Genomic DNA, 132,365 nt, shown 5'->3' on the forward strand with positions numbered 1-132,365 from the left:
GTATTTAGCGTATGTAAGTTGTTTCAATTTAATTAATGAATAGAAAAAATATGGTTGCGTGACTTGCCGCATATATATGTATATAGTATTCAAACCATTATGGAATTATTGTATTATTTTAATATCAAATATTTATAAAATTAAAAATTTAAAAATATTTTGCAATTTCATTATTTTCCAATTTATTAATAATTTTAAAGAAATTCATTAAAAAATAAACAAAATTTAATATTAAAAAAATTATAAGTTTAATTTCACGATGACTCCTTGACTAACTAAAAAATTTTCATTTAATTTGATCAAGCACTAAAGCCAAACAACATAAAAAATTAAACTTTAGGGTGTTGAATTTATATGCATAAATTTATTCTTAAATAGTTGTTAATTATATCATCAAATAGTTTTTACATAATTCGAAATTTCAGGTTATCGATTATTTTTTGTTTCCGGTGGGACAGATCTTTGAACATCCCTTTAGGCGGGCTTTTTCCTTATGCGCTCTCATTCCCTTCAAAATTTACTCCTCTCTCCTTCCTTCTCCCGCACCTTCCTTTTCATTTTCACTCTCAATGGCTACTACCACCGAATCCTCCCTCCTCTCCGATCTCCAAACGTCCGATGACTCGAAAGGCATCCACTCACTGGTCTCCGACTACCTCCACCCCATCTCCACTCTCGCAAACTCCAAGAAGAAGAAACCTGACCAAGCCGCCGTCCGCTCCCTCGCCAAACAGTTCTTGTCCTTTCTTTCCAAATCCTTCCCAATAATATACAAGCGTATCTACATACAGAACCCTAATCAACAACAACATGCCTCTCTTAGTTATTTCTTCGAGACTTACCGACTTTGCATAACTTGTCTCGAGTTCGTCTCCTCGCAGTTAGCCGGCGGTGCGCACTTGGTTCAGATCCAGAGATTGAAGCTCGTATACTGTTTGCAATCGTGGGGCCGGTACGATGAGGCAGAAAGCGAAGCACTTAGGGTTTTGGAGAGGCTTAGAGGGGAAGTCAAGTCTAAAGGTAAATTTGTTCCGGGTATTGATATTGCTGGTGGCGATTCGAAGTTTGGATCTATTGTGGTCGAGGCGGTGGCGTCTGTAGTGAAAAGCGTGGCCATGGGACACTGTAAAGATTCCGGGAAATATGAAAGAGTTCTTGCTTTGTTGGAGCAAGTGAGGCCTTGGTGCAGGTACTCAATTTCTTGATTTACATAAATATTAACACGAACCATTTGCTTATCTAATTTTTGAGAGCCTTTTCAGGGCATTAGAAGCCGATGTTGTTGAGAAGTCGCACAATGTGCTTGTTACTTTTCTGGGTAGATGCTGCCGGTTTTTGATTGAGGAGATTAATCATTTTGGCGAGGAGTTGATTCGAGGGTTCTGCAATGAATGTTTGGCCGAGTATGCAAGGTCAATGATGAAGGATCAAGTTTTCAAGGTATGGTTATTAATATTTGGCTCAACATATATGTTTATGTTTTTAGTTTTCTTACTAATTCTTACATTTGCAGTTTGCCCGCAGAATATGTTCCTCATTGTTCTTGCTAGAGAGAACTGATAGCTCAGTTCAAATTGACTTAGTAACGTTTTTGTTAGTCTCCATTTCCCGTGAATGCAAGGTAAGAGTAACTATATAACGTTTTAGAATGGTTGAGGAATAGGGTTCAATATGTCATTTATCTTAATTAATTTCAAGACTTTTGTATGCGTACAACTTTCAACTCTAAATTCATGATGCAGCCAACAATTCCCAACACCGATACAGATAGTAGTGGCACATAGTAGTAATTTTGTAATTAGTGTTTCTCGTTAGGAATGCTCACACCTATTTTCCTTCTGTACCCATTTGAACCTTTCACAATTAAGCAGTTGCAGCACTTTTTAAGCTGGATTAATGTGTCAGCTTTGAAATCCATTATTTGAAGACTTATGGTGCTGTTTGATGGTTGTCTGTAGTAATGATGGCGTCATTCTGTTTTTTTTACACACCATCATTCTTTTTATTTGCTTATGTCAACACATTGAGATCTTACCAAACATTCTTCCTAATTTGTTTCTAGTTGTTTTGTGCATAATTTTGCTTTACTTGCTCGCTTTTAATTTTTTAATTTTTTATGAATGGACATTTTTAATCGGCTTAGGGCTTCATAACTAAAGTTTATCTCTTACACTGTGATTTATTGATTAAAGATTCTTTTGGCAGGTTGATATATATAATAATGCAATGGAGTTTGTTGAACTTGTTGATTATTGTGCCTATAAATGTAGAGATGCTGGCACAACTTTCTGTAGTACTCTTGCAAAACGTTTAAATGGCATGGCAGGTGATTTTCATCAGGTATGTTGCTAGACTAATTGCTCTTTTGTGGCTTGGATCTGTATGTATTTCATTTATTTGGATAAGATGCCCTGAGTTATAATCTTAAATTTGGTAGAATTTCACAGGCTACAATCCCTGTTGATCTAATACTGAGGCTTTATGCAACCGGGCTAGATTTCTCTGTGCGCAATGTTAAGCTGAAATATAATGATTGTACTACTTCCAAAGGTGTAGAAGATGATTCAGCTATTGATGTTTTGTTTCTTGAAAGGGATAAGCTGCACAATTTGTCTGGTTTACTTGGTTTGCTTGGAAATTGCTGTAACATTGGTAAAAGTGACCCTAGCATTGCATCTGATGTTGAATGCAAAAATTCTCTGCCTTGCAAAGACAAAAAGGCTTGTCTAGTGATGTACTATAATACACTGAAGTTCTTGTGTCAGCCACTTGCTGAACTAGTAAATTCAGAGAAAAAACGCATACTTGCTGAAACTGAAGCCTCATCTGATTCTAGCAGCCTCTGCATTATCCAGGACGCTTTTTATCAGTTCTGTGATAGTTTCTTTTCTCTTGTGAGGTAAGCTTATTTCTTTCTTTGATGGATTGATTTGCTTTGTTGTAACCAAATGTGATTAGGATGACAATTTGGCATTGTAGTCAAGGGTGTTTAATTTTTTGTTTATCCAAGTGACCAAAATGACATGATCTTTTTCCCTTCTGAATATGACATTCTTACTGCTAATTTGTATATTGGTATTATTGTAATTATGCAAAAGTTAAGGAATTAAGTACATTTTTGGTCATTATTAGAAGGATGCATGTCAACAGTTATAATTGTGTTTGCTTAATATTTTGAGTTTGATACATTGCTAACTATGGATGATGCTGAATTTATACTAATGCTAATAAAATTACTTATAATGTATTTTGCTACATATTGGGGAATTGTTATGCACATAAATCAGTTATGAATATGATGGTTGTCCGAATTTTCTCTTGCCCTTGCAGCTGTGCATCTGAAACAAAGAGAGAAGGATTTGATGATGGTGAAGAAGTGTTAGTACCTAGTATAATTGTGGCAGGGTTCATTCTTTCCACCTGTACAAAGTGTAAAATTCCGGTCAGTTGATCTTATTGGTATTCACATGGAAAATGAAATTTTACTTTTGCTACTTGGTTGTTTATTTATTGACTAATTTTGGATGAGGTGATGTTTATTGAACTTGCACTCTTGCTGACTGGCTTTCCCTTTTATATTTCAGAAGAGTGTGTGCTACATTAAGCAAATAATTGGCAGTGGTAGGATTCAATCTCAAGGGCTAAAATATGTCTATGTCTCTCTGTATAATATTGGTGTTCTCATGTACAGAAGCAAGCAAATTAAAGAGGTACTTAATTCCTTGAAACTTGTGTATGTTAAGGTTATGGTATTAATATTTAAATGCTCTTTTGCATGGTTGGCAACTTTTATTAGTTTTACTTTCTAAAGGAATCTTTATCATTTCTGTATGATTGAAGCTATTTTATGCATATCCATGACATGTATGGATCTGCATGTTCTTGTTGCAAGCATTCTTGTTCAATTCAATTCCTTTGCATTTAAGTTCCTCATTCATATAAGTTATCAATCTAACCTTTGCAGGCTTTGAAGGCTTTAAAACTTTCTCATAGAGCATCATGGACTAATATTCAACTTCTCCGTGAGATGTTTATTCATAGGAAAAGTTCTGGTGATCATCTGTCAGAAGATGTTGTCAGAGATTTGGTAACTGATGCATGTACTAGAAGTGCATTTCTTTTGGAAGTTCTCCATGCATGTGGAAATCTTAAGGTGGAAAAAATTATTGTGGAGAGTCTTGAAAACTGGTCCGCGCTTGAAAATTTGTTTAGACAGTTGTCAGGTCCTATGCCTTTGATAAAGCAATGGGTTAAGGTATTGTCAACTCTTGTCTGTTTTTCTGTATGTTTTTGTTATGATGGCCAATTGTTCTTTTGATTTCAGATACAGTGCAAACTTCATAAAAACAAGGATTTAGAGGATAGTGCTCCAACTTTATGTTGTATGCTGTTGTCTTCTGCGGAAGTGTCAAAGATGGCCATTTGCAAAATTTTAGAGCAGGTTCATATTGTTAGTTATTGAAAATGGCCCTTCTAGATACTTTTTGGTTCTGCATGCTTATGACTAATGGATGATTTTTCCAATTTCAGGAGCTTCTTGCGTATCAAGAAATGACTCATGGGTACCCAGATTTTTGTCAGAGAATGCAAATTAAAGTTATCAATTTACTTCTGCAAGATGCTTATGCCATAGAAGATAGTCCTTTACTGAAAGCAAGGATGTTAATTAGAAAGGGGAGAACAATAAGGGCCAATGGGATTGAAGCTTTGAAGGACTGTATTTGGTGCTTGTCTGAAGCTATATCTATTATGGTACTGCACGAGATCACTTCTTTATTTTTCTGCCCTGTTGATATTAATTGTGATACTATTGCTTCTTTTTCGCGTTGAATCCATGACTAACCTGAAATATTATTTAAATAGAAAAACTTCTACAGTGAAACAAGTATTGCTGGAACTCCAGCCTGCCATCAATTAGCTGCTGCTTATTGTTTACTTGCACTATGTACTCAGGAAGCTGAACCAAACTCAGAGGTATTTTTGCATAAAAAGTCTGTTGATTTGACTAATTAGTGCTTAGTGATTCTGTAGGCTTGACTAATGCGTTTTGATCAAGATTAGTGATAAATTTCTATATTACTGATTGCTCATACTTTCTTTTCATCATAAACAGCAACTTTATCAAGATATCTATGCTGCCTTGGATCTTTGGTTGAGCATATTCATTCCTGATAGTTGTTTTGTGGATGACGAGTTCAAAATGGTGTCCGGAAATACACTGCAACTTCTATATAATGTACTTGATTTGCTATCAGTGAAGGTGTGCTTATTGATATGATCGTCATTATCTTTTGGTCATGAAAATCTATTTGTCTAGAGTTCTGAACATCTTTTAACTGTTTTACTTGTTGCTTCTTCACCTTTTTGTCTCCAGGGTTACACGAAATTACACAGTAGCATATATAAACTGATAATTAGAATATACAAACTAAACAATGTAGAACTTGGGATATGTGTGGCCAACCTTTGGGAGTGTAGGCGGCTTAGCCATGCACTCTGTGTTTCTCCAGTAAATGAGTCATTCATCACAAACTTATCAGAGCATTGCGGTGGAAGTTCCAAATCTGTTGACTTCTGGATGCATAGTCTAAGTGGATCCCAACCAGGGCTTCTTGGGTTCCAACAGAACCTCACATGTTTCTTTAACAATTTCAATCATGGCTTAAAAAATCCTGAAAGCGATATACAATCAGCTGTCTCAGCTAACAATGTAAATCTAGTTGCTTCTGAACTCATTGCGAGTGTAAGTCATGTCAGCTTTCTAGTAAATGCTACAGTTTTTTGTATTGAACATTTTATGCCGTTGACTGAATTGGTCAGTGATCTCTCTGTTGCTCTCATAGGATCCTGTGCGTAGTCATTCTCTCTTCCTTGCGGGGTATCTCTACTATGATTTGTGTGAAAGACAGATTTGCCGTGGACGATTATTTGAGGTTGATTTCAAATTTTTGGATGATCTGGCATCTTTTATTTTACTCCTTCAATTTTCCTTGTTCTGCAACATTTTAATGAATCCAATATGACTAGGACTCTCTTTTCCATGAAAATCTTAATCATATTGTTACTTATTATGTTTTTCTCCTGTTATTTCTTATTATGATTTTCTTTTCTAATTGCAATTTTTCTGCTAGGGTCTTTCATATGCAAAAGAAGCTTTTCGATTGCGGAGTCAACTTTTCAAAAGAAAATTTACATTCTCAATTGAGGCGCTGGTTGAGAAATACAACGAATCTGGTGACATTGGTGAAATTGCCCAGACAGCTATAAATGGTCCTAAGAATCTTCAAGTACACAGAATAGTTGCTAGTGAACTTTGGTCTTTTGACAGTAGTTCATCAAACCTATGTGGCTGTTATCTTAGTCCGTGGAATGTACTTCAATGTTATCTTGAAAGCATTCTTCAGGTTAGAAGTTTCTCTCTTACAATGTCTGATTTATTTCTCCCTAATGTTTTCCACTTTATAGGTATTTTTTTATTTTTTTTATCGACATACAATTTCCAGGTTGGATGTATTAATGAAATGATTGGAAATGGGGTTGAGGCTGAATCTTTCCTATTATGGGGAAAAAGTATCTCCTGTTCACAGAACTTACCACTATTTGAAGCTACTTTTTCTTCTATCTTGGGTATGAAAGTCATTAGCCCATCTTTTTTTGTGTCTTGTCGATACTTGTTCTTTCTTACAACTGCATTGGTGGTTTGCTGAAAGTGTACCTTCTGCTGACATTAGGGAAATTATATCGAAAGAAACGACTCTGGAATTTTGCAGAGCAGGAACTGCAAAGTGCCAAAAGAATTCTGGTGGACAGCAGCAGCCATTGTTCCTGCATAAGATGCCGATTGATGCTGGAAGCTAATCTTGACCAACAACTTGGTGATTTGTTCCGTAATCTTTTTGATATTTCTATCATAAATGATTCAAAAGGGAAATTATCTCGTGCTGAAGTTCTGTATAAATCAGCCCTTGAGAAATTAAATTGTTCCGAGTGGAAAAATATCATTTGCGATGCAGAAAGTAATGTGGATCTGGCAGTCAGAAATACTATAATAAATGGTGAAGATGTTGCTGGCAATGCTGCTACTCAGCCAGAGGCAATAGGTGCTAGAAAGGGTAGGAAAACGAAGAATGTATCCAAATCTGTGATGAAGGAGCAACATGTGATACCCGAACGAAGAAGTTCAAGGGTAACTCGCTCTAGATTTCGATCATCTCAAAACCAAAGCACAACCTGTACTGGTGAAGCACAAATTGAGATTTTGAAACATTCAAATGGTAATGTTGCATCCAAACTCTCTGACACCTGTTGGGAAAAGGACTCCTCGCTCTTGGGTAAAGGAAGCTGTATGGAGGAATTGACGAGTGAAATTGCATGCTTTTGTAACCAAACAAAGTGTTGGCATTGCCTTCCCGCTGAGATTATGAAATCTGGGTTACTGATCTACTTTATAAATATGAAATGGGAGTATGCCCACAGGAAACTCTTGGTGAGGATACTTACTGGTACAGGTATGGTTCTTTTGCCTTGATATTATTTGATTGTACAAGCCAACACATATGCCCAGCAACATATAAAGGCTAGTAAGCTGGCTTTAGTTGTCTTTCAATTTGAGCCAATATAACTAAAGACAAAATATGTGATATTAATTGTTGTCTAATTGAAAGTGAAAAAAGAAAAATGTTTTTCTCCTTTGCAAGTCAAGTGAGGTTTAACGAACATTCTACACTCTTTATTGGAAAAAGCGCTGCATGTAGGATCATACTCCAGTCATCTGTCTCAAGACTTTGTTTTTATAGGATAGACTGTATAGTGGCCTTTTTGTTCTTTACTGTAAGCTGCTATTTACAAATTTTCAGTCTTGTAGCTGTTTTCCTGGGCCTTGTTTAAGTGAGGAAAAGAGGAGAATCATATATGGGGGTGATTTATCAAGAGAGTAGTAATATTGAGAACGTAAAGCTTAGGCTTGAGGAAATTGTTTTTCTTTCTTGTCAATTAAATGCACTCTTCATTATACATGGTGTTCATTTCAGTTATTGTAGGTTAATGTATGAATGCGGAATTACTTGATAATTTCTTGTAACTTCTTTTTTCATATTTTTAGGAAAATGCTTGGGGTATGGTGATCAAACTCATGAGATACACGAAGTTGTTTGGCAAAGCATATCTGTCCTAGTCAGCAGAAATGCATATACGCAGACTTGTTCCTCTGCTCACAGAACTTTCTTGCTTGATTTGATTGGGAGGGAAACCGTGGGAGATACTTTCGCTATTGAACGTGCAGCTACCCTATACAGAATAGGCTGGATGACTCTGAAGGGTTTCCATTCTAAAGTTGCCAGGTATGTGTTCTTGTGATGTCTGTCACTTGTGTACATGTTCGAGTAGTGGTTGTGCTCAAAGAAGTTTACATGCTTTATTTTCTAATCGCTTTTTCCTGAAATCATTTTGTCTTTTGTATTAAGAAAGTACTTCAGTTATTCTTGAGGATGAAGTTTGAATTTTTTTTTTGCTAACCTTTTGCTTTTGTAGCTTTTCTTTTCTAAAAAACACTCTTGTAATTTCACCTACTTAATTCTTCTGGACTAGCAGAAATTTTGTTGTATTCTTATGTAGGCTTAGAAAGAATGACAATTTTACCAAAGGAGGATTACATTATTATTTGAATATCGCTGATTATTTGTTCTTCTAGGCTAGGTCCCGATTTAACGTAATTGTAATCTGCTGCATCAATTCTCTTCACCCTTGTGATATGTTACTTAATATCCTCTGTTAGGTTGTAGGATACTTATTTACACGCTTCACTATGTATATTTATATATGTTTTCTGATTCACGTGTATCTAAATAAGTGAGGACTCTGGTACGATAATAAATTTCTAATATCAGCTTTATGAATTATATCTTTTGTATCAAGTACTTGTTTATTCTCCTCTTTTCTTGGTTTATATTCTGAACAGGATCGATTGCTGTGATCTTTCCAAAGTTCAGTTATCAAAAACAGTACACTGGTTGAAGCTAGCCTTTGTACTCAGCCGTGAGGTTCCTGTACTTTTTCAAAAGGTTGAATTTTTTTATCATTCTGATCTATCTTATGCTTGCATAAGCTTAATATAGTCTTAGGTAAATTTTATTGTAACTGCTCAACTGTGGCTTGATGTAAGAATCTGATTGTGGTATATCAGATCCAGTGACACTAAGAAACTGGTCTTCCGTTTGAGACTGAACATTTTTCTGTGTTTAGTTTATTTTAACAAGTATGGTACAGTTGAGTATATCATATTCACTATTTTCTGACAGTTAATTTAGGACTAGTGCAACACTTAGAAATTTGATTTGTTCTTTTTGCCCCCTAATTAATTTACTTTTCCTAATTTTGTGATCTATAATAACATCAGACCAAATTACTGCTGCCTTAAACTAGTTCTTGAGACTTGTTGCTGCTTCTAAATGTCTTATTCATCCAAATCCAATGTAATCTAAGTTAAGTTCACTAAAGGTCAATAATGAAGTTTCTCTCCAGAACTGTTGATATACGGATAACATCTACTGCACCTACATGGCTGTAATGAAGGAAAAAATGAGCATAAAGTTAAGCTAAATTTGATTGCTAGTGCTATTTTTAATTTCCGTGTGAAATTTGTCTTAGATACTAGTTTGTCTGGGAGTTCCCAAATAATTTCCAATTATTGTCTTTGCAAGTTGCTCCCAACAAATTTGTTCTCTTAACTGTTTTAACCTTCTGTCTTTTCTATTGCTTTTTCTCTAATGTCTTGGCAGCTAAATTTTGTTTTATTAATACTCAGGTTTCCAGACTGCTTTCTGCAATATATCTGCTTTCTGCAACTAGTGAGCACTTTGCTTTGCCATCTTGCAAAGCACTCTCTGAAAGTCATTGGGCTTCATATTTTCATCAAGCTTCACTTGGGACTCATCTTAATAACCAGTTCTTCCCTAGTACTTCTGGGAGATCGAATGCTCAACGCTTTGTAGATTCTGGGGTAGGTTGCACACTTCATCTTGTCTTTCCTTGGCATTTCCAATATGATAAAGTAGCAAGACAAGTTATTTGCCAATAAATCTTAATAGTTCCAAAAATTGTCTTAAAATGTTAAGGCATTTGACTTACATATTATAGATGAATCGCATCATGCTCCTTATTGTTATCAGGAAAAGTCTGGCACAAAAGAGTCATTCTGAATTTTGGTGGTCCATCTTTAATTATGATATTGGCAATATTATTTATACCCTGGTGAATCCTGTTTCGTCAGGACTAGGTGCTAATTTGTGGGGTCTTACCAACTTTTTCTGTTTTGCCTTTTCTATCGTCTACTTTTATGTATTTGTGCTATTTACTATTTCTTGATTATTGAGGCTGGCAGCTTTTATCTCATTCTGTAGATCAAAAATTTTAAAACACCTGCTATTTCACTTTTTTGATTGAGTCGTTGGATTTTCATTTTCAGGACTTGAATGGGGTTGTTTCATCTTGCGCACATACAGAGACATCCACACTGTTAAGGTTTATGCTGTTACAACTGAAAATTCATGAGATTTACTAGCTTCTATAGTTTCTGTTTACCCCATCAACCCCTGATGTGCACATACATATGAAAAAGAAATGTTATCCTTTCTTCTTGTTTTGCTGCAGGCTTGCCCCCGGTTCAGTGAATGATCTTGAACAATTTGTGATGAACTTTTATGTGGGCCTTCCTGGCACTGCCATCATATGTATAAGTTTGCTCGGTCATGATTATACCAATTTATTGCAAGAATTGCTACTTTATCCATCTTCCATTCATGCATGGTTGCTATTGTCACGGTTGAATTCTAAGAATCAACCTGTTGTTTTGCTTTTGCCTCTGGATTCAGTTTTAGAAGGTATTTTCTTTGATAGGAATATGAATAATTAAAAATTAACATTATATTAATGCACTAGATGCTAAAAATGTCTGGAAAAAAATTACAGAAGTTTCAGATGATGCTGCTCCTAATGATGATAATGCAAGGGCTTGTCAGGAATTGCGCCAGCTGATGAATTCAGGTAAAAAGTGGCATTGTCCATGGGGTTCCACTGTGGTTGATAATGTTGCTCCGGCATTTAAAATGATATTGGAAGAGAACTTCATGACATCTTCCGGCTGTCCTTTAGAAGATACAAAAAGTACGAGGTCTTTGTGGTGGATGGTTAGAAAGAAGGTTGATCACCAACTTGGTAAACTGTTGAGGTAGGTATTCTCTTTTCATCAAATATGTGTCCATCCATTTTTGACACAATTATTGTGATTTGGGATTGGATCACCAGTGGCCAACTGGTGTTCACAAAACTTCATTCACAAGTTCTTCAACTTGTCTCCTTTTGGCTACATTTTAGTAAACTACCCAAAGTTTGTATGTAATTTGCAGCATTTCATGTTGAAATTGACTACTGATGTATGAAATATATATATATATATGCCTGGCCTGCGTTCCAGTAATTTAGAAGATTCATGGTTGGGTCCATGGAGGCATGTGCTTCTTGGGGACTGCTTGGACTGCAGAAGCTTGAACACAGTGCATAAGAAGCTGGTGCAGGATCTGAAATCTAAATGCAAAATGGACATAAATGAGAGTTACCTTAAACTCTTTCTTGGAGCTGCAAAGTTTGACATTAAAGAAGCATGCCTTTCACAGCGGTGTTTAAGAAAAGGATGCTACACTGGCAAGCTTGAACATCATGAACAAGAAAATTCTCAGACTAATGGCATTGATGATGTGTCTGCATTGGCCTCTCAACTAATACGTGAAGCAGTGAATGAGCTTCATATGGAGGATGCCATCTGTAGGGAACCGATAATTTTGGTGTTGGACTTGGAAGTCCAGGTTGGTGAAATTGTTATGGTTTATTATATATATTTTCATTTCGGGGCATATCAATATTGCATGAGTTTATCTTGCTCCAAGAAGATGGTTGTCATCTAATAGCATTTTTTCACCTCATATTTGCTTTTGCCAACATCTTCTTGGTTTGTTTATTCTTTTTGTTTTTTCAACTTTTCCCATTCGAAAGTCCATCCTTTTCCCTTTTTATTTACTTTATTTATTGTAGCAACTGACAATACAAGGACTGTGTACAGATGCTTCCATGGGAAAGTATACCGATACTAAGACAGCAGGAGGTTTATCGAATGCCTTCTGTAGGCAGTATCTCTATCATACTTGAGAGAAGTCAGCGATATCATGAGCTAGCTTGTACAAATGCTGCCGCTTTTCCTCTGATAGATCCCTTGGATGCCTTTTATTTGTTAAATCCCAGTGGAGACCTTAGTAGCACACAAGCTGAATTTGAGAACTGGTTTAGGGATCAAAATTTTGAGGTGATTTATCCTCTTATTATTTGTTGGATTTGTCGAAGGGCAAAGCATTTATCATACAATGATAGAAAATGCCACTTTTTGCTCTGTTAACTTGAATCAGCTATCTTTATTCCATTTTGCTTTACACCGATGTTCGGTAAATAATTTCTTTCTTAATGAACGATATAATATAGGGAAAGGCTGGAACTGTGCCAACAGCTGAAGAACTGGCTACAGCCTTGAAAAGCCATGACCTTTACTTATATTTTGGCCATGGAAGTGGTATGCTTGTTACTACTTGCCATCTACTGTATGTTACTCATGTCGTGCTATTCTTTTTGTTCCTTTGCATTAATTTTGGATATGCATTTCTGGGCTTTTGGTTGGTATAGGGGAGCAGTATCTTTCCAAAGATGAGATTCAGGGACTGGAGAAGTGTGCTGCCACCGTGCTAATGGGTTGCAGCAGTGGCTCACTGAGGCTTAATGGATGCTATGTGCCGCGAGGTGTTTCACTATCCTATATACAAGCTGGTTCTCCAGTTACTATTGCCAACTTGTGGGAAGTGACAGACAAGGACATTGACCGTTTCGGGAAGGCCGTGCTTAATGCATGGTTGAGAGAAAGAATGGATCTAGTAGATTGTTCTCAATGCAACCAACTGGTGAAAGAATTTGAGGCCATGAAAATTAAAGGCCGTAAAGGCAATTCCAGAAAGAAATCGGCAAGCAGCAATTTAACTGAAACTGCAAACAGTGGTTCGTCGACGAATGCATGTGAGCACAGACCGACAGTAGGATCATTTGTTGGTAGGGCTCGAGAAAGTTGCACCCTCCCTTTCTTGAATGGGGCGTCGCCAGTTTGTTATGGTGTCCCAACGGGCATTATGAAAAAGAAAGATTTGTAGTAATTCCAAACAGACCACTCAAAGGTAGCTTAGAAGTTGTACAGATATTTGATTTCGGCTTACTACATTATTATTTTTTAAAATTACCAAAAAAAATAAATATTTTTTTCATGTGATAACTGATAACGAGAGTAAAACAGGAATTTCACATTAGATTACTCGACTGGGAACTGCTAAAGATAAGCGGAGCTCAGCCATTCACGATTTTGTTTAATGCTCGTTGAGTGTAACAGGTTACTTAACAAAAAATTTGATTTATTTTAATATTTTAATTATTTAAAATATATTTATAATTTTTATATATATCATTCAAGCTCATAAATCCAATTTAATAAATTAAAATTGGTTAAGTTAATTAACTAATCGAATTGACCAACCTAAATTTAGATCAATTTAATAAAAAACTGATTGATTTTAATATTTTAATTATTTTAAATATATTACTCATGCTTATTAAACCAAGCCGACAAACCTAAAATTAGTTCAGTCAATTGAGCAGGCCGAATGCTCCCTTCTCTGAGGGACACGCCAGGGCAGTTAGTATTGAAATTGCCTGGCCACACGTTACAGCAACTTCGGAATTCATATATTGCCAAGATATATTATTTACATTCTCATAATCAGACCACACTAAATCCCTGCAATACTTATTGACAACGCGAAAATTTGAGTGAAGCAACAATGGAACAATCACAACAATGAGGTTCATTAGCAGTTTAAGGTTTCGCAATACGTGCATTGTTTCCCTGCATCCCCCACATTACCAAGTCTACAATTCTATATTTATACAGGGTTAGAGGACTAACATAAGTTGAAATAAAGAAAAGGAATTACCAGTACATCAAAATGATTACACAACAACAAAGGAAAACAGGCTACTCATCTTCCCAGCCAACCTCTGATACAACCCCTCAAAATGAATGAGAAATAAATTGATGGAAATTTGAATTCTAAATTTCTCTTTTTCCGGCTTCACCTAATTTTTGCTTAAGACTATAGTGAAATGTAGGATGTAGCCTTTCCTGTTTCCCCTCCTTTATAGGTACAGCTTTATCCTACATTTGACCTCCAATGTCTTCTCTTCTTCTCCTCCTCCTGCCTGAACGTCCTAAAAGAACTCTGCCATGTCGACGGAGCCGGCTAACCAAAGATACATTGCCCCCGCCATCATTAAAATAGTCATCATCTTGATGACCCCCAACAGGAGAGGTAAGGTGAACACCAACAGCATTCTCATCTGCTGCATGTGTAGGCTGCCTTGTTCGTCTACCAAGGTCATTCCCTGATGGCCCAAATGCATGCAGAAAAAGAAAGAAATTCAAAACATTATTATCTAACCCCACATCAAAATCTCCACCCCTTTCTATAGCATCTGCTGTGTCGAGACCACCCTCTTCATCCGTCTCAAAACCGTGATGATTTCTTTCTATTACATAATCACCAAAAACCATTGCCCCGGGCATTGTTGACCTTATTGTGCTGATCACATCCTCCTGCTCCCGCTCCCTTTCAAGCCTTCTCCACTTCTGTTCAATGGTAGGATCCGCTTCACGTGGCTGAGCACATGGATGATCTGCTTTCATGTGTTTCCTTAATTCCTTAAAAGTACCAACAAAGGTGCAGTCATCCTGCATGCAACTTCTCTTTTTGGCATTTAAATATTCCCTTGCAGGTTCCACCACAGTCCATCCTTTTACCTGACCCCTGCAAAGTGGACATGATATTTCTGTTGCTTCACACTTCTCAACAGGCCAACTAGAACCGGCGGCCAGAACTGAATTATCAATAGAAGTATGCAACGGTTCTTCATGATTGAATGGAACTACTTTAGTGTGGAACTTCTTGTACTGGTCAAGGCAGTTCGAGTATCTGAAGCTAGTTCCACACATGTACGGACGACAGCCCTTGTCATGGGATGAACAGAGAAGAAGAACAGCATTGTGAGGGCACTCCATGCAAACAGAACATGTTGCATCTTCCCAATCCCTATTATCCAAAGCTTTGGAACATTTTCTGTGGTGTAAATCTCCAGAGATGCCTTGGCGACGACAATGCAACAAGAATGGGGTTTGCTGGCTTGCTGTTCTACGCCGTCCTTTGCCACCTTTTGCCATTTGCAAACTACACCTTCAAAAAAGAATGCAAAATGAAAAAAATCTTATGACTGCAGAAATAATCTGAGACCAACATATAAAAACAGCTAGATTACCCGGAGTGCTTAAATTTCTAAAGCTTTTAGCCTATGAACAATAATGTCTAAACCATAGCAAAATGAAATTTCCAGAAAGCAATCCACGAATGACATGAAAATTCAAGTTAAAATAAAATCCTAGTAATACCAAAAAATTCAAGGTTCATAATCCTAAAACAAACATTACAAAAATCCAGCCATAATTGACATAGACCAATCTAAACAAACATCAATAGAAAAGACAACCCTTGACAAAATTAACATCTGTGTTACAATTACAAGTGAATTAGATCATCCTTGAAAATGAACATCGCAAAAGAACAAGCCCAATCAATGGGCAAGCCAATTATGACGTGAAAATTCATAATTTAAAAGGACGAAATTGAAAGACCTCACCAGTTTGAAAAAAAAAAGTTGCGAATATCTAGATCGAGATAATGGGTCAGTTGGAGATACCAAGTCTCATATGATAAACAAACATCCAGAATTAATAGGTTCAATGAATCGAAAGAACGCGATTTAGCAGTAGATTCACGTTATAATATGAAACTATGATTTTTACCCAAATAGAAGTAGTGAAAGCTCAAATATATACTACATAAGACAAGAATATTGAACGGGAAACAGTAAAACCAAGACAACGAGACGTACAAGGGAAAAGAAGAGTGAATTTGGGGGGAAATTAAGAGAAAAATTTAGGGTTTTGTTTGGCCAAGGATTGAAAACGGAGAAGCTATAATAATGATATAAGCGCCATGCGCAAAGCTTTGTAGCGTAGAAATGAGTCGACGAATCTGATATTCCGAATACCCGATTAATAGGTATTATTTCCTTGGGGAAAGCAATATCACGCAACGTAAAATGGAAGTGCTACTCACGCTCTCATTTGACAATAATTTACGTCGTGGAGGAGAGAGGTTAGATAGAGGCGAGTGAAATGCACGCTCGGTTGAATCTGTGGTAGATGAATGATGAAGAAAGTTGAGAGAGGCGGTTACATTGAAAAATCAAAAATCGAAGAACCAGTATTGTGGGCTTGGCTGATGGCGGTTCACTTCACTCACTGCCTCCTAAAAAGGGATAAGGTAAGGCCGCTCACAACTACTTCCAACTTCCACGTTGTTAGCCATTCCTACCAATAGGCCTGAACCCCAAAGTCTGTTTGTGTCGATTCCAACATGTAACAACTTGAGTCTAACAGAATTTGAGCTTGAACCGAAAAAATTTGAGTTTAAAAAAATGAGATTAAAAAAATTCAAGCTTATAATAGATCGAAGCCTAAGATCGATCTTACTCGAGCTTGAGATAAATTCACCCAAAGCCCCAAAAAGTTCACATTTATACCAGAACAATTATAATAGATATTAATAATTATAATTTTATGATATTACTTCAAATATAAATAAATGATTTTTTTTTGAAAATGTATTTATTAGTAGAGATGTTCATGGGCGGGGTCATGTCGAGTGTGGGTCATGCCCAACTAAAATTTTAAGCCAGGACCTGGCCCGAAAATGGGCTTAAAACTTTTTTTAAGTTCGACCCGGATGAAAATGGTAAAACACGAGCTCGATCTGCCTGTATTAAATTTTTTATATAATTTTTAAATATGTATAATGCGTCAAAAATATTAAAAACATTAAAATAAATATTTCCCAACAAATTAAAAAAATTAAAATATGTATACTTAAATAACACGAGGATAGATGCATCTTAACAAGCAAATGCCTTTAAAATAATAACAAAATTAACAATAAAACAAGTGTTATATAATATCTAAACAACAACAACAAAATAGTGAAATGGTAGCAAAATATGAAGAAAACGACAAGAAAATAACATTAAAACACCAAAAAAAAAACAAATTTTTTTGTCCTCTTTGTGAATTCGGGCTGGGTCGGTCCCGGGCAAAAATGTCTTACCCGATGCCTTGCTCGTTCTTAAAACAGACATTATTTTTTTGCCAAAATCCTCCCACTTTTTCTGACCGGCCTTCGGGCCAGGCCGAATGGCTTGATCATGAGAAGTTCTATTCATAAACGTTGTATATTTATATTAAAATTTTATTAATAGGAAATGTAATTAATAATATATTTTTATGTTGAATTATAAAGTTAAATAAATTTCTAAAAACATTAATTTAATATAAAATACTTCAATACTATAGTTATGTATGTATAATAAATATAATAAAATTAATAATTATTAAAATCTATAAAATTAAACTTTAATAATAATATACTAATATATTATATAATTATTGTAGAAATCAATTACCTGACCTAACCTTAAACTGATATATTAAATTAATATATTATTAATACATAAAATAATAATATAATATATAACTATTATTAAAAGTATTAATACATATATAATTCAAAAAATATATTTCACATCATGTAACATAACATCATTTTTTTTTGAGTAAAAGACGACCACAAGGGTCAAAACATATTATTAAGTAATATCACTAATAACATCATTATGAATTTCCTTTGAATAATCCATATCGAAAAACCACCTCTTAGCTTCACTAAACATTTTAGTACAAATTAAATCGGCCACACTATTACATGACCGATAAGACCAAGCTAAATTGGCAGCATTAAACATGTCGAAACCATCTTTTGAAAAACAAAAAACTTTAAGTTTTAGGTTGTCGACTTTTAAAAAATGAAAATTGGGAGTCGCCACCAATCCTTTATTAAGGTGTGATTGGATCACCTAAAATGATTTTGGTCTACAAATTTTAAAACAAGGTTCGGGAGTCAGTTACGTACGAGGAAGAATTAGCACCCTCGTAACGCCCAAAATTTGGTACCAAGTTGATTAATTAGTGTCTTAAGGTTGAAAATTTTAAAATATAATCTTAAAAAAACTTAAAACATTACGTATTAAGACATTTTTCAATTTAGAGAAGCAAAAATGCCACACCCAATGCGTTAGGGCACGGTTCCTTTAAATTCCCAAACTCGGAATATTTCCTTTATTATTTTAAAAAAAATCTTCATTTCGAGAAATCAATGCGTCACATCCAATAAGTTAGGACACAACTGTTGAATTCCCAATAATGAGATCTTATTTTTTATTAAAGAGAAATGCTCAATTGTTAGATTTAACGAAGGAAATCGGAACCCAATACGTTAGGGCTCAATTTCCTTGAAAATCCTAAATACAAGCATTATCTCAAATTTGAAAAGTTTGAAATCGAAAAAAATAATGTGATATGAGGTTAAATGCATGTATAAATGACAGTAACAAATACAACAATAATTATAACAATGATATAATAACATGAAATTTAACTACACTAATATAAAAACAAAAACAACAACGAATGATATAGAAAATATCAAATAAATGAGCAATATAAATAAAATAAATGAAATTACGAAGAATTAGAGGCGTACATATGAATTTTCATGTAAAACTTTGATTTATAAAATTTATAATGAACTTATAAGAACATAAAATATATTAAAAATTATTAAATGATGTCAACATAAAAAAAATATGTATACATATAAATGTGAACTTTAGTTTAAAAATATAAATGCGCATAAAAAAATAAAACATATACATATTTTTTTTTAAAAATAATTACAAAAAAATAAAAAAATAATTACATTATTAAAATTAATTAGGAAAATAATAAGAAAAACTAAATTGAACAGCAATTGAATAATTTCGGGGCAAATCCGAGAATAAATAAACCCAAGGGACTAAATCGAACATGCAAATTACATAGAGGGGCTGGAAGGGCAATTTTCCCTTCTCCTCTAAAACGGCGTCATTCCAAAGGATTAATTTGGAATTTAAAATAAAATTGAAGGTCGAATTTAAAAAAAAAACTAAATTGAAACATATTAAAAGGCGGAGGGGCTAAAAATGCAATTTACCCCTTCACTAAAAAAACACGCGGATCTTAGGCCGGGTTGGGTCGGAGCCGAGTCGGTCTCCCCAAAACGACGCCGTTTTGGGCGTCTTGGGGCTCTCTAAAACGACGTCGTTTTGGTGCCCTATAAATACCCCCAATTCTCAAAAAAAAAATCATTTGAAACCCCTTTTAAAAAAACAAAAAAGAACTTTCAAAAGCCCTCCCCCCTTTCAGTTCGTCCGGCCAAAGGTCCGGTCATCGGCCACCGCGCCGGCCGCCGATCTTCGGCGGCACCGGCGGCCGGCGCCACCGCATGTGGTGGCCGAAAAGCCGAAAATCTCAGATCCGACCCTCTTAAACCCCTTAAACCCAAATCTGGCCCTGAAATTGCCAAAATATTAACAGAGAAGGCCCAAAATTGCGAGAAACCTTTCAGTTTTCGGTCGTCAATCCTCGGTGATGACTTCCTTAGCCATCAGCGGCGGTTGGGCTTCGAATACAGGTCGTTTCTTTCTTTTCTTTCTATTTATTTTCTTAAAACATACATAAAAAATAGTAGATTAAAAAAAAGAAAAATAAAAAATATCAACCTTGGAACGATTTCTCTTTCGGTATTGAACTAACTGTGTTTTTGCTATAAAATAATTGTGTTTTTTTTCTATTGATTTTTTCAATCCCCCCTCTGTTACAGTATGTTTTTGGCTTTTTTATAGCTGAATGAATAAATCAAGAAACAAATATTGCTTGATTACAAATATTTGATTGTTTCCTTTGTTGTTTTATTTCATTGCAGGTGAAGATCGGGAAAGATTCGGAGACCTGCGGCGCTGTGGAAACCCTAGGGTTTCTGTCCGTAGTTCAGCTTTGGGCCACTAAGTTTCGGGCCAGGATTGTATTGGGTTTCTGTTTAATGGGGATTTTGGGCCATATAGGCCAATTGTAATTTGTAACTAGCCTTTTATTACGTAGGCCGGGTAAAATTGAGGTATTACAGCTGCCCCTCTTTGCTCATTATCGTGTAACAAGAATGGAGTAAAGACTTTAGAAATGCCCAATTTTGCCCGGTCGTGCTGGACTTTGGTACTCTTCTTCTTCGGGTAGCCTCATTCCTTCCTACTGCATCTTCAGAAGTACAGGAAATAGTGCTTCAATCTACTCCACTGCAACTTTAGGGAGATAAGATTTGGTGGCTTAAATCTACTTCCCACTGTCTTGGAAAGATAAGATTCGCCGACTTCGATCTGCTCCGCTACTGCTTAGGGAGATAAGATCTATAATCTTCAACCTTCTCCGCTACTGCTTAGGGAGACAAGGCTTGGTGGCTTAAATCTGCTTCCCACTATCTTGGAAAGATAAGATTCGCCGTCTTCGATCTGCTCCACTACTGCTTAGGGAGACAAGATCTACAATCTTCAACCTTCTCCGCTACTGTTTAGGGAGACAAGGCTTGGTGGCTTAAATCTGCTTCCCACTATCTTGGAAAGATAAGATTTGCCGTCTTCGATCTGCTCCACTACTGCTTAGGGAGATAAGATCTACAATCTTCAACCTTCTCCGCTACTGCTCAGGGAGACAAGGCTTGTTAGCTTAAATCTGCTTCCCACTATCTTGGAAAGATAAGATTCGCCGTCTTCGATCTGGTCCACTACTGTTTAGGGAGATAAGATCTACAATCTTCAACCTTCTCCGCTGCTGCTTAGGGAGACAAGGCTTGGTGGCTTAAATCTGCTTCCCACTATCTTGGAAAGATAAGATTCGCCGTCTTCGATCTGCTCCACTACTGCTTAGGGAGAGAAGATCTACAATCTTCAACCTTCTCCGCTGCTGCTCAGGGAGACAAGGCTTGGTGGCTTAAATCTGCTTCCCACTATCTTGGAAAGATAAGATTCGTCGTCTTCTATCTGCTCAACTACTACTTAGGGAGATAAGATCTACAATCTTCAACCTTCTCCGCTGCTGCTCAAGGAGACAAGGCTTGGTTACCGATCTGTTCTCTAGGGAACAGGACCTGTAAAAATCTGTTCTATGAACTTAATTATGCCTACGTTATGATCAAAATGAATCAAATGCTCCTAACTAGACGTGTATGAATGACATTTGAATGCATGCAGAATGTCATTTTTCGAGAATTATCATTTCTGCTTTGTCGCTGACGCCTTTTACTTGGTTGATATCTCCAAAGAAATACTTAATCAAATTGCCTCCCATTGTGCACTTTTAAAACACAACCCTCTAGAAAGCAGAATTTGTACTATATTCCTTCCACTGTAACTTAAGAGTCGAAAAATTTAACTCTTCTCAATCTTCTCCTATCGTAATTCAAGGATGAAAATTGTTTACACCACTCTCAGGGTGTCCTACCAAATGCACATGCCCAAATGAAGAGCTTTCTTTCCATAGGGGATTTCTTCCTACCTCCTCCAGACTTCTTGCTGTCTTATTCACTATCCAAATCCGAAAAGGTGGTCTTACTTTTGAACTTGGGGCGTTCTAACCAATAGTCCTGTTTCAGGTTACTAAATTATTTTGAAATTCCCAAGGTAATATACAAAACTTCTTTTGTGAAAGTTTAGTAGTCCATCAATCATTATTCTAATGCGACATACTTGTACAGAAATCAAAAATACTGAATAAGAGATGAATTAATTCAAGAATTTATTTATAGTAAGTGTCCTGAATAGAAAAAGTATTCAAGAACGGCAAAGAATAAAATTTTTACAAGAACCAACAAATTTGGTACAAATATTATGGAGACTAGGTGCTTTGGATATCGCCACTTGAATTTCTCCGTGCAAGCCGAGAACCATTCTGAATTTAACATGTGTTTAGGGGATCTACATTACTTTGTCAATGCCCCCAAGATGTCGTACATCCTTTTATTATTGACTTTAGCGAAGCAAGATCACCATATGCCCCCAATCTGCCAATGTTTGAGCCGCCCTTTTTAGGTTTTCAACTCAAACCCCCTTTGGTCTCAAGGTACCCTTTTCAGGTTTTCACCTAGGCCTCTCCCTTTTTTTTTAAAAATCAGAGTTCCTTTTGCGGGTTTTCACTTTGATTCCTCTCTTTCTTCAAGTGAAATATTTCTTAACCGAATCTGAATTTACAGGATTCGGAAGATTTTTGTCATCCATTTCACTCAAAATCAAAGCACCTCCGGAAAAAGCCTTTTTTACAACATAAGATCCTTCCCAGTTTGGCATTCATTTCCTTCTGAAATCCTTTTGTAAAGGGAGGATCTTTTTCAAAACCAACTCCCCTTCATGAAATTCTCTAGGACGAACTTTCTTATTATAAGCTCGCACCATTCGCTTCTGATACATTTGGCCATGACGAATGGCTTTTAATATTTTTTCTTCAATCAAGTTCAGTTGATCATACCGAGATTGGATCCACTCGGCCAAAACTCAGAGAGAAGGAATTTCAACATCAATGGGTAAAACTGCATCCATTCCATAAACCAACGAGAAAAGTGTTGCCCCAGTAGAAGTTCTGATCGATGTTCGGTAAGCCAAAAGAGCGAATGGTAACTTCTCATGCCAATCCTTGTAAGTTTCAGCCATTTTCGCTACAATCTTCTTAATATTTTTATTGGCCGCCTCCACTGCACCATTCATTTTTGGACGATACGGTGACGAATTATGGTGCCTGATATTAAACTGTTCACAGACTTCTGCTATTGTGCTGTTATTCAAATTCAGCGCATTGTCAGATATGATCCTTTTAGGCATTCTATATCGACATATGATCTATTTTTTCAAAAACTTACTGACTGCTGACTTCGTGACATTAGAATATGAGGCTGCCTCTACCCACTTAGTGAAGTAGTCAATAACCACAAAAATGAAACGATGTCCATTAGAAGCCTTCGGTGATATTGGTCCAATGACGTCCATACCCCACATGGAGAAAGGCCATGGATAAGTCATAACATGAAGAGGAGAATGAGGCGCATGCATCTTATCCCCATAAATTTGGCATTTATGGCATTTCTTGGCATGATTGATGCAATCCCCTTCCATAGTGGACTAGTAATACCCGAATCTCATAATCTGTCTGGCCATGGTGAATCCATTAGCGTGCGTTCCACAAACACCCTCATAGACTTCTTCCAAAATTTCCTTAGCCTCTACAGCGTCCACGCATCTTAACAGTACTCGATCATTTACCCTTTTGTATGGGATCTCCCCATCTAAGACATAGTCAATAGCTAGTCTCCTCAATGTCCTCTTATCATTCTCTGTTGCCTGATCAGGAAATTCACGATTCCTCACATATAGCAAAATATCTTGGTACCAGGGACTATTATCATGCTCCACTTCTTCAATGCTGTAACAGTGGGCCGGAATCTCATAAATACTAATTTGAATGGGCTTCATGTCCTCTAACTGATTCACTTTAATCATGGAAGCTAAATTAGCAAGAGCATTAGCCATCTGATTTTCTTCTCGTGGGAGATAACAGAAGGTAATGTTGTCAAACTCTTCGATCAATCCCAAAACCAATCTATGGTAACAGATCAATTTAGGATCTCTTGTCTCCCATTCCCCTCTTAGCTGGTATATCACCAATGCCGAGTCTCCGTACACCTCTAATGTCTTGATTTTCCACTCTATGGCTGCCCGTATACCCATGATGCAAGCTTCATACTCAGCCATATTATTAGTGCAATCAAAGTTTAGTTTACTGGTAAAAGGATGATAATCTCCATTCGGAGACACTAGGACTGCCCCAATCCCATTGCCTAGTGCATTCGATGCTCCGTCAAAGTTCAATCTTCAAGAATGATTTTCTTGGGAATCCTCTTCAGCATTCGCCACATACATCAAATCTTCATTCAGGAAATCAAAATCCAGAGGCTCATAATCTTTCAGAGCCCTACTAGCCAAGAAATTTGCTATCGCACTCCCCTTGACGGCCTTCTGACTTACATATACGATGTCAAACTCAGAGAGCAGGATTTGCCATCTAGCTATTCTTCCATCCAATGCTGTTGACTCCATCATATACTTTAAAGGGTCTAATTTTGATATTAGCCAAGTCGTATGATAGAATAAGTATTGCCTCAACCTCTTGGTCGTCCAAATCAGGGCGCAACATAATTTTTTGATAGGCGAATATCTCATCTCACAATCAGTGAATTTCTTGCTAAGATAATTAATCGCCTTTTCCCTTTTTCCTGTAGCATTATGTTGACCCAGTACGTATCTCATAGAGTTGTCAAACACTGTTAAATACAAAATCAAGGGTCTGTCAGGGCTAGGTGGTGACAGTACTGGAGTGTTAGATAAGTATTGATTTATCTTTTCAAAGACTTTCTGACATTCTTCATTCCAGACATCATGATTATGTTTCTTCAAAAGGCGAAATATGGGATCACATTTCTCGGTCAACTGTGAAATAAACGAGCAATGTAATTCAGTCTTCCCAAGAAACCTCGAGCTTTTTTCTGGGTACGTGGTGGTGATAAATCTCGTATTGCCTTGACTTTGTCTGGATCGATCTCAATTCCCTTTTCGCTGACTACGAAGCCTAACAACTTTCCTGACCTGGCTCCAAAAGTACATTTTGTCGGATTAAGCTTGAGCTGGAACCTCCTCAATCTTAAGAACAATTTTCTCAAGACCTGTACATGTTCATCCTCTGTTCTGGATTTGGCAATCATATCATCAACGTATACTTCAATTTCTTTGTGCATCATATCATGAAACAAGGCTACCATGGCTCTCTGATATGTTGCTCCCGCATTCTTTAATCCGAATGGCATTACCTTATAGTAAAATGTTCCCCATAAAGTAATGAACGTAGTCTTTCCCATATCTTCCGGATGCATCTTTATCTGATTATATCCTGAGAACCCATCCATAAAAGAAAACAGCGAAAATCCCGCCGTATTATCTACTAGAGTATCGATATGTGGCAATGGGAAGTTGTCCTTTGGGCTTGCTTTGTTCAAATCCTTGTAATCAACACACATTCGTATTTTTCCATCTTTTTTAGGGACTGGAACGATATTGGCTACCCACTCAGAATATTTGACCTCTTGTAAAAAACCAGCATCATACTGTTTCTTAACCTCCTCTTTTATTTTGAGCACAATATCAGGCCTCATTCTTCTGAGCTTCTGTTGAACTGGTTTGCAATCCTCTTTTATGGGTAGGCGATGCACTACAATGTCAGCACTCAATCTAGGCATATCCCGGTATGACCATGCGAAGACATCTTTGAATTCATGGAGTAATTCAATGAGGTCTCGTCTTGTCTTTGCGAGAATTTGAATTCTAATTTTCACCTCCTTCCCTTTTTCCAAGCTCACAACTTCTACTGACTCTTTGTGAGGTAGGATTTGCTTTTCCTCTTGCTCCACCATCCTCAACAAGTCCAAAGATAAACCACTATCTTCATCACCTTCAAAGTCATGCGATCCCTCTAAACACACATTTCGTTCAAAAGGGCACTCTGAGCTCGTAACAGCGTCATTCACGTCATTGATACACAGGGACCTAATAGGGTTACAAAAGAATGTATGAATTTATGTACAATATTTGTGCAATGAAAGAATATATTTAGGCGTATGGGAAAAATGAAAGAATATTTACTCCAAACAATTGCAAAGATGTATTTTATTAAAATAATAATTTTTAAACATAAGCCTATTTCACAAAAGAATTCTTGTTATTTCTTCCGCAGTCGAATTGTCTAGAACACTCCCAGGCTCATAAGGACGAATGTCTAGCCAACTTCTCTTTTCATTCTCACGCTTATAAATGGCATTAATGTGCATATTTCCCAACGTCTCCTCGATGCTTTCCTCAATCAATTTCCTACTCTCCTAATGAATAACTCCTCCAGATATGAAAGTTTTGGATATATGGGGAATTATCATTGGCTCCCACTTAGCTTCCTCCCCATTTAAACGTGCCTTTCTTCTTTCCTGCCTTTTCTCTATCTCCTTTCTTCTCTGTCCTCTATCTGGCTTATATCCTAAGCCAAAATTATCCTGCTTTTCTTTCAGCACCAGAACCTCAATTTTTCCTTGAAGATATCTCTCCAGCCCTCTTCCGGGTAAAGCTTTTTTTCCTACCAACAATTGTAAACCCATCTCTGTGGTTTTGGATAATTTTGGAGCCAAAATTTTGCTCCCTTCAGGAACAAATGCCGCATTTACAAACTCCAAAGATCGAAATGAGCATTCAACTGACTCGTCATTGGTCTCCACGTACGGAATCTCATTGGATACAGCTATTATCATATTCTCTTCGGCTTTTATTGTCACTAGTCGACCATCTGACACTAACTTCAACATCTGATGTAACGATGACGGTACTGCCCCTGTTGAATGTATCCATGGTCTCCCTAATAAGTAGTTATAGGAAGGTTTGATGTCCATCACAATAAAATCTACCTCATAAACTGTTGGACCAATCAATAAGGGTACCTCAATTCTTCCCATGACCTTCCTTTCTGTACCGTCAAATGCCCTCACTACATTTTGACACGTTTTCATGTGCGAACTGTCTATGGGTAACCTGTTAAGTGTGAATAACGACAATACATTCAAAGCTGACCCATTGTCAATCAGTACTCCTGACAAAATACGCCCCTTGCATCGTGCAGTGATATGCAAAGCTTTGGTAGATCCCATGCCCCCAGAAGGTATTTCATCATCATTGAAAAATATGAAATTGTCAGCACTGATATTATTGACCAACCGATCTAGCTTACTGACAGAAATATCCTTGGACACATAGGTCTTATTTAGCATCTTCATCAACGTACTCCGATGTATTTCTGAATTCAAGAGTAAGGACAGTACAGATATGCGAGCCGATTGTTTATGCAACTGCTCAACGACATTATACTCACTATACTTTAAAAATTTAAGGAATTCCACAACTTCTTCCTCCTTCACTGGCTCAACTACTTTCCCTTTTTGCTCCCCTAGTGTAGCCTCTTTCATAGATTCTGGATTGGCACTCACACACTGGCTCTTTGCAGTCTCTTTTCCTGGGACAGTCGTATTGCACTCATAGTTCCATGGGACTTTCTTACTGTCTTGGTAAGGAAAGGTTGCAGGTTTCTTTATTATTATCCTTAGCATTGCTGATGTTCTCACCTCATCCTTCTTGGGTCGCGAGATAATGACCACAGGTTGCACTACTCTTGGAACCTTTGAAGACTCTGATGTGCAAATGCTCCAATCCTCCTTAACTTCTTCATAAAAGTCCATCTCCTTGTTATCCATCAAGCCTTGAACCAAGGCTCTGAATTCTGTGCATTCCTAGATTTTATGTCCCTCATCGTGATAGAACTCACAGTAATTTTCCACTCTTTCGAAGCTTTTCTCTGAACTTGAGACGATCAATCCCCTTCTTACCATATTTTTCCAGACCCACCTCAAAGGAATTTTCACCTCTGATATGTCCTCCTTAATCTTTCTACCCATGCTCCCACCTATCATGTTCACTCCATTATCATTATGATTAGGTAACGGATTCTCTGTACTAGGTGAATCATCCAATTTAACCACGCCCATGCTTATAAGCTTTTCTACTAGCTTCTTGAACACCGTACAATGTTCTATAGAGTGCCCCACAATTCCCGCGTGATAATCGTACTGTGCGTTCGCATCGTACCACTTGGGGTATGGAGGTTGCAGAGGTTTTAAGTGGTGAGGGGCAACCACGTGTGCATTGAATAGATTCTGATATAGCTCCCTATACGGTATTGGGATTGGCGTAAATTGAAGCTTCTCTGTGTTTTGTCTTGTGTCAGATCTCTGCTTTGATGATCCTTGCTGATTAACAGCCACTTTTTTCGACTGATTTACTGTAACTGTCTTCGAATACGAACTTGTGTTGTTGACCTCGTTCTCTTTCCTCTTCGAAACGGATCTTCTGCTACTTTTCCCAGCATCTATTTTCCCACTTCTGATGGTATTTTCTATCATTTCACCGTTCATAATTATGTCAAAAAAGCTTTAAGAAGCACTCCCTAACAGATGCGTAACAAATGGGGCCTTCAATGTATTAACGAAAAGCATCGTCATCTCTCTTTCTAGAAGATATGGCTGAACTTGGACAGCAACCTCCCTCCATCTCTGTGCGTACTGCCTAAAAATTTCACCGGGCTTCTTCTCCATGTTCTACAGAGTAATTCTATCAGGTACCATGTCAGTCACATGGTTGCACTGTTTTAAGAATACCTGTGCTAGATCTCTCCATGAATTAATATGTGTACGGCTTAGTTGATTGTACCATTTGGATGCGGCCCCTGCGAGGCTATCCTGGAAGCAATGTATCAGCAACTGGTCATTATTAACATATCCAGTCATCCTTTTGCAGAACATAGTAATATGGCTTCGGGGCTACTAGTCCCGTTGTATTTCTCGAACTCTGGCATTTTGAACTTGTGAGGAAGTACCAGACCTGGAACCAAGCTCAATTCTCTAGCATCAATTCCATGGTAGCTCTCAGTACCTTCTATTGCTCTAAGTTTTTCCTCTAGCCATTTATACTTTTCCTCGAGCTATTTTGGTAATTCATCATTCATTTTCTCAATTGTCTCGTCGAAGTCTGGGATAACAGGATTAGCAAGATTGTTCCTAGCTTGGAAGTTTATTGGTGTTTTAGTATCGTCTTGAGGCTTGATAGTGACGGAGGATTTGCGCGGATATATCCCCGCTTGTTGAGAAGTAAGTCCTAAGGAATAAACAAGTCTCTCGTTGTTTCTTTCTTCAATGTTGAGCACCGAGCCCTTCCCTTTGTCAACTGCTCTTCAATGTTGAGCACCGAGCCCTTTCCTTTGTCAACTCCTCCAGTCAATAACTGAGTCAACTTAGCCATCATACTCCCCTAAGATTCCATTATTTTTTCCATCATTTTCTGTTGAACTTTCTCTAGTTGTTCATTCATTTGCTCTTGCATTTCCTTCTGGAACTGTTCTAGCCTTTGGTCCATATTTCTAGTTTTCGACCGAGTACCGTAGTGGTGCTGGGTAGGTTGGTTGGTTTCCAAATTAACTGAGGAATGATGTAAATTAATTAGAATATTTTAATGTTTTTTTAAATGCATATGAAGTGATGTAATGCATGAATGCAAAAAAGACGTCAATTTTGATTCAATTCCATATAAGAAAACATTACTAGAAAGCAAATTTCTTTACATAAAGCGAATTACAAATAAGACTTTGCTCTAGTACCCAGAACTCTAATCTTCCTAAGTAACAAAGCTAATTCTTGTCCCCGATCTGATTCTAATTCATACTTTACACTCAGCGTGTCAGCCTGTACTGCTAAAGTCTGCATATGATCAGGTACTTCTCGAATCTGGACCACAGCTTCCTCGATAAGATGATTTCAGCTTCTAACTTGACTCTGAAAGTGGTGAACCTGTTCATTATTACGACTTTCATTTGCTTTCAAGTGATTGATCTGAATCTCACAATTTTGTAGCACCATTTCTAGCTCTTCGATTCTTCCCTTCATTTCGTCAATCTTGCTCAAGCTTGCTTTCAACTTTATCGTAGAATTTCGGCTTCGATACTGACGAAGAGACCTTTCCAACACAACCACCCTTTCCTTTAACTCGCCCTTTTCCTTCTGGCTTTCTGACAAACTCTTTTCTAAAGCCTCATTTCGCCTTTGCATCTCTTGAAATCTCTGCTCCCATCTATCGGCCTTGTCCTCTTCTTCTTGGATTTCTGCTCGCTACTATTCTGACGTCTTTCCCAGCCCAGCAGTTCTTATTGACAAACGCAACTTTTTATAATCCGTCTTTAGACTGCCCAGTTCCTCATCAGCCTTATTTTTCTCTTTTTTCAATCTCTCATTCTCAAGCTTCTGAACGTCTATGTCCAATCTCAAGTTCGTCTTTTCTGTCTCCATTTGCTCTATCATTTTCTCTAAATCCGCGTTCTTCCTCTCAAAATCTTGTCTTACCATTTCCAATTCCGAAGGGATGACTCGCAAATGCTCTTCTATTGACTGGCCGTCCCCATGATTTATCTTGGGTGTGTTATCATTAATCCTCCTAGCCCTCCATCCATAATACTCAGGAGTTGTCATTGGCCCCACAGCTAACCTCTTCATTCGGCGAGTCTGTTTCCACACATTGGAAATTTCTTGAATCTTCTTTCTATAACCATCATCTTTGTATGAAAATTCACAATCAACTATCCCTTCAGTCGCAGGTATAAACTGTCTTGACCTGTATTGCCTTAGCACCAATAATGAGGCATATCCGACAGCGCCCCAAATACCCAATAAAGGTACCCAATCGAAATTTCTACACCTATATAGGATCTGATCTGGTAGTAACCAAGGAGCTCTCCACTCAACATCTTCCTCTTGAAGATTTTGAAGAATGGCCATCCATTTTTCCTCTGAAATGTCATCTCTCCTCGGCGTAGCGACTATCTCTTTTAGTGGTGAATAATTTTCAGAAAAAACCCGATACGAAACTTTATCCACCTTCCAAAAGTGACTGTGAAACCATGCGAGTAGAAGCTGCGCACATCTGATAAATCTACCCTCACCCGTCTTTCGGCATGCACTCAATGGTCTGAAGGTTTCCGCCAAAATTACCAGAATCGGTGTAACCCTCTTATCAAGCCAATCAAATAAATTGGTGACTGCTTCGTCCACATGCCCCAAGGCTTTAGGGAAGACAACCAAGCCGTATATACTTAAGGTAAAGATATCTAACCTCTTTCTTATGTCTGGGTGTGTGAGAATTGCATCCTTCAAGCTCTTCCAAAGAATGCACTTGTTGTCCCCCTTTTGCTTAACTTGTGCAGGGACCCACTGCTCACTCATCCCTGTTATTCCTATCAGCTTCCTTGAAAAGGTTGGCACATTCACCGCTCTCGAGTAAACCCTATCCACTTGAAACTTTAAACATCGAAGTAAAGCCACATACTCCTCTATCGTAGGTACCAAATCGACATTCCCAAATGTGAAGCAACTGTAAGCAGGATTCCAAAATTGGGCGAGGGCTCGAAACAAATGTTTGTCCACCTTCACATCAAGCAAATAAGGCAAGTCCCCATAATTGTCGTAAAATGACTGCCTAACCTCATTATTCCACTGATCCCAAATTTCTTTCAACTCCTGCAAATTATTTTGAGCCACACTGATGCGAGTAAAATCCCATAATTCTGATACATACCCATCAGCCAGGCTATCACCCTTTTCTTGCTGCGTTGTTTCAGACCAAGCTCGGACAGCCGCATTGTCCTCCACTTTATCAAGAAACCCTTTTTCCATGTTAAGCTTTCTATCTAGCAACCGAATTTGAACTGACGCCTTTTATGATGAAATGAAATGCCATGTCATGCAAACAAAATAAAGCACAAGAATCAGTATCCAATACAAGCATATAATCAAGGAAGAGTAAAACGTCTATTAGGGCATCTATTAGGGTTTACTGTAGTTCTACCTAAGGCAAGCTTCTAAGGCTCATTATATGCGGTTTGGCTCTAAAGTAAAGGTACCCAAACCAGCAGATTCCTTGATCCTCACCCATTATAGGCTCATATAGATCAAGTTCGGTTCAGGGGGACACAGTTTTCCTATGACTATACGGAGATGAAAATCTCACGAAGGCATAGGTACCGATGTATCCCGAAAGCTATCCACTATCCTATACGGAGGTGAAAACCTCACGAAGGCATAGCTTCTCACTCCCACTTAAAAGGGTAAAATTGTTCAACTCATGAAATGTATAATGCAAACAATATTTAAACAAGAAGATAATGAATGCAAAAAGATGTCATGAGTTTTAAAAAAATATTTTCTCGACCATAAGATAAAAATTAATCAACTTTGTGGCTCGACTCTCTTATTTAAAAAAAAGTCCCCGTGGAGTCGCCAAGCTGTCGAAACCATCTTTTGAAAAATAAAAGTTTTAAGTTTTAGGTTGTCGACTTTTAAAAAATGAAAATTGGGAGTCGCCACCAATCCTTTATTAAGGTGTGATTGGATCACCTAAAATGATTTTGGTTTACGAATTTTAAAACAAGGTTCGGGAGTCAGTTACGTAGGAGGAAGGATTAGCACCCTCGTAACGCCCAAAATTTGGTACCAAGTTATTAATTAGTGTCTTAAGGTTGAAAATTTTAAAATATAATCTTAAAAAAACTTCAAACATTACGTATTAAGACCTTTTTCAATTTAGAGAAGAAAAAATGCCACACCCAATGCGTTAGGGCACAACATTCTAATTCCCTCCAAAATGAATTGGGCCAAAATACTAGTGTGATAAAACTTTAAAAGAACATCCACATATCCAAGATTTAAGAAATCATACCCAATACGTTAGGGCACGGTTCCTTTAAAATCTCAAACTCGGAATATTTCCTTTATTATTTTTTTAAAAAAATCTTCATTTCGAGAAATCAATGCGTCACATCCAATACGTTAGGACACAGCGTGTTGAATTCCCAATAATGAGCTCTTATTTTTTATTAAAGAGAAATGCTCGATTGTTAGATTTAACGAAGGAAATGGGAACCCAATACGTTAGGGCTCAATTTCCTTGAAAATCCTAAATACAAGCATTATCTCAAATTTGAAAAGTTTGAAATCGAAAAAAAAAATGTGATATGAGGTTAAATGCATGTATAAATGACAATAACAAATACAACAATAATTATAACAATGATATAATAACATGAAATTTAACTACACTAATATAAAAACAAAAAAAAACAACGAATGATATATAAAATATCAAATAAATGAGCAATATAAATAAAATAAATGAAATTACGAAGAATTAGAGGCGTACATATGAATTTTCATGTAAAACTTTGATTTATAAAATTTATAATGAACTTATAAGAACATAAAATATATTAAAAATTATTACATGATGTCAACATAAAAAAAATATGTATACATATAAAGTTGAATAAAACTTTAGTTTAAAAATATAAATGCGCATAAAAAAAATAAAACATATACATATTTTTTTTTAAAAATAATTACAAAAAAATAAAAAAATAATTACATTATTAAAATTAATTAGGAAAATAATAAGAAAAACTAAATTGAACAGCAATTGAATAATTTCGGGGCAAATCCGCGAATAAATAAACCCAAGGGACTAAATCGAACACGCGAATTACATAAAGGGGCTAGAAGGGAAATTTTCCCTTCTCCTCTAAAACAGCGTCGTTCCAAAGGATTAAATTGGAATTTAAAATAAAATTGAAGGTCGAATTTAAAAAAAAAATAAAAAAACTAAATTGAAAACATATTAAAAGGCGGAGGGGCTAAAAATGCAATTTGCCCCTCCGCTAAAAAAACACGCGGAGCCGGGTCGGAGCCGGGTCGGTCTCCCCAAAACGACGCCGTTTTAAAAAAAATAATTTGAAACCCCTATAAATACCCCCAATTCTCCAAAAAAAATAATTTGAAACCCCTTTTTAAAAAAACAAAAAAGAAAAAAGCCCCCCCCTTTCAGTTCGTCCGGCCAAAAGTCCGGTCATCGGCCACCGCGCCAGCCGCCGATCTTCGGTGTCACCGGCGGCCGGCGCCACCGCATGCGGTGGCTGAAAAGCCGAAAATCTCAGATCCGACCCTCTTAAACCCCTTAAACCCAAATCTAGCCCCGAAATTGCCAAAATATTAACAGAGAAGGCCCAAAAATGCGAGAAACCTTTCAGTTTTCGGTGGTCAATCCTCGGTGACGACTTCCTTGGCCATCAACGGCGGTTGGGCTTCGAATACAGGTCGTTTCTTTCTTTTCTTTCTATTTATTTTCTTAAAACATACATAAAAAACAGTAGATTAAAAAAAAGAAAAATAAAAAATATCAACCTTGGAACGATTTCTCTTTCGGTATTGAACTAACTGTGTTTTTGCTATAAAATAATTGTGTTTTTTTCTATTGATTTTTTCAATCCCCCCTCTGTTACAGTCTGTTTTTGGCTTTTTTATAGCTGAATGAATAAATCAAGAAACAAATATTGCTTGATTACAAATCTTTGATTGTTTCCTTTGTTGTTTTATTTCCTTGCAGGTGAAGATCGGGGAAGATTCGGAGACCTGCGGCGCTGTGGAAACCCTAGGGTTTCTGTCCGTAGTTCAGCTTTGGGCCACTAAGTTTCGGGCCAGGATTGTATTGGGTTTCTGTTTAATGGGGATTTTGGGCCATATAGGCCAATTGTAATTTGTAACTAGCCTTTTATTACGTAGGCCGGGTAAAATTGAGGTATTACAAAACAAACTAAAAGCTTCTTTACACTTTTTAACTCTACTACATATAATGGTAATATTCTCATCACCTATATTCAATTTGTTCATCAACCCAGCATTGTCAGTTTCAAAAGTCACATCACCTAAAATGTTTAACTTGTGTGCAACCTCTATGCTTCTCTCCAAGGCTATGCACTAGAGGTGTTCATGGGCCGGGCGGCCTGGCCCGGCCTGACGCCCCCCCGAAATATGGAAGGGTTTGGGTAAAAATATAGGCCCGAAACATAGGCTTGGGCAAAAAAATAGGCCCGTTTAGAAAACGGGCTGGGCCTCGGGCACTACTTTTTTGGTTCGGGCCCGGCCCGAATATAATAAATTTATATTTTTTATTTTTAAAATATTTTTAAAATACTTTTTTTAATTTTCTAAAATTTTTTTTGGTGTTTATTTAAAAAATGGGTCGGGCCTGGGCTTAGGAATTTTCTCTCGGGCCGGGCCTGGATAAAATTCCAGGCCCATATTTCGGGCCGGGCCTAGGCCTAGGACTCGGGCTGAAATTTTTTATGGGCCCGGCCCGAACCCAGCCCGGTCCGGCCCATGAACACCTCTACTATGCACTCAACCTCTAGTACAAAAAATCTACCCTCATTGAAGCCTCCTCCACCCCCAGCACAAACCCATCCTCATTTTTAATGATAACTTTATAACCCATCCTATTATCGTTGACTGTTGCATCAAAATTAATCTTGATAATGCCTTTCGACGGTCTCTCCCACTTATTTGCATCCCCAATCTAGGCTAATATGGGAGGATTCACCAAGTTGTAAATACGAAATTCGTTACTCAAATTACTAGCCTTCTCCCATATACTTTAAGTTTTGTCAACTTGGCCTTTGAAAATAAACTTGTTTCTACTGTTCCAACAGTTCCAAAGCGTGGTAATGAGGTCCGCCATCGCCTTTTTATCAATGATTCTCATCATGTCTTCCATCCAGTCGATGCATCTGTCGTACTGCTTCTCATTACTATTTAAGTCCTATCCTTTTATGGTTAGAACTTCACGGGATGTTGTGTATTCACGAAGGGCATGGAGAATAGTTTCGGCATTAGCACCACACCTGGGGCAGCTTTCATTAAAACCATTTTTGATGGAAGCAATTTTAACATTTGTGGGAAGAATCTCATGACCAACTCTCTAGGAAAACACTCTAATTTTTGGAAGAGTGTCAAGTTTCCATATAGTTCTCCAATATATCCTATGCGGGCCATACCTCAATTCTTTTAACAGCATCCACGAATAAGCAGATTTCGAAGTGAAAGATCCATGGGAATTGTGAAACCACCCCATCCTATCTCTTTGGTTTTCATTTCCAATAGGAATTTTGCATATTCTATCCCCCTAATCTTTACTGTACAGCCTATGCACCTTTTCGATATTCCAGCACCTAGCATGCTCCATCCAAAGATCTTTAACACTGTCATCACTCGAGGAAAGCATATTTGGGATTGGTGTACTTCTATTAAGACCTTTCAAATCCCAATTGTCATCCCTAATTTTAATGTTCTCACCATTGCCTATCTGCCAACTGAAACCATTCTTCAGAAATTCCGCAGCAGCAGTAATACTCGACCAAGTAAAAGAAGTTCTATTCACTTTTTTAGCATTGAAAATATTTCCATCAGGAAAATATTTTGAAGACAGAACTTTAAAGCAAAGAGACTCCTTGTTTTTGATGAGTCTCCAAACTTGACGACCCAAGAGAGCTATATTAAAAAGTCTCATATTGCGTAAACCAGTACCACCCATTCCCTTTGGTTGACATAGAGTTCTCCAGGAGGGCATAGACCAAAATTTACCACTATCCTTACTAGACCACCAAATTCTGCTGAGCTTTGTTTGAATCTCCTTTAACACTCATTTTGGGGCAAGAAAAATAGACAACGCATAAGTGAGGATGGACTGAAGCATCGCTTTGATCATGACCTCTTTACCTCCATAGGATAAGAGTCTTTTTGTCTAGTTGTTTATTCTGTAAGACAGTCTATTAATAATATCAGTAAAAGCCTCTCTTCTTTTCTTACCAATAGGGAGGGGCATACCCAGGTATTTTTCTAACTTCTCCATAACATTCATACTTAAAAGATTATTTTTCTTTTTTGTTCATACTTAAAAGATTTTTCAAAATTTATTTCTTAACCAAAAACATTTGTAAACTTTCTAAGGATATTCATGAAGCACTCTATCTCTCTTTTTTTGTTCCTAACAAATAAAATAGCATTGTCTGCAACGAATAAGTGATTAATTCTAGGCCTATGCACACAAGCACGAATACCTCTTAACAAATCATTATTCTGTGCCTGAATAAGCATTCTTGAGAAAGCTTCCATGCAGAATAAGAACAAGTACGGGGATAAAGGATCCCCTTGATGAAGGCCTCTTTTAGGGTAAATGGTTTCTGATAACAAATTATTACACTTGATTAAATACTTAACGGAACGTACATACCCCATGATTTTGTTGATCCACTGATTTGCAAAACCCATTCGTCGCATCACCGCTTCAATGAAATTCCACTCCACACGATCATAAGCTTTATTCATGTCTAGCTTCATCACGTAGCCTTTATTGGAACTATACTGGGTGTTTTGATGATAATGAAGAAGTTCATGTGCGATAAGAATATTATCATGAATCATCCTACTCAAAACAAAAGTACTTTGATTATAGCTAATACAATCAGAAAATATAACCTTCAGCCTGTTTGCCAACACCTTAGCAATAATTTTGTAGATATACCTGCACAAACTTATCGGCTGAAAGTTAGTGAAATCACAAGGGTCTCTATTTTTAGGGATTAAAATGATAATAATTTCATTAAGTGAGGAGATATTTCCCTGTCCATTAAGAATGCCCAGACAAAACTGTGTAGTGTCAGCACCCACAATGTCCTAATGCTACTTAAAAAAGTTACCAGATAAGCCGTCTATTCCTGGAGCTTTCCTTGGATCCATCTGTTTATAGCATTGTTAACTTCAGCCTCATTATACTCCTTTGTGAGCCAATCGTTATTATCTCTGGTAATACACTCATTCATGTAGCTCAAATCCAATTGGGTGATATCATTTCCATTAGAGCGAAATAAGTTCCAAAAATAGCTTCTAGCAGCTTTACAGATCTCCTTACTATCCGTAACCCAATTACCATTCTCATCTTTGATCTTCTCGATACTATTCTTTTTTAACCGTCCTATAGCTTTAGCATGGAAGTACTTTGTATTTCTATCTCCTTCCTTGAGCCATTGCACCCTCGATTTTTGTTCCCAGTACCTTTCCTCCCTATCATACAGGTGATTCAATCTACGTCGATACTCCTTCAGCATCTTTACACTATCACCTCTACTTGTCGAATCGATTATATTATTGATGTTATCCTCCAGTAATTTTGTTTTTGCCAGTTTCCCAAGACACCCGGACATTTTCTAGCTTGTTCTATTATATTAAAAATTTTGTTTTTGCCCCCACCTTGCATCCAATTCTTATTAATGATCCTCTTAATATCCTTCTCTAAAGCCGCCCAGTAGTCTTCGTAACAAAATCTGATTCTACTATCACAGGGATAACACTTAGGTTTACGCCCATATAGATCAGAAAGAATAGCGTCATGATCAGTCTGTGATTGCCGAATGAGACTAGAAGCAATGAAAGGAAACTTCTCCTCCATAGACACAGAAGTAAGGAAGCGATCAAGCTTTTCCTTTATTAACCTATGCCCTTCTCTGTTATTTACCCACGTGAACCACCCTCAGTTCGGCTTAATATCCACAAGGGCCAAATCATTGACAATATCTCTGAAATAATTCATATACGCCTGAACAATCCGACGACCCCCTTCCTTCTCCGCTTCATTCAACATTGCGTTAAAATCACCTTCCACCCCCACTTCCCGTTGACAGCTGTTGTTCCAATAGGGTCGGAAGCGTGTAAATTATTGTACTAAAAAATCACACAAAGTTTAATTCCCAGGAAGAGAGGTGGATCACAAGGATCTCTTAAATACCAAGTCTTTCCTTAGTCAGAATATTCCTTCTAACGTAATTTAATAGCACAATTAAATATTACTATTATACCCTCAAATATTGAAAGAAAAATAGGACAAAAAGAACATAAGAGTTTTAACGAGGTTCGGTAAATTATACCTACGTCCTCGGGCACTAACACCAGATGATAACTTTACTATCTCCAAAATATTGCAAACAAATAGAATTCCTTAAGAATTCTCAAATGGGAGAAGAGAGAAAACTAAGAGAGAAAGATTGGTTGGGATGATGTAAATGAGAAATGGTTAGGCCTATTTATAGTTGAGGTTCAGGGACTAACTTGCAAATGGCCTAAAAAATTAGGGACCAAAATTGCAATTATCCTATTCAACTTTAAACAACTTGCCTACCATTTTTTTCTTTCGGTGCCACTTGCACCTCCCATTTTTTTGACTTTTCAACACCCCTTTTAATTTGTCTTTTCAACAATCTCCACCTTGAAGATTTGATTAGGATAATCACATCTTCACATACTTCCTTCAACTCCCCAAATTCGATAAAGCTATCTTTTGTAGTGCCTCCAAATGCGCTCTCGAGCGCCATACACCTAAAGGTGCTCAAATTCTCAGGATGTTAATCAAGTTCAAACAATGATTAAACTTGATTGTTGTTACCACCTTGGTCATCATATCTGCGGGATTATCTGCTGTCGGAATCTTCTGAAGTAGAATTTTTCGTTTTTCAAAGACTTCCCACACAAAGTGATATCTTACGTCGATATGCTTGGTTCTTGAATGATAGACTTGATTTTTCGCTAAATGAATAGCGCTCTGACTGTCACAATATAAACTTATGTGACTTTGAACAACTCCTAAGTCTTTCAACAATCCATTAAGCCAAATAGCCTCCTTAACAGCTTCTGTAACTGTCATATATTCTGCCTCTGTAGTAGACACAGCTACTGTAGACTGTAAGGTAGACTTCCAACTCACTGGGGCTTTCGCAAGAGTAAACAGATACCCCGTAGTTGAACGACGTTTATCTAAATCACCAGCAAAGTCGGAATCAACATATCCAACTACAAACTGACCAAGTGCTTCATCCTGTTCAAAAATTAAACTTACATCTACGATTTTTCGAAGATACCGTAGAATCCATTTCACAGCTTGCCAATGTCCTTTTCCAGGATCATGCATATACCTGCTCACAACTCCAACAGCTTGTGAAATGTCAGGCCTCGTACACACCATCGCATACATCAAACTCCCAACTGAATTAGCATATGGGACTTTCGCCATAAATTCTCTTTCATCTTCAGTCTTCGAAGATAATTGAGCACTAAGTTTCAAATGAGAAGCAAGTAGGGTACTTACATGTTTTGTGTTTTCATTTACACCAAAACATTGTAATACCTTTTTCAGATATTGCTTCTGATTTAAACAGAGCTTGCCTCTCGGTCTATCTCTACTTATCTCCATGCCGAGAATCTTCTTGGCCTCACCTAGCTCTTTCATCTCGAACTCTTGATTCAACTGAGCCTTCAGCTTATCTATCTCATTTTAGCTCTTCGAAGCGATTAACATATCATCAACATACAAGAGTAGATAAATGAAAAATCCATCATGCAGCTTCTGCAAATATACACAATTGTCATATTTGCTTCTTGTGTACTTCTGCCTTCTCATAAAGCTATCAAATCGCTTGTACCACTGCCTCGGGGATTGCTTCAATCCATATAGCGATTTGTTCAACTTACAAACCCAATTTCTACCACCAGCATCTGTGTATCCTTCGGGCTGAGTCATATAGATCTCCTCTTCTAACTCACCATGCAAGAAAGCCGTCTTAACATCAAGTTGAGCTAGTTCCAAATTCAACTGTGCTACCAAGGCCAACAAAATTCTAATGGAGGAATGCTTCACAACAGGGGAAAATACATCATTGTAGTCAATTCCCTCCTTCTGAGCGTAGCCTTTAGCTACCAATCTTGCCTTGTAGCGAATATCCTTCTTGCTAGGAGATCCATCTTTCTTTGCGAATACCCACTTGCATCCGATTGCCCTTTTACCTTTCGGTAATTGCGCTAATTCCCAAGTATTATTCTTCAGCTTTGGACAATTTTTCTTCCAGTGGCCTTTCTCATGACAAAAAGCACATTCATCTTTCCCGAGTCTGGACTTTGACTTTGATCTCCCCTTTTGAGTTTTTTTCCGAGTGTATGAACGACCTCGGACTACTAAAGCTTCTGTATCTCTGATTGAGTTTTTCTGTTTGTCCTTCTTTCTCTGTTCATAACTGTATAAGGCCGCACAGACTTCGCTCAGAGATATATCACTCCTGCCATGAAGTAGAGTAGTTTCTAGGAACTCAAACTCCTCAGGAAGTGACCCCAACAGCATCAAAGCCAAATCTTCATCTTTGAATGTCTCATCCATATTCAGCAAATCAGTGACTAACTGATTAAATTTGGTGATGTGATCATTCATTGTGGTACTTGGGACGTATGTGAAGTGAAACAGTCTTTTCTTCAAGTGGAGCTTATTTTGACTGTTTTTCTTCAAAAAATTTTCTTCAAGTGCCACCCACAACTTATTTGCAGAAGTCTCCTTTGAAAAAGCATACCTCTGCTCTCGAGAAAGGCATGATCGAATTGTGCCACATGCCAACCGATTGATCGCCTTCCAATCTTTCTACTGTACATCATCTGGTTTCTCTTCATCAATGGCAATGTCTAGACCCTGCTGAAAAAGGGCATCTAGAACCTCACTTTGCCACATACCAAAATGGCCCGTGCCATCAAAGATCTCCACGGCCAATCTTGCATTTGCAATTGTCGGTCTTGTCCACATGGACGATGTTGAAGCTCCTACACCGACCGTTTTCTCCATAATCTTTCAATATACCTAAGGAAATCTTTTCTGATGTGGAAGATCAGTTTAAACTGCAACCACAGAGCATACTACGATTAACCTTTGGCTCTTGATACCACTTGTTGTTCCAATAGGGTCGGAAGCGTGTAAATTATTGTACTAAAAAATCACACAAAGTTCAATTCCCAGGGAAGAGAGGTGGATTACAAGGATCTCTTAAATACCAAGTCTTTCCTTAGTCAGAATATTCCTTCTAACGTAATTTAATAGCACAATTAAATACTACTATTATACCCTCAAATATTGAAAGAAAAATAGGACAAAAAGAACATAAGAGTTTTAACGAGGTTCGGTAAATTATACCTACGTCCTCGGGCACTAACACCAGATGATAACTTTACTATCTCCAAAATATTACAAACAAATAGAATTCCTTAAGAATTCTCAAATGGGAGAAGAGAGAAAAATAAGAGAGAAAGATTGGTTGGGATGATGTAAATGAGAAATGGTTAGGCCTATTTATAGTTGAGGTTCAGGGACTAACTTGCAAATGGCCTAAAAAATTAGGGACCAAAATTGTAATTATCCCATTCAACTTTAAACAACTTGCCTACCATTTTTTTCTTTCGGTGCCACTTGCACCTCCCATTTTTTTGACTTTTCAACACCCCTTTTAATTTGTCTTTTCAACAACAGCTTCACCCACTCTTCGAAGCATATTCCAGGAGTTATTACGTTCACTAGGGTTTGCATGACCATAGTATCCCGTGACCCTAATAATACTGGTACTTCCTAACTTAACAGTAAAGTCGATATGATGCTTTGAGTAGCTCTGAATAGTAACATCCAACTCGTCCTTCCACATCAATGCAAGACCTCCGCTCCGGCCTTCTAAATTTACTACTAGCCCATTTTGCAACCTGCATCTTGTTTGAACTCTTTGGAATTCAATAACATTCATTTTAGTTTCGCACAGGAAGATAATATCGGGTCTATTGGCAACCAAAAGTTGCTTGAGTTCCCGAATTGTCGCAGGTGACCCCATCCCACGACAATTCCAGCTGAGAAACTTCATTGTTCCTGGCGGGGTTGTTCACCAGCCACCGCCTTTGAAGGTGTAGAGTCGTTCATCAACTTTCTGCGCACTATTCTATTAAGGCTTACTTGAGATAACTCCCCATTATGTCCTCTATTTCTTTTCCTTTTTGACTTTATTTTTCCTGTACTATCGCGTCCAATTTTCGTAGATCTTTTTTCTTGTGGTGTACTCAGTTCTGATTCATCATCCGTGTCTTTGACTTGCTCCGTTTCCACTGGATCATTCAACGTATTTGTCCCTATTACCTTGCAGAATTTCCTATATGACTTTCTATCATTCACATTATCCTCTTTAATCATTTCGATGCCATTCCTCAGCAACCCATTATTTTGGTTGATAACCCTTACTGGAACTTTTAACCAGTTACCGTATTGAAATATATTATCTTGGCTCTCATTATTAATCATCTGCTCCTTACATTTTTGTGTCGTATGACCAATCAACCCACAAATGTAACAGAATCTTGGTAACTTCTCATATCTGATTGCAAATACAAACTCCTCCCCTTCGTGATCAATATAATGAACAACCCTTCGCAACGGCTTGTTTATATCAATATTAATTCTAATGCGCATATATTCAGTCCATCCTCCATCTCCGTCTCGCCAATCTATAGCTAAGACTTCCCCTATCGCATTACCTACCTCTAACGCCATATCCCTATCCATGTACTCCATCGGTATGTTGGATACTCTGACCCAAAAAGGTGAATGATTAAAATCATAGTCTTCCATTGTTTTGTCTTTATTGTATGGGACCATGTTAAACAATCATTGGTCAAACAACCAAGGAGAGAGATTAAGAATTCTTTTTCTATCTTCTTCATTACAAAATTTTACCAGTATACCTCCTTCTTTTATGGCTACAAAATTCACCTCCTCCTTTGTATACCATAGTGATTTAACGACCCTGCACATTACATCTCTGTTCACTTTCTCCTTTGTCATCAATTTACCCATAGCCCAATGTTCATATCCTTTTGAGTTATCCATGTTTGCCTTTTTATTGACCACCCTCTTTGTTTCTTCCTCTAAAAAACTTAATTTCTCCAGCAAAATACTGATATCCTCTTCCATGATTATCGCGGGTAATGACCAAAGATTCCAACAAGCCCTCTCTCCTCCAACAAACACCCAGAAAACAGCCCAGCAATAAACAGCTATAGCCAGAGCAAGAATACCAAGGAAACCGCACACCAAAAAGAACAAGCAACAAACGGAGAAAAACAACAAGAAACCGAGATCCAAAGAGAACTACAAAACGAAACTTACAGCTAAAGCTTAAAAAGAAAATCTAAAATACCTATACTTAATAACACCCAATGCAAGAGAAACCCCCATAAAAGACAAGAGATTTGTTTAATAAAGATAATCAAGAAAAGTCAAAAGAAAAACTATAAATTCTAAACCATTCATCTTTCTCGGTTTTTGCATGAACATAAAATTCATGCAAGAAAACATAAAAAAGTATTAAACAAGAAACCACGAAAGAGAGTAAAAACAAAACAAACAAAAAAATGTAACCAGAGGTAGAAATCTTTCACTTTATCTAGGGCCTTGATCTGACGTGAAATCATGAAACTTCAAAAAAAACTAGCCAAATGCCTAGTACAAGACTCCACCACTACTCCACCACCCCACCGTCAGAAGGGAAATCAACAAAGAAACAAAACTTACCATCCAATTATTCTATTAGAGAGAATAAATATGGAAACCTAAAAAATATAGTCATTTTCTCTACAGCTCTATTTAAATTCAAATACACATCTCACTAATTCACTAAGGAACTTATTTGATATTAAGGGGGACAATTCTTTTTCATTTATTACATCACCTACTGCAGACACAACAAGCTTAATTATTATATTTTACTCACAAGAAACTTCTAGACTGAATAATAAAGACTTGTAGGGATCTTAATCCAAATACTCAAATTCTAAATTCCATAAATGGACAGACTCAATACATAGGAATTTTAAACTCAACTGTTCAAATTCTCTAGATTCATGAATGGAAATTGCAAGTTAACTTTTAACATTAGCGCCTTCCTGACTGCTGCGTTTAATTCAGCTACTTTTGGAGCCAACATTGGATTAACATGACCTGATACGCGCTTAACCAGTGCACCCTTTACATAACGGACTGCAACAGACCAGCCCGCAACATTCTCCTCACTAAATAACATGGCAGTAATATTGCACTTCACCCATCCCACAGGCGGCTTTGACCAGCATGAACCCGCAACACCAAAAACTGCTCCAGGCTCTTGAATTTTATCAAAAGTTTGTCGAACAGCATTCCAATCTTATATAAAAGAGACAGAAAAGGCAAGAATATGAGCAGTTGAAGCATTTTTCGATTGCCATGCAAAAGGTTCCTATGGACCAAAGAATCCACATAATGATTAAAGCTAAACCTAATAATTTGCTATCTGGCAGTGATAACAAATAAATCGGTTTATGTTGAAATGCCATATTTGATGATCCAAGGGTCCATTAAACTAACTTTTATGACAGTTTTACTATTTAAACTGCTCTTCTATGGATTTAGTTAACATTAATGTCTCATTTGATTACCATTGAAATAACATAAACAAAAAAATGATTTATTACATATCTATTACTATAATTAGAACTAAATACCCTTATTTATTTCTGTCAAACAATCAACAAATTATTAAATTATTCATTGTAACAAAATTCAACCAATGGGTAAATTGTCCAACATTATGTTTTAAAATGCTTTTCAAAGTAGCAAATGCATCAAACTTTGCATAAAAAATAAAGCAATGAGTAGATTATGTTGGAAACGTGATGGGCCGAAAATTTACTTTTTATTACACACTCAATATATTACAATACGAAGATTACAAATATTTTCTCAATGACTAGATAGTCTAGCTGCTGCTAGATTTTAACTCACTCAAGGTTTGCTAACCTTCTCACTCTCACTCACGTTGCTTCTCTTATTTCTTTTTTCTTCTCATTTTTCTTCATTACAACACAAGTTCAAGCCTCTATTTATAGGCTGATAAAGTGACAACAAATGTGGCTATTAATCCACTTAATTTCCAGCCACAAAACATCTCAATAATGGAGCACTTTGTATGGCTAAAATTTCAGCACTTTGCATGGCACAAAATTGCTCCACGTCTCATGCTTCTAGATTATGCTTGGAGTGGGTTTGGTTTCTAACACTCCCCCTCAAACCCAACTTTCATACCGAGCTTCTCTTTGAATTTGTTGAATGTCTCCACTTTCAACGGCTTTGTGAAAATATCTGCCAGTTGATCTTCTGTCCTGCAATGGACCAACTCCACGTTTTTGTTTTTCACTTGCTCTCGGATAAAATGATACTTCGTATCGATGTGCTTGCTTCGGCTGTGCGACACCGGATTCTTGGCAAGTGATATAGCGGATTTGTTGTCAACGTAGATGGTAATTGGACCTTCATTTGAAACACCTATTTCTTCCAAAATATTCTTCAACCACATTGCTTGGCATGTACAAGTTGCCGCGGCCATATACTCTGCTTCACATGTTGAGAGAGCAATTGTTTGTTGCTTCTTTGACGACCATGAAAAAACTGCGGAACTGATGTGGAATGCATATCCGGAAGTGCTTTTCCGATCATCCAAGTCTCCCCCATAATCGCTATCTGAGTAGCCAACTAATTTTGAATCTTGTGAGTGGGTATAGAATAAACCATGGTTCATCGTACCTTTGATATATCTCAAAATTCTTTTTGCGGCAATTAAGTGGTCTTGCTTCGGCTTCTCCATGAATCTGCTCACCAATCCTACTGCATATGTAATATCTGGTCGTGTGATTGTTAAATACCTTAAACTTCCAACGAGACTTTTAAACAACGTCGGATTTATCGACTCCCTTGTCGAATCAACACTTAGCTTCATCCCTGGATCAGCTGGCGTGACTACTGGCTTGCAATCCTTCATTTTGAACTTGTTCAAAATCTGCTCCGCATACTTCTTTTGAGAGACAAAAATTCCATCTTGCATTTGTTTCACCTCGACTCCAAGAAAGTATGACATCTCACCGATATCTGTCATTTCAAATTCTTTAGTCATAGCTTTCTTGAAATCATCAGACATACCTGGATTGTTTCCGGTGAAGATCATGTCATCCACATATAGGCATACGATCATGATATCTCCATATCCATTCTTCTTTGTGTACAGGGTGTGCTCGTGCGGGCTTTTGATGAATCCATTTCTTCGGAAGTACTCGTCGATCCTTGTGTTCCATGCTCTTGGGGCTTGCTTCAATCCATACAAAGCTTTCTTCAATCGGTAGACTTTGTCCTCCTTTCCTTGTATGCTATATCCAGGTGGTTGTTCTATGTAGACTTCCTCCTCCAAGTAGCCATTCAGGAATGCAGACTTGACGTCCATCTAATAGATTTTCCATTTGTATTGTGCTGCGACCGCTATGAGAAGCCTAATTGTGTCTATTCTTGCGACTGGAGCAAATATTTCATCATAGTCCACTCCTTGTCTTTGCTTGTAGCCTTTGGCGACTAGTCTTGCCTTGTATTTCTCTACTTTTCCTTCTTTGTTGGTCTTCGTCTTGTACACCCACTTGACACCAATCGGGCTATGTCCTTCTGGCAGACTTGTTAGCTCCCACGTGTCATTCCTTCTTATTGCAGCAATCTCCTCGTCCATGGCCTTCTTCCATTTATTGTTTTCAATTGCTTCTTCGTATGTCACTGGATCACATTCTGTCATTAGACAGAATAGTGAATAATCGAACTGCGTCTCTACAGGTTCCGTAGAATTGTAGATGTCGTTGAGACTCCGTGTTCTTGTGGGTGCTTCATTTGAGCTGCTGCTTCCGCTGCTGCTGGTTGGTGACGAAGGGGCTGTTGTACCAGGACTTTGATCATCGCCTTGTTCTTCTTGGTTGATGACATCATTGTCGTCTTCGTTGAAAAATAATCCTTCCACTTTCTTTTCTTCTTCACTCCATCTCCAGTAATCCGCTTCATCGAACTCGACATCTCTTGAGATAATCAATTTCTTAGTAAGAGGATTATAAAGTCTGTAGGCCTTACTTCTTTTGTCATAGCCTATAAAGATACACTTCTCTCCTCTATCGTCAAGCTTTTTCCTCTGTTGCTCAGGAACGTGTGCATATGCAATGCATCCAAAAATTTTGAGGTGTCCAACTCTTGGCTTGTGATCGCTCCATGCTTCTTCTGGTGTCTTGTGTCTTACACTTTTTGTTGGACATTGATTCAACAGATAAACTGCGCATTCAACGGCTTCAGCCCAGAAAGTTCTCGGAAGGTGTTTACCTTTTATCATGCTTCTTGCCATATCCAGAATTGTCCGATTCTTCCTTTCTGCAACTCCGTTTTGTTGTGGAGTGCGTCTGGCTGTTAATTGATGAATGATTCCATGATCCTTGCAGAAACTTTCATAAAGCTTTGCAGTATACTCGCCTCCTCTATCGGATCTGAGTATCTTCAAATATCGACCACTCTGTTTTTCCACCATTGCTTTGAACTCCTTGAATTTTTCTAGGGCTTCCGATTTTGCTTTGAGAAAATAAACCCAACATTTTCTGCTATAATCATCAATAAAAGTTAGGTAGTACCTGTTTCCACCGAGTGATTCAATGTCGTACGGACCAGATATGTCGGTGTGTACAATTTCCAATGGTCTTCTAGCTCTTCGAGATTTTCCTACTTCAAATTTCTGCCTATGCTGCTTTCCTTTGACACAGGCTTCACACAGTTGATCTGGATGATTAATACTTGGTAATCCATTCACCATATTTGTCTTCGACAACAGCTTCAAGCCAGAAAATCCGAGATGTCCGTACCTTAAGTGCCACAACCATGATTCATTCTTCAGATCCGTCTTCATGCATTTTACTTCTCCAGACTCGATGTCGAGGGTGAAAAGACGATTTCGCGTCATATCAACTTGAACAACTAATTCTCCACTTTTGTTCCTGATGGCGAGTGAGCGGTCTTTCATATGAACTTCATATCCTTTTTCTAGGAGTTGACCAAGATTGATCAGGTTGCTCTTCAAAGCTGGTACGTAGTAAACGTCTGAGATGTACTTCTTCTCTCCATTCCTTTGTGTTATAACAACCTTGCCCTTTCCTTTGATTTCTGCATGTGAGTTGTCTCCAAAAGTTATTTGTCCATGAACTGTTTCATCTAATTCTGTGAACAGCTCCTTTCTTCCACACATGTGGTTGCTTGCACCGTTGTCGAGATACCACACACTTCTCTTGTGATCTTCATTTTCTCCGTAAGTGAGAAAGACACTTGATTCCACTTTTTCGTTGCCTTCTGCTGCGACTGCTACATGGTTTCTTTCATCCACTTTGTGTGTTGATCTGCACTCGTAACTGAAATGTCCATACTTGTTACAATTGTAGCATTGTACCTGAGATTTATTTTCTTGAAATCTGCCTCGGCCACGACCTCTAGATCCACGTCCACGGTTGGATGTTTGATAATCTTTATTTTCTTGATATCTCCCATATGATTGATTTCCACGTCCTCGTGATCCTCTTCCTCCTCTGTTTCCACCACGGTAGCCTCCACGGTATCCTCTGCGGTTTCCTCTTCCTTGGTTAAAGTTATTACTTGTTTCTCCGTCGTCGACGGACAACTTGCTATGCAAGGCTTGATCAAGATTTTCACTATCTTCATTTAGCTTCATCTTTTGCTCATGGGCTTGCAGAGAACCCACAAGTTCTTCGAGCGACATCTTTGACAAATCTTTTGATTCTTCGATGGCAACGACTACGTACTCGAATTTGCGTGTGAGTGACCGTAGAATTTTCTCCATCACTCTTACCTCGTCAAGAGTTTCTCCATTTCGTTTCATTTCATTTACCACCGATTTTACACGATTGGCATAGTCATCGATATTCTCGGAGCTCTTCATTTTTAACATTTCAAATTCAGCTCTAAGTGACTGAAGGCGTACCTTTTTAGCTTTTTCTACACCTTGAAATGATTTTTGCAAAATCTCCCATGCATTCTTCGCGTTCTTCACATCTGATATTTTCTCGAAGGTTGATTCATCCATACCTTGAAAGATACTATTCAAGGCCTTTTGATCCTTCTTTCGTGCTTCTCGTAACGCCTTCTTAGCGTCATTTGATAAAGCTGCTTCTGTAGCGGCATCTCCGGGCTCGATGTATCCTTTTTCAACGATCTCCCAACAATCTTGCGAACCGAGCAAAGCCTTCATTCGAATGCTCCAATTTCCATAATTTGTCTTCGTCAATTGTGGAACTTGTAGCTGAATTACGTCGCCCATATCGACTTGTTAGATGAACACCAAAGGTACTCCGAACTGGACACGAACCGGACACGAACCGAACTCCGAACAAAGCTCCGAACCGTAGCTCTGATGCCACTTGTTGGAAACGTGATGGGCCGAAAATTTACTTTTTATTACACACTCAATATATTACAATACGAAGATTACAAATATTTTCTCAATGACTAGATAGTCTAGCTGCTGCTAGATTTTAACTCACTCAAGGTTTGCTAACCTTCTCACTCTCACTCACGTTGCTTCTCTTATTTCTTTTTTCTTCTCATTTTTCTTCATTACAACACAAGTTCAAGCCTCTATTTATAGGCTGATAAAGTGACAACAAATGTGGCTATTAATCCACTTAATTTCCAGCCACAAAACATCTCAATAATGGAGCACTTTGTATGGCTAAAATTTCAGCACTTTGCATGGCACAAAATTGCTCCACGTCTCATGCTTCTAGATTATGCTTGGAGTGGGTTTGGTTTCTAACAGATTATTCCATAAAAGAAGCAACTCCATCGATCAGACTTTGAAAAACATAATCCACAAATAAGTATGCATTGTCTATAATAAATAAGTAATAATTAGAACTAAAAAGACAAAAAAAAAAGAAAAAAAAACTAGTGTAGAAGAAAGGTAAATGGTCATGCCATATTAACCTAGTTAATTAACTAGTGTAGACTGGCCGTACAATCGACGTGATTTAGGCTCAAGAATGATTTCTGCAACATTTTTCACTTAAATGGTGAAATTTCTTCAGCTCCAGCTTCTTTATACTGAGGTAGTAAGGTGGCTTTTCTCCTTTCCCAGATTATATCTTCTCGTGAGGAACTGGTATCATTTAGCTGAGATGCCTTCATTTCAGAACAAATTAGATTTCGTTGAGAATAACATAAAAATAAATTGAAAATTACTCAATTTCATATATATTAGAAACAATAGTGGAAAAATTCAAGTAAAAGAGTGTTGGGAGGATAAATACCTGATCAGTTTTACCATGCACAATCAACGTTAAATAATCTGCACTGAATCTTGTGATCACCTTGGAGCATTGCTTAATGTCAAGCAAATCCAAACATGAGAATTCCAGATGAGAACCCAAAGGGCTAAAGCTCTCGAGATTTGGCAAATTTTCAAGTACTATTTGCTTTAACTGAGGGAATACCAATTTCATCTCCAACTGAGGACCTTGTGGTGATGATGAAGATGCTAAAATGTCATCATTTCCAATTATTTGCTTCAAGTTCTCACATGACGCTATGTTTAGAATGCTTAATTGTGGTAAATGTCGAATGAGCGCCACTGGAAAGATATATGTCAAATTATTGCAGCGGTGAACCCTTAGTTCTCTAAGATTGGTTGCAACATGGATGGGACCCTTCCATATATCTTGCAACCTAATCACATTAAAAAGCTCCATTTTCTCTAGACTTGAGATGATATTTCCACCCTGAAGCTGAAACAATTGTTCAAAGTTCTCCAAAGTTATATATTCGAAATCTGGTGATTTTTGTATCAACTGAGTGTTTACCAAATCACACAAATTCACATCTTCACTGTCTATATCTTCCATAGAGAAGATCAACTCCTGCATAAAAGTAAAGGGAAGTGTTATTCTTTTAAGTTCTTTCAATATCAACCAAGTAAGCATGGCACTCTCATGTTTGGTTTTCTTTTTTAACTTTTAATTACATGAATTGATGTAAAAATCTATTAACAAATTGTGCATAAGAGACTTTCCACTTTTCTAAGGAAATTAGATTTTAATAAAATTCCAAATGAATAAGAAATACAAGTTTACAAACTTGTTAAAATCTTTTTGAAAAAAAAACAATTAAAAAAAATAAAAGCGAAAGTACCTTTAAGAAAACCCACTTCTTAACTTCTGTATGATAGGTAAAATTTGTAAATATTGAACATTCTCGCATATATAAAATTTACAAAGTTGGTGCTTCCAAAATGTTGTTTCCTCCAACAATACTCCTCAAATTTCTCAATTCAACAAGTTCTATCTTCTGTAGATGAGAAAAACCTCCAACTGAAGCATGTGGGAAAACATATTCTAAACTTGGGCATCCTCTAATCTCCACAATTTTCAAGTTTGGCAAATACTGTGCTTTTGATTCTATTCCATCATTGATACGAAACAACTTTGAGAATTTTTCACAATCAATAACTCTCAAAATTTTGAGATTTTGCAAGAAACACTTGGGAGGTTGGTTGTTGCGCGGAAGCGTGTGAAAGAGTAAAATTATTGTACTGAAAAATCACACTAAGTTCAATTCCCAGGAAAGAGAGGTGGATCACGAGGATCGCTTACATACCAGATCTTTCCTAGCCAGAATATCCCTCTATCGTAATTTAATAGCACAATAAATCACTACAATGACACTTGCAAAATATGCAAAACAAAAATAAAGAACACTAGAATTTTAACGAGGTTCAGCAAATTTTGCCTACGTCCTCGGGCACTACCAAATATATTTCACTCCAAAAATACAAGTGAAAGTTTACAAATAGGGAGAGAGAACAATTGCCTTAAGTAGAGAATGGCAAGTGTGGGATGAAGAAAGTAAGAAATGGTTAGGCCTATTTATAGTTGAGGTTCAAGGATCAACTTGCAATGTCCCTATACAATTAGGGACCAAAATTGCAATTATCCCATGCCAACTTTTAACCCAACTTGCCAACCAATTTTACTTTCTACTTTCGGTGCCCACCCTTTTTGACTTTTCAAACAATGGGTGGGTTCCAATAATCTCCACCTTGAAGATTTGATTAGGATAATCTTATCTTCACACAATTCTTTCTGCCTTTGACAACAATACTTGATAGTGCCTTCTTCAACTGTTAAACTTGCAGGATATTAATCAAGTTCAAACAATGTTCGAACTTGGTTGCTGTTACCACCTTGGTCATCATATCTGCGGGATTATTTGCAGTCTTGATCTTCTGAAGACAAATTTTCCCTTCTTCAATAATTTCCCGCACAAAATGGAATCGTACGTCGATATGTTTTGTACGTGCATGATAGACTTGATTCTTTGCTAAATGAATAGCACTTTGACTATCACAATACATGTTAATATGCTCCTGAACCAACCCCAAGGTTTTAGCCATACCTTGTAACCAAATAGCCTCCTTTACAGCCTCTGTTACAGCCATGTACTTGGCTTCTGTGGTTGACAATGCAACTGTAGACTGTAGTGTAGACTTCCAACTTATTGGTCCTCCAGCAAGTGTAAACACATAACCGGTGGTTGATCTTCGCTTGTCCAAATCACCGGCATAGTCAGAATCAACGTACCCAATAACACCTTTACCAAGTGTATTATCCTGCTTGAACAGTAATCCAACATCCACGGTCTTCTGAATATACCGTAGAATCCATTTCACAGCTTGCCAATGTCCTTTTCCAGGATTATGCATATACCTGCTCACTATGCTAACTGCCTGTGAAATGTCGGGTCTTGTACACACCATTGCATACATCAAGCTACCCACTGCATTAGAATACGGAACTTGCAACATGTATTCTCGTTCTGTATTCGTCGAAGGAGATAGTTGTGCAGAAAGCTTGAAATGAGAAGCCAACGGGGTACTTACAGGTTTGGTCTGCTCGTTCATGCCAAACTGCTGTAGTACTTTCTTCAAATACTGCTTCTGAGACAAGCTAACTCTGCCATGAGCTCTATCTCTACATATTTCCATGCCAAGAATCTTCTTAGCTTCACCTAGATCTTTCATCTCAAACTCGAGATTGAGTTGAGTCTTCAATCTCTCAATCTCAACTTTGCTCTTAGATGCTATCAGCATATCATCAACATATAAGAGCAAGTATATGAAAGTTCCTTCTTGTAGCTTCTGAAAATATACGCAATGATCAAATTTACTTCTTGTGTACCTTTGCCCTTTCATGAACTGATCAAATCGCTTGTACCACTGCCTCGGAGATTGTTTCAATCCATAAAGCGACTTTGTCAGTTTGCAAACCCAATTTTCTTTATCAGCAACATTGAATCCATCAGGCTGAGTCATATAGATTTCCTCTTCCAAATCACCGTGTAAAAATGCTGTCTTCACATCAAGCTGAACTAGTTCAAGATCGTATTGCGCAACCAAGGCTAGCAAAATTCGAATAGACGAATGCTTCACAACTGGAGAAAACACTTCATTGTAGTCTATTCCTTCTTTCTGAGCGTAACCCTTTGCTACCAATCTAGCCTTGTATCGATTTCATTTTTACCAGGAAATCCTTCCTTCTTTGCATATACCCATTTGCATCCAATTGCCTTCTTTCCCTTGGGCAGTCTCACCAACTCCCAAGTCCTATTTTTATGAAGAGACTGCATTTCTTCATTCATAGCTTGCTTCCACTTTACACCATCAGAGTTACTTATTGCTTCTGTGTAAGTGGAAGGAACATCATCATCTGCAATTGGAAGTGCATAGGCCACCATATCATCAAAGCGAGCAGGCTTACGAATCTCTCTTCTTGGCCTCCTATATGCAATTGAATCTTGTTGCTGTAGAAGTTCTTGGGTCGAAACTTCTTCATCATTTGTTCTTTCAATATTAGCTGGATCACCATTAACCTTTTCAAACTCCACCTGCTGCAAAGTACTACTGGTTTTGTCATCCTTTTGTGAATCCTCGTTCTTCATCATGGTTGATTCATCAAAAGTTACATCTCTACTGAAAACAATCTTCCTTGTATCAGGACACCAGAGACAGTATCCTTTTACACCACCAGTTATACCCATGAATAATGCTTTCTTTGCTCTTGGGTTTAACTTAGATTCTTTTACATGATAATATGCAGTGGAACCAAAAACATGTAAAGAATCATAATCAGTAGCAGGTTTACCAGTCCACATCTCCATAGGAGTTTTTCCATTTATTGCAGCTGATGGCAATCGGTTAATTAGATGGCACGCATATGTAACTGCCTCAGCCCAAAATTCCTTGCCCAATCCAGCATTGGACAACATACATCGAACTTTCTCCAGTATAGTCCGATTCATGCGTTCTGCCACCCCATTCTGCTGTGGTGTATCTCGAACAGTGAAGTGTCGCACAATGCCCTCATCTTGACATACTTGTAGAAATGGATCATTTTTGTACTCAGTACCATTATCTGATCGAAGTCGTTTGACCTTTCGACCTGTCTGAGTCTCCACCATCTTCTTCCACTTCAGAAATGCATCCAAAACTTCATTTTTTCTTTTCATTAGATACACCCATACTTTTCTTGAATAATCATCAAGAAAAGTGACAAAATAGTGCATACCTCCCAAAGAAGCCACTTTGGTAGGTCCCCACACATCACTGTGAACATAGTCCAGAATTCCTTTCGTATTGTGAATTGCTGAACCAAATTTTACCCTCGTCTGCTTGCCCAGAACACAATGTTCACAGAATTCCAATTTGCAAGAATTTGCACCTTTCAACAAGCCTTGCTTCGCCAAAGTCTGCAAAGCTTTTTCACCAGCATGTCCCAATCGCCTATGCCATAACCTGGTAGCCTCTGAATTTGCATCTTTCGCAGAAGCTGTTGATGTTGATCCAATAACTGTACTTCCATTTAAATAGTACAAGTTATTTCTTCTAGTGCCTTTCATCACCGTCAATACCCCAGCTACTACCTTTAGTAATCCATCTCTCAAAGTGATTGTGAGCCCTTTAGATTCTAGGGCCCCTAATGAGATGAGATTTTTCTTCAAGCTGGGTACATAGCGAACATCTGTCAGAACTTGGATTGAGCCGTCATGGTTCTTCAATTTGATTGTACCTACACCCATTGTCTTACAGGCACTATCATTGCCCATAAAAACAACTCCACCTTCTAGTTCTTCAAGACTAGAAAACCAGTCCTTATTAGGACACATATGGTAAGTACATCCCGAATCCAATATCCACTCATCCGTTTGACATGCCATTGCCATGCCAACCAAGCTAAAGTCTGACTCCTCATCATGCTCCGCTACACATGCATTAGAAATAGACTTGCCCTTTTGTAACTTAGGACAATTCTTTTTCCAATGCCCTTTCTCACGACAAAAGGCACATTCATCTTTGGCGGGTCTCCCTTTGGACTTACCCCTTCTACCAGGTTTGCTGCTGTGTGAACGACCTCTTACTGTTAAGACTTCTGCAGTTGTATCTCTGTGATCTCTTTTATCTTTCTTTTGAGTCTCAGATCTATACAACGCACTACAGACTGCATCAAATGTGATTGAATCTTTCCCATGAAGCAATGTGGTGGTAAGATGATCATATTCATCAGGAAGGGAATTCAACAACAATAATGCCTTGTCTTCATCTTCAAATTTCTCATCCAAATTTAGCAAGTCTGCTAAAATTTTATTGAATGAGTTCACATGGTCATTCATCGACATACCGGGTGCATACGTGAACCGAAAAAGTTTCTTTTTCATATAAAGCCTATTTCCAAGACTTTTCGTTAGAAACTTTTCTTCTAATGTATCCCACAGCTTCTTCGCTGATGTCTCCCTCATGACGGAGTACTTCTGCTCTTTGGCCAAACATAGGCGAATTGTACCACACGCCTGTCTATTGATCTTGGCCCACTCCTTGTCATCCATCTTGTCAGGTTTTTCTTCAAGGGCTATATCCAGCTCTTGCTGACATAAGACATCCAGGATCTCACACTGCCACATACCAAAATTATTGGTACCGTCAAATTTCTCTACTTCAAATTTTGCATTTGTCACAGTAGTCCTTGCTGATGACGATGCTGCTGCCATTTTTCTCCTCAATCCCAACTACTGTATACGTGAACAGTACCGTATATGTGAATAGTGCCGTATACGTGAATAGTACCGTATACGTGAATAGTGCCGTATACGTGAATAGTACCGTAAACGGTCGTATTCCCCAAGTACGAACCTGGCTCTGGTACCATTGGTCATTGCATTTGAAATCCATTATTGCTTGAGTTGTATCAATCAAGCATTCACCGCTTCAGCTGGACCATTCTTTGTTGCAGTAGTGGTGGTATCAACCAAGCATTCGAGATACGTGCAATCCCGAAGTCGAAGTGAAATTACTCCATTTAGTCCATCTTCATTAGCTTCTGGAACCAGATTATGATCCTTAATTGCTGTTAGTTCAAGTTGTTTCGAAATTTTGAACGAATCCTTGAATGCTGATAGTGGAACACCCTGATTGTAATTCACATATATCATTCATCATTAAAACACAAATTATATGTATATATATCAATCAAAATATTGATTTAAATCAATATTGATGTCGGGCGTAAACAAAGGGCAAGGCTAGTGGCATTAGAGTAATGTACATTTAATGATGTAATTACATGAAACTCATAAATTTAAAAATTAAAATCTAAAGTAATCAAACTCATAAATTACCTACTTGGAAGGCCGGAAATAGACAGTTAATGAAAAGGTTGCATCTACATGGTTTCATTAACTAACTTAATTCTTTAGAGAAATGGAAATTTTTGTATTAAGTATGAACCGACAAAATAATTCGTTTGTCTAATATAAAAAAAGAAAAAAGAAAAAAGAAGAAGAAGCATTTTTTAGCGAAAGTTAAAAGATTGAGATTGAAAAAAATATATTAAATTAATTTCACTTTATTACTCACGAAACAGGTAAAACTCGGTAAAATTATAAAATAAAGGGTAAACTATAAAAATAATCACTTTTGTTTGTCTTGGATTACATTTTAGTCACTTATGTTTGAAACGTTATGTGTTAGTCACTTACGTTATCGTTTTGTTATAAAGTGGTCTACCGTTAAACTCCGTTACCTCCCTAACGACAATCCTACATGGCAATCGAAATGGGTTTTAAATGCCAACTTAGAAGTCCTATGTGGTAGTCCAAATTAAATCTGTTTAATTAAAAACTTATTTTCATTTCAGCAACTGAACATCCAAATTGGCATTTAAAACTCATTTGGGCTGCCACGTAGGACTACCGTTAGGGAGGTAACGGAGTTTACGGTAGAGTGGCCACTTCATAACAAAATGATAACGTACGTAACATTTCAAACATGAGTGACTAAAATGTAATCTGAGACAAACAAAAGTGACTATTTTTATAGTTTACCCTAAAATAAAATAAAAACTATTGATATTTCTGAACCACCAATAATTATTATTTTTATATTATTTACTTCCACACACATAGCAGTGCCAATTCTAGCATGGTTAAAATACCTAAAAACATTTTGCTGTAAAATCAATATGAAAACTGAGTTATAAATCCTTTACGAAAATCATATTCAATAATGTAATTAGAAAGGGAGAAAAAGAATGTACCTCGATGCGAGCTTCCTCCGCTTCAAAATGAACAATCGAATCAGTTAATTGAGGGCAAGATGACACTGAAAAGAACGATAATGATCTCAAGGACTGCTGGTGTTGGAGCATACTGTCATTTCCCACCCTGAACACTTGTTTTAATTGAGGGCAAGACATTATGTGAAGAGTCAAACCCTGAAGCCCTTGTGGTGCTAGCGACGTCGGAAAAATATACTCCAAACCATCACACTTACATATGATGAGCTCTGTTAATTTTGGGAGGCATAATTGTAACACCCCTTACCCAATACCGTTGCCGGAGTCGAGCATGAGGCGTTACTTGACTTAACTTAAAAGTTCGGGGCATAAAAATTTACTTTCAAATTTAATTTCATCATTCATAATAAAGCTGTCCACCTGTACAGCAGTCACTAAAATAATTATAATTCAAGCTACGAAACTCGAAATTTGGATCCATAAATTTTTCCTGAAACGAGACTCATATATCTATTCACCATAAATTTTTCAGAATTTTTGCTTTAGCCAATTAGTACAGTTTATTAGTTGAAATCTCCCCTGTTTCACTAATCGACTATCCTGACCACTCATCACTAAAATTTAATTATCTCTTATTAAAGGCTTCATATGGTGATTAAAATTATTTCTACTGAAAATACACTCATTAAGGAATCTATACATATAAATTATAACTCATAATTCCTTCTGTACAATTTTTAATGAATTTCTAAAGTCAGAACAGGGGACTTCAAAAACATTCTTGCCCTGTTTCACTAAAATTCAAATATCTAAAAGTATATAATTCTTTTGCTTACTCCACTTATTTCATATGAAAGTAGACTCTTTCAGCTTTAATTTCATATCTCACTCAACTTCTAATTATATTTCCACTATTTTTGGTGATTTTTAAAAGTTACATCAATGCTGCTGTCCAAGAACTGCTCCATTGCAATTTTTAAAAAAAATTCAATATAACCCATTTATAATTGTCTAACCTTCCCTGCAAATTTCAAATCACAACCAATTCCAGTATTTCATCTACTTCATTTAAATACTAATGAAGTTCAACCAATCAACCATTTCAAACTAAAAACATGTATATATTTCGATATCTAACGCAACCATAACATTCAAATTTACTTTTTAATTCAATTCCCTATACATGCCATATAAATCCAAAAAGTTGCTTAAATCTACCGGAGTATATCTGGATAGTGTGATTCTTGATGTAGATCCGATCCTCCGAATGTATAAATACGTTAATCTACAAAAACAATAAACACACACATGTAAGCTTATAGAAAAGCTTAGTAAGTTCATAGGCATAAAACATAAATCTTACCAAACACTTGTACACTTATACAATATACACCATTACTAAATTTACCTGTCAACCACAATCTTTGGTGAGTTCCTTGGTATAAACTCACTACTACTTATTCTTTTACCATAATTCCTTTGGGCCCATTTGTCACTTACCATCCTTGATCAAAATTAAGGAACGGTTACGGAAAATTGAGTACTTCACTTTCACTTTGACATATGACCTCTTATCACTTGTCCTTGATCAGATAAGTGTAGCTAGGCTACCACTTATCACTTTGCCACTTGATCAGATAAGTGTAGCTGAAGCTACCACTTATCACTTTATCACTTGATCAGATAAGTGTAGCCACTTATCACTTTGTCTCTTGATCAGATAAGTGTAACCACTTATCACTTTGTTTCTTGATCAGATAAGTGTAACCACTTATCACTTTGTTTCTTGATCAGATAAGTGTAGCCACTTATCACTTTGTCACTTGATCAGATAAGTGTAGCTAAAACTACCACTTATCACTTTGTCACTTGATCAGAAGTACTCAAATCCGGCGTTCCACTTAATTTGATCATTTATTCGATTTTCACATTTTTATTTTATTCTCATTTCAACAATAAATACATTTCATCATACATTGTATAATTCATGAAATTAACATTTAATCATTAAATTTCAGCCATATGAACTTACCTGGGTCGATTTGCAGAATTTGCAAAAGTTTAGGGACTAATCAACTACTTTTTCTTTTCCTCGGCTTGCTTCGGGTTCTCGATCTAAAATACAAATTTATTCATTCATCAGCATATAATTCTATTCTAATCCATTTCACAATTTATGCCCTTAAATTTTCGAAATTACACTTTTACCCCAAACTTTACAGTTTTTACAATTTGGTCCCTACTCAATTAACCCCTCAATTGATCTAATTTTTCTCAATTAACACCTTTTCCAACTATTTTAAACTACTACATAGCCTTTAATACTCAAAACTGCAACACCAAACCTTAATTCCCAACTTTTTCACAATTAAGTCCCTAAAATCAATTTCTAACAAAATTACTTAATAAAATCATCATATAACAAAATTAAAGCTTTAATTCCATGTTCATTCATCATATACTTCCAGCATGTATTCATAGAAACTTTCAAAATCAGCCATGAAATCAAAAACTAATGAAATAATTAGTTGGGCCTAATTGTAAAAGTATCAAAATCACAAAAATTAGAAGAAATAATCAAGAATTAAACTTACATGATTCAAATATATGAAAAACCAGCTTGTTTCAGACCTCCTATGGCGTTTTTTCTGATAAATTGTGAAGAGATCTCTAGATTTTTCACTTTTGTCTTTGTTTTAAATGTTTAATTTGTTAAGTTTCCAATTTTGCTCCTATTTCTACTTACATTCTGCTGATTTTTCTTACCCAACCGTCCAGCCCATAAAATTTGGGCCTAATTGTCTTTTAAATCCCTCATCATTAGTCACTTAAGCTATTTAATCACAATTTAACAAATTTTACATTATTTTCAATTTAGTCCTTTTTAGTTAATTAACTATCCAAACGTAAAAATTTTCTAACGAAACTTTAATACCAACTCAATGACACTCTATAAATATTTCTAAAAATATTTATGGCTCGGTTTAAAATCTTCGAGGTCTCGATACCTTGTTTTTGATTTTAATTATTTTAATATTTATTCCTAGTACACTATTCACTATTTCAAAAATTTTTCTAACTTTACATTTAACTTGTACTTACTAAATTTATAATATTTTCTACTCGTTTGTCAGATTTAGTGATCTCGAATCACCATTCCGACACCACTGAATATTCAGGCTATTACAATAATAAAGTAAGAGAATTGATGGTCGATGATATTTCTCCCTCGTCACCTTCCAATTCTTCCACTATTTGCTTCAATTCATAACAGTGCATTATGTGAAGTTTTTCCAAGAGTACGAGACTTTGAGCAAGAGAAAGTGAAAAGAGTGATTTCAAACGTGGGCACATTCGTATAGTCAATTCAACTAAGCTTTCAAGTCTTACATGTTGGGTTGGCAATTCCCATATGCAACTCAAATCTAGTAAGTTTTGAAGATGTAAAATCTTTAAATTTGAAAGGAGCGGAGCTTCATTTTCTTCCACCTCCTCCATTTGAAATACCACTTTTAGATTCTTGCAGTATTCAATTCTCACTACTTTAAGGTCTCGTAAGATCATTGATGCTGACACCTTTTGTTGTGTTTTATTAGTCAAGCATTCTACATACTCATCCTCGATACGTGACACTTGTAGAGACTCTAAATTCCCAAGTAATTGGGAAACTGCATTGTAAGGAAACACTTTCTCAACTTTCAAGGATCTTGCTTCCTCAAAACGAGAATAATGTATGCTGCTTATATAGTTTATGCATATATTGTAATATTTTAATTCAGGAAACTCAAACTCTAGCGGAAAATGTAGAGAAGATACCTCAAGAAATAGTCTTGTTAGTCTGGTCAAAAATTTTATCTCGAGAAAGATATAGTTACTTATCTCTCTATACTCTAATCCTGGTAGGTACAGCTCCTCTAGTTGAGACAACCTTCGAATGACATTAGGTGGAAAGTTCATATTGTCCAACCTCTTTAGATCCAACATCTTTAGATTTTCCAATCTCCCTAATTCATCTGCCAAACCCTCAGACTTTGAACCCTACAAACTCATAATCTCAAGTGTCCTTAGGTTGCCAAGGAACGAAAAGTCCTCAAAATTCTCCAAATGTAGAGCGCGAAGTTTTAGCAGGAACGTAAGAGCATACAAGGAAATAATCCTCTTAGAACCATCTGCAACTGTAGGACTTAAAACTTTTAGTTCTGTCATTCTTAGAAAACATATACCTTGTACCTCACAGTTATTAAGCAATAGGATCTCAAGCTTCGAAAGAATCAATCTATTAGGCAAATTTTTCTCTTCAATGTCCAACAATGAGATTGCTTTACAACATTCAGAGTTTTTATTTAGTAACTCCAATCTAGATTTGATTATAAAGCCACTTTTTTCTTCTGATGCAATCCATAGAGTAACATCACGAACTAAGTCATGTAACTTAACGTACCTAATCAAACCAAAATAAAAGAGGATACATTGAATAATATTTTTTTATTATACAATTTTTAGAAGATTGAAAAATAAAATAATCTAGAAAAAGCAACAATAGTAAGAAAAAAATTAATAAAACAAGAATATGGAGGAAACTATCAAATTTAACTAGCATACATCTTAATCAAATTTTATATTATATATATATTTATATATATATACCATTCCTCCTTTTAGATTGTGTGTCTTAAAACAATTTTTGAAAAAATAGATTGGTTTTTTTGAAAAATTTGATATTTTTTAGTACTTAAATAATTTTGCGTAAAATATTTGTCTTTATTTGAATTTTTTCTAAAATCATTTTTTAAACCTTATTTTCAATGAAATAAACACCACACAAATTATATTTGATACAAAATATTATAAAATCGTATTCTTTTATAAATAAAATAAAAATTAATAAGATAATATTTTGTATTAAATAATATATTATAGTAAGCATTTTTCTGTTTAAGGGATGAGATATCTGTCCAATTTTATTCCACAAGCCTAAAAGCTTGTCCAAAATATAGGCCTGGGTAAAAAATAAACCTGTTTAAAATTTAGGTTGGGCTTGAGCTTCAACATTCAAGGTTTGATCCCATCTAATTTTATATTTTTGTAATATAATTTTATTTTATTTTTATATATATTATTTAATGTAAATCACATAAAATAGAATATTCAATAATTTAATACTATGTAAAGATTAAAAATATGTTAAGTTGTCTATGTTTAAAATTGTATTAATAAGAAAAAAAATCTAAATATTATCGGCAACCTAGAAGGAGTATTAGTTAGTTATTTATAAATAAGGGTAGATTTGGGTAAAATTTTAGACCTATATGTTTGGTTAATCTTGGCTTGGCTTGGACAAATATAAAGTTACTAATATCATAGATAAGCAAGACCCGAACCTAGCCCGACTCAAACTATAAACACCTCTAAATATAATAACAAATATCAAGTTAAAACTTATTTTGAAGTTATATATTGGTAGAAGGGGGAGAGAGAACAAAATATATAATGGCCAGGGGCGTAACTAGTGGGTTGGCAAGAGCCTCGACCTCCCTAAAATGAAAATTTTTCATTTAGGTCCTTTAAAATTTTAATTTAGTAAAAGTAAAATTACACTTTACCCCTCCTAAAAATGATAACAATTTAATTTAATCCTTTAAAAAATATAAAGATATAGGCTATTAAAATGGTGCAATTGAATTTTACTATCGTAAAAATTATAATTTAATTTCGGCCCGTAAAAAAATTTTCTAGTTTCACCTCTGATAATGGCTAAATGAAATGTAGTAGGATTTAAACAAATACTCGTATTTATTTTATTAAAATAATCATATTTTATAATATAAAATATGTATTACTAAATATTTATAGATTGTAATATATTTATTATCAAAATATTATAATTTTTTTCAATAAATATTAAGAACATTACTTAAATTTTAAAACTACTATTAATGTTAATTTTTATCATTAAAATAAAATTATAATATTAAATAATTTAACTAAAAAATCAATTATATTAATAATTCATTATATGATTAAACACAAATATGTATGTTTAACAATAAAAATTATAATATTTGAAATTAATAATTTAAAATTTTTCTAAATTAAAATTTTAGTATTAATATAATAATATTTGAATTTTTTAAATTAATTTATGTATAAAAATAAAATTATTAATAAAAAATTATTTCTGAAAAATGAATTACACAAATCATTTTTCAAAAAAGGAGTTTATTTTTATAAAAAAATATTTTCCTTAAAACAAACTCTTAATATACGCAAATACCAAGTCATGGAAGTGATAATTTGGACACGCATATATATATATGTGCAGCTTTGCCAGAATCATACCTGTCAAAATTTCCATCTCGATCAACATACCTGATGAAGCCAAAATAAAAGTAAATACGTTAAATAGTATTTTACTATTATAATACAATTTTTAGGAGATGAAAAAAATAAAGAAAAAGAACTAGTAAAACAAAAAGGAAGAAGGAAAATATGAAATTCAGCTATAATCGTATCTTACATCATGATATAAATAATTAAATTTTGGAATGTGTTTTAGTCTTTATGACTAAGATTTATTGAATCTAAGGAGGTTTGTGTTTTATTTATCATTAAAATATTTAAACTTATTATATGTTAATATTTTAAAGAATAATATTTGGCGCACGATTAGTGAAGTTTTTAGATTTGCAAATAAAGTCAAGGAATTAACAAATATTTTATAAATATATAGTAAAATATTAAAAAATAATGACACATAAACAATTTTTTAAGGCTGCTTGTGGAATAAAAAAGTATATTAGCACTACATCAAGTACTAGTTTATATTTTAATAACTAAAAGATATTTAAAAATAAAATTTGAGATATATGTTACTTATAATAAGGAAATAATAATTTTTATGTTCGCACCAAGAATCTAAAAATTCATTTTGGATAAATTTGTGACTTAGCAAGAAATGAAAAGGGATAAGCATGTATAGTTGAAAAGGGATCATACCTTCCAACATCTCCATCTTCTAACAAGCAACAATTTTTGAGGTATTCGATGACATTCGAGACTTGAGTTCTCATTTCTTCAATCGAATTAGCCTTGTCATATAAGTTCAAACCCCAAGCATATCGCACCAAGTCTTCCATATTAATTGAGTGATCTTCTGGATATAATGCACACAATAAGAAACATGTTTGGGCCATCTTATCCTCCAAATGCTCGTAACTGATCATAAGAGATATATAAGCATTTTTCTCTCTCTTTTTGAATGTTTGGAATCTCCATTAATCCACTTCTTTCAAGTTTCTTTCGTGCATCTTTCCACCTATCAAGAGCTTTACCTTTCAAAGCCCTTGCTAGTGTTACAATAGCTAAAGGTAGGCCCTTGCATTCTTTTGCAATTTTCTTAGCCTCCCCAATAACACGCGAATCAGCTTTCTTGAGATTTGCATTCATTTCGAACAAAGTCCATGCTTCATCATCTTCCAAAACATTCACATGAACTATCTCCTCACAACTCATATGTTGGCAAACATTGTAGTTGCGTGTTGTCAAGATGATTTTGCAACCCTTGTCATTTTCAACCAATGGAATACCTATCTTTTTCAAATCCTCATCATTATAATTCCACTCGTTCCATAGATCATCGAGGATTACAAGAAGCTTTCCACCAGTCAAGTTATTCCATCTGCTTTGCCGCCTTCAGTCTTCTTCTCAAAAGTCCAGACTAAGTCGTCTGCAATTTTGCTTTGTATTTTTTCAATGTCTACATTTTTAGACACAGTGACCGTTATAACTCGATCAAATCCTTTGATTTCACCTCCCACTTTTTTGACTAAGGTGGTTTTGCCCACCCCTCCCATCCCCCACACCCCTACTTTTTTTACTTGATCATCCTTCAATGCCTCCATGATCTTCTTCAAAGCAGCATCCGAAGATTTTAAATCCACATGGTTCGTAGATGTGCCCAAATCTAAGTTAGGAAGCTTGGCACGATGGCCGAGTCGATTAAATTTGGAGTACTCTTCTATGAGATCAGCTATTACCAATATTTTATTCTTAATCTCCTGAGTTAATTGATATCTCCAACACCAATTAGGACACAGACGGAAGCATCTCTTATTTTCTTCATTTTAGAGTCCAAAACTTCTACATCCTTCAGGGAATTTTCTGCCTTTGTCAGCCATTCACGTACTCCATCGTTGATTACTTGACTTTGAATATGCAATTTAGCCTCCTCAACGTCTTCTTTCATTTGAGTTTCTTTTGCAGCCAAATCCCATTTTTTTTGGTGCAGCTCTTGAACATTCTTACGAAAAAGAAATAAGTAACGAATACGATCTACGATTGGATTCACTAAATAGTTTTCCAACAATGTTCCCACGAGACCGGAAGCAACACCAAGAAATAACCCCGAAGCCATTGTTGTTAATCTGAATTCACATAACAAATCTGCTAAGCCTAAGCAAAATGGTAGAAAATACAGTTGAGAATAGTTATGAAAAGGTTGAGAATTACCCCTTAAGATTAAGATTATAATCTTCAAAGAAAATGATCCAATTCTAAACCTGAAAGCAGAGTCGTTGAAGCAGTGAACAAAAGTAGAACAGATATTTGTTAGGAAGTGCTAATAACTTGGAAAATAGAAAGAAACCAATGAAAACAACACTTCTGTTCCTCATATATATTCATCATCATATTTTATTATTTAATTTAACTATTTTTTACAATTTTATAATTTCGGGCTACCATGTGGCATTGTGTTATTGGCTTCTAGAGCAAAACCGTTAAAATTTTGTTCGTGTTAATGAAGTACATTGAAATCATTAATCAAGTTGGTTCTTTTTTTGAGTAAATCAGATTAATAGTCACCCAATTATTTGTATTTTTTTTTGTCACTCAACTATGAAAAGATACAAAATGGTTTCTCAGTAAATTTCTTTTTTTTGTCATCCAACTATGAAAAACTACAAATTGGTTTTTTCAATCACCAACTAGCTAACAGTAGCATTTTTTAAAATTGACATTATAGCAAATTTAATCCTCAACATTTATAAATTATGTAAAATTTATCTTGATTCTATAAAATCTATCCCTCAACATTTACACATTGTGTAAGTTGGTCTTTCTTTTTTGCAATTTTTCTTTTCTTTATGATATTGGGGGTTAATTTTAAAAGAATGAGAAAATATGAAAATTATTATCTTAGATTTTTTAGGTGTGTCCATTTTTTATATATTTCCAATCAAATGTAGCTGATAATTGTTTTTAGCATTTTAGGTGAAAGGGTTACAAAAAAAAACTGCAAACAAAAAAGGACCAATTTACAAAATGTGTAAATATTGAAGGTTAATTTTACTTTAGAATCAAGACTGAATTGACATAAGTTATAAATATTGAGGATTCAAGTTGGTATTATGACAATTTTAAAAGTTGTCACCATTAACCAACTGGTGACTCAGAAAACACATAATTGAATAGTTTGATAATTATTTTATAACTTGTCATAATTGGATGATTAAAATAGAAAGTTGCATAGTTAAGTGACAAATAAAAATTACTAAGAGTTGAGTGACTACTAGTATAATTTACCTTTTCTTTTAGATACTTGGGTAACTCATTGATAAGTAATAATATAACGCCACATGCCGCCTTAAAATAAAACATGCAGGAGCATTATTTGAAAATTAAAATATATAAACATTTAAAAATATATAAAAACATAAAAATATTTTTTTTTAAATATAAAAGTTTAAGAAAAATTCTAAAGAGTATGAGAAAAAAAACACAAAAAAAATTGAAGATAATCTATTTTTCTAATAAGACCTTGATTTAAAAAATAGATTTTTTATAGATTTATTGAAAATGTAAAAATTATCAATTATTAAAATGTAAGTCCAAATTAAATATTTATTCTAATTTATTATACATGTGAAATAAAAAATAATTTTTTTAAAGAATTCTTAAATTTTAAATTCTTTTAAAATACACTTTTTGAACTTTTAAGATATGTGTCGCTATTTTATAAATGGAGAATAAATGAACTAACAATATTAATCAAGTAGTTAAAAAAGGACTAAGTTGATAGTTTTCAAATTTGGGAAGTCTAAAAAATTAAACAAATTACGGAATTTAGAGGTAAACACGTTAACTCTAATTTTACTAACATATGCTTGGCTTATAATTCTGCTACAGGGCTAGGGAGTAGTAATAATAATTTGGGTAAATTGTTTAGATAGTCACTTTAAAATTATTTAATTATTTAATTATTTTACTAATTTTAGTACTGTCCTTAAGAATTGTTATTATTTTGGTCAAATATTGATTTTGTTGCCACGTAATACTGATTGTACTGCCACGTGTATATTGTTCTGGTGCAGCGTAGGAGTAACAAATCTGTCGCTCTTCTACTCCACATAGGCTTAAAAACAAATTGCTTAATTGATATATTTCGCTTCACACTCTAGAAATTGCTGCATTATTTGACCTTGAAATTACTTTTCCATTTTGATACATCAAATATTCTTTCTACTTCAAAGTTTTAGTCCATGGTTCAGCCCAAAGCCTCAACGTTGTTTGAAAATACAAATCGATAGTTCGAATACTATATTGAACATTTCAAAGACCACTATAGTAAACGAAAATAAAGTATAGAGGCTTAATTGGACATTTTTAAAGTTTAGGGGTCACATTAGAATAAACCCTAAAGTATAAGGGCTTTTGATGGAATTATCCCTTTTTTGAATTTAATACTATCTCGTAATCATTTTTGCATCTTTTGGTCATGGGTGGTTTAAGGGATCTCAAGTGAGGCTTTGATAGATTATTTATATTTTATTTATTAAAGCTAAATGTGATTAAACTGGAAATAGGATCCAACAAATAAGGAATTGAGTTTAATGGCTAAAACAAAAGCAGTACTAATGAGAATAAGGAAGAGATTCGTGTCTCCATACTTACCTCAAATCATCACTGTTTATGAGCTGCTACTGCTGCTACTACTTCAAAATAAATGGAACTTCAACTGAAGCAAGAACACAAAGTAAAAGCTGGTTTTTTTTTGGAAAAAAGACGAAGAAATTAATTTGAGAGCTCTTCTTTAAGTTGAAATGAAGAAGAATAAACTTAAGAAAAGACCAGATTTTAATTTTTCCTAAGAGAAAAAAAGATGGTGAGAAGGGTCGCAGTGGGAACCTTAATTAAACAGAGATGACAAAATGCTGAGCAAAGAAACAATGAATACAAAGGCCCCTCAAATTGTATAAAAATAAAAAATCCGAAAATTATTCCGGAATTTTCGATACATATATAAAAATTATCTCGAGATTGAGAAAAATATTTTACAAGTTATGGTTAGAGTTGAATAAGAAAGGCTAAAGGAAATAAAGAGGATGAAGAGCTGTCCTCTGTGTGCAATTTGTAGGAGCTTTCCTTTGACAAATCTTTTCATATGAATTGCATTTTAATCTATTGTGCTAATCACATGGTTTCTTCGGATTACGGGACTTCCCACAAAGTTATATAATCATTATTACCAAAATAATTAATCTCATAAAATATGAAATTTATTATAAGAAACTTTATTGCGTGGGAATAGTATATTATTTATAATTTTTTTCTGGCCTGGGTAAATATCCGTATTTTCGAATATACATTTACAAAATACAAAAAAGTAAATTTTTTAAACAAAAAGTTTCAATAATATTACGGGTCCGATTGAAAAGAAAGCAAACAAGAGATAGTCATAGAACCTTCATTACTCAGGAATTCCACATTCAGTGCTAATTCCCGCTCCGGTCAATGAAATAAATTTACATCCTGCAAAAGAAACAATGTGCAAAGCCAAGGACAAGAATAACCTTTGGTCAATGAGTTGAACCAAGTTGTCTTTCAAAAAGGGTAAATACAAATTTTAGTCCTTCAATTTTTGGCATCTTTTTATTTTGATAAGTAGGTCTATTTTAATCTTTTTTTTTAAACAGAATCAAGTGATTAAATTTGGATAAAATCCAAATTAAAGTATCAGTATAGATTAAATTTGGGTAAATACAAGTTCATGTCATGGTTGTTAGAAATTGGATTGAATCGATCAATCAAATTTGTTGGATTGAGGATTGGTCATTATATTGGTCCGGACAAAGAGTTAAAATAACTTTTGAGCAAGCCGCATAGAATCGGTTGAACCGGGCTAAAATAGTTGGTTGAGTCATTTTTCTCTGTTTTTACAATAATTTTGTTTCTATGAAAACTTTAACAATTTATTTAATCAAAACTTGGCTTTAAATATCTTAGTTTAAAGGTCAATGTAACATCCTCATTATGTCTCGGAGTTAGTAACAGTGTGATGTCGGCTTAGGAATATTAGAGAATTTTAGAAATAGATAAAATAGGAAATTTTGAGTGTTAATTAGGAAGTAGTTAGGAAATTAAAAATACTTTTGAAATAAGAAAATTCAATTTGGGGTATTGACTAAATTATAAAAGAACAAAAAGTATTAGGGAAAAAGTAAAAAAATTAAAAGTTTTAAATGATTTCATTGAATTAGAGGAAAAAGTAGGATGGTTTAGAAATGAAAATTTACCAAAACAAAGCATGAATCATGCTTGTAGAGAAAGTTAAAGGGTACAACGGTGATTACAAAAATTAAATCATTATGAAACGTTTAATGATTAAGGATTAAAATGTGTAAAAATATGGTTGGTGGGTCAATTTGATATGTATTTATCATCTTAAATTATTAAAATTAAATATATATTTATATGGTTGGTGGGTCAATGTGTAAAAGTATTTGACTTAATATAAAACTAAAAGGTTAGATGGATGGAATCAATCATTTAAAAAACTCAAATTCTGATATTAAGCTCCATATCATATTTAATGTCAACAAACAATTCAAAAATTATAAAAATAAAAAAAATAAATTTAAAATAATATATATATGTAAAGTTCATAAAAATTCTAAAAAACTAATGTGGAGTACATGTGGACTATCATGTAGGTTGTCATGTTTAAAACCTTACCATCTTAGTTAGTATTCTCGTTGAAAAAAAGTCAATTTGACTCTTTTTCAAAAGGTTGATGGTCAAATTTGAAAACGATTGAGGTCAAATTTAACTAAAAAAATGAATAATGGCCAATTTGACAAAATATGTAATATTAAGGGCTAAATTTTACATTATGTCAATAATAAATAACTAAATTTGTGGTTTACTAGACAAAACTGTTAAGGGCAATACGCAATTAGACCTGTTCATGGGTTGGATTACCGGTCTAGCCCGCTACAAATTTGGGAGGATTTGGGCAAAATATTAAGCATGAAAAATGGGCTGGGGAAAAAAAGTAGGCTCATTTAAAATATAGGTCGGGCTTGGGTTTGGACATTCAATGTCTTAGCCGACCGACCCGATTCGATTTTAAATTTATAATACTTTATATATACTTAATATATAATACTATAAAATAACTGTATAAAAAATTTTAATAAAATAAAAAACATATAAAATTGTTAAATGTTAAAATAGAATAATAAAATTATTTAAAATTAATAATAAATAATATGACAGGCAAATAGACTTTTCTTTTATAAATATGAGTAATTTAAACAAAATTTTAAGCCATACTTTAAGCGTTACTTGGTATAAAAAAATTTAATAGACTAACACCGTTCAAGAGCATGTACGCAACAGAGCTTGGGCTGTTTTCGGATTTGGCACAAGCCCATCAGTTGAACTGCCATTATTGAGGTTTCTGCTTAGTTCAACTAGGGTTTTTCTTTTTCCTACTTCGGTACTTCCTTCCTCATTCTATCTCGATTTCTCCCTCTTTCTCCCCTAAATGACGAAGTTCAGGAAGCTTAATCGACCCACTGGTCATCGCATGTCCATGCTCAGGTTCTTCATTCTCCTTTATAAAATTGGTTGTTTGATTTTTTCTCTTTTTATATTGTTTCTTTTATTCTTCATTTGCAGAACAATGGTTTCCCAGTTGGTAAAGCACGAGCGCATTGAAACTACTGTTGCCAAGGTTCTTTTCTTTTAAGCGTGTCTTTGATTTCCTGGGGTTTTGATGCGTTTCCTTACTTTGTTATATTGATTAATCTTTCTAGTTCCTTTACTTTTAAGTCCTTATTTCTGTTGTTGGGTTTCTCTTAACTGAGTCATTAAATCTGTGTTTTATTTGTTTTACCTGAATTTATCTAATTTCCTGTTTCTTTTAGCATTAAACTGTAAGTGGATTGTACATTTTATTAACTTTTTTTTATTGCTTATTTTGTTGCAGGCAAAGGAGATTCGGCGACTTGCTGATAACATGGTACAGCTTGGGAAAGAGGTATTTTAATCAATTGTAGCAAGTGTTTCCTTGGTTGGGCAACATTGGAAAATTTTGCATCCTTTCTAATGGTGACATGGTTAATGTTTTATGTTAGTAAATGAGTGTTGCTACTCCATTAATTTCTAAGTGGTGTGGCATTTGTCAAATCGGTCTTGATATTCACTCTGGAAATTACTTAAGCAAATTAAGTTCTGTCAATTTATTGCCTCTATGTTGAAGTAATTCATAGTTTCACAACTTGTTTGAAACAGAATTGCTCTGGTAAAAGCGAAAGATTTTAGGTTTAAAGGTAAATCTAAAATAACAGAAGCACTAAGGGTTACTTGTCCTGATGTTTTGTTGCGAAATACGTAGTGTTGATGTCCTGTATCCAATTATTGCCATCTTAATGGGGAAAATGTTAAAATAGCATGAAATTCTCATATAAGTTGCCTTTTGGAACATTCCGTCAAACTATTTTAACTGCAAATTTGGATGTGTCATGTTGTAGTTGTTGCCTATATATTGCTTGTTACATTGATCTATGGTTCAAGGGAATATGTAGGATGGTGATTAATGGTCTTGGTCTGGTTTCAGGTGTTTATGGTTTTTACATGCTAGGTAGGCATGTAGAACCTTTCTTAGTTGTTTCACCAGACATCTCTTCATAAGGCATCCGAAAATGATGTGATGGTCAGCAGAGTTTATGGTCATTAAGTATCAGAAGATTATCCATTTACAAATTAATACACGTATTTTGCTGACATCTATCATTAAAGTGGGGGGGGGGAAGGTGGAGTTAACTCTGCCATTATATTATGCTAGTATTTCTTTTGATCAAATCTGATTTTCAACATTGCCTTGTTTCGTTTCAAAATTCTTCAAGGGTTCACTTTGTGCGGCAAGGCATGCTGCTGCTTTTGTCCGAGGAGATGATGTCATTCACAAGCTATTTACAGAACTGGCATATCGATACAAGTGAATTCTCTACCTGTTTCTTTCTTTGTTATTTATGGTTGTCATATTGATTCAGTCCAATGCGTTACAGAGACAGGGCAGGTGGATATACAAGACTGCTTCGAACTCGCATCCGAGTTGGTGATGCTGCCCCAATGGCCTATATAGAGTAAGAATACTATCTATTCTGCTAACTGCAAGCCCAATTTCCTACTTTAATTTTGATTTAGCTTGGTACAATATAGACAACATAAAATTAAAATGTTTCAATAATTATAATTAAATAAAAATATTTGGTTGGGCTTCTATATCATATGCATTTGGGCTTCAAACTTGAATGGTTATGCCTTTATTAGTTCTCATGCAAAAACCAAACTTGAAACTGAATTAACCAAGCTTAGCTCTGAATCAATTAACTGAAACATTTTAGCTGAATTTCTTCAATTAATTTGTTGAGGTTGGCTTTAACCAAAACTATTAACCCAAAGATTGGAGATTTTTTAGTTTGGGAACTTTTGAGTTCCAAATATTTGGTCATGCAGTCTAGTGTCTGGTATCAGATACATTAACGGTTGATTTGCCTTTAGCGCTCTTGTTTTTATTATGAGAAATGACGATAGTAATCATACTGAACAAATGTTTAACTGTGCTCCTGAAGTGTTGATGGAATTTACATGGAAGCGTCATACATTTTGATACTTTGCTTGCAAATTCGAACAGGTTCATTGATAGAGAAAATGAGCTTAGACAGTCGAAGCCACCTACTCCTCAGCCACCACAAAGACCTTCTCTGGATCCTTGGACAAGATCCCGGCTTAGCAGGCAGTTTGCACCCCCTAAAGAGGAGAAAAGCTCTGAATCTGAGATATGAATCAGGAGCCCTTATTCACAGTGGTTTGATAGTGTTTTACAGATACAACAGATTAAGACAACTGGCAGAAATCTGGCTTGCCAGTGTCATCGGTTCAGCGTGGATGGAATAAGTTGTTCTTTTTGTTTTCTTAATATTATTTGGGATGATTTTAGAATGTTGTACAAATTGAGTGCATTTTTTTGTTTTAATAGGTTTTAATATATGATACTGCCCAGCTATTGAACTTTTGACCCCCTTTTGTTGTGTTTTGAGGTTCGAGTTTTGTTTAGGGTGTGGAGTAGAGTCCAAAAGCGAGCGTATGAAATCTGGTTTGACTTTAACTGAGTTTTATTTTTATAGTTTTTAAAAAATAAATTATTCGAGCTTGATCAGGTTAGTTTAATTATGTTTTTTGATTTAAAGTTTGGTTATATGTTCTGGGTTTAAACTTTAAAATTAAAATTTTATTATTGGTTGAATAAAAAGGCTGGATTAACACCTGGTGTTAGAAATTTGAATTCGGCCTGTTGAAGAGATCAGTCTCTTATGACCAAAAGAAAAGTGTAATCAGGTGATGGCGACTACGTTAAATAAAGTACTGCAATACCATGAACCAGGATTTAAGTACTAGTTACAACCTATGCTATGGCACTTGTTCTATAACTTGCGATCTCTATTGTGAATATTTAGTGTTGACTTACATATGCAATCCACCAATACCATAGCATTGGTGGCAAAAGGGCCTGAGTATCGAGCCATTCATTAGTCAAGTTCGAACAAAATTTGTCCCAAGACTAGCCGTTGGATTGGGCTTTAGGGATTTGAGTAAATTTGATATAGTTTTACTAGCCGAGCAAGGGTGGCCTTATTACCCCCGATTTTTTTTGTACTAATTTGGGTTCAAATCCATCGCTCATTTGGCAATCTTTTTGGAGCACAAAAGATCTTACTTACACACTATTATAGTATGTGATATAGAATTATATAATGAAATTGTTGAGTATGCTTCATATTTCAGTCAATTTTGAGAAATAATCTCCCAGTTAATCTCCGTTTATTTGTTTCAGTTGAACTCTGATTAGTCTAGATTATTTTTTATTTTTGACTTACGAATTTTGCTTATAAATAGATTCTTTTACAATACTAGAAAATACACTCATTAAAAAGATTAGAACTCATAACACTTTTCAAAAAATTTGTGTTTACGTTTTGAGGGTTCTTTGTTTTTGAGTTTCGGGGTATAGTTTTTATCTTCATCTTTTGTACTCTTCGTTCTTTTTCCATTATATTAAAATTATTTTTACCCGTGGCTTTTTATTCTCTTTAGAGAGATTTTTTCACGTTAAATTTGTATATTCAATTTATCAATTTCTTATGCTATTTTTTACTTGTTCATTACTCAATCGGGTTGATCCCAACTGAAATAATATATTTTAAGAGTATTAATATATAACTATTATTATATTATAAATTATAATAAAATATATAGCATCAATTGTTATATGTAATTTAATACATTCAAATACAAGTTTATAATTATAACCAGCAATAAATAAAGCATTATTAAAAGTTTAATATCTTGATAAATATTATTTTTATTAAATTAGATTTTGACTTGTGCTTTAATTTTTACAATTTGCACTTGGGTATTGAGTTTATTTTTATTTATTTATTTTGGACTTAAAGATTTGAGTTATAATTAGTTTATTTTGAGTTTGGGTAAAAAAAATTATTATTTAAGTTTGGGCTTAGTATAATACATTTGGATTTTGGAATAAGTATTTTAAAATATAAGTATGAGGTTTATAGATTTAACAAGAAATATAAAAAGTTATTTAATTGTTAATATATAATGTACTACTATAAATTATAATAAAAGATACATTATTACACGATATTATAATGTTTAATCATTGATGCACATGTATAAACTATTAATATATTATATTTTATGTCATATGATATAACATTATATAATATAGTAGAAGGAGTAACTTCTAAATATACGAAAAGTATAAGGACTTAGAGCTTATTTCAACCAATATAATAATAAACAATAATACATTATAATAATTAATATATCATGTACTACTCTACTACTCTAGTAAGTGATATAATAGTACCAACATATATAACTAATGTTATATTATAGATATGTGTAATTTAGTATATTAAAATACATGTTTATAATTTTAACTATCAATACATAAAAGGTGATCCACTTACACAATATAAAAACTAAAGTAGTTTTACAGACTTTCATAATTATTTACATCCAACCATTGAATTTATCAATATAATTGTACTTGTTATGCATGTACATTTTCGAACCAATCTGATATATCTATCATACGAATATAGAATACTCTCTATATATATTAATATATGTCCAATGGTTGAATTTTTTTACATGAAAAAAAATAGTTAGATGTTTTAAATTTACATCAAATTTGACATGCATGGTCTACATGAAGACACTATAAAATATAACGGTTGGATCGTTAAAATATTAATTATATAAATAATTACGAAAGTTTGTAAAACTACTTTAGTTTCGTTTTTACACTGTGTAAGTGGATTCCTCCCCACATGAAATATTATTAAAAGTATAACATTTTTGTTAAATTAGATTTTGCATACAAATTGTGTTTGGATATTGTGGTTAATTTCTTTATATTTTGGACTTGAGAGTTGGGCTACAATTTGAGCTTAGTATAATATATTTGGGTTTTAGAATCAATATTTTAGAATATGATTATTAGGTTTATATATTTAATAAGAAAGATAACAAAATTAATTGTTGATATAATATAATAATGAACAATAAAAGATATTTTGTTAATTCACATAATATCATAGAAGAATAAATTTTACATTCAATAAACACTTTAATTATTTTCTATAAAAGAATATTATTTTATATTTATATATATATTTTATGTTTTTTTATAAAGCAAATTTAAATTGTGTTGTCATTGTATAGATGTAAAATGAATTATTACATTTGAAATTAAAATATTTATAACTTGTAAAATTAAAAATGATTTGAATCAGTTAGAACCTATTCGGCTCGATCTCGAACCCGAATTTGAAAAGACCTGAGCCCGAAAAATTTGAATTCAAAAATATTCAGGTTTGTAACATATTCGAGCTCGAACTGATCCAAACCTCGCCTAGATAAAAGAGTGGGCATCAATGAAAAGCCCATAATCGAAACAGCTGGAAAAAATTTGGGCTGATCCAATAACCATATAACCCGAATTCCTCCACCAGACCCGATTCTATCCTTAAAAATAAAAACCGCCCCTATATAATGTTCAAAACCCTAACAAATCTAGAACTGGATTAACATTGAAAAACCCTTTTTGGAGTTGCATAAGCAGAGCAACGCAGTCGCTTTTTTGGGGTTTTTTCTTCTTCTTTTAGACAAACCTTAATCGTCGAAGATGCCGAAGTCCAAGCGTAACAAAATAGGTTTGTCTTCTTTTAATCTTTCACTTTTTTTTTCTTTAGGTGTTATAAAGTTCTGAAAATGTTTGAATTTTATGGTACTTACAGTTTCATTATCAAAGACAAAGAAGAAGGGTAAAGAACATAAAGAATCAATTGTGAATGCCATAAGGGAAGCTGCGGAAGATTACAATTCCATCTATGTTTTCTCTTTCGAGAACATGAGAAATCTTAAATTCAAAGAGTTTAGAGAGAAGCTCAAACCTACCAGCAGGTAATAATTTTTAATTTCCATAACCCATTTTCACATTTTTTTCGTTGATTATTTTATATTAAAATTTGTTTGGGTTTTACTTTAGATTTTTCCTTGGTTCGAATAAAGTTATGCAAGTTGCACTAGGCCGTTCTGTTTCTGATGAGATTAGACCAGGTCTTTACAAAGTCTCTAAGGTACACTGCAATAACTTGTATATATTTATATGGGTAATTTTTCTATCAACTGCCCTTGGAGTAAAAAAAATCCACAAGCCGGTCTAGGATGATGACGGGTCTTTCTTTAATTATTATTTTATTGTGTTTAGGCGTCAATCCAGACCTGCTTGTGAGGTTTTTGATTCCACTGGCAGTGTATAAGATAATAATCCTATTTATACATGTTTCTTTGTCATTGATGTTTGCGTTTTGTGTTGCTTTTCTTTATTATAATTATTACCATTGTTGAATTGTTTTAAAGCTTCTGCGTGGGGATGCTGGACTTTTTCTTACCAACATGCCTAGAGATGAAGTCGAAAGGTAACAATGTCCTATCTTACTACTGGTTAGGCTGTTGTGGTTCGAATTCAGCTTCACTTGTTTATCTTTCTTCGGTTTCCTTATTTCCCATTGTTGTGCAGTTGCTTTAATAAATTTGAAGAAAATGACTTTGCAAGGACAGGAACCATTGCAACTGAAAAGGTTGAGAAAGACAAGCTCTTATTATTCCACATCACGTTGTTTATGATATACCTGATTATTAACCTTCAGGCTTGTATTTACTTTCTACCATTTCCAGGTGGAACTTTTGGAAGGTCCTTTGGATCAGTTCACACATGAGATGGAGCCATTTTTGCGCAAGCAAGGCATGCCTGTTCGGTTGAACAAAGGTCAGATATCTGTCTCTTAGGCTTTATGCATCATACATGTATGGTGTATATATTGATTGAATTTGCGTAATAACTTGATCTATGGTGATACAGGTGTTGTAGAACTTGTTTCAGACTTTGTTGTCTGTGAGGAAGGAAAACCTTTGTCACCTGAGTCTGCTCGGATACTGGTGCGTTCATGTTTCATACCTTCGAACTTGATATGCTCAGATGATGTTTTTGTTTATTGGAACTCAAATGTTGTTGGTGTTATTTGCAGCGCTTGTTGGGGATCAAGATGGCTACTTTCCGGCTAAACTTGATATGCAGATGGAGCCCTGAGGATTTTGAGCTTTATAAAGAAGGACTAGACGAATCGGACGTAGAATCTGCCTAAACCATCATTTCCAGAGTGAATATTCAAATATCATCTCTTGGATACTGACATCTTGTTGTTAACGAGTAAAATGCAGCTGCGGCATTGGTGTTGGTTGTTTAACAGTTTTGTCTGGATTTCAGGTTACTGAAGTCTTGAGTGTTTCATTGACTGGTATTATTCTGCAATTATTGCACTAGATTTTGATATATGTTTTAATATGTTTGCCTTTTTAAGTGCTTACCTCTGTAAAATCTTATGTTATAGTATTTAATCTACATTTGACTAGCGGGATATATGAAATTGCATCCTTATTAAATGGTTGATTTTCGGTATCAGTAATGAATTGCAGTGTTCTATTAAATGGTTGATCTTCAGTATGAGTAGCGAATTGCGGTTTTGAATAAAAACGAAAACATGGTAATGATACACAGTTTGCTAGGTATACTCTCAGCTCTAAAGATGTATACTGAGGTATTTGGTGTCGCAATCAATGTTAATCTAATGTAAGCTCCACTGTCCAAGTATAATTTGCGGATAATATGCTAATGTGGTATGGCCTGCAACTATGTTGCTTTTACCATTTATTATCTGAACCACTGCTAATCTAAACGAGTTCCCATTTTTCCTTTTACAAATGGGTAAGATAGGTTAAAATGACAATTAAGAGAGAGAAGCCTAAAGCTTTAATTGAAATGTCTAAATTAAGATTTGTAGATCTTGTAAGTATAAATTTTTTTTGAGATTCATTCTGAGTTTAAATGGTCTTTTTAATATATAAATTTTATATAAAAATATTAAAAAAAAAGTAGTATTTGTTACTTTAAAGAAAAATTGAGTATTTTTTTAGATAAATTGATACGGATGTCAAATCAATAAACGATTTAATAATAAATAGATTTTCACTCTCTATTGGATGAATAACAATATTTTATGGTAAAAAAATATTTATAAGGATATATTAATAAATTATTATTATTAGAGTGACAAGGTTCTTTTACATGAATTTATTTTTCAATTTTATTTGAAAATTAGAAGGAAGTATAAAAAAATGAAAATACTTTTATAATAATAGTTAAAATAAAAATGTTCTAATAATTTCATAATTAAATTGACCTCGAATTGACTCATAATAGCAAGAGTTTTTAATTATAGTATAGAAGAAAAAACTAGCAAAGCTAAAGAGGAACCGTAGGGGTATCAAATCATTGATGTGCAATGGCAGGGGAACAAGAGTACTGATTAAACATGGTCATATGGAACAACGCAAACTGACATGCCAATTTCAGAAGGAAAACTTGATAGATTGATCATTGTTCCAAAATGCAGTTTTTTTTTTTCTTTTTTGCATCCCATAAAATTGTAAATGAACCACACGGTTTCTTCAGAGATGGAAACGTAAAACTCACAATGCAGCCAATTCAGCCTTTTTACCCTCCAAAAGCTTTAGCTCCTCACGCCAACCTTCCACTTTTGCCAACTTTTCCAACTGTTCTGGCTTCATATCTTGCTGTGGTGTTTTCTGTTGTTGAGCTTCTGCTAGCCGAATCTGCATATGCAACCCAATATTCAGGTAAATCAGACAAACAAAGCTTGATAGTTTAGTTATTGAAAGCATATCGGATTTAAAACAAGACCCGGGAAAACCATAAAACCATCACGCTACATCCAAGGAATGGGAGGGATACAAATGTAAGCAATTAATTGGCAGTATGCCAGTACTGAAGTAAAGAAGCAATTCCATCCTGAAGTCACTCAAAGGTCGTTAGACATGCTTAGGAACAAATTAAAGTTGAAACTTGCATAAGCAATGCATATATCAATGAAAGAGTTGTCAAACATTTAATTATAATCTTTTAACTCCTCTGATATGTGCAACATAAGTTAGAGGTATACATCAAATAAATCACTCTATATGTTTTCTGCATAAACAAGCTTCTCTTAATATTAGTGCAAACAAACATACATCCTTGCACAAAAACCAGAATCTTATTCAGAGCCTCTCATGGAGTGCATCTAATTCCAAAAGGAAAGAAAGAACAAGTAGGACTCCAGATTAATTCAAATACGGAAACCCGTAGCAAGAGAATAAGTGAGAGGGATATGCACCACCAAAAGTAAACTGTTAGCAGTGACTTTCATTATACTCACAAGTCACAGCCCCAAAAAGAGCATAAACTATACGTGATTGGAAGAAGATTAAGCACGCATTACAGTAATAAGTAGTGTGGCGAGTCATATTTTATACTTCCTTTTAGAACCTTGTTCAAAAACTCTGCACCATATAAAGAGGTGAAGCCATATGGTCATACCAGCAAAATGCACAAACGTCATGTAAATGCTTATGAAGTCAGTTAGCAAAGAGAAATTGAACATTTTATTAATATGGATATGTGGAAATATGATTATACCTTTTTTCTGTTTGTCATTCTCTTTATTTATTTTAAACCTTAAAAAGTAATTTTCAATTTGCTCTCCTCCCATAACAGATGATTAGTGATGAGTCTTCTGCCTCTAGAGCTTAAAGGACAGATTTAATTTTAGATAAAGATTTTTACATAGAAATGACATGTGAATTTTTCTTTCTTCAAGAGTTTGTTATGATGTACTATAGTGATGGACAAATTCTTTTACATGTTAATACAAACGTGAAATGAGCCGTACCTTCTTTTTAAGTGCTCGAATCTTTTTATCAAGATCTAGAACTGGTGCCCCAGCATCTGAGGCATCCACTGTGTTTGAGGGAGGCGAGGTTGATACAGGGTTTTGGGAAAATGCAAGATCACTCATCTGAGATGTCAATGATTTAACAGACTTTGAACCATCTAGATCTTCCTCGGGTACATCCTCTCTTGTATTCTCGTCATCTGACACTTCTTCCAAGTTCTTACCCTTTTCAAGAGCAGCCTGCCATAAGTAAATTGGTAAATCAAATGCTAAGTTTTAATGCATGGATCTTCTTGCCTATAGTCTAGAAAAATGGCAAGACTAGATGCTTGTATCTCACTAAACAAACTATATCATGTTTGCCTCTTCGCGATGGTGCATGAACCAAGCAAGAAAAGAAAATGACGATCTACTTGGAAGCTTGAAATGAACCATGGCTCATGCATGGGCGAAAGTGGCAAAGGAGAAAATTAGAGATAAAACATAAGGCTAACATGTAAATCTAGGCCAACTGAAGTTTAACAGAAGGGATGAGAAATGAAACATTTTTCTTATGATATACTTTAATGAACCAAGCAAGAAAATGAAATGAGCCAAAATTGGAAAAACAATTAAATGGAAGTTCATGAAAGAAAAAAAAAAGCAACAAGCTTCATACTTGTAGCCGTTTCTCCTTCTTTCGTTCATTTCTCTTTGCCGACTTGGTCTTTGGTTTTGCATCTGCAGGTGGATCATAACCTGGAGGCACTACTTGTGATGCCATCTCCTTTTTCCACTGCATCATCAATTAAAACAAACATCAATGTCATTTAAAAAAAAGGCAACAACAAATTGCAGGAGATAATTCCATGAACTAAAACAGAGAATCTAATAACCCCAAAGAACGAAGTCTCTACTAGACTTTAGCTGAATGGCACAGTCAGAGTACTAATGGTTGGTAGCAAGGTATACACATTCAACAGCAGATTATAGAAAATCAAGTACTTTTAACATTATCTTTTTAGCTATAAAACTCACCCATAAATCCAAAAGCAAAAACTCCTCACATTCCAAAACGCCAAATATAAACACGGAAACAAGTTTCATCCATCATCCATCAATCCATGCATAAACACAAGCAAGGCATACACATAAAAAGTAAAATACAAAATTTGATGCCACCCTTTTCCTATTCCTCAAATTCTAATCACTAAAACAAGCCAAAAGATGAAATTTTACATGCACGGAAATGCACATATTATATAAATGGACATATGACATACCAGGGCACCTTTAGACTGGTAAATGGCGACTTCCTCTTGGGGAACATACCCGGCCCGAATACGAATGGGTTTGCGGAGGGTGCCGTCGGGTCTTCGGGTGGGCGCCAGAATTCTTTCTCCCTCTTTTAGGGTTTTGCTCAATTCCGCCATCTTCTGCCATTGCTCTTCTCCTCCTACATTATTGCTAGCCATTGATGTAATGTTTTTGAAATTAATCGATTGGTTTCGCTCTGATCTTTGTGACTCTGATTACTGCTTCAGTTCGTGAAATCAATCAAAATGCATTTATTATTTTAAAATCCTATCAATCAGCTCAAAAGCTGTAAGAATTTTAAAATTGAAAGAACGATTTTTTTTATTAAAAAGTTTGTTTTGTTTTCGAGTACTTAAATGCAAATGTTATAATTGCGTTTTGGTCCCTTAAAATGGTTATATTTCAATTTTTGTCCCTTTAACTTTCCTTTTCTGGTGAAGTATTAACCAACGAATATTAATGGTAAAACTAAATTACACCATTCTCCATCCAACTATTAGACGCTTTTATTTTAATCATATAAATATGTAAAGTTACAAATTAATTATTTTTTTGATATATTTCATGGCCGTTTTACGATTTATGTTTGGGATTCGTAACTATCCCTCCCAATAATGTCGTCTTTAAAATTCGAATCTGAATCCTCTTTTTAAGAGTGCAATATGCCTAGGTGAATTTTTTTTACACATGTATGCCTAGGTGAATTTTTTTTCTGCATAATATCCTTTTCTTCTTTTTCGCAGCTTTTGTGTTCCTCCCCTAATAAAGCCAAACATACATTCAAATTCTATTTCGATGTCACCTTTGTTCAGAAAAGACCACAAGAGAGTTCACCTTCTTATCCTGTATCTACTTGGTTTAAAGGGCCAGTTTAGCATTACTTTTAAGAAGCAAACACTTTTAAGATAAAAGCATTGTTAAACAAGATACTTTTGAACTTTTCAAAAGTGCTTTTGAAAAAAAAAAGTTTTACAAAAGCACTTTTTTAGCCAAAAAGAGAAGCAAAAAATTTTAACTTTACTCAAAAGTACTTTTTGGCCTAAAATCACTTTTGAGAAGCAATGTTAAACTAAACCAAAAACCTTAAGCCCCATCCTCGCAAATTTAAACACGAAGCCCAAATTTAAAAATCATACCAATTTGCAAACATCATCATTTCACCAACCTTCGCCTAGCCTCAACTTATCCGCCCTTTTCCACCTTCCTACTATTGGGATTTCCAAATTGTACATTGCAACCTCAAGAACCTTAAAAGCCCGAGAATGATGTGTTAGCTTTAAAAGTGGTGAATGAATCTAGAGGCGATTGAACTATTTCCTTAAAAAAGTGGTCAGAAAATTTTAGCTTTTAAGGGAGATGGAATTTTAAACTATTTTTTAGAAATCAAATCAATTAATGCAATAATTCAAAGTAAAATAAAGGAAAATTAAAATCTAGCACAAAGGTGTATAGAGGTTCGGTTTGATTTGTCTACATCCTCTCTTGTAGCTCTACTTGAATTGATACCTTTGAATCTAAAATATAACATTTACAACCTCTATCTTTTTGAAGAAACCTCTCATATTTTTTATAATGGCTAAAATTGAAATTACTCTAAACTTTCAAGGGTTCAACTAGGAACTTCTCCTTTTTACAAAGATATTTTGATGTAGACAATGAAACCTCTAAGGTGTGATGATACAAATTTTGAGCTCTAACAAGATAGATTAAGAACTTGTGCGAGAAAAGATACAAGAAAATGAAGCTTTCTTGTAATTTCTTGCTAATTCAATTCATTTGATTCTTGGATATGTACCCATTGATCCATTTGTACCAAGGAATCGATTTCTAGATGTTTAGAGTCGTTGGAGGTCGAATATTATTATTGGAACCTTTAAAACTCTTGTTTAGAGAAAGTAAAAATTTGTCACCCGTTAGATTAAGGAATTAATCTCGGGACTGATATTTTACCTTTTAGAGGGGAATAACTTTTAAGATCCTTTGGAATTGATCTTTGTATTCAAAATTCATAAAATCATTTTTAAAACACATTGATGGATTTTGATCAACCTAAAAACATGAGAAACATATCAAACTATTTTAAACAAATGCTTTTGAAATTTGAAATTTGAAGGTTTGAAAATGTTTTATGAGATTTTTTAAATAAATTTTCCACGAAATGATCTGGGAATGATATGTAATTTCATTCTTAAATATTTGTTATACTAAAAAGCTTACTAAATCAAAGCTAACAATTTTTCCTTTGCATATAACAAACTTTAAGAAACATTTGCATTTGAAAAACTTTCCCTACATCATATAAATAATTTCAAAAAAAGGTTCCCTTTAATAAATGTTATTTGATTTCAACAACAGAACATGGAAATTTAGCAAAAGTAAATTTCAATGACACAAAGGCTTTACACAATAGTTCACAATTCACAAAATTTAACATTTATGCATAAAGAGGCCAATTGAGTCTTAACTCAGTTATCATGGATATTATTACTTTTACAGGAGGACGTGGGTTTGAGTACGCTGAAGCACATTATCTTCCTATTTATGGGCTGGGAGGAGCTATGGGTAGTTCTAAGTATTGCGTCAAAAAAAACAGATATGATCATAATTTATAACGATATTGTTCAAAAACATTTATGCATAAAGTTCCTATACAAATTTCCTCTGTTTCTCTCTTTTTGGTATTATAAAATGCAAAGAAAACATGATACAAATCAATGTATATGCCAAATGTCATATCAAAAGCAATCAAAGCACAACTAATCAAGCCATAAACAACTTTGTAACACTCTAACAATTGTCTTTATATTGTGATCAAGGATACATATTTACTAAATATTCAAAAATCAAATCACCAAATATATTCATATCTAGCTTAATTTATTTCAAAAGGCAATATCCTTTGCCTTGTGACGCTGAAAAAGAGCTTACTGCTGATTTTTTTGTTCTTCCATCTTCTTACTTATACGTGGAAAAACAATCCAACCTTATTAAGCATAAAGCTTAGTGATGCATACTTCAATTTAGATGATTATATTTTTAGTCACCTTCTACCCAAATTTAAGCATGACAAAAATGAAAGCACATTGAATCATAAGACAAATAAGTATGTTTCAATTATTACATACTAAATTAAATATGTTTCTCATACATCCACTAGTTTTAAATTTTCATACATTATTTATTTTCATAATTAACTTTGACTTGAATCATTTTTAAAATATATAACAAATAGGATGTTATATTTTCACAAATAAGTATCATTTTTAAGTTCAACTTTGTCATGTTTATATATGTTGACAAATTTGAAAGTAAGGATAATTTTGTGGTTGAAACAGTGGCCACAACTTCAAGCACTGTTTCATTGTCAAGCTTGTGTATCTGTTGTGGAATTATTTGGACAAATTAGAGTCCATAACTTGAAGACCAATTGAGTTGAAATTGAAGGCTTGAAGATTAATTTCTTGAGGATTGAGTCAGGTTACTTGTAGAACAAGTAAAATCAATTTTTATAGTTGGAGACATTGGATCACATCAGGACTCTTATGAAAGTATTATCTTATGCAGATTTTTAGTTTAAAAGTGATTAGATTATAACTCTTATGTAAGCAAAATTTTAAGTAGTATATAAACTTAAGTTTTGTCTAGGTTAAAGATTATTGAGAGTAACTGAGAGATTAAGAGCTTAGTGAGAAAACACATTCATTAGTTAATGCGACCCAATTCTCTAACTTCATCATTGTTGGTTTTATATGCAATTCATTGTTGGTTTCAACAAGCTAGCGGATGGATCGATTGAACATATATAATTAGGGCTCAAATAATTTATAAATAAGTTCTAGTTTTTCGCCTATTAATTATAAAATTATTTAGTCACGTAGTCATTCCACTATAATATCATAATTGAACTGTCTCTAGTTACATACCATTACAAAAGCCACTTAACCAGTGCTCGTCCAATGACCTTATCATAAGTATGTTACCATCATAGGATATCCTTAATCTTTTTTGGATAAATTCATTCTCCCAATATGATCGTATTTTATCTCATGATAAGCATTATATTTTCTTTCATGAAAGTCAATTACTATCAAATAGTAATCAAATCATTTATCACATAGACAAAAGATTCGTGACCACGTTTACTTTTCATCTATCATGTAATGCCGATAAGAGAATATCATTTACCCATTAGTTGGGCTATGAATTCCACTATTGTGAATGATACTACATACTGCATAAGTCGAATACCCAACGCACCGACTTTTGATTCTTTATCTATTTGAACTCAAGCTTGTACTTACATTAAAGTATATGAGTCACGCATACATAGTCCATCATCCACTCAAGATTAAGGTATGCCACATTATGAATGTCACAGGAGAATAAATCCATAAACAGACCTAGAATCTATTATGCTTATGTTTGATGTATTGTCAGTCTAGTCAGTCACATTTATGTCTCTATCTTTTGAGAGTCATCCGCTTTATTGCTCAAGACAAAGCATCTTTCCAATTGTACTTGATAGACGGTATATTAATCTTTTAATTGGTTTGCTCATTTCCGATTAGACAAATACATGTCTAGGTTCATCTTCTAATACAAGCTATCTTTTTGTATTACGATCCGACTACATAATACCGCTTAGTATTAGTTAAATGTTAGATAATCAGCGAGCCAATATTTGCTTTAATATTTCTTTACGTGCAAAAATATCGAGGAAAATATACAAAGGGTATTAATGTAATTAACAAATGTTTTATTAAACCAATTTGTTTGAAAAATACAAGTATTATTAGATGAAAATACTACACTAAGAGCACTAGGTCCCAATGTTGGAAAAAATCTGGTTTGAAAACGTTTTTTTGTCACAACAAAAAACTAAAAATTTTAAAAATCGATTCAGTTTATGATATTTATAGAAACAAACTTTTCTCGGAAAGCACCTGTGCTTTGTGCAAGAGGGATCCTTTTCGTTCCTAGCTTTCAACCAAATGACCTTCTTCGCTATTCTTCTACCACGAATTGATTCAAGTGTAGGCTTAAAGATCACGAATCAAACACAAAACTAGAAACAATTTTCTTATTTTAGTAGGAAAGTAAATCTTTCTCTCAATAGAAACTGGTAGAATTGTTATTCCCAAAAAATATAATTTATACTTAAAGTTTGACTATTTTCAGGCAAAATAACAATACTGAAAATTTATGTGTAAACTTGTATGTAAATAACTCTACTAGTGTCATCTATTTATAGTGAGAGATAAAAGAATTTTGGTTGAATAAGTCCCCTAGTTCAACTAGGAAAGTGGGGCAACTAACCCTAGTTAATTATACTAGGGTTGCCACCCCTCATACACATTATGAGGGGTTTTGGGCCTATCCTGTATTGAGTCCAATTATATGTGTTTCTTGAACTTTTAACTTAGCACTTTATAATTTAATCCAACCCAACACACTTTTTTCTATTTCCCAAAATAAATATTATTTATTAAATTAAATTTCCAATTAAATAATTTTTTCAACCCAATTCTAATTTCGTTAAAGTCATGACAACTTCACTGTAAAAGAATTAATGAGAAAATATATTTAATTTTCATATTCAATGGATTCAAAGTGACCAATTAACTTACTTCCATTTTGAACTACAATTATTTGATTAAATAATAATTTTAAATTTTAAATTAATTCTCAAATCATTTCCATACTAGTGAGAAACCACATTTATTTCCGAATGTAATTCATTTCTCCAACTTTATCATTTCTATCCATTTATGTTCATTTGATTTTAAATGCAATTCATTTCTGGTTTCAACGAGCTAGCAGCGGGACCGATTGAACATATGTAATTAGGGCTCAATTGATTTATAATTAAGTTCTAGTTTTTCGCCTATTAATTATAAACTCATTTAGTCATGAAGTCATTCTACTATAGTATTGTGATTGAGCTTTCCCCAAGTACATACCATTACGAAAGCTACTTGATCAGTGTTTGTCCAATGACCTTGTCAGAAGTGTATTACCATCATAGTATATTCTTAATGTAACATGCCTAACACCCCTTAAGATAAGAATAGTGCCATTTCGAAACTTGCATGTGTTAGAATTTTTGAAGTAGATAAAATAGAAATTATTAATGTTAGTAAGGAAGGTAGTTGAATCCCATAGGAAATTAATTTGAGGTATTGACTAGATTAGATGGATGGGAAAAATAGAAAGGACTAGAAGTGCAATTTAACCAAGAAAGTAGAATAAAGTGTGGATACGGTTGAAAGTGAATATGAACCACTTGATTTGTATGATGATTTTAGATTTTATTAAATTAAATATTATTAAAATTTTAAAATACTAAATTAAATAGATTTTAATATAGAAAGATGTAGAAAAAATATTTCCATCATCATCTTCATCACTTCCCTCTCACGTCACTTCCATCTTCACACTTAGCCAACTTTCATTTTCTTTCTTTTAGTCTGTTTTCTACCATTTTCAACCTTTTCAAGCTCAAAAATTCAAATTTATTCTATAGATTTTTAGTGAAATCAATAGAGAAACCTCATGGCAAGCTAAGTTCTACTGTGCACATTTGAGGAGAAAGAAAATAGAAATTAGGTAAGGATGATGAAGTTTTCTAAAGGATTTCGTGTTTATCACATTAAAAATGCATGGAAATAATATGTGATCATTGTTTTGATATTAAATCTTGTGTATGTGTCTTATGTTAATGAACATAAAGAGAAGAGAGTTGAACAACAAGGGCTTGATACGGGAAATGAAGTAACAAAAGAGGGAAGGAAGAAGAAAAGAGCTCATTCCAAGCATTTAATAGTAAGTACTTAAACTAATTAAACTAATTAAAATCTAAGTGAAATTTTTTTAAATTGGTTTTAGTAATGTTTATGGGATTTATTTATATAAGAAAATGTTGATGCATATTATTGGATTTATTTGAAAATGAAGATGAATTCTTAAGACATTGAATAACTTATGTATAGTGAATTTGAAGAAAAAGGACTAAATTGCAAAGTATATAAAAGTTAGATAAGTGAAATAGATAACTAGATAAGTTCATAAGTGAAGTGTTAAATAATGATAAAATAAATGTCAAGTAACATTTGATGATTGTTGATTTTTTTTGTAGATAAGGACTAAATTGTATTAAGAGTAAAGTTTGAATTGCTTTTATTGGTTGAAAGAATGTAATGAAATTAAATATTTAAATGCCCAAGTAGAAAAAATGAGAACTAGAAGGATATAAATGACATGCCATTAGGAAATTTTCATGCGCGCAAGTGATAGTGCCACTTTTGTGCAAGTGACAGTGACACCTTGGTACATGAGACAATGACACTTCGGTGCAAATTATTGATTTTTACAAATATCCTATATGTTCTATTGAGTCTACAATTGGACTATAAATTTTAATGGTAAGTGAATTTAACAATGAGTTTGGTAAGTGACTTATGAATTGAAAGCTTGAGATTGCACTATAGTTTTTTTCTAATTAATTTCATGAATGATTGTATTAATTCATGAGCTTATATACATTTGCATTGGTTAAATTTTAAATGAAAAGTTTAATTCTTGATGTACTTACTAAGCTTTCACGAGCTTAACAAGCTATTTTTCTAACACATAGGTGAAGATTAGATTTGAAGTTCTAGAGTAAAAACCAACCTCTACTCATCTCATCACATACTGAAGCTTGGAAGAGAGTATGATTTTGATTTTGGCAATAGTTTATGGCATGTACATAGGGCTAAATTAATTATGTTTTTGAAAGAATTCTAATGGAAACATTTGATGGATTTTGATCACCTTGTTAATTTTTGCATACTTAGTTATGTTTGATTTTGTTTTAAGTTGAGTTATGTAATGTTTGAGGCTGGAAATGGATGAATATGAATGATATGTTGGCTGAATTGGTTGAAAAGTGCTAAATGAGTATTGATTTAGGTGTTGTGAATTGAAATGTATGGTTTTCATGGAAACAGAACACACGTCACAACATTTGATTCTTCTCGTCGCGAAAAGCCAAATTCAGTGAGTGATGTCACAACATGGACCCCTAAAGTCGTGACATCAACTTGATAGATTGAAACTTTATAAATTAGTCATTGAACAACTAAAGATCATTAAGAGAGCATAGGCCCATATGAAGCTCAAATTTGTTTGTAAGTCATGTAATAAAGGTGCAATGAGGTTAATAGCTTGGATAAAAATGTTCAATCGATATGAAATTAATTGTAGTTGCTCTAGCAACAAATGTGACAACAAATGATGACCCATGACTCTCTTTATATAGAGAGAGTTTAGAGAGTTCAACTATGATTGTTAAGTTCAATTTTCAGCTTGATTTATTCAACTAAATTATTTAAATTATTGATTAATCTTTGAGTAATTGAATTTTAAATTAGTCTAAATTACATCAAGTACATTCCATGTCGTAATAATGTATTTTTGCTCCAATTCAATAATTTAATGTTAAATTTTAAGCCATTCGCAGGTCAAGGACATTTGGATGTCCGTATGGGGTCAATTTAGAATTTAATTTGCATGAATAAAGCTGCTGGATGAGGATGATCATATGCTGGTTTTGAAGAAATTAAATTGACATTGGGACAAAAGAAGAAAATTCGGTCCAATAGAAGAGCAACAGGCCGAATGTACTACCGGTCGGTAAGGGAATTATTATTAATTCTCCAAATTTCCTTCTTGCTAGTGGTGGCCGACTCTAATCGAATCAAAGGAATCAAATTAGCCTTGAGAAGTTTAATTAAAGTAAAACTCTAGTAGGTTGGAGCTATTTTTATGCGACGGGTTCAGCTGGGATCAAGGGGGATAAGATCAAATTTTGTTCTGAATTGTTGGAGGTTATTATTATTCCATAAATAGAGGTGACCAGCAGTTGAAAAAGGCGTCGAAAAAAAATAGAGAAGAACAGAGCAGAAGGGCGTGGAACTCGAGCAAGCAAAATCTCTAATTGGACCAGCGAAAGCCGATCAAGCAGTTGGAGTAGCAGCCCAAAATTTCAGCTAGTAGGGAGGAGGGAAGCTCGACGATTTGAGAAGTTTTCTCTTCCAAGATTCAGTTCGTACTTCATGTTGTTTACAATTGATTCTTGCATTGTTTTACCTGCTATGAGTGGCTAAATTACTTACGCTTAGTTAGATATTTATGAAACCTAGCACAAGGAATTTGAAAATTTATTTTGTTTTAAATTCGAATTTGGCATTCTTGAATTGCTTGTTTTTATCGTTTAAGGAATTTTTCTAAATCAATTAGATTGATCACCTATTTAATTTAGGAATTTTCTCACAATCATCTAAGTGCAAATTGAGCGATCGAATTTCTTAATTAGACTTAGAGTTGGTGATGATTAATTGTTCTGCAGCTAATTAAAGCAACTACGGATTTAATTTTAGAAGCCGCTGGAGGATTTTTTTTCTTTGATTAATGCAAGGTGAAGTCTCTAAAAGACTAATGTACCTTTAATTATTAAACGAAGAGATAATTAAAGGTAGATTCTCAGTTATGAATGTTTTTTAATTGAATAAAATTTACTAGAGATAGGAAGTTGCTTCGTAAGTGATTTTTCAGCCTTGCTGCTGATTTAGTCTATTAAAATAATTTAAAGGCACAAAGGACTTGTGCTTGGTGGATTAAGGCGCCGATAACTAAGCATTCTTTCTCTTTAATTTGATAATTTTTCAGCATTCACAATTTGAACTAAAACTTATTCGCTACCTTAGATTATTTTTAGCAAACGTAGAAACATAAACCCCCATTTTTTTCTTTCTCGCATGCATTTTACATTTCCTTAATCACAACTCTCTTCAAATAGATTTAACGCAGGCTTTTTCGTGGGACAATTCCCTATTTACCTTATATTACCAGTTAATGTTGGTTGAATAGCGGATTTAATTCGGTAGTTGTAAACGACTGCTACCAATGATTAAACTTAATCATTTTAATAATAAATTAATATAATACATATCAAGATAAATATTAGATTAAATTTAACATTATATCTATTAAATTAATAGAATATTTATTTACAAGATAAATATTAATTTAATTTAATATTAAGATAATTACTTTAATATTAAATTAATAAAATACTATCAAGATAAGTATTAAATTTAATTTAATATTAAAACTATTAAAATAATAATATTTTTAGAATAGTTAATCTGAAATCAAATTATTCGATAAAGTCCCAGTAGAAGTATGATTTTTCCATTGCTCAACCACCGAAGAACCACCGCCAGCCACCAAAATGTCACCGTTGTAGACGTCAACATTGCTATTTCTGGTGGTACAATCACAGGAGTGACACCCTTACGACACCACTGAGCTGGTTCAATCCGAGCCAATGACGGCTCGACCGGTCTGATCCAATCATCGATTGGATCGTCGACTCGGTTTCACATACCAACTCGTTTGTGGTCTTGATTTTGGGTTCTCGGGTCTAATTTTCAATCTTAAGTCTAATTTTCAAGTCCAATTACCCATTGAGCCAATTGTCTAACTTAAAAATTAATTTCCAAAAATATCATATTTATTTTAATTAATTTTCCCAAAAATCACTAAGATTTTCCAAATTATTTTTTCAAGAAAATTCTTTAATCAAATTATCTAGTTGAACAATTGTCACAACTACCCACTTTAATTCCACATCGAATAAATCAACTCAACTAAATTATTTCCAAAGTCATAGAATTTTCTTCTGATTCAAATGCAGTCCAATCGAGCTTTTGTTGAACTAGAGGATGGACAAGTCGGACATATACAATTAGGCTCGAGTAATTGTAATTATATCTAGAAGCATCATGAAGTTAGTCCACAAGAAGTACCATGATTGAAACCTCTGTATTGTATACTCTTTACAGAAGCAATTCATCCAACTGCTTTGTCTAATAACCTCAACATGTGTGTGTTACCCTCATATGATACCATTGATTCTTCTGAGTTAAATTTGTTCACTCAATACAATCTTATTTTATCTCATTGTCACCATTGTTCTTCTTAATGATTAATATTATCACTGTCAACAAATAATTGTGATAAATTGAATAAGCAACATGTGGTCACGTTCCATATTTATCAATCCACAAAATGCCAATGAAAGGATATTGTTAACTCTTTAATCGAGCTATGAATTCCATTGTTTCTAGTAAAGTCATGTCATACACAAGTCATGTACCTAACATACCGGCTATGGGCTCGATCATTTTTAGAGCATAAACCTTCACTTATATCAAAGTATATGAGTTGTATACGCATGGTCAGTGACTAACTCGGGATTTAGGTAAGTCACACCATGAACGTCACAAGTGAATTAATTTCAAACGAATTCAGAATTAATTCATCTTGGGTCCAGACCAATGTGTCATTCTTCCAATGAATACCTCTATGTCTCTACCCGTGGAGTCAACTGCTCCGATGGCCAAGACTAGTCATCTCTCCAATTAAAATTGTAGACGACATAATAATCCTTCTAAATACTTGAATCAAATGCTCACTTTGATTCTTTTACGGGATTTTGAACTCATTTAGATTATCTACTGAAGTAAGTTGTCTTTTTCATAATGTAAACGTTCTTACAGTGCCACTTATCATCAGTTTCAACTTAGACAATCAATTAACTAATATTTGCTTGTCACAATTTCGCTGTGCATGCAAAACATGAAAGATACAAACACAAAAGACATAATAGTGAAATGTGAAATTAAGTTTCTTTATTTATTCATCGTTCAAATACATAAAAAACAATTACATGTTTACTACAATATGGACACATTTCCCAATAGAAAGGCATTACTAGGAATTCGTAGTGACCATAACGGGTTCAGAAAGTAGTATTTGGGATGTCATAATTCTTAATTCTGACTTGATAATACCCGAATTCGAGATCGATTTTGGAAATAACTTGGCATCACCCAACTGATCGAATAAATCTTCAATTCTAGGTAGCAGGTATTTGTTCTTAACGGTTACCCGATTCAATTGGCGGTATTTTGTACACAAGTGAAGTGGCCCATCCTTTTTCTTTACAAAAAGAACTGGAGCACCCCATGACGAAACACTAGGTAAAATAAATCCTCTATATAAAAAATCTTACATCTTAGCCTTCATCTCTTTTAGTTTTAAAGGCGCTATTCAGTAAAAAACACATGAAACAAGAGCAGTACTAGGAGTAATCTTAATTGGAAACTCAACATCCATGATAGGCAGTAATCCCGAAAGCTCTTTCGAAATAACATCTGGAAACTCACTCACAATTGGTACCTAACTAAAATCTTTCCCTACTACTGTTAAATCCAAAATATATGCTAAAGAAGCAACCTCACCTTGCAAGATCAATCTCCAAGCTAAAATTGTCAAGATCATATTATTTTTAATGTCATGTTTTACTCTTGGTATGAACACTTCATTACCGTCTACATTTAACGGTTGTACATCTCTAAAACGACACTCAATAACCTCATTATACGTAGACAACCAATCTAAGACCAAAATAGCATCAAACTCATGAAAACTCAATAGTATTAAATCAGCCGAAAAGACTTGACCACAAAATTTTAGTAGACAATCTTGAATTATTCTATTAACAACCTACTTTTACCAAGGGGATTGGTAACCAAAACATTTATTTCGGTAGGAACGACTTTAAGACTCTTCATTCCTACCAACTTAATGCAAATGTACGAATAGGTTGACTCCGGATTAATTAACGCATGAATAATAATGTCAAACAAAGAAAAATTACCTGAAATAACATCTAGAACTTCAATGTTCTCATTGGCTTGAATCACATAAACTCTAGTCGAGGCTTTAGATCTTGACCAACCAGTGATCCTTTTCGCATTTCCTTGGGTGGAGCCCGAACTCGCAGCAGCTTTGGTTCTTGACCCTTATTATGCCACACGATTTACCCTAATAGATTGCTCAGTGCCTTTATCACCTCATTTCGAACATTCCTTAACCAAGTGGACCTGTGCACCACAACCAAAATAAATATCCGAGGTTTTCCAGCAAATACTCGCATGAATTTTCCCACATTGATCGCAATCAGGGATGGTCATCATTTTCGAACCACCCATGCTAGCCACAGACATGGCTTGACGTCTATCACGGCTCCGTCTGAAACCATCAAGTTGATGACTTGGTGCTAGTGTAAAAGAGAACCTTCATCGTCTTTGATTCTCTTAACCTTGGGAATCGAAAATGAGCATGTCACTCCTCTTTTTCCTCTTTCCTAATCTCTTACCTTGTTCTTTTATTGTATCATTAATTCTAACCTCTGAGCTTTGGCAGACAGAATGACTAAGTTCAAATCTTTGGTGCCACAAATATCATACAAATTTCCTCGTTTAATCCCTATTCAAATCTGATGCAGAGGGTTTCTGTAACACCTTAAAATAGGGCTTAAGAGCTTTAGGGGTATTTTAGAAATTTTAGCCTTAGAGTGCTCGGAATTTCATGACATGACATATCAATAATGTTCTCGATTATAGTTTTTAGAAAATCAAATCAATTTTTGAAAATATGCTTTGGAAACCTTTAATTTTAGAAAAGTACTGATTTGTAATAGAGTCAAAACTATAAGCATTTATGTTATAGTTTCACCAATTTTTAAAATTGAACCTATTTCTCCCCCCACCAACATGTTTTCACGTTAGTTTCCTCGCTTCATTGTGTTTGTGGTCCCTTTCATTTCCCTAGCTCTCCCACTTAATTTTGACTCCCAAACTGTGATCATTTGATTTCTAGTATTATCTAAGCCTTAAACCTCTATAAAATCTCTTCAAAACACCTAAAAATTCCATTGATTTCACCATTTTCAAGTTATTGGGTTTTTTCAGGTTTGCGTCAAAAGTTCAATTTTCGTCAATCAAAGGTAATGTTTTGATTCCTTATGAGTTTTTCAAAATATCTAGTCCTTAAAATTGAATTATTAGCCCTCAAATCGCATGTTTCAAATAAAAGTCGAAAATTGGGTCATTAATGGTGGATTTCAGAATTTTGAGTAAAAACGTGGTTTCAAAGTATTTTTCAATTAGTTTTGATATAATTAAAAGGTTTCTAAACTTTGAAGTTTCATTAAGAATTTCTAACATTTTAATGAATTTTCAGAAAATAACTATAAAACATGTCGAAAAAGTCGATACCATGAATTGAGTATTTTATTGTAGTTTAAAAGTTGGGAACTAGTCTTAGGTGAATTATAAGATGAATGGAACCGGATTTAGGCGAAAAGACTAAGTATAGACCGAGATATTCGAATACAAAGTTTTTTATGTTAAAGGTTTTGGTTACATGAGAACTTAGTTTAGGCTTGTGTTTTGGTTGGTTAAAGTGAGTTCTTGGTTGCTATTTGACTATGTTTATTGTATGATTATTGTGTGTGAAGCCTCAATTCATTAGATCCTGCTACGAGTTAAGAAAAAGTTAGTTAAGCTTTCGACTTTCCGGCGAAAGCATAAAGTGGTAAGTGTTTGGGTTTGCTATTCGTAGGCACGAGTCATGTGTTATTTGGGAATTTGGTAGTAGCCTAAACTCCTATTCTAAATTCTGAGTGTAAGTTTTGTTGTATCTATATTCGTTTTGTGGTTTTGTGCTTATATGGTTATGAAATTGTGCATGGTGATAAGAAGCTCAAATATGTGATATGTGGATATGGTAACTATTGTGAAAAGTGCAAATGTATACATGATGCATATGTTATATGACAGTGATAGTGTTTTGCAAAAGATGCTAACATGCAGTGATAGTGCACGGATAATCGGCAAGTGATATGTGTTTGTTTTCAGATATTTTGGCCTTGTTATCTTGAAATTATTGGATATAGTTGGCATGCCATAGGTTTGTGAGTACTCACCTAAATGTACAGTGATTTTGGGCGTAAAGGCCCTGGGACATGTTTAGAGGGATAAGGGAATGTGAGCTAAGCTCCATTCAATGGGATATGTGAGGGGAAATAAGGAGAGTGTTAGCTATATGCTTCATTTTTGGGACATGTTTGACTCTATGAGTCATTTGGTGTGATTGGAGATTCGTGTATTTGATTTCTAATGATAGAGCTCACTATATGTTTCATAACTCAAATGTTAATCTATCTTATTATATGTGACTGCGTGAATCATGTTTTATGCTTAAATGAATATGTGATATTAGATTTATGCTTGAATGAGTATGCAATTGCTATGTATGTGGACTACTAGATAATACATGAATAAGTAAAGTATGACACTAGTCATAAGAACAATGTGTTTGTCCTATATGGTTGTTTGTAGATGCATGATGGCATGTTTGCGTTGTGGTTATTCTACTCGTTCACTGAGCTTTTTAAAGCTCACCCACTCTTTTCAACATATGCATATTAGTGATGTTTCGGTGTGGGCGGTGTGGTTTTTCGAGGAAGTGATCCAATGAAGACTTGTTAATTCTCGTTAGTGTTCATTTATTTATTTGTGTATTGGGGAATAAGGTAATATGGTAGACTTGTTTAATGCCATGATATGTTTGGACTATTTTTTGGTTTTGCTTTTGTTTTTTTAGAGGTTTATGAGTTTATATATTTTCTTAGGTTTATGAACATTGATGATGGTATGATGATACTTGCTCAGACACATTTTTGGTATTTTGAACTATTGATTAAGCCGTTTGGATGGTTATTTGTCTTAGTAGTTGATGTATGATAATTAGAAACATATTTGGAATGGATATATAGACTTGTATGCTGTGTTTTTATGTTCAGAGGCAGAAGTATCAATATTCAAGTTTTTAAAAATGCTACATCTGTGCCTTCAAACATGCAGAAAGTTAGAATAGAGGTTTGGTATCGATATCCTGGCTTGAGTATCAATACTCGAGGTAGATTTATCGATACTTTAAGTAAGGTACCGATAATTTTTTACGTTTTGAATTTTGGTGAGAAACAGAATGCAAGTTTGGTATCGATTTTTTACATGGTATCGATACCATGTTGGGAAAATATCGATACCTTAAGGTTAGTATCGATACCTATGTGTTTAACTTTGAAATTTTGCTAAGTGGTCCAAATGCTTGAATTTTTATCACGGTAAGTTACATTAATGTATGTCCAACATGATTTAATGATTATTAATGCATGTATGTCTTAAAACCTGTGCAAATGCTATGAATGACATATGCTGGCTTTAAAATAATGAACATTGTAACGTAAGAGTAGTAAGACAGTGGTGTGGCATCTTTATATTCAGGCTCAATGACCAGGCCGGGTATAGGGTGTTATAGTTTCCTCCATTAGCACCAAATCCTGTGCATACTTGCTCAATATAACAAACTCCTTCTCATATTCAAATACAGTCATCCTCCCCTGACTCAGATTCAAGAATTCATTTGCTCAACAAAGAGTCGATTTATACACTTCTCATGAAACTTCTGTAAAAAGAAATCCTAACTAATTTGCTCACACGGAGTAATGCTCGTCATCGTATGGCACTACTAGTAGGTTTCATCTTTAAGCTATGAAACTGCATACTGAAGGTTATCAGGTGGAGTGCATTGCAATTCTCTAGTAACTCATAGCACTCGCGAAATCCAATTTTTTGCTTCTACTGAATCGTCATCCTTCCCTCCCTTAAATTCTTTAGCGCCCCGCTTCTGTATTTCCTTTACCGCATCGCCCTAGAGCACATTTGGAACTTGAACAGGAGGAGGAGCTAACGGTTGAACAGGGTTATTCTATGGTTGTGGAGGCAGTGGTAGAATAGCACCCATAAATTTATCAAACCACTGCCCCATTATTTCCAACAGTGCATTTTATGCGTCGGTCCCTGTAGCCCTTCTATTCTTGGAAGGAATCAACATGACAAGTACATGTAACATTCTTCCTTAATCTTTATGGCATGCTTATCTCATATATGCATCAACATACATTCGCAATCATATAAATATCATGTTTATCATATAAATATAAAAACACAAAATTTTAATGACTCTAACCAGCCAAAGTTTTCATGATTCCATCCTAAAAAATAAAAATTGCAAATTCACCCCAAATTTAAATATCATCAAGTTGGGTGTTGCGACATCACATAGTTGGTGTCGTGACATCAAAGGTAGTATGCTCCTTAAGTGGTCTAGAGGTGGTGTTATGACTTCCAAGTTGGGTGTTACAACATCAAAGGCAACCAATGATTCATTGGCCTAAATTGGTGTTGTAACACCTATAACCCGTTAACGTCGCCAGAATAGGGTTACGAAGTATTACCGTACAAATCAGAACATTTCATAACACATAGCATATGATTATCAAATTTATTTGAGCCTATGAAGCCCTGAAATGGTTTATGAACTATCAAGGACCAATTCGAAATAAATCAAAACGTTTAGGGAAAATTTAAAAATTTCCACTTCAGGGGTCACACGGCCTTGTGTCCAAGCCGTGTGACAGAGCCTAAACCTTGTGGCTCTAAACATGGCCGTGTAGCTATCACACACACTCGTGTGGTTGCTCCACATACCGATGTGTCTACCCGTGAAACTCACTGACTTGGATCACACGGTCGTGTCGCAGGCCGTGTGCCAGCCCGTGTGAACCCTACACCTAACACACTAAGGGCACACATCAGTGTGGTAGCCTGTGCCTAAGGCCGTGTGTGCCCGAAATTGACCCTAAACTTGTCATTTCCATTCCCAAATGCTTAAGTACATTCACATGCTAAAAGTGCATGCAATCAAGCTCTCAAGAGGCATTCAAAGACACTCAAAACATGCCAAAATAACCAACCCAAGTGTCTAACCAATGTGTCATCCATAACATCACAATACAATTACTTACCCAATTCATTTCCTTAACCAAATGTACAAGCCACAAACACCTTCAAAATGACTTACATTCAATCCCAAAATGCCATACCTAATTCAAGCCAAACTTACCATTTCATGCACAACCACTTATGCTTTATCTAAAAATTTAAGCATGCTTACCATGCATAGCTACTTATACCATAACATCATATGCACAACAAAAACACTATACAAGTACTTATGAACCATTACAATACATAATCAAATTCTCTATTACATGTCATACAGGCCAAGTTGTATTCAAAAGCTACCAAATGATCCTCGGATAGTATGATTCTTCGAGTTGATCTGATGTCCCGATTACCTACAAGGCGTTATCTACAAAGAAACAAGACAAATACACGAGTAAGCTTTCATATAGCTTAGTAAGTTCGTCAATTAAATGAATAAGCTTACCCAATTAAACATAATAGTTCAAATAAATAAATTAATGAATGGAGTTCCTGTTACAAGGCTATTAACAGAATTCCTATAAATCACAGCTCACAACAGGTAAGTAATGCGCAATACAATAGTACAAATTAGTTTTCACATTTCAATAACATTCAGAGATCAATAAAACATAGCTCGATGAACGATATACAAATATGAGTATACGGTTAACCATCCAGCACACCAGATGTTCATAAGAGCTAGTGCCACCCAGCACATTGGATGCTCATAAGAGCCAGTACCATCCAATACACAAGAAACATTGTAATATAGCACGATAGTCCACAGCAAATGCAAGACCTTAACATATCCAGTGAACAGATAATATACATAAATCATCTTCACTGCTCAGAATAATCTCGCATCGCACGCATAATAACCTATTAGCATGCCAATCATACTCTATCCTACGTTCATCGGTTCAAAGCATTCCATCACAGAACAATACGTGAATATCCCACTATCTCATATTCCATATGCAAGTAATAGTTCAACAACCAAACATTCATTGGCTCAGAATATCTTAATCAGTGATCGATGTCATATCAATTTATTATTTCCATTTTCAATTACATGCATCAATATAATCCAACATTATATAATTAAGTTCATATAATACATTTAAAAATGTATTAAAATTAAACTGAACGAATTTACTTGACTAAATTACAGTGATGACAAAGGTACAGAAACTATTATAAAATTTTCTCTTTTCTACGATTATCAGCTAGTTAATTATCTAAAATAATAATTTTATTCAATTAACTAGTTCTACCAGAATAATTTGCCACAACGAACTGTGGCAGATCAATGACCAAACTTTAATAAACTATTATACCAACTTCTTAAATATTTTAATTTAATATTTACAAGTTCGATTTACGAAAATGAGATTCCAAAACCACTTTTTTTATACCAATGAAAATCAGGTTGTTACAAATGGTGTATTGAGATACAAAGGGAGGGTCTACATTGGAAACCCAAGCACATTGAGGGAGCAAATCCTTAAATTACTACATGACTCTCCTTAAGTAGGCATTCTGGCACCCAAGCAACATACTTCAGAATTAGGCCTTATTTCTACTTGTTGGGACTAAAAAAGCAAGTTAAGGACTATGTGCAATCGTGTGGTATTTTCCAATGATCTAAATATGAACATTTGGCCAAACCAAAGTTACTTCAACCCATTCACTCCATAATAAGCTAAGAATGCCAATTTCACCAATATCACTTTAATATAAACACACAATTGAAACAAACGCAATTCAACAAATAATTTAGTAAGTTTCATATGAACTTACCTAGCAAAACAACAAATAAACGAGTCTTTAAGGACTAATTGACAATTTTTGCTTTTCCTCGATTATCTCTAGTTTGATCAAATTCTCAATCTATACAATTATTCAACTCAATTTATCAATATCAATATCAAAAATTTTATATCATTCCATGATATGCATGTACCTATTTAATTTCATTTTTCAAAAGCCCCTTAAAAGTTTTATTTTATTCAATTTAGTCCTTAAAACCGAAATAGCCTTAACTATCAAATTTAAGCTTTTATTTGAAAACTGATTTCAATTACATCCTTTTAGGACCCTCTACTATCTATTATTATAGAAATTTTACATCAATTATACAATTTATACACTTTAGTCTTTTTGAACAAAACTAACAATTAAACTTTACAATCTAGTCATTTTTCACATCTAAGTTTAAAATCTACCAATTTGACACCAATTTCTTCAAGAAATCAATAATGGAAACTTTCAAAAACTCTAATAGTTTTACAAATTGGTACATGGGCTATCTAAATCAAGCTCCCACAACCTTACATAAAAAAAAATACAAGAAAATGACTTAATTGCACTAACCAATTAGTAGCCGAAAGTTTGAAGCTTTAGAAATGGATTCCTTAGGTTTTCTTCAAGAGGTTTCGGTGGTGGATGGAGAAGATGAAGCTTTCTTCTCTTTCTTTCCAGAAATTTTGTGATTATATGCAAATTAACCTTTTAATTAAACTTATTTTAACTAAACACCTTTAATTAATCAAGTTAATCAACATATAATGCTACCGTCCACTAGTACCCATTCCTAAATGACTAAATTTCCATTTTTTACCTTTAGTTAATTGCAATTTGAGTCCCTAAACCTTTGGCCAATTAAAAACTTATAGTGATAAAACTTTTACAATTTAGTTCTTATACTTAAATTAAACAATTAATAAGCAAAATTGAAGGAATAAACTTTAATAAACTATTATACCAACTCCGTAAATATTTTAATTTAATATTTACGGATTTGATTTATAGAAATAGAGTTCTGAAACCATTTTTTTGACACTATTGAAAATCGAACTATTACAAATGGTGTATTGAGATACAAAGGGAAGGTATACATTGATAACACAGGCACATTGAGGGAGCAAATCCTTAAGTTACTACATGACTCTCCTTAAGAGGGCATTCTGCACCCAAGCAACATGCTTCGGAATTAGGCCTTATTTCTGTTGAAACTAAAAAGGCAAGCTACATGCTTCCGAATTAGGCCTTATTTCTGTTGGAACTAAGAAGGCAAGTTAAGGACTATGTCCAACCGCGTGATATTTGCCAGAGATCTAGAGATTTAAATATGGACATGTGGCCAAAGTTACTTCAACCTATTCATTTCCTAATCAATGCTTGGGAGGTAATTTCTATGACTGGATTTCTATGAATTCTGAGAACTACACCATAATAACAAATTAAGAAAATCGTCTGCGTGTTTGAAATCAAATGTGCATTTTATACTGTTAAAAGCATAACATAATGGCAAAAATTACAACCTTTGATTATTAAAAAACAAACCCCCAAAAAAGAAAAAGAAACAAAATTCAACTTGTGGAACCTTTAGAAGTACATCAAGACCGCAGGGAAGGTTCCCCCCATCATAAAAATGGCATGGAAATGACCCATTTCCCTATAATCATGTAATCAAAATAAAAATTAATATGGACAAAAGATAAAACAAATCTACCCCACGGCAACAGTAAGCAAGCATCAACGTTTGGCAACAAATGGGCTCCCTTTGCAAGCTGATTCGAAGAATTGTTGCTTCAAGTATAACATGTTATCTTCCAATGGGCCCAGTTGAGGTGGTTTTGACACGGCGGAACAAGGTTGCTGATTAAAATCGTGTTAGACTTTGAGAGATTTTACTCCCTCTTATCCTCTTCTGAGTCATCTTCGGGATCAGAGACACCGGCATTTCCATTATTTCTCTCTTGCTTGACTAAATTGACATCCCCATCAGACTGCCCCCTTGTTAGAGATTGAGCTTCTTCATCATCAAATTCGTCCTTGACATCTTCCGAGTATGCATATCTATGCAAAGTTCAACAGTATTTAGCATGTTAGCATGAAAATTGGAGATACTACGGATGAAATTAAAGCTTTGAAATAATCGTACGGACACTCGAAAGAGAATTGTCATGACAACTTATATATAGGGAAGATTCCTTGACTATTTGAATGAAGATTCTAAACTAAAAAGGTAAGTACTCGGAGTAGAATATGGCCACAATTTGCCATCCTTTTGGTCAAATTGAGCTCTATTCAGCAGCAAAATTTGAGGGGGAAAAAAGGCTAAGGTCATCCAATTGACTCAGTAAAACTTCAAAAGAGTAAAACGCACCTTTGGGAGCTCTGAGATGGAGCCCAGAGGTAGCAAATAACACAGAGTAGTGCAAATGAAAGAATGTCCCAGAAAGCTGTGATGATCCAAGCACTTTGCCACCTCTCATTGAATGGATCTGTTGCTTTGAAGTATACCTGTCGTACCAAATAAATCAGATCTGTGATAAATTGAACCCATTGTATCTTACTGACGGCTAGATGCCAGCTTTAAGTACAACTCGTAATACTTCACTTGAAACACAAATATTTGTCATTTATCTGCAATAACATAGCAAGAGACACTAAGAAAGAAACCAAAATCTAAACGAAATATACCTCAAAAGTTATCCATGCGACCGAAGCAATCACTGCCACAGCTAGTGCATTTGAGAATTTCCTATAGAGGTCCAGCTTTGCTGATATTCTCTTTACCTGGATGAGAAAACTACTGTCAGTCATTGAAACTTGTACCGAATGAAAGAGCAAAGTGAGAACATAAAATCATGATAAAGAATGAGTGCAGTTATTATAATGGAGAAACTTAAGATCACCAATCACTAAAGCATAGAGAAAAAAGAAGAGAACACAAATACCTGTAACTGCTCTAGTGTTTTTGAAAGAGATGTAAAGATCCACAATATCAAAAACGCATCCAGGAATGCATCAGGAAGGACTAGGAAGAGTCTTGCTCTTCCTGATATGTCATTGATGGTCCCTACATACTCAGTAATGTCCAGCAATTCAGCGGCCAGAAAATAAGTAGCTCCAAGAAGAAGCACCTTTGAAGTAAGGCCACCTAAAGTTGGACGTACAACACCATAACCCATCGAAACAGAAAGAGTGAGAAGTCGAGAAAGTGTTTTTCTTATTGCTCCAACTGTCACAACCCAAGTTGTAATTACAACAGGCCTCATTCCTGTACTGTTAAAATTAGAATAGTCGAAATACCACAATATCATTTCAAACAAACCGAGACCAATGACAGCAGTGATACAGTGCTGAAGTAGCAGGATATCTTTCCAAAACCTCACGTACTGTGAGAACCAAATGGCACTAAGCAACAAATAGGCAATCATCATGTAAACATAAAACTTCTTCAATGGTGCCATTCTCCCAGGTAAATAACCATCAGGATTCTTCCACACAGTCTTCCCACTCATTGTTGTTCCCTTTAGCTTCGGATCACATGCTATGAAAAACAAATTATACATCCCCGTTTTCATGATGGGGACCTTAGCATTGTCCATACTTGTTGACAAGTCGTTCCCACCAAAATATATGTTCAGAACCATAGGCCATTTACTATCTGTTGAGGAAGGTATCCGAATGACTTCGCCTTGCTTGCACCCTTCCAGCTTAGCAAGATCAGGGGTACAACATATCGATCTCTGTCCACCATAAGCTGAACCACCTATATTATTTCTATCAGCAGCCTCGAAAATCACAGCTTGTATCAACCCGGTACCATGTTCCTTGTCGGACTGTTCATCTGCAGCAGCCTGAGTCCTCCAGAATGTGATATTCTCAAATCTAAAAAAATAAATAAAATATGTTAGGCTTAAAATTCATCACCAAGAAACTGGTTTCCTTATGAATAGACATAACTGTTTTAAATCCATGGGCACATAAGATCATGAGAAAACAGCATTAATTATATGTTTGGAAAAATGATAATAGCGTAGAAAACTCGGATCTGCTCAAATAATCATTTCCATTTGAGTATGCAATTAATAATCAGTAAAAAAAAAGGAAAAAATATGTTTCTGGTTTTTTTTTTCAAAATTAAATCATCCGACAATGATCATAAATATAAATAAACCTAAGCATTAACTACTTCCTAACAGATCTAATCCACATAAATAAAACAACGCCATATTCTTCACTTAAAACTCTAATGCACTGAGTTTAAAATAAAAGAAACGATTTAAAACTTACAAAATAAACATAATGTATCTTTAATGTTACCGGATAAAAGAGCGGCCATCGGAAACGGAGTTGTCGGAGGAACGAGAAGCGGCGAGGCCTTCACTGCCGCCAGGGAGAAGATAAGCATTTCCGACTTCATTGAAGAGTTGGTTTTGGTAAATGTGGATGGAAGCGTTGATGGTTGTTAATGCGGTTGATAATAGAAGGAAGATAGATATTAGATATGCGGAATCCATGGCTAAGAAATTGGGGGAATAGCCTTAGGCTCTAACCAGATCCAGAGAGTAGATCGGCGAATTTGAAGGGAAAGCAGAGTGAGTAAGATTGAAGCAATGGTTAAATCAAAGAAGCAAGCACACCGTCACTGTCGGTGAGCGGAAAGTACACTTACGCGCCCTATACGCGCGGCTCTGTGGCTGTACTACCACCAACCTATCAAATGTGACAATAACATTTTGGTTAAAATATTAGTTTGGTTATATTAAATATATATATTAGTTTGGTATTTTAATATTTTTACAAATTTAAATGCTTTGAAGCATGAGACTCAAGCATTTGTGAAGGTAAAGAAAAGTGTCAAACAATGAGTTAATGAAATTAAGACTAATGACATTGTTATCTATTGAGTCTTAATACGATTAGTATGTGTATTATTGTTAATATAAAAAGACGTGGATTCGAGTGCACTGAAGTACATTATCCTTCTATTTATGGGTTAGAGAGGGATTATGGGTAGTTCTATGTATTATGTAAAAAAAGAACAGATATAATCAGAATATATAATGAGATTATTTAAAAAGAATTAACGACACTATTAGTGAAGTAATTAATATCCTTTCTATACTTTCACACTATATTAGGATATATCTGCTCATGGGTGGGGTCACTTATCACTTATCTAGGCTCAAAGGTCTGTTCGAAAAATAAAAGGGTTTGAAAAAATATGAGACCCGAAAAATGGGCTTGAGTTAAATTTAAGGTTTGTTTCTTACATGGGTTGGGCCTTGGACAAGATTTTTTAGCCCAAGCTCAGTCTGGCTTGACCCGAATGTATTATGTTATAAAAATATTATATTAATTATACAGGTTAAATAATAATTATATATATTTTTATTTTTATTAAACCACTAACCTAATAATAGTTCAATGCATTACCCAAAACCTAAAAAAAATTTGTCCAACTAAATAACTCAACCCAAAATATAAATTTTAAAATATATATTTAATACAATAAAATATTTGTTATATTTATGGTAGTGATTTTTAATATAAATACTTTTTAATTTATTTTTAATTTGTTAGAAAATTTTTATTTTAACGTTTTTTAGTGCATTTAGTGTATTATATTTAAAAAATTTAATTTTAAATATAAAACTTGTCGAAATCGTTTTTTTGAAAACAAAAATTTAGTTGTCGACTTTTAAAAAACAAAAATTGGAGTCGCCACCAATCTTTGATTGAGGTGTGATCGGCTCACCCTAAAAACAATTCTGGTCTACGAAATTTGAAAAAATAGGTTCGGGAGTCAGTTACGCACGAGGAAGGGTTAGCACCCTCGCAACGCCCAAAAATCGGTACCGAATTTGATTGTTTAATGTCTTGGTGTTGAAAATTTGAAAAGATTTTAAAAGAAAACTTTTAACTCGTGAATGAATCAAAATAATAAAACATTCTTATTTCAAAGAAATAAAACATCACACCCAGTGAGTTAGGGCACAATATTTTTAAATCTTCAAAATTAAGTTTGTCTTTTGATTTAGAAATTTTTATCTCGAGATGCTAAAATGTCATGACCAGTAAGTTATGACCCAACATTTTTGGATTCCTGAGAATAAGCTTTTATCTGAAAATTGTGGATTTATTGCAAAACAAATACTTGGCTTTCTAAATTCATCGAAAAATAATCGCAATCAGTAAGTTAGGACACGATTTTTCTCGAGAATCATGAATGCCAAATATTTTAAAAAAATTAAAAATATGATGATTTTAATGCTTTGACGCAACCAAAATATATATTTTCTAAAAGGTAACAAATACTTCAATTTAGATTATATATGTATATGTACAATATGTATATAAAACAATGGAATATATAAATATATATATGACATATAGATAAATTTTAAAAATATGCATATGCATATATTAAAAAATATATATAAACATATATATGTATATAAAATGAATGAAATATGTATTTATAATATTTTTAAAAAAAATGTATACATATATAATATAACAGATGCACGTATACTGGTATCGTAAAAGTATAACATGTAAATGATAAATATATATGGTACATGTATTATAAAATGTAAAAATATATATGTATATAAAAGTTAGGAAATAAAAATAAAAACGTATATACAGGTATTTCTAAAAGTTTAGAAAAATACATATACTATAAAAATGCGTATAAATATTATAAAAAATGTGGGAAATATATTTACAATAATTTTAAATAGAGCATGTATATATATATTATAAAAAATATATATGTTTGTATGTACATAAAAATAATAATTAAATAATAATAAGGAGAAAATAAATTTAAAAGAGAACAAATTGCAAAAAAAAGGACCAAATAGTAAAAAAACTAAAATAACAAGAAAGAAATGAAATTTAAGCAAAATAATGGGCCAAATCGCGATACGCGAATTACATGGAGGGTCAAATCGGAAATAATCCGCCTCCCAAAACGGTGTGCAGTGATATGGGCTGAAATGAACAAAGGCAGAAACATTCGGGCCAAATTAAAAAGAAACAAAAACTGATTTAAAATACGATTTTAAAAATTGAAGGACCAAATGCGCAAATGGACCATTGAAAGGAATATGCGCGGATCCTGGAACCGGGTCAGATCGACGCACGGATCCCCCTCAAACGGCGTCGTTTTGCTCTAATTATAAAATTAAAAATTTCCTTAAAAAATCACTTTCTGCTTTCTTTTTAAAAAACAAATTGACCCTAACTAGGGTTTTCTTCTTTCCTCTGCTGCCGCTCTCAGCCCCAACCGAACCACGACGCTCCGTCGAGCTCCGATTTGGGCGAGGAGAAGGTCGTTTCAACGGCGAATCTTGGGGGGTAATCTCTTTCCCTCTCCTTATTGTTGTTTATGTATATAAAAAGAAAGCAAATAATACAAAGAAAACAAAAAATAGGCAATAATAGACGCGATTCACCTTTGAATTTCAGTTTTTTTCTCTTTATTTTCAATATCTCTTTTACACCAAAATCTCCTTTTACAGATTGATAACGGCCTTAAATAGCCGAAAATAAAATAATAGGGAAAAAAATCTATTTCCCCAACAATATTTGTTGTGTTTGTTGCTATTGCTACGTTGTATGCCTCCTTTTTCGCAGGTTCGGAGGCTGTTGAGGAGTGTGCGCGCACGTGGAGAGGGTCGTCTCCGAGTCTTGCGGTGACTGGGCACTTGCTGGAGGCGGGGAGGTTGTGGTGATACTTGCTGCTAGGGTTTGACTGCTTAGTTTTGTATTTTGGGCTGGGTCTGTATTGGGCCAGGGTAATTTAGGTTACTTTTGGGCCTTAAAATGTTTGGCGAGCCCGGGCAGAAAAAATTGGGTATTACAAAACTAATTTTAGAAAAGCAAATATGGACGGGCTGAGTCAAACTCAGATTTACCTTTTTTAAATTAGGTCATGTTTAAACAAAAAAAATAAACTCATTTTTCGGGTCAAACCAGACCCAAACTTAAAAAATTAATCTAGAACCTTATATGAACCCGACCCAACCATCAACCCCTCTAGTGTTATATTTCTTTTAGTTTTTTCATATATTTACCAAATTTGTAAAGATTTTAATTGAGATGACTGTTCTATTTTGAATTGCTACTAATTTGGTAGCAATAAATAAGGTAAGGAAGGCAACCGATGTGATTCGGGGCAAAGCGAAAAACACACGGAATTCAACTGCTAAAAAGGTTAAGGACAATGTGTTTGGGAAAGGTTTATGAATTAAAGGAAATTGCAGGGAAGATAAAACATGAATAGAAAACTGATTTTTCAATTTATTTTAAAATATTAGCCTGCTAGAAAATAAATAAATTGGCCCAGGCTAACTACCCAATTATTATTTTTCTTCTCTCCTAGGCTATTTTCATGGTTAATTGTCATTATACTAAAGTTTTGGGAATTTAAAGAATAATATGGGTCTGGGTGAAAATAATATATATTTATAAAAAGTTTAAGGTCAAAATTAAGATTTTAAATTTTATGATTCCTACAATATTTAAGTTAATTTTTTTAGATTAAGCCGTTTGATTCTCGTTTTTTGTTTTGTTCAGCTGCAGTGCTAGCCTTCGGGCTGGCTATCACCCATCTTTTTCCTCTCCCATAAACTATTTCTTTTTTTTTCTTCTCATTCACTACACGTCTTTTCTCTTTTCAAATTGCAGATCTATTTTGTAAGTATATTTATTGTCTTCACAAGTTGTGATGGATAAATGACGGTGTTTGTCGTTTGCTAAAACTCTACTGGCCACCGGTAGTTTTTCTTGGAAAGTGGGTGAGTTTTCGTCAACTTCTTAATTTGTTTTTGTTTGAAGAGTATTTTAGTATAAAAATGATTTCACGTGTCGATTTGGACCCGTGTTGTCTTAAGTTTTATATTTTTTTTGTTTGTTTTTCCATTGTTTAATAAGTCTTCAGTTTTAGAAGTTTTTGCCTGCTCTTATAGCATGTTTCTTATTCTTGCTTATGCATGTAATATTAGTTTTACAAGTGATTTTAGGGATTATTTTATTGTTGTTCTCTCTAGTTTGGCGAATGCCCGATTCTTTTTTTTTTTGCTTGCCACTTTAGATTGTCCAGGGCTAATTTCCTTATCGTATTAAGTGCTTGAATTGTAACAAATTCAATTGTCAACGTGTCATAATGTTCTATTGATGCTGTGACTAAAGCCTTTGTTACGTTGATGGAGCTTAAAATTTTTTTTCTTTTAGATTTATTTTGGGTTCAATTGACTTTTCTAATTATATTATTATTTTGTAAAAAAAAGTAGATTATTTGATAAGTTTTCAATTAAATTGATGTTCAATTAATTCATGACACAAACTCAATCAGAAAGATACACATATATCAAATTTTATTTTGATATGTGAAAGATAAACTATTACCAAACGGTTTTTAAAATATGATTGCTAAAAATATCGAATAAATTTTCAATAACAATACCAATATATATAAAGGTAATGATTATTACAACCTTTTATAAAAGTCCTCCCATAAATGCAGGAATCTAAGGAATGTGGAAAAAAAATATTTTTAGAAATTTTTTAAAAATATATACATTTTGGGTTTTTTTAAAATTTTATGGTTTTTTTTACAATTTCAAAAAAATGTTATTTTTTAGAATTTTTTAATTTAATATTTTTTAAGAGTTATTAATATTTTTTTAGAAATACTAAATTAATATCTTAATTATAGTTGAAAGGTATATTAACACTTTAATGTGTTGCGTTAGAGTAACGATAATTAATTAATAAGTGATCAAAATATTACAACATGATAATTTAGATAATTATATTGTAATATTTAATAGTTGAATGAAAAAAAAAACTTAATCTTAGTATGGTCACCATAGTTTACCATTATTGTTGTTGTTACATCAAATAAGCAAATCTTATGTTCTATAAAAAGAATTAATGGTCAAATGCTATAAAAAGTCCTTTTACTATGTGTTTTGAGTGGATTTAGTACTTGAATTATATTTTGATTATTTATAGTCATCTGTTTTTTTTAAACATGTATTTTTAGTCACCATGCTAACTTATTTTCCGTTAATTTTATCAAATAATTTGATGTGGCTTATTTTTTTAAAACTCAACATTTAAATTGTTAAAACTTTTAAATTTTGTTACATTTTTGCTACTCATCCGTTATCTCAATCATGACATGACACATTCATTTAAAAGGCTAATGACTAATTTTGTCCCTGAAATATAAATAAAATATTATTTTGATATTTTTAAATATTTTCTTAATAATTATTCTAAATTTTTTTAAATATAAAATGTATTATAAAAATTATAAATAATTGTTAAAGTTTTTTTAATTTAATATTAATATAAAAATTTTATTTAATTTTTATAACAATTATTTATAATTTTTATAATACATTTTATATTTTATATTTTTAATTTTTTTAGATTTTAAAAAAAAAATTTAGAATAATTTAAAGAAATTACTTAAAAATATCAAAATAACATTTTATTTATATTTCAAAGACCAAATTAGTTATTAGTCCTTTAGTCTTTGAAATATAAATAAAATGTTATTTTGATATTTTTAAGTAATTTCTTAATAATTATTCTAAAAAAGTTTTTTAAAATCTAAAAAAATTAAAAATATAAAATGTATTATAAAAATTATTAGTTATTAGTCCTTTATCAGTCTACAAAAAACTATGCCAAACTAAAATACAGGGATTAAATAAGCCTGCTACCCTAGCACGTTTCTGTCTGCCGTCTTTGGTATGAACTTTTAAGGTTTTTTCAAAAACTGTTTTTGTTCTTTCTTGGAATCAGTGCTTTAAACACAATTTTTCTCAGAGATAAGGAGGACGTGAGAGGATTTTCTGATCTTCAATTCCTGCAAGTCATGGAAACAGAATTAGCACAACTATCGCTCAATGAAGAATAAGAGGAAATTCTATAGATCCAGACTGAACCAAGCATGCAAAAAGAAGGGGAGGACTTTAAGCTTGTAGGTTGTTTTTTAACAACAAGCTCAATCCACTTTCAAGCTATGAGAAGCACTATGGCAAATTTGTGGCACCCTGTCTGTGGAGTGCAAATTTGGGATCTGGGGGATAAAAGGTACCTTTTTAAAATTTTCCACTGCATGGATATGGAAAGAGTTTTGAAGGGTCTACCATGGACTTTTAATAATCATTTATTAATACTTTGCAAACTAAGAAGGGTAGAAGATCCATTGAAGGTACCATTAATTTTCAGTCCTTTTTGGGTACAAATTCATGACGTCCCAATAGGTTTATTTACTGAAAGCCTAGCAACACAGTTGGGTAATTTTATTGGAGTTTTCATGGAGTATGATGTGTCAAAGTTGGGAAAGGAGAATCAAAATTTCATGAGAACTAGAGTGCAGATCGATATCAGGAAACCGTTGAAAAGGAAGAAGCAGATTATGTTTGGTGGGACACGTTCATATGTTAAATTTAAGTATGAGCGTCTATTGCTGTTTTGTTTTTCTGTGGACGTTTAGGTCATAATGACTCTTTATGTGAAGAAAAAATGAGGGTTGGATGGGAGGTTACTGGAATGGGATGGGATTTAACACTACGGGCACCATCTAGAAGAGCTCTATCAATGAATAGCATTTGGTTGCAAGAGGAGGGGGAAGGGAAACTGGAAGGAAGCTGGATGGAGAACAGGTTTGACGGGCTTAACCAACAAAATGAGGTTCTAAAGGGAAAGAAGGAGAAATCTATTGATCCAATATTGGGGTTTAACCTTGAGGGGAGGGTGTCACCTGGAGAACAACAGAGAAATAAAATATGGTCTTATCAGATGCAAATGGCTATGGAGCAGGATTTGGAAGATGAAACTTTAATAGGGGAAGAAGGAAAAAAGAGAAATAGAAGGGAGATGGAAGGTGTACATTCCTTGATATCGGCGGCTGCTAAGAGGCATGCCGACCGGGCACAATGAAAATCTTAAGTTGGAACGTCCGTGGTTTGGGGAGACAATGGATGGTTAGAAGACTTCGGCATCTGCTGAAGATTAATAATCCCCAAATAGTCTTCTTTATGGAGACAAAACTTAGTAAGAAACAGATGGAATTTACACGCAAGAGGTGTGGTTTTGTAAATGGAAACGAAGTCGAATCAGAAGGCTCGAGTGGAGGTTGTGCTTAGCATGGAGAACTGACATTGAAGTTGTGCTTCGTAGTTACTCTAAAAGACATATTGATGTGATTGTTGAAGATAAGGAAAAATGAGTGAACTGGAGATTTACAGGTTTTTATGGTTCCCCATACATACAAGATAAGAATGATTCGTGGGAGGTTTTGAAAAGTTTAGCAAATGATGAAGAAATCTCTTGGTTGGTTTGTGGAGACTTCAATAAAATTATGTATGGATTTGAAAAAAAAAATTAAGGGTACCTAGGGACGAAAGAATGATGGAAATTTTTCGTAAAACATTAGAGGAATGTCGATTGAATGACATGGGTTTTGATGGCAGCCGTTTTACTTGGGAGAGAGGCAACTTACCGGAGACGAACATCCAAGAGAGTTTAGACAGAGGAGTAGCTAATACAAATTGGATTGTTATGTTCCCAGAAATTAAAGTTCAACATTTGGTTCATTCATTTTCAGACCATTGTCCTCTTCTTATTAATACCAGGAGATTTGTAGAACAAGCAAGGGATTACAATTTCAGATTCGAAGCCAGGTGGATTTTGGAGGAATCTTTCATAGATGAAGTTAGAAATATATGGGAAAATTTGTCAGAGGCATTGTTAAAGAAGCTGGATAATTTAAAGAAAGTATTGCAGATTTGGGCTGGGCAGTTGCAAAAGAATAGACAGAAGACTAAACAGATTCTTACGAAGAAACTTGGCGAGTTGGCTGAAGCAGACAGAAATGATAAGACCTTAGCCGAAATGATTGATACAAAAATAAATTTGAATTTTGAGATTGAGAAAGATGAATTCTACTGGGAACAGAGAGCTATAATCAACTGGTTGAAATTAGGGGACAAAAATACTGCTTTCTTTCATAGTCAAGCTTCACAACGGCAAAAAAAGAACCTCATTCATAAGCTGAAAGATGAAGAAGGAAGAGAAATGGAGTTCATCCAGGATATTTAGGGTGTGGCGAAGTCTTATTTTCAGAATTTATTTTCGGCAAGAAGAAAAGGGAATTATGATCATATTCTATCAGGGATTGAGCGTTGCATTCAAGCGGAAGACAATCAGAAACTTACAGAATCATATTCTAGAGATGAAATTATAGAAGCTGTTTTTGAGATGGGACCAACGAAGGCACCAGGGGAGGATGGGTTTCCAGCACTATTTTATCAGAAATGCTGGCAGATTGTTAGAGATGAAGTCATAACTTTTTGCTTACAAATTCTAAACGGAGATATGGAGGTTAGTCCGGTAAACTCTACAAACATAGTGCTTATTCCAAAAGTCAACAACCCATTAACTATGATGCAATTTAGGCCAATTAGTTTATGCAATGTACTTTATAAAATTATAGTGAAGGTAATGGCAAACAGATTTCGAAGTGTTATTTGCAAATGTATTGATGAAGCGCAAAGTACTTTTGTGCCAGGCAGGTTAATATCAGATAATGTATTACTCGCTTATGAAGTATTGCATAAGCTAAAACAGAAGAGAGCTTATGAAGGATTTATGGCCGTAAAACTTGATATGTGTAAAGCTTATGACAGGGTAGAATAGAGTTTTCTAGAGGAGATTATAATAAGGATGGGGTTTGATTTTAGTTGGGTAAATGCCATTATGAAATGTGTTTCATCTGTTGCTTATTCAGTTCTCATAAATGGGCATAGAGGAGATAAATTTTTACCAACTAGAGGACTTAAACAAGGCGACCCATTGAGCCCATTTTTATTTCTGATATGGGGTGAAGGTTTATCGAGCTTACTGAGGTTAGCAATGAGGAGAGATCGTCTCAAAGGAATACGGGTGAGTAGATATGGTCCGCAGGTACCCCATCTTTTATTTGCTGATGATTGCATACTGTTTGGGGAGGCGACGAGGAGGGGTGCAAACGTCATAAAGGATATTCTGTGCGAATTCAAAGTTTGCTCAGGACAATGTGTAAATTTCGATAAATCAACAGTATTTTTCAGTAAAAATATGTTGGAGGATAGGAGACAGGTGGTCAATGTGTTGGGGGTACAAAGGATAAGTGAACCTGAACGATATTTAGGGCTACCCAATATGGTGGGGCGAAAGAAAAAAGAAGCTTTTCAGAGTTTAAAGGACCGAATAAAAAAACGTATTGATAACTGGAGTAACAGGTTTTTATCACAAGGAGGGAAAGAAGTCTTTATAGACCATTCTGCAAGCTATTCCGACTTTTTCTATGGTATGCTTCTTATTGCAGAGAGATCTTTGCGATGAAATGGAGAGTATTATAGCAAGATTCTGGTGGCAGAAAGGAGGGGGCAAAAGGGGAATTCATTGGTGCACTTGGAAAAATCTTTGTTTGCTAAAAGAAAATGGTGGCTTAGGTTTTCGAGATCTTAGTCAATTTAATATTACGTTATTAGCTAAACAAGGTTGGCGTCTCATTAATTTTCCAAATTCTTTGTTAGCCAGAGTTTTGAAAGCTAAATATTTCCCACATTCAAGTTTCTTAAATGCAGAGTTGGGGAATTTACCTTCATTTACCTGGAAGAGCATCTGGGCAGCAAGAGGACTCCTCCAAAGAGGGTTGGGTTGGAGAGTTGGTAAAGGTAATAGCATTTTTATTTGGGAAGACAACTGGATTCAGGGGATCGATAAGGTGGATGATCAAAATAGAACAAACAGAAGGGAACTACAGTTAGTTTCAGACCTCATTGATAATTCAAGCAGAAAATGGAAGTCAGACTTAATTAATAGTACCTTTCAAGAAGATATTGCTCGGAAGATTCTACAAATTCCCTTGGCAGAGACCGAACATGAGGATATTCAGGTGTGGAGTGGAGAACTATCTGGTGAGTTTTCAGTAAGTAGTGCCTATAAACTATTACAAGATGTTTCTGCAGCCAATGACTATTTATTACAGACCGAAATAAAAATTTTTTACAAAAAATTATGGAGCCAACAATTGCCCTTAAAAATTGTAATTACAATTTGGAGGATTTCATGGGATTATATCCCTCATCTTGGTAATCTCAGATTGAGGAGGGTCATTTCAACTGCCTGTTGTCCACGGTGTAACTCTGGAATTGAAGAGAGTCTTCATGTTTTCCGATAGTGTCCTTTCATAAGAGAAGTGTGGCAATCATTAAATTTATCTTGGGTCATGGAGAATACGAGTCAGAATATATGAGAGTGGCTAACCTGGGTATTCAAGAACAGCAACTATAACCAGTGTCGACTTTTCTGCTATGCGCTATGGTTGATATGGTCCTTTAGAAACAAACTCATTCACGAAGGGAAAAATTCAACAGGAAGTGGGTTAGCTCAGAATATTCAACGACACATGGCAGAATATGAAGAAATTAATGTTGTGAAGAAAACTGAGAGAATTTCCAGGAGTCACAGAATACAAGAGAACGTACCGAAATTATCGATCAAATTTGATGCAGCACTGGATAGTAGAACTTTTAAATCAGCGACTGGTTTAGTAGGTTGGGATATGATGGGAAATCTACTGGTGTTAAAAATGGTTATCCACAGAAATGTTCCCTCACCATTTGCAGCAGAGGCATATGCATGTTTAGAAGGCATGAAATTAGGGATTGCTTTATGATCTCAGTCAATTAGAATCATGGGAGACTCAAAAACAGTAATAAAAAAGAGCAAGGCGACTTCAACAGACAAATCAGTGATCAGTGCCATTATAAAAGATATTCAGAACAAGAAATCTTATTTTCAAGATCTTACTTTTCAACACATCCATAGATCGGATAACACACATGCACATGGTCTAGCAAAGAAAGCTCTTGTGAAAGAAGAAAACATGTACCTGATAAGAGAAGAACTGGAACGTCATATTTCAACTTTGGATGAAGATTGGCAAGGAAATCCGGATTGAAGAATTGGGTGAAGGAGCAGCATCCAATATAGATAGCTTAATGATGTTTAAATCTGTGGGGAAGAGCTATCGACACAATAGATGGGACCTTGGAAATGACTCTTCAATAGCCTTGATGGTATCCAGCTGTTCTGAATTTGACTAGGATAGGTTTTCATTCGGATTATTTTAACTTCATTTAATGCTTTTGTTTTTCTTTAAATTATCTAGCTTTTGATAGACGCTTTCTAGGGGGTTTTTCTTTCCTGGCTATTTAGGCCAACATTTATGTTGTTTCTTTCTCTGTTTATTGCTTTGACTTTGGGCCCTTTGAGTTGGGCTGATTGGATTGTTCTTTTTAATTCATTATAAATACCCAGTCGTTCTTTCAAAAAAAAATTGTTAGTCCTTTAAATTAATGTGCCACATCATCATTTTAACAAAAGATAAGTGGCAAAAATATAACAATTCGATAACGTTAATGGCTATTATGTAAGTTTTAAAAGTTAGATGGTCAAAAATAATTTTATATAAAGTTTAGGGATAGTTGGTGTAGTTTACCCTTTAAATTTTGGTTCTTGAGTTTAGCTTAAAGGTTCACTTTAATACTTGAGCTTTTTAAGTTTGATACTTGAGTTTTTCTTTGTCTCATTTAAGTACCCAAGTTTAGTTTCAATGTTTAATTTGGTACATGAGTTTTATATTTTTTGTCCCATTTAAGTATCTGTGTTTTTTCACTAGAGTGCACGTGTTAAACATTTATTATGTTGTTTGGTCTAGGTACCAAATTGAACATGAAGTCAAACTCATGTACAAAATGGTATTCTAACTATATTTATTATAAGGTGTTTATCTACTCTAATACATACATATATTTAAGCACTTTATTGAGTTGGTGTCATCCTTAATCACGTCACCAGCTCGGTTATGAAATTATAAAAATACTATTTCTTTTAAATTAAAATTAAAATTATTATTTATACTATTATTTAGGCCCTTAATTGAGTTTGTGTCACGAGTTAACCAAGCACCAACTCGGTCAGAAAAATTGCTAAAATATTATATTATTGTGAGGGTACTTTATCTTTTTTTATATTTTTAAAATAAATAAACAATTTACACATGGGAGGATTTAAATTCAGACCATCTACATTTTTTACCACTCAATCAAAGCTTTATTTTAATATTTTTAATGTATTTTAGTTTTATTATACAGATTATAATTCCCCATCATTTATATATATATCAATAATGTTAATTGAGTTAATGTCACCCATAATCAAGTTATCGTCTCAGCTAGAAAATAATATAAATATATTTCCTTTTAAATTATAATTATTATAACATTTTTGCCTTTTTATATTATTTTTAAATAAAGAGATAATGGTAAAAAAAACCTATACTTCGATAAAATTGTCACTTTTAATTTGTCTATTATAATACTTTAACTTTTCTATGGTCTAGCATCTTAGAACTTGGGACTAACCACGTTAGTATTTTTCTTAAAACTTGACAAATGAGCCAAAGAATGGGTGCCATGTGGCAGTAGGGCCAAGGAAAGAGGCAGATAAAAGGGCTTTGAAAACATTAATAAAATAAAATTTATAATTTAAATTAAATTTTCCTTCTCCCAATGTATTTCGTCTTTCCTCTCTTTGTAGGGCTTTGGGAGTATAAAGAAATTTACAGGAGGAATAAAGGGAAGAAACGGTTGGAAATAAAAAATTTGAAGCTCACAGTCGGGTCGGGTGTCCAAAACACAGACGTATATGCATTAATGAGCTCCCATTATCCAACTCTTTTCATTTCTCTTCATTATGTAATCACTTCTTAATATACTTGAAAAAACCAAAAGCTTGCTTTTTCGCATTACTTAATTTTTTACTCCAAAAATCATGATTTGGATTTGAAGTTGATAACATAAATTTAAGGTGTCTAGCAGGGGAACATGACGAGAGATTCTCGAGACAATGTCGTTTATTCTGGACTTTGATCCATGCAAGAAAATCCAGGTTTTTTAGAAAGTTAAAAATCTAGGGATTTGATTGTGTTGTTTTATTTTTGTGATTGAAATGGGGACCGCAACCTTCGCTGCCACTACCTAAAGCACCGAACACCCATTTGAAGAAAACCATTTGGGAGGGGACATTTTTTGAAATTTAAAAAAAAAACTTGAAATACGGAACATATAATTTATTATTTTAAATGTAGTTGACCAAAAAGTAAAGAAAATGAAAATTCATCTGTCCATTTACTTGACTTCACTGTCACGTGACGTTCATTCGTTAGTTCACATGTCAAAATCTGACATAAATTAATATCGTCAAATTAAAAGTGTTTGGCCATGTGTCAAAATTTGACATAAATTAACATAACCAATAAAAGTGTAGAAGATTTTTTGTCATATCTGCCAGCAAACCTCTCCAAGCAACAAGTGCCACTAACCCCCTCGCACATACGATTACAACCCGTTGACAGTTTTGATAATAACCAACCCGATAGTGCTAAAGCAAAGAAGCTGCCTCGGTGCATTGCAAGTACTAGCCGTTCCCATATCCCTTTTGCCACCCCGCAATCTCGGAGAACATGAAGAACGCTTTCATAAGGCGTCCTACACACATCACAAACACAGTCATCACAAAGCCCCCTCTGGAAAAGTTCAGCTTTACACACGATTCTCTCCCGCAATGCCAACCATAAAAAGAACCGTATTCTTTGAGGCAAAACACTCTTCTATATTAACTTCTATTGCCAGCGCATAGCACTGTTGGATACACCTACCAACCTACCATACACATCTTGGATTGTGAATAGCCCCAAAGATCTATCATTCCAGCAAATCGTATCAGTCCTTGTACTTATTGTTGGCGCCGGAATTGACCCAATCCGAAGCAAGATATTTGGCTCTAAAAACTGACCAAAATTTCCCCAATCCCATTCACCATGTATGTCAACCATATCACAAACCTTTGCCTCCTCCATTTGGTCACCCAATTCGTGAGCCAAGCTTCGGATAGGCCCAAGCTCACCTATCCGTGTATCGTCCGAAAACCGAGCAGTCCGCCCATCACCAACATTCCACATTAAATTTTCCCGTAAGAGGCTCCAAACATTTACTAACGACCTCCAAGTAAATGAGCAATTCGTTCGAGTTATACTTATTGGGCAACTCTCATCCACCTTATATTTCCCGCGCACCACCTATACCTATAAATCATCTCGCTAAGTTAATAATCTCATTCTCAATTTCATAAAAAAAGCTTGATTTTGGAGCCTCAGCTGGCACAACCCTGGCCCGTTTTCATTAATTATCACTTAACTTATATTTTAAATTTTAATTATGGGCGTGACAAATCTAATATTTTTTAATATGTTTATAAAGGAAATATTTTTTTTGAATGTTTTATAAAGAAAATAATTACTTTTAAGTTTTTTTCCTTCCGCACATACCATAAAGGACTAATTTACCAATAAATGTTAGAATTTTTTTTACATGAATAAATCAATTTTTTTAAAAATTATTGAAATAGGCCATTTTTTGAAAAACACTTCCAACTGGAAGCACTTTTCCCCCAACGATCCAAAAAATGATTACTTTTCCAACGGGTATTTAATTAAACATTCCCCCCCAAACGGTCAAATTTTTTTACTACAACCCCTCCATTTCATTTTTTTCCAATTCAATCTCAGCTCTCTCACTTTCTCAATTATCTGTCAAATTCCTTACAAAACCCACTTAAATTCACTATTTTTTTTGCTCTCTCAATTTTATTTATTTAAACTATCTTAACATTTTCTTAAATTATTTTTTCTAATACAAATTATTTAGATTTTTTTCCAAATTATTAATGGCAAATTCTCTAATCTGTCATTATAAGAACCGCATTTCTGTCGATCAATTGCAAATAGGAAGAATATTTCTTATTATATTTTAATGTTGGATAATTTTTATATTTTTTTGTTATATTTGAACTTAATATTTTGTATATTTTTTCCTTGAATAGGCCGAAGATCGAATTTTACAATCCAACATTCGTAATCTACCCGCTTCTCCATCATCCTTGATTGAATCGTACTTGAGAGAAGTTATTTTTTCACATGTGGCCCTTGTAAGTAAGGGCTGTAAGTTGGATCCGACACTCTTAAGCGCGTTGGTGGAAATGTGAAGACCTAAGACGTATACTTTCTATCTTCCATGTGGCAAGTGTACTGTAGGGCCCAATTTTTACCCAGGCCCGATACAAATATAAAACAACCAAAATATATAAGAAACAACCCAATATTACAGGCCCAAATTAACCTAAATAACCCTAGCCCAATACAAACCCCAAAGCCCAAGTTTGCATCCCTTAACACTAAAAAAACAGAATCCCTAATCTTCAGCCTTAGCCGCAGCACAGTAGCCCTGCCCACCACCCTTCACGCACATACACGTCCCACGTACTTCTCCAGCTGGCCGAAACTGCGCAACAAACGACAAAACAGACGCAAAGAACAAGCAAACAAAAGAGAAAAACGCAAAAACGAGAGAGAATAACAAAAATACAACTATTTTGTGTTATTTCTGTCGAAACCATTTTTTTTTTGAAAAAAACAAAAATTTTAGGTTGTCGACTTTAAAAAATGAAAATTGGGAGTCACCACCAATCTTTTATTAAGGTGTGATTGGGTCACCTAAAAATGACTTTGGTCTACAAATTTTAGAAAAACGGGTCCGGGAGTCGGTTACGTATGAGGAAGGATTAGCACCCTCATTACGCCCAAAAAATTGGTACCTAGTTAATTAATTAATGTCTTAATGTCGAAAAATTAAAAATCGTAATCCTTAGCAAAAACTTAAAACGTTACGTATTAAGACCCTTATCATTTCAGAGAAATAAAATACCACACCCAATACGTTAGGGCATGACATTCTAATTTTCCCCAAAAATGAATTAGGGCAAAATACTAGTGCAATAAAAAAATGTAAAAGAATATCCATTTATTCAAGATTTAAGAAATCGCAGCCCAATACGTTAGGACACAATTCCTCTAAAATCCCAAACTCGGAATATTTCCTTTATTATTTTTTAAAAAAATATTCATTTCGAGAAATCAATGCGTCACATCCAATACGTTAGGACACAACGTGTTGAATTCCCAATAATGAGTTCTTATTTTTTTATTAAAGAGAAATCCTCGATTGTTAGATTTTCAAAAAAATCGGAACCCAATACGTTAGGGCTCAATTTCCTTGAGAAATCCTAAATACGAGTATTACCTCTATTTTGAAGCGTTTTATTTTAAAATTAAATAAGAGATAGGGTAATGTTATGTTGAATATGTGAATGAATGCCCCTTAAACAAATATCAATAATAAATACAACAATTTCATAGAAATAATACGAATAAACAAATAAATAAACAAAATAATGACGTGCAAAATATCAAATAAATAGGCAAGATAATAATAAAAATATGCAAACATAAATTAATAAGCGAATAAAAAAATATACCTATACACATAAAAAAATTCATAAGTTTTAAACAATTAATATAATATTAAAATTAATTAAATAAATTAAACATGTGTATATAAAATATAAGTATGCGAAAATTTTAGTATAAAAAAACATAAATACATGCTTAAATATACATATAAAAATAATAATAATTGCATATGAGAATTATAAAATAAAAATTAAAAGAATACAATTGCATTATCAAAAATATTGATTTTTAAAGAAAATATGAAAATGGACTAAATTAGATCGCCAGTAAAGATCCGGGGTAAATTCGTAAATAAATAAAGTTTGGAAGACTTAATTGAACGCTCGAATTACATAGAGGGGCTGGAAGGGCAATTTTCCCTTCTCCTCTAAACGACGCCGTTCAAATTAGATCAAATTGAAATAAAAATAAATAAAAGAGTAAATTAAAAAATAAAAAAAAATTAATTACAAAAACATTAAAAGGCGGAGGGGCTAAATAAAATAAATAAAATTCGCAGTGGTATCACCTTCTCCCTTTTTTTAAAAGCGTAAATAAGTAAACAATAATCAAAAGAAAAAAAAGTAAGCCACCTTTAAAAAATTACCAATCGTTCTCTTTTTTTATTCCTCCTTTTTTTTTCTTTTTTACAATGAAGGGAGAGGTCTCTATTTATAGTTGAGCCTCCCCAAATCCAACGGTACAGATCAATTACATCAACGACTGAGATTAAAGGGTATCTACAAATTAAATCTCTAAGATTACAAAATCATATCTTCTAAGATTGCATATCATATCTAAGATTATATATCATATCTAAGATTGCATATCATATCTAAGATTGCATATCCCTGAAGATTATGTTTCCATAAGCTTGTAAATGGACCTTCAACCTTTTCAAGTAATGGGCAATTCCGATTGGGCCAAATGATATTACTTTGGGTTTTTTTTGTGAGCCCGGGCTAAAATTGGGTATTACAATTTCTTTGAATTTTTTTTCATTTTTCGGCTATAAAAAGTCGAATCTGTATACTGAAATGGGATCTGCTAGTTTTTTAGGGATATCGAAAAAGATAAGAAAAATCTATACGAAAAGAAATAAAAAATTGGAAAGAAGGTTCTTGTTTTCTTCTTTTTCTTCTGTTTTTTGTATTTTTTTATTTTATTTTAAATCGTATAAAAAAAGAAACGATTAAAGAGACGCTTACCTGGTGTCGTCGGGGCTTTTCCCCTCTCCGTCGCAATCGGAGGCCGGGGCGTCGACGGAAGCCAAGGGACGGCCTTATTGGCGGCGGCGGCATGAAAAAATGAAACCCTAGCAGAGGGTTTCTCTATTATTTTGTGTCAAAGAAGGAAAAATGAGTTTTTTTTAGAAAATTTTGGTTTTATAACAACTATAAAACGGCGTCGTTTAGGGCATGTTTCAGTGGCCCCAAAACGGCGCTGTATAAGACCATATCCGTATGCGTGACCCGACCCGCCTTAGGATCTGCGTGTTTTGCTGGTGGGGAATATTTTCGGAATCGGTCCTCCTGTTTTTGAATCGCTTTCAATATAGTTTTTTTTTCCATATATTTACAATTTAAACCACGTTTTTATTTTTTTTATTTCAATTAAATCCCACACGAAAACGCTGCGTACTGAGGGGTCTGGCATATTTATTTGTTTACTCCCTGATGTTTTCAACGCATTACGATTTGGTCCCCACTTTTATATTTCAAATACATACCAAGAAATTTCTTATTATTCTGATTTAGTCCCCATTTGTTTTTAGTTATTTATTATCAAATTAATTATTTGTGTTATTATTCTTATCATTATAATATCATTATTTTGGTGTTACTGTTATCATTATAACCATATTTATACATGCATTTTTTTAAAAAAATTTTAATATTCTTTTTTTATATTACACAATTTATATACGTATTTATATATATATCTCTAAATGCATATTTCTTTAATTTTCATAAACATATATATATGCATTTACATTTTATAATACGTACACATTTTACATACTTTGTAGTCCATACGCATATACATACATTTCCTATAATATACATACACGTACATTTTTTTTATAAATATATATATTTGCATATTTCATCATTTTATATACTTATACTTATATATATACGCCTCCTAATACATGCATATACATTTTTATAGTTTACTCATATATACATTTTTTTATTTTGTAAATATATACACATATACATACTTTTATATTTTTTTATCTTATTTTCATAATTTTCACATACATATATATACATATTTTTTAGAAATTATTATAAGTTTTTTTGTTTTATATATTTAATTCCTTTTCTTTTTTATATGTATACTTATATATGTGTGTTTTTAATATATGGATACACATATTTTCAAATTTACTTATATATTGTACTTATATATATACATATTTTGTAAATACATATACATATATAATTCATATTAAAGTATTTGTTTTATGTTGTATATTAACATTTTATCATTTTTTAACAAGAAGATATATTTGGTTTCATCAAAGCATTAAAACTATGTTTTGTTCAAAGGTTTTCAAAATAAGGAAATATCCGATATTTGGGATCTTCGAGAAGATTGAGCCCTAATGTCTTGGGTTCCAATTTTCTTCATTGAATCTAAATAATCGGGAATGCTCTTTAGTAAAAAAAACATAAAAGCTCATTATCGGGAAGTCAATAAGCTGTGTCCTAACGCATTGGATATGACACATTGTTTTCTCGAGATGAGGATTTTTCTAAAAATAAGAAAGGCAATATTCTGTATTTGGGAAATTCGAGTGATCGTGCCCTAACTTACTGGGTTTCGATTTTTCTCTTTTAACCCAAATAATCGAATATCCTTTTGAGATTTAAATGCATGAGTTTTAAAAATCAAAAGACAAACTTAATTTTGAAGATTAAAAATGTTGTGCCCTAACTAACTGGGTGTAATACTCCGAAAATTTTTACAGTAAGGAAAGTAATATAATATCTCTGATATAGTAAAATAAGGAAATAAAGTGCTAAAAAGGGGTAATTTTGAGTTATTGGGAAGTATATTATAACAAATTAATTTAAGAAAGGATTAAATCGCAAAAGTGAGAAAAGTTTTGTTACCCAAGAGTAAATACTCAAAAGTTGAGGGGCTAAAGTGTAAATATGAAAAAGTTGAAGGACCAATGGTGTAAATATTTTAAGGGTGGAATGATCTAGAAACTAAGAAAAATGGATGGATTAGTACCAAATTGAAAAAGGTGAAGAAGTTTGAGGGACTAAATCATAATTTTATCAAATTAAGTGATGACTCAAGAATGAAATTTTAAAAGATCATAAAGGGCAAAATGGTCAATTAGAAGAAAGAGAAATCTAGAAGATAATGATGATGTTGGAGATATTTTAGATTAATAAATAAATATTAGTTTATTAATATTTTAATTTAATTTTTTTAAATGATATTATTTTATTATTATTAATTTATTTAGTATATATATATGTGGAAAGAAGGATGAAAAGCAACCATCCCCACCATTTTTGCATGCATTAACGTGAGAAGAAGAGGGAAAGGAAGAAAATTTTGCTTTCTTTACAATTTGGTCCTTTCACCAAGAATCCACCATTTTCACTTAGAAATCAAAGAAATTTCCATAGCCACCAAGAGAGAAAATTGACAAGGAGACTATGGGAAGCTAGAATATCAAGTTAGATTCAAGAAATAGAGGTTGGAGGAGAGAGAAAATCAAGTTAAAAATTGAAGTCAATTGAGCAAGGTAAGAACATCATGATTTCAATATATTTTTGAGTTTGATATTATTGAAAAAGTATGAGATTGATGTTAAATTAGGGTTTTATTATATAAGGTTATATGTTCTTGATATATTAGTGAAGAGAAAATAAGAGCAAGTGTTGAGAAATAGTGTAGAGAAGGAAAGTAAGAGTGTTATAGACTTAGTAATCAATGTTTTGCACTATAATAGTTTTGGATAGCAGCAGTAGGTTAACTTTGAAAAATCACCATAAATTGTGGAAATCGAATTAGAGGATGAATAAAACATGAAATTAAATCTTATCGAGTATAGTTTCTCATAGAATAAACGGTGTAAGCAATAGAATTTTAAATCATGAGATATAATAAATTTTGTGAGACAAGGTCAGAATGAATTTGGGTTCCCCTGTTCTGACTTTGTAAAATCATAAAAAATTTAAGAAAAATAATTATGGGTTATAATTTATATTCTTAGAATCCCTAATGAGTCTATTTTCATAGGAAATAAACGGAAACATCATCTGAATTCTGTACAATTAGATAATTTATTTTTAGTGAAGAGTGGTCGGAACTATCAGATAGCAAAACAGGGGAAACTTTAAAGAATAAACTGTACTATTTGGCTGAACCAAAAATTCTAAAAATTTTATGGTAATAAGATATTTGAGTCTAGTTTCAGGTAAAATTTACAGATCTTATTTTGGAGCTCTGTAGCTCCAGATAAAAATAATTTAGTGACTATAACTCGACTAGACAGCTTTGAATTTAAATATAAGTGAATAGTGAAATTATGTATAATGCTATTTAAGTGTGTTATATGCATCAGGGATGTGGGACGGAGAGGAGGAGGAGGACAATAAAGTATATGAATGAATTGTGTATAATTGGTTATATTCTTAATTATAATTGATAAACGATGAAATAGAAATGATGCTTATATTTGTGCATTATTAGTCATGGTCTAAGCTCATGTATGAAAATAAAGTTTCATAGTATGTGTGTATGGTATATTCGGTATATGATTTGGCATAAAAAAATATCATGAATGGTTTATGAATTAACACATGTTGGTAAGCGTGATACATGAATAAATGTTGTGCTCATCCATGCTTATAATGCTTATGCTATATGTGTATTTGGCTAACACATTTAGTGTTGAAATGAGAATAAAATAAAAATGCGAAAATTGAATAAATGATCAAATTGAGTGGAATGCCGGATTTGAGCACGTCTGATCAGTGACAAGTGACAAAGTGGTAAGTGGTAGCTTTAGCTACACTTATCTGATCAAGTGACAAAGTGATAAGTGGTAGCCTTAGCTACACTTATCTGATCAAGTGACAAAGTGATAAGTGGTAGCTTTAGCTACACTTATCTGATCAGGAACAAGTGATAAGTGGTGACAAAGTGATAAGTGGTAGCTTTAGCTACACTTATCTGATCAAGTGACAAAGTGATAAGTGGTAGCCTAACTACACTTATCTGATCAGGGACAAGTGATAAGTGATCATACGTAAGACCATAGTTATACTATGGCAAAGTGAAAGTGAAGTACTCAATTTTCCGTAATCGTTCCCTAATTTGATTAAGGATGGTAAGTGACAAATGGACCCAAAAGAATTAAAGAAAACGGATAAGTGATAGTGTATTTATACCAGGATGATGCTGTTATATAAGCTAAAATGATATATTCATTGCAAAATTTAGAATTTCATAAATGTGTTAATGAATGGTATAATCGATAAAAGTTGAGTTAAATAGTAAATACGTATTAGTGTTTAACTTAATGACATTAAATTGTACGCGAATTAAATGAAAATTGCTAATGATATGATTTAAATTGTGAGCATGAGAAATTGCGAATTTAATGAAATGGAAATGAAGCATTAAATTGCATGAGTATGTATCGGGTCTCGTAGGCCCTAATTATTATGATCATAATATTTTGATGATATCTTATGAAAAATTATAAAAGCATGTTAATAATTTTAAAAAATTTAATTTAGATGAAATTTTATAACTCGGTTAAATACGTTTACAAGTGTATGTGTTCTAGTAATGCCTCGTACCCTATTCCAGTGTCGGATATGGGTAAGGGACGTTACACTGGGTGTGATGTTGTATTTCTTTAAAATAAGAATATTTTATAATTTTTCAAGTTAAAAAGTTTTATTTTAAAATCTTTTCAAATTTTCGACACCAAGACATTAAACAATCAGTTCAGTACCAATTTTGGGCGTTACGAGGGTGCTAACCCTTCCTCGTGCGTAACTGACTCCCGAACCTATTTTCTCAAAATTCGTAGACCTAAAATCGTGTTCAAGGTGAACGGATCACACCTTAATAAAAGATTGGTGGTGACTCCAATTGTCCTTTTTTGTTTTTCAAAAAATGGTTTCGACATGTACTATAACTTTGGAGGACGTGTAGTTACAACTTGGTTTACCAGTGGATGAGCCCGTAGCAATTGGACTGTTTACACATATAGGAAAGTAATATGCGACGAACTTTTAGGGTTGGTTTCTGAGACAATTTTTGGAGGTTGAATAGAAATGCCTTGGTTAAGAAGAAATTTTGGTGAGCTCGATGAGGATTCGACTGAAATTGAAAGAGAATAACATGTTCAGGCTTACACCTTTATGATAATCGGGGGTATTCTAATGATAGATAAGTCACAAAATTTGGTTCATTTAAGGTGGCTGTTGAAACTCGTCAACTTTAGAGAAGCGGGCGAACTCAGTTAGGGGTCCAGCGTGTTGGCGACCTTGTACCGGAGATGTGTCGGGTGACTCAACCACGAAAAATTAAATTGGTGGTTGCATGCTACTACTACAGTCATGTGTGCGGTATCGACTGCCATTTTTAAGTCTTGAAGCAAACTACCCTTACACGTTCCCACTTATAACAAGGTAAAATTCATTAGATAATTTATTTACCGTGATAAAATAATTGAAAGTTTAAATTATCCTGTTAACAAATTATTTCAATAGGTGGACTCATAATCCAAGTTACGCTAGACTATTGAATGAACTGTGAGATATATGGCTTCTGTTAGACCAACGATCTAAAGTGGAGGTAAGTTTTTTTTTTAAAAAAAATTGAATTATTTTATTACAGTATTTGATTTTGTAACATCCTGATTTATGAGTCTAGTCGGAATAGTGGTTTTGGGACCACAAATTCAAAGTCAAAAATTTTATTTTATTATTATTTTAATATCTACAGTATGATATTATGATTGTGTAAAAATTTCGTGAAGAAAATTCATCAATTGGGTGCTTAATTTGATAAAAAAGACTAAATCGTATAAAGTGTGAAAGTTGCGTTCTATATGCTAAAGGTGTCTAATAGCTATAAAATTTTAAATTGAAGGTCCTTATGTGATAAATAACCCATTATTGAGATATTGGATGTTAATGGAGTGGCATTTGGTGTAGTTATTAAGGTTATTAAATGTTAAATAAGTAAAAAAACATTATATGTTAAATTAAATATAACAAATTGTGTCATCTTCTTCCACTATCTATCTTCATCGAAATTTCAACCTAAAATCAGCCATGGGAGAGCTTTTTATTTGGCCAAACTTTGAAGACAAATTGGTGAGTGGTTTTTGCTCGGTTTTTAATAATTTCTACATTTTTGAGATCGTTGCTTCGTAATCTAGCTAACCCATACCTCCGTTTCTAAAACTGATAAAGATTTTATGAATTTCCATTATTGAATACTTGAGCTCTTTGATAGTTTTTGATGAAATATGAATATTTGATGTTAGATTTTCATCTTTTATAAAGTGATTTTTGATAAAAATGTCAATTAGGGATTAAATTGTGAAATGTGGAAATTTAGTGGTTAAAATGTGAAATAAATTGAAAATATGGGCTTCTAGTGATATATGGAAAATTCTGCTAGCTTGGATTTGTGTTTAATTTCATGAAATTGTGATTTTTTGTGATAATGATTAAATTGTAAAAATGTGAAATTATGGGGGAAAAAGTGTAAATATGCTTTAAGGTAAATTTTGGATTAAATTGAATAGAGAGATAATTAAATAAACTGATTTTGATTTTATTTAGATCGAGAAAAGTGAAATACGGATCTAGATTGAAGAAAAGATAAAGTATTGGACCAGTCGATCCGTTTCGTTGTTTTAGCAATCGAGGTAAGTTTGTATAATTGAACTTCAGTGTATATTTATGTAATTGATGAATGATAGTATGAATGTATTCACATAATTTATTTAATTGTGGAGCTTAAATTAAATTTTTGAAATAAGTAAAAATGCAGGATCGAACACAATCGTTTCGTAACGAAAGACGAATTGGCGGAAAAGACCATGGTTAGACCATGGTTAGACCATGGCATTACATGATTTCGTATAAAACCATAG

General features: G+C 34.1%; 8 protein-coding genes and 2 long non-coding RNA genes across 27 annotated transcripts; 4 read left to right on the forward strand and 6 right to left on the reverse strand.

The window, feature by feature from the left end:
- The first annotated feature begins 447 nt into the window (after nt 1–447).
- Nucleotides 448–13,349, forward strand: LOC107921536 (separase). Of its 3 annotated transcripts, XM_016851377.2 has the most exons (27): nt 448–1,189; nt 1,263–1,440; nt 1,514–1,621; nt 2,206–2,340; nt 2,448–2,899; nt 3,331–3,442; nt 3,585–3,710; nt 3,965–4,255; nt 4,325–4,441; nt 4,531–4,752; nt 4,864–4,974; nt 5,114–5,260; nt 5,375–5,743; nt 5,844–5,933; nt 6,132–6,404; nt 6,504–6,627; nt 6,732–7,508; nt 8,102–8,339; nt 8,957–9,059; nt 9,803–9,997; nt 10,463–10,518; nt 10,648–10,877; nt 10,966–11,224; nt 11,471–11,858; nt 12,113–12,352; nt 12,526–12,613; nt 12,724–13,349. In XM_016851377.2, exons 1-27 carry the CDS (start codon nt 570–572, stop codon nt 13,236–13,238), a joined length of 6,564 nt encoding a protein of 2,187 aa, XP_016706866.2. In that variant the 5' UTR covers nt 448–569; the 3' UTR covers nt 13,239–13,349. The 3 variants fall into 3 exon arrangements, with proteins under 3 accessions (XP_016706866.2, XP_040943419.1, XP_040943420.1); XM_041087485.1 differs by lacking the exon at nt 5,375–5,743; XM_041087486.1 differs by lacking the exons at nt 448–1,189; nt 1,263–1,440 and having other exon boundaries at nt 2,438–2,899.
- A 571-nt stretch (nt 13,350–13,920) lies between these two features.
- LOC107922314 (uncharacterized) lies at nt 13,921–16,446 on the reverse strand. Of its 5 annotated transcripts, none has more exons than XM_041087487.1 (2): nt 16,428–16,446; nt 13,921–15,365 (listed from the first exon to the last, which is right to left on the reverse strand). In XM_041087487.1, coding segments are annotated over exons 1-2 (1,074 nt in total). In that variant the 5' UTR covers nt 16,430–16,446; the 3' UTR covers nt 13,921–14,293. The 5 variants fall into 5 exon arrangements, with proteins under 5 accessions (XP_040943421.1, XP_016707785.2, XP_016707789.2 ...); XM_016852296.2 differs by lacking the exon at nt 16,428–16,446 and adding an exon at nt 16,308–16,421; XM_016852300.2 differs by lacking the exon at nt 16,428–16,446 and adding an exon at nt 15,992–16,298.
- Nucleotides 16,447–26,141: 9,695 nt separating this feature from the next.
- LOC107921535 (uncharacterized) lies at nt 26,142–28,259 on the reverse strand. Its single transcript, XM_041086399.1, has 2 exons — nt 27,687–28,259; nt 26,142–27,590 (listed from the first exon to the last, which is right to left on the reverse strand). Exons 1-2 carry the CDS (start codon nt 28,257–28,259, stop codon nt 26,142–26,144), a joined length of 2,022 nt encoding a protein of 673 aa, XP_040942333.1.
- Nucleotides 28,260–50,562: 22,303 nt separating this feature from the next.
- LOC107921534 (probable disease resistance protein At4g27220) lies at nt 50,563–65,254 on the reverse strand. Its single transcript, XM_016851375.1, has 7 exons — nt 65,115–65,254; nt 64,458–64,487; nt 62,349–62,559; nt 61,509–62,156; nt 56,809–57,012; nt 50,811–51,416; nt 50,563–50,682 (listed from the first exon to the last, which is right to left on the reverse strand). The coding sequence occupies exons 1-7, from the start codon at nt 65,252–65,254 to the stop codon at nt 50,563–50,565; spliced, it is 1,959 nt and encodes a 652-aa protein (XP_016706864.1).
- Nucleotides 65,255–71,720: 6,466 nt separating this feature from the next.
- On the forward strand, nt 71,721–74,481 carry LOC107920921 (50S ribosomal protein L17). The gene is made up of 6 exons (XM_016850752.2): nt 71,721–71,999; nt 72,078–72,132; nt 72,388–72,438; nt 73,307–73,398; nt 73,469–73,546; nt 74,098–74,481. The coding sequence occupies exons 1-6, from the start codon at nt 71,944–71,946 to the stop codon at nt 74,246–74,248; spliced, it is 483 nt and encodes a 160-aa protein (XP_016706241.1). The 5' UTR covers nt 71,721–71,943; the 3' UTR covers nt 74,249–74,481.
- Nucleotides 74,482–77,519: 3,038 nt separating this feature from the next.
- Nucleotides 77,520–79,496, forward strand: LOC107921063 (mRNA turnover protein 4 homolog). Its single transcript, XM_016850916.2, has 8 exons — nt 77,520–77,704; nt 77,789–77,954; nt 78,040–78,130; nt 78,414–78,472; nt 78,574–78,634; nt 78,732–78,822; nt 78,916–78,992; nt 79,082–79,496. Exons 1-8 carry the CDS (start codon nt 77,677–77,679, stop codon nt 79,196–79,198), a joined length of 690 nt encoding a protein of 229 aa, XP_016706405.1. The 5' UTR covers nt 77,520–77,676; the 3' UTR covers nt 79,199–79,496.
- A 756-nt stretch (nt 79,497–80,252) lies between these two features.
- Nucleotides 80,253–83,466, reverse strand: LOC107921171 (partner of Y14 and mago). The gene is made up of 4 exons (XM_016851046.2): nt 83,107–83,466; nt 82,503–82,619; nt 81,842–82,084; nt 80,253–80,726 (listed from the first exon to the last, which is right to left on the reverse strand). Exons 1-4 carry the CDS (start codon nt 83,296–83,298, stop codon nt 80,583–80,585), a joined length of 696 nt encoding a protein of 231 aa, XP_016706535.1. The 5' UTR covers nt 83,299–83,466; the 3' UTR covers nt 80,253–80,582.
- A 20,720-nt stretch (nt 83,467–104,186) lies between these two features.
- Nucleotides 104,187–107,460, reverse strand: LOC107922347 (transmembrane protein 87B). Its single transcript, XM_016852343.2, has 5 exons — nt 107,044–107,460; nt 105,672–106,608; nt 105,415–105,510; nt 105,098–105,234; nt 104,187–104,787 (listed from the first exon to the last, which is right to left on the reverse strand). Exons 1-5 carry the CDS (start codon nt 107,238–107,240, stop codon nt 104,619–104,621), a joined length of 1,536 nt encoding a protein of 511 aa, XP_016707832.2. The 5' UTR covers nt 107,241–107,460; the 3' UTR covers nt 104,187–104,618.
- A 2,141-nt stretch (nt 107,461–109,601) lies between these two features.
- On the forward strand, nt 109,602–110,831 carry LOC121213961 (uncharacterized). The gene is made up of 2 exons (XR_005909548.1): nt 109,602–110,088; nt 110,368–110,831. It is a non-coding gene; the product is annotated as an uncharacterized lncRNA (long non-coding RNA).
- Nucleotides 110,832–113,378: 2,547 nt separating this feature from the next.
- On the reverse strand, nt 113,379–118,883 carry LOC107922220 (uncharacterized). 12 transcript variants are annotated; one of them, XR_001691216.2, is made up of 6 exons: nt 118,694–118,870; nt 118,287–118,469; nt 118,066–118,134; nt 117,625–117,983; nt 117,399–117,501; nt 113,379–113,614 (listed from the first exon to the last, which is right to left on the reverse strand). It is a non-coding gene; the product is annotated as an uncharacterized lncRNA (long non-coding RNA). The 12 variants fall into 12 exon arrangements; XR_005909545.1 differs by adding an exon at nt 116,657–116,799 and having other exon boundaries at nt 113,452–113,614; nt 118,066–118,469; nt 118,694–118,882; XR_005909547.1 differs by adding an exon at nt 116,657–116,799 and having other exon boundaries at nt 113,452–113,614; nt 118,066–118,413; nt 118,694–118,881.
- Between the last annotated feature and the right edge of the window lie 13,482 nt (nt 118,884–132,365).

This window comes from Gossypium hirsutum, chromosome D01 (genome assembly GCF_007990345.1).
Source record: "Gossypium hirsutum isolate 1008001.06 chromosome D01, Gossypium_hirsutum_v2.1, whole genome shotgun sequence".
NCBI lineage: Eukaryota > Viridiplantae > Streptophyta > Magnoliopsida > Malvales > Malvaceae > Gossypium > Gossypium hirsutum.

Excerpts from the sequence above, each read along its gene's own strand:
- LOC107921171 (XM_016851046.2), bottom strand. The coding sequence starts at position 83,298 with ATGGCTAGCAATAATGTAGGAGGAGAAGAGCAATGGCAGAAGATGGCG. Across the intron at positions 82,620-83,106 it reads ACCAGTCTAAAGGTGCCCTG|TGGAAAAAGGAGATGGCATC; the intron begins GTATGTCATATG and ends TTGATGATGCAG. Across the intron at positions 80,727-81,841 it reads TTCGAGCACTTAAAAAGAAG|ATTCGGCTAGCAGAAGCTCA; the intron begins GTACGGCTCATT and ends TTGCATATGCAG.
- LOC107920921 (XM_016850752.2), top strand. The coding sequence starts at position 71,944 with ATGACGAAGTTCAGGAAGCTTAATCGACCCACTGGTCATCGCATGTCC. Across the intron at positions 72,000-72,077 it reads CATCGCATGTCCATGCTCAG|AACAATGGTTTCCCAGTTGG; the intron begins GTTCTTCATTCT and ends CTTCATTTGCAG. Across the intron at positions 73,547-74,097 it reads GCCCCAATGGCCTATATAGA|GTTCATTGATAGAGAAAATG; the intron begins GTAAGAATACTA and ends AAATTCGAACAG.
- LOC107921534 (XM_016851375.1), bottom strand. The coding sequence starts at position 65,254 with ATGGAAGACTTGGTGCGATATGCTTGGGGTTTGAACTTATATGACAAG. Across the intron at positions 57,013-61,508 it reads GGGAATTGCCAACCCAACAT|GGTGTTCCACTATCAGCATT; the intron begins GTAAGACTTGAA and ends AATTACAATCAG. Across the intron at positions 50,683-50,810 it reads TGCATGGTAAAACTGATCAG|GCATCTCAGCTAAATGATAC; the intron begins GTATTTATCCTC and ends TCTGAAATGAAG.
- LOC107922347 (XM_016852343.2), bottom strand. The coding sequence starts at position 107,240 with ATGGATTCCGCATATCTAATATCTATCTTCCTTCTATTATCAACCGCA. Across the intron at positions 106,609-107,043 it reads GATGGCCGCTCTTTTATCCG|ATTTGAGAATATCACATTCT; the intron begins GTAACATTAAAG and ends TTATTTTTTTAG. Across the intron at positions 105,235-105,414 it reads TCGCATGGATAACTTTTGAG|GTATACTTCAAAGCAACAGA; the intron begins GTATATTTCGTT and ends TTGGTACGACAG.
- LOC107921535 (XM_041086399.1), bottom strand. The coding sequence starts at position 28,259 with ATGATAGAAAATACCATCAGAAGTGGGAAAATAGATGCTGGGAAAAGT. Across the intron at positions 27,591-27,686 it reads GGTGGGTCTGGAAAAATATG|GAATGCACAGAATTCAGAGC; the intron begins GTAAGAAGGGGA and ends CATAAAATCTAG.
- LOC107921536 (XM_016851377.2), top strand. The coding sequence starts at position 570 with ATGGCTACTACCACCGAATCCTCCCTCCTCTCCGATCTCCAAACGTCC. Across the intron at positions 3,443-3,584 it reads GTACAAAGTGTAAAATTCCG|AAGAGTGTGTGCTACATTAA; the intron begins GTCAGTTGATCT and ends TTTATATTTCAG. Across the intron at positions 11,859-12,112 it reads TGTTGGACTTGGAAGTCCAG|ATGCTTCCATGGGAAAGTAT; the intron begins GTTGGTGAAATT and ends GACTGTGTACAG.
- LOC107921063 (XM_016850916.2), top strand. The coding sequence starts at position 77,677 with ATGCCGAAGTCCAAGCGTAACAAAATAG. Across the intron at positions 77,955-78,039 it reads AAGCTCAAACCTACCAGCAG|ATTTTTCCTTGGTTCGAATA; the intron begins GTAATAATTTTT and ends GTTTTACTTTAG. Across the intron at positions 78,993-79,081 it reads CTGAGTCTGCTCGGATACTG|CGCTTGTTGGGGATCAAGAT; the intron begins GTGCGTTCATGT and ends TGTTATTTGCAG.